This window comes from Pleuronectes platessa, chromosome 7 (assembly GCF_947347685.1).
Source record: "Pleuronectes platessa chromosome 7, fPlePla1.1, whole genome shotgun sequence".
NCBI classification, from domain to species: domain Eukaryota; kingdom Metazoa; phylum Chordata; class Actinopteri; order Pleuronectiformes; family Pleuronectidae; genus Pleuronectes; species Pleuronectes platessa.
The window spans coordinates 25629194-25773372 of NC_070632.1; the positions used below are offsets into that span (position 1 = coordinate 25629194).

Here is a 144179-nt window from a genome sequence, read left to right on the forward strand (position 1 = left end):
AAACTGGGTATAGTGTTCCTATACCCAGTAAAAGTGTCTCTTGTAAGTGAGAGACCATTTAAAGTGTGGCCTTATAAAACTCTGGAGTTGCCAAACAACTGTGAAAGGGCGGCCTAGCCTGAAAGCCAGAGTCATGGCCCAGTTAGACAGGAGGGCAGGGGAGAGTCTAGACCACAGGGTCGGGATAAGAAGAGGGGAAGTGAAGGCGAAGGGTCAGCGGGTCACCACCAAACAATGGGAACAAAAGATGGGGTGAACAAAAGCAGACACAAAAGGCTGTGACTTTGTGCTCTACACGTCGTCCAAGTATGAAGTGTGTTGACCCAGAGCGAGTTCAAATAATCATCCATCTTGTCTCAATGACTGCTCTTTTTAAGGAGTGCAGGGCCCAGCTAGCATCTCCACAACATACACTCGTCGATGTGTCACTGCATCCTAATTTTCAATGAGAAAAGTCCAACGACACATTATTACACAATACCAACCTTATGGAACCTTTATACAGGAACAAAAGTGTATGAGCAGCTAGTAATTCAAACTGCACTTCCTTACTGTAATTACAGTGCCGTACAGAATTGCTTTGTGCTCGCCTCCAGACACGTGTATTCAATAAAACACATTAGCGCAGCTGTTACAGCTGTTTGTGTTGTTAACAAAGGATGTGTAGACGCTGCATAACTCTGATAGTATAGCTTTATTACACTGACAGCCCATTTGACATTACATAGGAACATGTACCTTCAGAATTTTTTTATTGGACGACAAATCATAAACACACACGTAGAAGAGACAGTGTTAAGCACAGGCCGTGAGTCGTGTAGAATCACGTGATCAAAGTGACAGCAGTCTTCTGAGTGGTGCGTTGCTCACGTTTGTTCAGCTCCTGGCTGCTCCCACAGTGATCTGGCAGTGATGATCAGAGGCTACATGGGCACGCTGCACACAGACCCACACAGATCCCTCCTCTTTATTTACAAAATGGCAGAGATTGGTCACGGAGACAAAAGGATTGTATGATTGGCTACATGTGTTCATTGTTCACGGCACTGTTCACTTTCGTGGAGCAGATTTAAAGAAGAGGTTCATCACCAATACAAAAATATATAGTACAGCAATTTTTTGTCATAGCAAACATTCATACCTGTCCGTGGCTGGCCCACTCACATCAGCAGCCCCTCAGATAAAAAAACAACATTTATTACACAATGGAAAGAAAAGGGGACATGACCACCCTAGAGGTTTGTGTTTTTTAGCACATTTACAACAAATTTATTTGACTTTATTTTTTCCCTTTTTTTCTCTGGTCCAAGGAAGCCTTGATTTCACACTTTTTTCTTTAGAATTTGAAAATCCTTAACAGATTCTTGAAAGTGTATTGAACTGTGTAATCCATCAGAATCTATCACACGAACAAAGAATGAGCTGGAGAAGGCGGACTTTGGTATGTTACGTAGTTTGTGTTTAAATTCATAACATTTATTTTTAGTAAATTGTTAGAGAAATAATGAGATGCTGACGTCATCACTTATAAATTAATTAACATTATTTTACAATCAGCTCTAATAAATTTGGTTTTGCCAATACAGAGGCTTTTATGACAGTCACAAATTACTTATATGACTGTCACACCTGTTCCTTTTCTTTCGATCAGCTGGAATCTCAAATGTTCAATAATTGATATCATCATGAATCTGCCCAACCCTTAGAACTGCATTTAAACAAAATGCAGACAACACAAACAATGAAATGTGATGGATTACACGAGTATCAAGAATCTGTTAAACAATGTCTATATTGTACTAATATCCGAACATTTCAGATTCGATGACTTAATTGATGGCTTTTGAAAATACTCATTATTTGTAGTTAGGAAGCAACAATATGCAAACACTCTGGTTTGGTCTTTAACAATAAAATATTTCTTCATAAGGACATAACGCACAGTCGTCATAGAGATAGAGTGACACATAGCTTGCTCACAGGAGTTTGAAGCCATGGGACCACAGGAAACCTCTGAGGTATAAGTTTGACTCGAAGCTCTTTAGTGAAATGTTGACCAAAAGTTACGTAATTTAAAAAGTGTTGAAGGCAGAGGAGCTTTTAAGGTCTATGGTTAAATGAACCAAACATGAGATTAACCGACTTCTGGCTCTGAGCCATTTGTCAAAGGGAAACAGTGAGAGCAACTAAGACCAAAAAAAAAGAATCATGATGCTCATTTGGTTTCTTTCTTTAAAAGAAGACCTCGAAGCTTTGACGTGTTATGCTGCTGTCAGAGTTGTAGTGTTTGGACATGATGGACTCTTCAGCTTTAAAAGCAAAAAGCTAATAAAGCTGCTTCTAACCTTTTTCTCTCAGAAACATCCAGGGATTCCAAACATGTGAGTCATGGCGAGACAGTGATTTTCTTTTTTTTAATTATCCAAAGATAATTATTACAAACAAAGCATCCAGTGACCTGCACACAGGCAGAAGTTTCTTTTTGTTTTTTACACATCCCACCTCACACCTAAACGTCCATTCCCGTGTTACCGGCTGTTATGGATCTGCTGCCTGCCTCAGTTTACTCACCCCAGGCAGCTACATCTATCACAGCAGGCGCCATTGTCTCTGAGGTGTATTAGGGTGGCATACAGTCTACTTTATAATGTGTGGAGGTGTTAAATCCTTTATATGACACTCTGCATGGCCATTTGTCGAACATTCACATTACAGACAGCGAAAAAGGTCCAAGCCACATCCGCATATCGAAGAACACTCCAACCGCACAAGAGCAGAAAAACGAAATCTATCCCTCTGGCAGTGAGGGTGGGAACAGCAGTCAGTGGGGCTTTTTGGGGACGAATGGCCTTGTGCTCCTGTGACAGTGGCTTTGTCCGCTGTAGAGTTTCAACGGAGGCGTTCCTGTGCCTTGTAATTGTCTTGTAGAAGACGCAGGAAGGCTGACCTCCCGTTCCCTGGGGTCGATTAAAGGTCAGACAGGTTTATCGTTAAAGTCAGTCCACGGAGGCTCCTGACGTTTGGCGATGCTTGAGAAGGATCAAAGGTTGAGGATCTATGTACAATGAGCAACCAGTCACAGCTCGGAAAACTGTTGCCCCTCAGTATACAGTGTCCAGTGTTTTGCAAGTACATACAGTAGTTCTTCATCTCCTCACCTCGCTTTCTTCCCTGCTCTCTTTCGGAGTCTTCCTCCAACTGCCTTCCTTCCCTCTGGTTCCCTCGTTCAGGTGCAGCAGTCCCGCTCCACGTGGCAAAGGAAGGGGGATTGGGAGGGCAGGGAACTGGAGATGGTCGGGTCGGATGAGGACGAGAAGGACCGGGTGGAAGTATTTGCAGTGGAGGCAAGGAGGGAGGGGTATGGGCTCATCTTGTCGATGTTGACGTAGGTGGTGTTGAGCAACACGTAGTGCTCGCCGCTAAAGCTGGAGAAGATGGCGGAGATGCGCGACACCAGGTCAGAGACAGAGGGGCGGCGCTCCGGCTTCGGATGCCAGCATTCGATCATCACTGTGTAGCTGGAGGAGAGAAGAGGGAGGAGTCAAAACAAAAATCCGGCCGGACTTCAGTGCTTGACTACACCTAATGTGTTTTTCTTATTTCAGTATTACACTAAGAGTAATTAGTAAATACAAATTTGGGGTGCATTCTTGTCACTTGTCAAGTACTACGCAAAAAGAAGGGGTTATTGAATGAGTGGGTGATATCAGACACAGGCACCAAATACACAAGGGAGGCAGCAGGGAGGAGTGAACACAGGTGAAACACAGAGCAGGTGGCTACGGTCACCAGGGTGGGAAACAGCTCAGACACAGGAGGTAAAGCAAAATCAAGTTCGAGTTTCCAAAATAAAAGAGGATATGAGGAACTCCAAGAGCAACAAATAACCAAACACAGAACAGAAATCCAGTAATACAAACACAAGGAAAACATACAACAGAAAATCTTTCAGGAAGAGCTGTAACATATACTCACGACAATCCTGAAGCAAATCCTCACACACACACACACACACACACACACACAACTAAAAGTGTGTTCAAATAGTACAGATACCTTTTGAGGTGCTAGCATTAAGTGTCCATATGAGTACTGAGGATATTATCCATCTTGTCAATGTTCTAAAATAATTGGGAAATAATAATTTTATAAAATTAAATACTAAATAAAATGAAATGCAAAACTATTCTTTTCTTTCACATTCTCAAATATATAGTTAACTGAAGAGGTTCACATTTTTCTTATATTTCGTAAACTAAAAAAGTTTACTGTTTAGTTTTTTTTTTCTTCCATGTCGACTTTCACTGTGGTGTACTTTCTCTGACTCTTTAATTCTTAGAGCTGCTGTCAAATCTTTATTTGCTTTTTCAGTTGTTGTATTTCATTACTTTGTTTATGCACAAAATCTGTTTCTCCTGTTTCTCCTCTACTCTTCTAGATCTTTTTCAGCTTTTCATAGAGGGAGTTCGTTCCAAATGCTACAAAGGCCATTTAACGTCATCACTCAGCAGTCTAAAAATCGATTATAATTATTATTATTTCTCCCTCTAACAGGTGTTGTTTGTGATAAATAAAAGGTCTGTTAATTGTTTAAACAGGTCTTGAAGATAAGTTTAACTTCTACCAGAGCTGGCCTCATTTTAGTTTTTATCATTTTACAACAAAGCTTCTGACATTTCTGATATTGCCTTTTTCCCTTAACTTGGCAGGACGACTCTATCATTGTTGAAAATTATGAAAAATAGCCCCATTACCAGACATATAAAGTATCTGCCAGGAACTGCTTTCATTACAACACCCTGTGAACTATCAGGACTCAGGAATTGTGGGAATGTTTGCAGACGTGCATCACCTCCTGATGTCTGTTTAATATATAGCTTGGGAACTTTTGGGCCTCAGCCTCCCCTCACCTGAGCTCTCCCACTCCACGCCAATTTCCACACGCACACACACGCACACATAACACTTAACATGCTACACAGACATGCAGTGTACGTCAGGATGTTATCTGTACAGCCTGAGGTCACACTTGGCTTTCGTTTCACAGCACCAGTGAGCCAGAGTTTAATGGACAAGGATAATTCACACACTGCCATGTTGAGTGAGTGGAAGTGTGCGCTTCATTGACACTGAAACACTCGGCTGCTGTGATTTGATGGGACATTTCAATAAAAAATTTATGATCTGCTTGTTTCCATCACTCATCGCTGTCACGAAAAGAGAAACTGTCTTTTATTGCAACTGCGTCATCAACAGAAAAGAGACTTTTTTTTCTAAAGCTTGTGTCTGGAGTTCAGCTCAGAGGAACCAGTGGGTTCAGCTGAAACAGTCGGAGCACAAATCACTCTGTATCTGAGGTGCTTTATCACTCCATGTCAGTAGGGTTCTCCTGGCAGACTCTGATGTGAGCAGCTCCAAAGAAAACAAACTCACACTCAGACCGAAAATTCAGGCGGAAAAAAACAAGGTCAGCTCAGCGGTGCCAACACTTGATGGGTGAACTTTAGTTGCAGCTGCCAAATAAACAGGTGCTTAGCAACAAAAAGAGATAAATAGAGCAGACTATAGGAATTCAATTTTACATTGAAAACTTTTACGGTTGAGCAAGAAAAAAATGAGTTTTATTTGACCCAAAGCTCTGAAGAGACCTAACGCTTGACTGAGAAGGCTGAGCAGCCGTAAGTGGGTCTCTGACTGTCGCTGACGATGATGGATGGTCTAAACTTGAGTGATTATTACTTATGATGTCCATTATTTATACAGCTCTTTCACCTTCACTGTTTTTCCCCAGCTGCTCTCTCCTGATCTCGGACTCCATCTCCCTCCTCCCCACCTCCACAGTGTATCACTCACACCTATTGAGGAGCAGCGCTTTGCTCAAGGAGGTGAAAAACATATATATGCATGGGTGTGTGTGTGTGTGTGTTTGTGTGTATGTGTGCGCGCGCACACTCACAGTGCGTCAGGACAGAACTCGGGCTGCAGCAGCCTCCGCCCCTGCAGGAGGAACACGGTGATGTCGAAGGAGTTCACATCAGAGTATGGGGGTGCTCCACGGGTCATCAGTTCCCATAGCAACACGCCAAACGACCACTGAGAGAAAGAACAATTAAATTAACTCCCCATCTCACGATTGTCTTTTTAATAACAATACACTTTTATGAGGTTACGTCCATTATATTTTTGTAATCTGAATTTCCCAGAGTGCAAATGGGGCTGAGTTCTCACCACGTCGGACTTGGTGGTGAACTTGTGCGTCTGCAGACTCTCCAGTGCCATCCATTTGACAGGAAGCTTGACTCCGCTCTTGTTGTGGACACTGTAATATTCTTTATCATAGACATCTCTGGCTAAGCCAAAGTCTGCCACCTTCACTGTGTAGCTTTCATCCAACCTGTCAGGAAGAAGAACAATCACTTTCTAGAACTGAATTCTACTCTGTGTTTTATATGTGCGACAACAAACTCTTATTCTCTCTACGCAGTAACCTATTTCACTCTGTTCAATTCTGACTTGTTCCCTTCACCTCTCTGCTCCAATGCATGTTAGTGTATCTCAGCCTGACAAATTAAAGTTTGTTCTATTTGTAAGAGACATATGATGGAGTGTCTTATGAATGAATGTGAACTCACATGCAGTTCCTGGCGGCGAGGTCTCTGTGGACAAACTTCTTGCTGGCCAGATACTCCATCCCCCGGGCCACCTGCAGCCCGAAGCCCATCAAGTCTTTCACTGTCGGGTTCTGGAGAAAACACAAGCGATCAGCTCACTGTGCTTTACCTCGGGGTGCTGTGACTGACAGCTGGGGCAGAAGTGAGTTCAACACGCCCAGAGTCTGTTTTCATTATCCTGCCTCACTTAACCTAAAATCAGCCAACCTAGATAATATCTACTAAGATGCTGGTTATAACTCAGTCAGTAAACTGTGTGGTGGAGTCATTACTTATCATGGACAACATCAGAACCATATATATATGAGAAGAATCCCAAATGTGTGCAGGTCGAGCTGGTTACACTAAAATCAAAACGTGACATTCAACAAAGTAAAATGTAAATGAAGATCAAATTAGTATCATAATTTTAAATCTAAATATAGATAAAATTACTATAACTAGAAAAGAAAAGAAATATTAGATATGAATTTGAATCTATTAAGTTTAAGCCCAAGGATAAACCGTAAATGAGCACAGGAATGTTAATGAGGTTAATACTGTTTTAGATTTTTTTTCTTATGATGAACACAGATGAACATGAACATGTGTTGCAGATTTAAAAAGTTAAAGTGATGCTCATTTATAATCATGAGAAATGTTTAACTGTGGGGATAATACTACTAGCAAAAGACCTCAGAGGCTTTATCTGTTTATTTCTCCTCATGTTATTCTGATCTGCAGGGATCACTATAAACGAATACTCTTATGTTGGGAATCACAGGATCTTTGATTAAATTGAGGTTATAATAAACATGATAGATTTATATACTGTGAAAAAGTCTTGATCTATTTGAAGACCAGAGTGGACACGTGAAAGAGCAGAAAAATTATTCCACACAGCTTTAAATATATCTGCTGGCCATAATTATTTCTCACTACACTGTAGCCTAAACTCTTTTGTCCAGGTCAGGATCCTGCAGATCCATGACCCTGGTTTTCCAGTGATCTGATTGAACAGCAGTTCGGTCGCTGACAGGTTCTTTTCTGTTATCTCCATCTGGAGCTCCGGAGGAGGTTAGTGGTTTATGATTAACCTCAGTAAAAAGTGAACCAGCTTCGTAGGACTGAAAAGTTTAATCCAAAGTTATCTTGATAATCACAGATCATGCTTCGTTGTACAGCCCCTGGATTCTTTGTGTACAAAGGCAGAGATTCACAACATGCATCTATCCAGTAAGTCCTTACGTGTGCCTCTTCGCGGATGAAGTTGCGCAGGTCGCCGTGCTTCATGTAGGGCAGGACCACCAGTGGGGAACCCTCGAGGGGGAGGCAGATACCCAGCAGGGAGAGAACGTTGGGGTGGCTGAAGTCCTTCATGATTATCCCTTCCTTCAGGAACTGGGACACCTCTTCAAGATCTGTGATACCTTAGGAAAAAAAAAAAAAAAACATCTAAGAATACAATCAACAAATCATCATGATACCTTTTTCTAGAACGCTTTTATAGACTCTTAATAACTTATTACATCACAAATATTTGACGTTTTGCAGGTGGAAAGTTTCCAACCAAGAGTCAGAATTGCAGAGTGAGTAGAGGGCAGGAAGGAGGACAGCTCAGACTACTGTCCTGGCATCACTGACAAGGTCATTCCTCATATAAGCTATCTTTTGGGAATCAGAATGATGATGGAAACCAAAAACCCTTCCCTGAATACTCTTACACAGACCTCACCCACACCAAATCCCCATTTGCCAATTGCATCCCAGCCTCTGGTGCCCTGCACTTTAGCCCGGCTGACTCTGCTGTAATCTGGTTACAGATAGAAGCTCTTTAGGCCTGGAGGAACCCGCCATTGGCCTCCAACTTAAAGAGGACAGAACTCAATGACAGAGAGAGGTGACATTTGGTTTTCAGAGCCTTGATTTGAAAGTTAAGGAGGAAAAAGAGGTTATTGCAGTGAGGAAGATGGATATTCCTCCCCCTTCTTTTATTTTGGAGGGACAGAATGTGTCGTTGTTCATTTTCCTTTCAGCTACTTACTATAGTAAAAGCTAAATTAGGATAATTTAAGCCAAGGAAAACCATAAACATTGACATGGTGCCTGAGGAAAACACTAAACCTAATCAAAGGTTCAAATCCCAGGGGACCCAGCAGACAGTCCCATTCCCCCGTGGTTGGTGGCTCTTTGTGACCGCGTGGGTCTACCCTCCATATTGTCCCAGCATCAATCTCCCTGCTCCATCTGACAGTTTACATGATTAGACGGGACCCTACCGCCGTCCTCAGCATCAGACACTCATTCATCACCATTGTGTGAAGCTGAAAAGGATTTGGCACACTGATGAGATGAGATCCCTAAAGCTATTGGAGCATCATGATATCATGTAATAAGTATGTGATCGAGTGGATTAGGATGCAATAATTATACCTGGATGTGAATAAGTATGGACAAGGAGAGGATGCGTTTAGTGTGCTCCTATCATGCTAGATCATACAAGTCTATTCCTATAGGAAAAAATTACTACAGTTAATAGTTAATTTTAGTAAAAGGGGGGAACACTGGTGCAGTGGTTAGCACTGCAAAAAGGTTCATGGTTTGAACCTGAAAGCTGGTATGGGTCTTTCTGTGCTGAGATTGCATGTTCTCCCTGTGTCTGTGTGGGATCTCTCTGGGTTCTTGCCATTCTCCCACTGTCCAAAGACAGGGAGCTTAGGTAACTACAGACTAAATTGTAAAAAACACATGAATGTGAGCATTTGTATCTATATGTCAGTCCTGTGATATGCTGTAACCCGCCTCTCGCCCAATGACAACTGGGATTGACGCCAGCTCCCCAATAACCCTCAAAGGATAAGTGGTAGAGATGTTGGAAAGGTGGTTGGACTTAAAGCCAGAGTGCAGGACGTGTTTAGCCTTAGCTTAGGATGAGGCATTAACTGAATATGGGTTTCTATCAACATTACATGCATCATCTCTACAAGACTGTATGCATGTGAAAAGAGCCACTCGCCCAAAAAAAACAAACTTTTGGGGTTGTAATGCTAAGTTGCGTGATACAACATTTTCTTTTGAACTTCTCTGTGTCAGGCATCTGCCTGAGTGTTTAGTGTGTGTGTGTGAGTTTGTGAGTGTGTATATGTATGGTAGCATGCTTCAATGCCAAATGTTGTGTACAGGTGTGAGGATGTGGTTGGTGGACTGTTTCCCTGATTGATGGTGATTGGCTGTTTGACAGATACTCCAGTCAACCAAGTTGGCTACGCTGGCAGGCAGATGAAAGCAGGCTCGGATTTATATCTCTTCAACCACCAATCAGCTACACACCAAAGCCATTATTAAACCCAGAGTTTTAAACCTTGTTAAATAGAGGGGATGGACTGCCATTTCTGTTCTCTCCTGTTTGATTTAGTCAGGTAAGCTGTGTTATTTCCCAGCTAGTTTTGTTTGTATGTTAAGATTGAGTTTGTCCTCCTGGAGTCTGAGTAATATCATTTTTAAGCTTAATGTGTCTGTTTCATTTTAAAAAAGTGGCATTATTTGCAAAAATGTAGCAAACAGTGTTCCTGTGGTTGCTCGAGGGAAAACAAAGCCTGTATAGATGACTGTGTTGATAACTGTAGACGTATGAGACAGGGTGCAGATGAAGAGGAATGCAGTCACTCCCCTTGTTTATAAAGACTTTGGCTGCCCTGTATTCATCGAATGGGATTTGTACTTACGGTTCAGGGACTTGATGGCACAGTGCTGCTTCTGCCCGTCAGGCTCGAGCAGAGTTCCATGGAAAACACAACCGAAGTGACCTACAGGTTACAACATGATTCACAGTATTAAAGTCAGAATTTATCAGCATTAAAAAAAGCTTGTGTTCAACCCTGTAAAGAGCTCCAGAAAATCATTTTGCTATAAGACAGGTCAATTTTACACAGTGTTATGTGAGATGCACCACTTTCAGTCCAAAAGACAATGAGGTGCAGCTGCAAAGCAAAGGTGAACAATGGCTGCCAGGCCTATGTAAGTTGGCAGGAATCAGTTGGAACTTCAGGAAGTTAACTTTTTCTTACATGCATTGTGGAGGTGACACGTCTGAGTGCTGTTAAGCCGTCAGTTATGCGTTTCAACCTGGAGGGAAGTTCTGGCTCCCACCTCCATCCATACAGTTGTCATCCACCAATCATGGTCTTAGGAATTCTTTGGAAACCACGGCCAAGATGGAGGTGCCATTACTGGGAATTTAATCCTTTTCCTCTGTTGTGTCAAGTGGAAACTTTACCTCTGCACTACTTGTGTCCCCTAAACTATTAGTCCCCCCCCATCTTTATTCAGGAGCATGGTCTTTCAGTTTGAGAGCAGGACTTATTGATTTCACATTCAGATTCCGTAATGCTTTCACTCAAAGCCTTGCACTCGCACGCAGATAGCCCCGGCTTGTTCTTGGCATCGCCCTGCTTGTGCTCGAACTGTGAGCTTGCACTCAGATATTTTGATGCTGGGACAGATTTCCTTCGCTCCAGCCTCAGCTCTTTCCCTCATGGTCATGCTGCTACTGTGTGGGCGAGAAATGTATGCTCTCACATTTTTCTTCTATGTCAGGTGTAGTGTTGACAAATGAAATTGTCCTGCTATCATTGTAGGTATGTTAGCTTTACCCCTTAAAGAGTCCCCAGTATGGGCGGTTACTTTTCCCCGGGTTCATGCACTCCTATATGGGACTCTTAAAGAAATCTCAATCCAAGCAACAAAATATCTGAGTGCAAGCACACAGTATGAGCACAGACAGGGGCTACTTGAGGAAAAGCATTACAAAATCTGAACGTGAAATCAGTATGTCCTGCTCTCAAACTGAAAGACCGTACAATTTACAGAAAGTAAAATGTTCACACTGTTCATTAAATAAAGTGAAATAGCCTAGTGGAGCCCGGACATAAATGATGATGCTTGATTGGGGAGACTGTGACAAACACCACCGGCTGGCAGAGAAACATCAATAGAGAAGCACATTCATGTTGATGCTGCCAGTACACTGAGAGTCACCTACAGTACATATTCAAACTATTTCCATACACTGTTTAGACATAATGTAATGCAGAGTTTAGAGCAGAAACATCAGGATGATCTCCTGTCGTGTATACAGGCAAAAACCTTTATTGCAGGTTCAGACAAAAACAAGCACATCTGACCCCTCTGTCAGTGGGGTCAGTGTGTTTCGCAGATTTTTACACACATAATGGTTAATTCTGATTCTCTAAAGTTACCATCACCCTCACACTAAATCAGCCCCCTCAAGTAACACAGTACGCCTCTTTATTCATTAATACCCCAGCCCAGCTAATAACCTATGCCGAACCCCATTGAGTTATTGAGCATTTTATTGAATTACATCTCTTCTTTAAGACACGAGGTATGGCCCCAGACGGGGAGGGGTGGAATAAAATGAGTGCGGCCTTCTCCTATCACGTCCGTGCAGATGGCTGAGGGTGTTGGATTACGCCTCCCTACAAAGGACCCTGGGAATACTAGCTGTGAACAAATCATCCTACGCCACTTTAAAAATCCTGCTTCAAATCCAGGCACTTTTCTTCGGGGGATAATTCAGCAGAGGGGGCGGAGGGCTGTTTTCTGGGGTCTCTCTCCTCTTGATGTTGAATTTGATCGGTGGGTCTGAGCCACCTACTTAAATGTCACAATGTGAGGCGATTTTGTGTCTGCGAGTCCAACTTGCGGTTTGATAAAGCAGGCAATTAAGCTTATTGTGGGCGACTTTAGTTTTTATGTAGCTTTACGTAAATCCCAAATTGAATGCCAAATTATATGGGAGAGCACTGGACAAACGTATAACTCCACATCAGTTTCTAGTATCCCAGCAGAAGTGTTTGAGTCTGTGTTATCTAAGATAAGTAAAGTCATCTTTCATTTTGAATAGAATTTTTATCCCTTTGGTTGTTAATATTATATTCTCATTATGCACATCCATTTGTAGCTGTGGTAAAAAAAAAATGCTTTATGATGCTCGTGATTGCGAGTATCCCAGTCACTGGATCATCTTCATGCATCATGAACGTCTTGTTCCTGCACTCGCACTGGGATTAATGATTGCACAGTTCTGTATGCACGCTTTCACAGCACCTTATACATCTTTATACATAGATGTCTCCAACTCGATAAATGTCCACTTTGTAAGCAGTGATTCGCTCCTTCCAGACCAAAATACTGCATAGGAAATGACACATGTTATATTTCCTCTTATTTAGCTTAAGTGGAAAAAGAAGTGGGCAAAAACACCAAACAGAAAAATGCCGAAGAACTAGAGTAATGAAAATATAGCTGAATAGGTTTTCTTCAACATGGCCCTAACATGGAGAGTAAAGTAATACAACTATATTCTTGTAATATTACAACTTTTAGAGAAGTATAAAATGTCATCCTTATGCTCTAATATTATGACTTTTTCTCTTAATTTAAGAGTAGTTTTTTTTGTTGCAACATGGCCCTAATACTCCATCACAATAAAGACCCAGGGACATGCCAAATTTAAATAAAATGAGCTCAACTACCAGTAGACATAATTTGTGGGACTGACCTCTGCCGATGACTTGGTTGAGGTGAAGCAGCAGCTGGTCTCTGGCGATCACCACGTGCTGCACTTCCTTCAGGAGGTCTGGGTGGAGACAGGTTGGATCTATGTGGACTGGGGCCATCAGCAGGGGAGACACCAGCTCGCCCTCCATCCCAATACCCATCCCCATTCGTCCACCCAGTGTCCCCAGCCTGGGAGACAGCAGCTCCCCATTGCCTCCATAGATGGGAGGGGCCCCTCGGCAAGTCTCTGGCCTGTCTGTGCCCTGATCTGGAGAAGCAAAGGATACGTGCTTTAAGGTTAGTGACTGTACCAGTGAGGCCTCCAGAGGTCAAGGTCTGCTAAACCATCACAGGAGGCTTGCTACAAAGGCAAAGAGCAACTTGACACTACGATGGAGGCGGGCAGAGCTGGAAAAACAAAGTCTCTGATTTCTCCTATGATGTTGTTAAGGGGAAAACAATAAAAAAATGAAAAGCAACTATATGCAAAATGATCCAAATTCAATCTTAAGAGCCAGAACAGAAGACAGACAGGAAAATAAATGGCAAACTGAGATATGGACGTTCAGCTCCTGATGGTAACAAGCAACAGCTCATTAGAAACCTTCTCAGATTTGAGCTCTTTCAAGTCGCTGTCAAGCAGCATGAAAATTGCATTGCCCATCAATCTCAGGATCTTAACACAAGGACCCCCCCCCCCCCTCTCCCTCAGGATCCGAGCTAAGAGAGCACCAGAACCACAGGTGACTCAGATTACACCGGGCGGTCGTTAGGAAATTGGACTGAAGATTAGTCAGCTCACTTGTGATGAAAACAAAAAAGGAGTTAGAGAATGGTGAGAGGTGGATACACGTAGGAAGTTGTTGTTTTTTTCTAATAATTTTTGCGTGTGTTGAAGCATCATCAACCCCCCCCCCTCCAGTGCACGGTGATGATGAAGTTCAGTGCACGTCTGAAAGCAGCTTAGTTGATCCAAAATATATAAAATAAAGAAAACAAAACAATTTAAAAACATATAAGATATGCACTGCTAGCAAGTGGTCAGCCCCACAGGGAGCGAGCAGGTAGGTGTGAGGGAGGGAGGGAGGAAGGTGAGATGGGAGATGGGCTTATCTGGTTGACGTACCCTCCAGCAGGGTTGTTCTATAGTCGACTGACTCGTGGGAGACCATTTCATTAGTGGGGCTGACGCTCCTTGCGTTAGCCAGCCTGTCCAGATGCTGGATGTGCCCCCGGCCATCATACCACACCTCAGACAGATCTAGAGACAGAGAGGGAGGGAAAGAGGAAGAGCGGTGAAGAAGGAGCGACAGAGACATGAGATGGATAAGAGGAGTTTGGAAAGGAGGGTGAGCAAGAGAGAGAGAGAGAGAGAGAGAGAGAGAGAGAGAGAGAGAGAGAGAGAGAGAGAGAGAGAGTGAGTGAGAGAGAGAGAGAGAGGAAGAAGTGAGGGGGAAAGGATGAGATAAAAGATAGAGAGTAGGGGGAGAGAGAGGAGAGAGTTACTAAGAAAGGCAAAGCGTTCCGCCAGTGCACCCCCACTCACAAACATACTGTAAACCCACCAGGCAAAAAAATCCCAGCAGATACACATGCACAGGAGACACACTGACATCAAAATAGAATGCCTCTCTCCTTTTCTAAATTTTTTTGCTGTTACTTTACTAAGACAGAGATTTTTAGAATAATGTGGTAATATTACAAAAAATCGAAATTGGGAGGACAGTGGCAGGATTATGAGAATACAGTTGTAATGGTATGAGAATAAAGTCTTAATTTAATGAGAAAAAAGTTGCAGTCGTAATTTCACTCTAATCTAAAATCTTGAATCAATCTAAATTTATCATGAGAAACTATGATATCCATTTGGATATCAAGCAGATAGACAGTCGCCCAATTCCCTTTTCCACAAAAGGGGCAACTTCCTCCAAGTCTGTGAGGTTCTTCCTTCAGAATAGAAAAAACTTTCTCGAATAATATTATAATTCATTAAAGTATTCATTTTTGTTAAACTGTTTTGTAATTTGTAAAACCTTAAGTATAACTTAACAAGATGATCAACAATCCTCATTTTCAAAAATTCAACAGACTGATCTTGATATTCTCCATCTAACATAACATTTATCCTATAATTACCAATTGAAAATCATGAACTTGTTTCTCATAATACTACGATTACTCTCAAAATCTCAGATTATGTTTCCCCTTTAAGTGGCCCTTATACTCAGACTTTACAAACATAGCTGCTAAAAACATTAACTGGAGCCTCTGATATCCATTTAACATTATAACTGAGGCAGTAGCAGACATGAAGTGACCTTTGACCCTCTGACCCCACCACTGCTTTTACCGTCAATGTGTTTGTTTCTTCTCCACATCAGCAGCGTTCCCAGCAGCAGCAGCAGCAAGCTGACACAGACACAGCCCACGATCAGGCCCGTGTAGTCCGGCTCCTGTGCCAGCGTCACCTTGCCTAGGTGCCTGATAGAATCCGCCTGACGCCACTGCAAATGGTAAGGGGTGGGGGGTGGAGGGGCACAGGGTGAACAATGTAGATGACAGGAATTAAACACAATTGCACCATCCTACTTCCTGTTGTGAAGTCAGAGGTCAGGCCTGGCAAGATCAGCCCGGGCTGGGTACATTTCACCTGCGTACTCCATGTCTATACACTATGAACTTAAATATCAAGCATTACATATTACTGATGTTAATCTCAAAAACACAACTTTATATGGACATGTGTAGATGAGTGGCATCCCCAGGTCATCATTTGCCAGCCTGTAGTGAGCAGTCAGGTTACCAGTCGGTAATGAGATCGCCTTACTTCAAAGTAAGGGTTGGACATAGTTGGTCTATGTGACGATAACGTCACGCTTGAGAAAATTGCACAATTCAAGCTAGCTCTATGAAGTGGAATTCCAAACTCCTGCACAGTGGAATTTAAATGAAATGAAGATAACGGGCTCACTCTCAGTTTAATTGTGTTTGGCTGAATGAACAGAGTAGAAGACAGCAAACAAAATAAATGTCAGAACCTTGTAGAGCTATTGTTTTCTTTGTAGTACTGTAGGAAAGAGTGCAGTCCTGATACACTACATACTATATGGTGTAAGCACAAGCATTTAAAAGCCTTGAGTAGGAGATTCAGACAAATGGTATGCAATAAGCAAACACCCACACAGACACACACACACACACACACACACACACACACACACACACACACACACACACACACACACACACACATCAGTCTGTTGCCTCAGTCTCAGGGGGAGATTGCATCATTGATATTGCTTCTACCATTATTAGGTTTAGTGGGAATTAGGTTTTTTACTGCTGCTGCAGATGGGATAGTTTGTGTGTGTGTGTGTGTGTGTGTGTTTGTAGGTTAGTGTTGCTAAAGGATATTGGCTGAGCCTCGCCAGAGATATTCTTCTAAAGAGCAGTTCACAAGTCAACAGTGATGAGGCTGATAACGTCTGGTCTGGAGCACAAGCGTGTTTTGCCAGAAGGCGACCACTGGATATTATCTTGAAGGACGACATGAGGATGTCTGGAGCTCAGCATCTGATATCAACTTGAATTATAAAGGTTATATATGTATATATATGCAAGCTTATAAGCTATTAGGGTGTTTGGACAGTTGTTTGTTGCAAATGCAGATTCTAAATTTAATGAGAAACTAAATATATAACTTACTGAGTGGAACAAAAATCTGCCACGTATAGGATATTACAGTAACAAGTGCATATAAGAAATGAGTGATGTTTAATGTAATTCCAGACTCACTTCATCTACATAAATTGATTTCCCTGTGCCTTAAGTACAAATACTTCAGTTTGACTTCATACATTTCAAAGTAATGTCTCCTGACATCCCTTTGACACTGAGCCAGGACTTGAGGAAATGATGGGTCGCTGAGGATTGTATCTTGTCAAAAGTCAGTGTAGAACGACAGGTCTGCTCATGAACAGTCTTGTCATCAAATATTAAAGTATAAACAAGATGCTGTACCTCTCCAATGATGTTTTTATCTCTGTAAAACTATCTGTCCAAAATTGTTTATCCTAAAACCCTCGCTCCTCTCGCTGATATTCACTGTTGATGTTCACTGACATATTTCCAGCTGTCAGACCTCATTTAGCTGCTGGGGATGTGTTGAAATGGGGTTTAGCTTTGTACGTGTTGGACGTCATCTCGAGGAAAGAATTAAAACTAATCAAACAGACCAAGAAACAAGTGGTCAAACCTTTTTTGCTCTAAAGTTTATAACAATAGGATAGTAGAAAGCGTTTTACTGATCATAACGTGAAACCAGTGTGCATTGTTGCTGCATGTTATGAGAAATTAGTAAGAGTATAAAGTTAGAATTTAATAAGAAAAAGTCATAATATAATATTTAGGAGGTAAGCAGCAAGGAGAACTCCTGCTCCCTGCAGTTCCAGCCCTTCTGGAGCCGACACCTTGAGCCAATCTCATTGTTTCATGAGAGACAACCAATTTCCTTCCTCTTCCACAAAGAGGCAATTTCCTCAAATCTGCGTGTTACTCTTTTCAGAAGTGACAGTTTCTTTCACAATAGTTTCAGAGACCTGATTCTAATGGTGATGTGGTAAGAATGACTTAGTGGGAAGCTCCAAGCCCTATTTTAAAGCAAGAAAATTAACGCATGGTCAGCTTTTCCTATATTCCGCCTCTAAAATGACACATGGACTAAAATTACGACTTCATTCTCTTAATATTACAACTTTATTTATGACTTATTCTCACAATGTTATGACTTTATTAAAAAAATTACAGATTTATTCCCTTTTAGTTGCCCTCACACTCATCACACATTGGATATCTAACAGATCCGTCTCGATTAAAATGTCTTTAACGTTAACTTGCAGACATGTTGAATGCTGGGTTTCTGACCCTTTGCTCTTCTCACGACTCACGATGCTTGTCTTCTATTCAAGTGACGAGACAGCTGGTTGCTGAGCCCCTTCACTCGACACACTGCGCAATAAATTCGCCCTGAGCTGTATTTACTGTTTTTTATAAGAGGAATGCATTAGAGCAGGAGAGTTATTGGAGTTTCCTACCAATGATCTGGAACGCTGGAGGAATGTGGTGCTTTCCATGAACTACATTTAGAGTTTGTGATGAGTGGTTCAGTGTGACAGAATGATCCCGTCACTGAGGGGTCTCACAACAAACACTTTGTTTTATTCATTATCAATTATCAACCTGTGCATCATTGAAGGGAAAATAAATAAAGTAACATTTGAAGATATTAAGTCAAGTTGGAACATCCTTTGCCCGTCTATCATCACTGTGTGTTATGTTATTTCTGAGAGGCAGTCAGGCCTCTATGCCTCGGGAGCAGGTGCTGTGATGTGATATGAAACCTTTTATTGCTGAAATCCTTTCTACAAGCCCCATAATATAAACAAAGGGGAATTTTCATATAAATGCATTAGCTGCGGCTTAATGGATCTCTGCTGTGTCTTCATGTGTGAGTACATGTGTGATACAGAACATCCAAATCTCTCGTCTTTCTTGTCTCATATTTGTGATCACAGAACTGAGGTTATGGGTGTTAAATCTGCTGCCATCGCCACAAAAATCATCAAATTAAACACATCATCTGATCTTTTATTGAGCTTACAAGTATTTTTTATGAAATAGTGAGTATGAGCCAGGGTGACACAGATGTGCGCACAGCCTTAAAGAGATTTAAACGTATCTAATTTGGTCAGAATAATGCCGACATGTTGGCAGATCCTTTTTCCACACTTGTTTCAAGAACATGAAAAAGGAAAATTGAGTTCCCAGATTTATTTTGCAGCAAGTTGTTTGGGAGAAAGTTTTAAAGCCACACAAGGTAGTTTTTATATTTAAAAATAACACCTTAAAAATCATCATGCTTGAGTAGAGCCCGACATGGATCTTCTGTTTAGGAGGTTCCCATTGTGTACAGCATCTCGTATTTACACACACACACACACACACACACACACACCTTGCACTGTCATCCAAACACCGCTTGAAACACGGGACGCTTCTCTCCTGTCAACATGCAGGATATCCTGAACAAGATATCTATTGAGAGGAGTAAGGAGTGTATGTGTGTGTGTGTGTGTGTGTGTGTGTGTGTGTGTGTGTGTGTGTGTGTTTGTGTGTGTGTGTGTGTGTGTGTGTGTGTGTGTGTGTGTGTGTGTGTGTGTTTGTGTGTGTGAGAGAGAGAGTGGGTGTGTAAATTGTGGTGAACTGGGTGTCACTTTAGACTACAGGGAAGTCATAATTAAAGAAACTGACTATATTGACCAACTGTCGGAGAGGTGGTGCACAGGATCTGAGGGTGTGCACACTGACAGGTGTAGGTGCTGAGCTGTACACCTGTCTCTGAACATCTCTGTATGGCTGTGTCTACATCTGCATCTTTAATTACTAGAAACTAAACAATAAAAGACCTAAAAGGTTTGATCTGTGGGCCTCACCTCCACCTGCAGCTCTTTTGCAGTGGCGCTCTGCAGCTCGTTGGGAACGGTGCACTCCAGAGTGTTTCCAACCAGAGTCAGAGTCTCACAGCTGTGATTGGAAACAGTCAGGACCTGACACTTCATTGCCTCCCTGTCCATCCGATCACCCTGCATTGGAGGAAAGGCGAGAGAGAGAGAGAGAGAGAGAGAGAGAGAGAGAGAGAGAGAGAGAGAAAGTTTGGAGGAAATACAGAAAAGGGAAGAAGAAGCGGTTTGAGAGAAGAGAGAGAGAAAAACAAGAAAGATGATGTGAGATCAACACAGTAGCAACAAAATACCAGCATTGCAGAGAGCGATTACTGTTGAAGATCAAAGAACCTTGCTCTCACATGGTAAAAGGTTTAGAAACTATTAAGAATGCTTAATAACACATCTCACTGTTGTCACTTGTTTTGGTGCACAGCTGTGACTGTGATAGTGACCTAAACAGGGGCTTCAAAGTGTCAAAACTCTGGCCTTTACCATGATAATCGACATTTATTCCAGAAATGTGAATGGTTTATTTTATACATTATCATCATTCAAGTTTCAACGAAACCTGGTGGAGGGGTGAACACGACACATTGAATTTTGGTATGAATCTGGATGAGGGCGTTTTGAAATATTTCCAAAGAAAAAATGAATGGATATTGATGAAAAAAACAATCTGCCACATTTAGGGAACTGTTTTTTAATAAGTGTGTCTCCTGAGTGCCGTTCTAGTTCCTGATATGAAGTTTTATATATGCGACGTCCAAAGAGCTGCGTGCCTGATTAAAAGAGTATTTGCAAATCAACAGATAACAGTTGAACTATCATGCCACTGCTAAAATGTCATAATTCTCTTTTTGCAGGCTAACAAAGTGTAACACTTAGGTCTGGCTTTTAATTTTTGCTTCAAATCTGAACTCTAAAAAGTGCAGAGGAAGTATCCTCAGTGAAGAGAATCAGCTCGAAGGTGAAGCACAGAACAGCGAGTGTGAAGTGAACTCGTCGGCGCTCAGTTCTTGTGACTCTCAGTGGGACAAACAACAAAGAGGTCTGACAGGAAACACACACAGCTATTGTCCACATCACTGAGTGTGTGTGTAACTGTGTTAGTGAGTGTGTGTAGTTTGACAGGAATCTGTGAAAGACCAACACAGTCTGCTCCATTAACTCTCGGACTTGCTTGATACCCCTCTTTCTCTCCACACTTATTTTTGTTTCTTCAGTCCCTCTCTCTCACACTCACACACACTCACACTCACTAATACATAAACACACTTGCAGCAGGAGGTAATGCAGAGAATGATCACATTCCTTGCGTGACAGCTTGGGATTTTCCAAATTTGACACAGAGTGGAGGCTCGCACCTGTTCCTTCACACTCTCTCTCCCTCAGTGACACACAGAGACACACAGACACACACACACTGTACGTTGGCAGTCTACAAACACAGCACGACAAACGCACTAAATCACCCTCTTGCTCGCAATTAAACCTCACACAAACACACTAACGGGTTCCTCCAACACAGTCCTCACACTGCATTTCCGGACTGTGGGTGTGACAACGCAGTACAAAACACACAGAAGAGTTATTAAAGTTATACAAAGTCTTGACAGCGAAAACAGTCTAGATAAATGGTTACAATGATAATTAGAAGTGAGATCTTTCTCACACTAGACATTAATTGATCAGCTGCGATAAGTAGCTGGCCACAAGCCAGAGTCAACAGCTTGGTTCGGTTATGTGTTAATGCGCCAGAGATAATATTCCTTTGTTTGTCTGATACTGAAAGGCCATTATGGGCCTGCAGTTATCAGGTTGGACTAAATGAACCCAGCACTCTGCCCTCCAGTCGAGGCCAGAGAAGAGCAGGGTTATCAGAGGGCATTAAATGTGGCCTGTTTTGGAACGATGCCTGGTACCGTCCACCGCCCTAGGCAAAAACTGGGGGTTTGTCTGGGCTGGAGGGAAGGATGAAGGGGGTATAAAGGATAGCTTGGTGGATTTAGCATCAGGGCCAAGGTCATGTCTGGGAAAGGAGAGAAAGAAGAAGAAAGAGGGAACAAATAGATCCCCAGTGAGAGGTTCAGCACAGCTGCCACAAACCATCAAGCTGCAGTTGACAAAGAAGAGAAAGAAAGAAAAGAGGAGAAATATGTATTTCATTGTGTTCTTAAAACAGACTCTGGGGACTTTGGTGGCCTGTTTGAAAAGCAGCATTAATATGTCAAGAGCTTTGACCCTGGCAGCCAGAACAATGCAAGTCAAGAGAGAGAATACACAGAGAGGCAGAGCAGTGGAGGAGGGACGGGGAGGTCGGAGTGGGGGTGTAAACGATGGGAAACAGACTCCACTTCCTGTTTTTCTTCCAGTATTGTTTCCTTCCCAACTTGAGCTCAACTGCGGATGGCTGCACATGTGAATGTGTGGATTGGGAAGCAAACCACATCGACCTGGTTCCATATGAGGAATTAAAGTTCTGCAACCACATCACTGACTTCAAATAAAGTGACATGGTGTTTACAGAAGCAAAGAAAGGAGTCTATGGAGTCGTCTGTTAAAGGTTTAGCACGCCGGCATTTTAGTGGCATCTAAAGGTGAAGTCGCTCTCGCCTCATCCTCCCTTTCCAAGCATGTATGAGAATCTACTGTGGAAAAATACCCTCTCTAGAGTCAGTGTTTAGTTTGTCCATTCTAGGCTACTGTACAAACATGGCAGTGCACTGCTCCTGATGTAATTTTGTACGACTCATCTGAAGGAAACAAAAATTAAATTCATTCCTTACTCAAAATTATGAAAATTAAACCCATTTTCTGCTGATAGATCCTGTGAATGCTACACAGTGGACCTTTAAATACACACTGCAAGCATCACATTACAGCATATTCGTTTGGGTCTGCAGGGCGCTGCAGGGTCCTTTGGTTTCAGATATTACACGGTTCAGCTCTTATATCGCCCGTGGTGATCCATGAAGCAAATTTTAACTGTTTGAAATTTACTACAGCACATAAAGAGATATCTTATTTCTTCTCTTTACAGCCTTAAACTGCATGATTGGAGGTTCTGCAGGTGTCCTGTGTTTGCCCACGCAGGCTAGTACTGCTGTAGCTGACCCACACCTCAGATCTTTGCTATTTATGCAGCATTAAACATTGATGTGAGTGAAAAGATACAATGTGACAACAACTACCTGTCATGAGGGTTTCAACTGTACAAGCTCTCTCACCTTGAGCTCCACTATGCTCTTGTTGTCTTTGGAGGTGAGCTTGGGGTCCTGGAAAAGGGGGTCTTCCACGTAGATCAGGTCCCACTGGTCTGTCGAGTAGCCATCCAGCACGAATGCTACCTTGGTAAACACCGGCGGCTGCAGGGCGAGCTTCGCTAGAGAGGGCGTGGTGCACTGGATGGATGTCCTGTTCTCACCGTACACACAGCTCTGGAGGAGACAGGTGGTTGGGAACCAGACAAAATCAACAGAAAAATATGCAGGTTAGGAAAACTGAACACAAAATGCTGACATTGGGTGAGCAGTGTGGTACACCCTGGACAGGTTGTCACCATATTATAGGACGTCATACAGAGACAAGCAACCCTTCACACTCATATTTACACTTGGGCTCAATTTTTGAGTCTCCAATTAACCAAACCCAAGGAAGACTCCAGAAACTCCAGAAAAACCATTTGTTGCTGTTTTAACCAACACACCACTGTGCCCCCAGACACGTATGGTCTAAAAGCGTATTATCAAACAGAGTTTTACTTTGAAAGCTCCCTGATTCATCACATAACCTTTCCTACTTGCTTTTGCTTAGAATCTTTTATTGTAACTTCCACATGCACAAACATTGTCACTGCTCTATTACTACTGATGTACCATCACTGCTACATGTTGAATATCTACTTCTATCCTCACCTAGAGCTGACTCAGAGACAGATCTTCAACAAACCCATCACCACATTAGTATATTAGTCACGTAGCTATTCCAAGGGGCTGTGGACTTATAAGGACATGCTGGACTCAGTCCATGGAGCCCTAAAGCTGTGGCCACCTCTGCTGCATTAAGAGCTGTTCCTCTATGTATTCAAAGCTTGGTGGCGTTCGACTCAGTATGCAAAACCCTGAACTGAAAAATGAATCCTCTTGATCAATGTCTTCATTTACATTGATGAGTCCAAGCCCATGCTGCTCTAGAGCTGTTGGTCGGTTTATTCCAAATGCATTCATGTTCTGAGCATCTCACATGTCTAAGTTTCACTTCACTGGGCCTGCAGAAACACACCTGCATAGTTTGACGTAGCCGGGATGTACAGCTTTGGAGACAAATAAAAATATATATACATACAGAAAAATCAAATACTCATTACTATTCCTTATAATAAGATTAAGTGTGAAAAATGAGCACGCATACATACATATATGGAATAAACAAATACACCCCCCTCTCAACTTTCCTATGACGTACAGAAATGACTGCACCCCCCAGGTTTTCAGTCAGTAACTCTGGAGAGGAGCCCAGCGTTAATTATCGGATTGGTGGCTTCTTTTGTAGTCAACACGTTGCACGAGGCACCGCCTGTTCTCAGCCACTCACTGTCTTTACACGCGTGGCCTGAGGGCAGAACAGCGCTTTATCCCATGTTGGATTCAGCCCAGGTAGGCCTCCTATCTTTTGTGTTCATTAAGACCCTAAGCTCGAGACAGAAAGCTCAGAGAAAAGCCCCTTATTATTGAGGTGTGCGCGAAAATTCCATGTTGTTCACTGGCCAAATTGAGGGTTGATATGCTGAGGTTGAGTTCTACTCTGATAACATGGCAAAGGTATGAACCCTACGTTAAATTTAAGGGGCCACAGAGCCAGAGTTTTGCAAATTGGAAAACCACTGAGCTAAAATGAAACGTGTGGCAGATGTCACAGATGAACATGTAGAAATCAGCTGGATACCAGTTAGATGCTCAGTTTTAATTATGGCAAATATATGGAGGACTTTGGGGCAACTAAAATACTCTAGGGTATACATTATTTAGCACGTATTGATGAATACATTTTTGTCTTTGACAGCTTTTGAAGGTTCAGTGTGTAAATTATAGGTATTGGCAGACATTTTATATAAAATATTCCCAGAGATGTTTTCACTCGTACGGTTCCTCTTAATTGTACCAACTGTTGTTTTCTTTACCTTTGAACGGGCCATTTATATTTGAATAATTTATATTTACACAGGGAGCAGGTTCTCTCTACAGAGCCTGCCATGTTCTTTACAGTAGCCCAGACTGGACAAACTAAACACCTTTGAGTTTTTTTGACAACTGAAGGTAACCACAAGTTCTCTTTCATGTTTAGAAGGGGAGGGTTAAGTGATGGAGGTTCAGCTGAAACATGCAACTTCACCACTAGATGTTGTAATGTTAGTAATCATGCTTTTATGAAGGTGCCAGAGGGTTTTCCATTACCTAAGTAGAACATGTTTCCTTATAGGGTTTACTCTGATTGAACTACCTGCAGTATAACTGAACCTGGAGGGTGGCACATGTTGACAGTTGGGCAGAAACAGATAAAGATTAGACATGTTTATCTTACAATCATTTCTGTTTCAAATCTGCCAAAATATAAAATGTGACTCATCTTGCCCTGTTCTCCCGTACACTGTCATTAAGACATGTATTACTATGTACGTGCCACACAGACTTAAAATACAACAACAGAAGAGAGTAAAACTGCCACTCTTACATAATGTAGCAGACAGTTACCGTTTTACAAAAAGAGTGGGAGGATATTTGTTAATTGTGTTTGACTTTTAAAGGAAAAACATCCAAATTGGATCTCATCCAGGGCAACTTTCCCAGAAACAAGAAATCAATAGATACACTTGTGGGAAGATGACAAACAATGTAGTTGACATGACTTTGCAGAAAAATAAAGAGTTAAGTTTATAAAACAATATATTTTCCTTCCTGGTCTGCCATCAACACATTGTTTAAACACTCTACACATTTAGTAGTTTATGTCCAGACTCCATAATTCATACTTTCAGTAATCCTGTGGTTAAACTGAGGCCAAAATAAAAGTTTGCTTTATATATTGGGGATTTTTCTCTTTGCAAGGCTAATTATTCCAGACAAGAGATACAAAAGCTGTTAAACGTTTGACAACATCATATTCGTCTACACAGGTGCACTCAGAACAAACCAGACCCGTTTGGCTGCACACTGAGAGACCAGTGTCGATGTTTGTGCTGTGGTTACAGCCACCCTCGTCTGTGTTTATCTTCTGGGTTACAAAGGCTGATTTGTCTCTTCAGTTGATATCGCTTGAGGAGAAGAGTTTCAAGAAGTGAGCTCACGTCAATGTGCCTATTGTGACTTTTGAATGCATTAAATACCATTTTCAAACTGTTGCTTAGTAGAGACAGGAGACTTATACTGATGCCGGTCATTGAATGGATTAATTTACAATGTGTGACTAGGCAGGTTGGGCAGGTATAAGAAGGTTTGTGGTTTTGAATCTGGACAGACTGGCTTTATTCAAGATCAAAACACATAAATCATGGACTTCATGACTCTCACTTTATCTTCTACCATTGAATTGTCTGGCTGCGGTACCTGAGATATAGGCCTGCTGAATACTAGAGTATTTAAAACAGTTGAGCGAATTTAAAAACTTGGGAGACCACAATCATAATGACAGATTTAACAGATTTTTTATCTTATAATCTCATAATAATAAGGAGGAGTTGGCAAGAACATCAGACCACACACATACTACTCTTTCTTACTATGGTGGTCTGAGCCGATCTTCGTAATTATCAAACATGTATATGTACATACATGTACAAACATTCTAGATCGGGAGGCTCCAACTCAATCGGTAGCATTAGGATTATTTGTAAACCCCCAACACTTCAGGATTATTTGGGCAGATAATCGGCACAGAGTGACCTCCAGTTTTTGGAGCACCCCCGCGATTGAGGGGGGGGGGGGGGGCAAATTGGATCTAAAATCGTCCCGATTATCCTCTAGTGTGCAGCAGCCTTTAAAGTTTAACTTTTCATGATATCTTGTCAACAATATTACAGCTGTTCCACAATGCAAATGCCAGTTTGATACAGGGTGTTAGGGTTCTTCTTCCTCTATGACCTAAATGTGCAGTATGTTGTAGTGACCTGGCTTGAGCACGGCTTTCTCTCTCTGTTGCGATTATTAGTTGTGTCATTAACCTCTTGGGATGCTAAATAGATACTATTTTAGATGACTGAATAATCCTGAAAACTATTTTTTATTTAAGTCTAAACATTTTGGGTGATTCCGAATTAGTTCCTTCGCTTAAACACCCACACATATTCCCCCCAATTTAACTGTAATTGTTAAGTCAGCAATGTAATAAAATAAACTACATTTTTGACCATAAATTAGAATCAGTTCATTTGTGAATCCAAATAAAATAATTTACCAAATTTGAAGGCATTTTTTGCAAATGTTCCTGAGACATCACGGTCAAAACAAGTGTTTTGTGAGACCACAACTGCCTTGATCTTTAACCACCTAAAAGTATAAATTCATCCTTGAGTCAAACTAAACCTTTTAAACATATTTAAAGAAATTCCCTGAAGACAGCTTCTGTTTGTTTTTTTCTTTTACATTTAAAGACCTGGTCACCAGTTACTTCAATGTATTGGATTTGGTTGCTACGCTGTTAACTCCTGAAACTCCAAAAGGGGTTTGTGGATTCAAACACTTCCTCCATCTCCATGGTAGTGAGTAGAGAATAACGGAATACATTTTTTTGGGGTGAACTATTCCTGTAAGTTGTGTCAGCAATTAAAAGGACCATATTTTACACCATTCTGGGATTTAATTGGAGGTATTGGTCCCCTAAGATCTTATATTCTGTGGTTTAAAGTCAAAAAACTGCTGTGACTGTTTTCATACTTTGAGGGTCCCTACTGACCCCATTCAAGTAATTACAGACAGTAAAAGCCCAGAAAATGTATTTGACACAATATGGACCCTTTAAAGTCAGTTGGAAGAGGCTCCAGCTCCTTGTGACCTGACACAGAGCAAGCAGGGTAATGGACACATTGGTAAGATACTGCGATATGATTTCATTCATTCTGTTTTAATTTTCAATAGCGCATATTCAGGCTACTTGGACATCGATGCGAGAAGAAAGAAGAAATATGGACCCTGAGTCAAAAAAACTAGACAAGTTCTACAAAATGGTTGAAATGTGACTTCCGACATTTCTGACTATATCTGACTCCCTGCCATTCAGTAGCAGAAGCACTGTGTAAGTGTTGCTGAAACTTCCTGATAAACTTCCTCATCTAACTCCCTGGTGAGCTGTAGGAGCCCAGATGGACGCACACACATGAAAACACTCATAGTACCATGCGTCTGTAAATGCCTAAACACATGCATTAAGACACATTAAGAGACACATACACACAAATGAACAAGGTGCGTGCGCGGCTGTGTGTGAGGCCAGCACGAGGTTGCCTTAAAACAACAATCCAATTAACCTCCTCTCATCTGAGCACCAAAAATAACTGGGTAGAAAGTGACTGTAGGGCCACCCCCCCTCTTCCCCATCTCCCAGGGGTTCAGCGAAAAGAATAATATCCTGTGAATTAGTGGAAACCTCAGTCAATTTCATTGTTCAGCTGATGTCTCCTCTCATTTAGGCGAGAGGAGGTGAAGGGCAGTGGGTTGGGAGCAGCTGTAAATACAATCGCTCAGAAAGCTGGCAGAGAGCAGGCCGAAAAGGTCTCACTGAGGGGCGATGAGAGAACCAGCGATCCCGAAAAACCTCCTTCGTCCCTGAAGGATCATTAGCATAACAGGCTGCGAAAAAGAGAAGTCATAACGGAGCTCCCACATACACAAACGCTTGTCAAATCTAGAGTGATTTATGCTAGTAGAGTTTTCCACTGTTTCCTACCACGCTGCGCTGTGGTGTTATTTACTTTGGACGTAAGGTCTCAAAACAATCTGTGCGTGTCGCTTATCATCTTGTTGTCTTTGGCATTAGATGTGTCTGTAACTGCACAGAACATATTTTGCATCTCGCTCCCTCCTTCAATGCAATCCGCAGAATACAGAGCTGTTATGTATGTACATGCTACATACTCGTTTTCATCAGTGCCACCATGTATATCCTATCCAACAACCATTCTTTAACAGTGGCCAGGACATCTCACACAAGCGCATTAACAGAAATCTTAAATGTTACAACACATAGCATAAGACACCAACGCAAACACAACCACAACAGTACAATGGAAGTGTGCAACAACGGATGTTGACAATGATACGCGCAGACTACCTACTGCGGTCATGGAGTATGACTTGTATGTGTCAAGTGAGCTGTCGTCTGTTAAAACCTGGACAAGCCCAGAAAGTAAGTCGATGTTTCAACTGTTTACACAACAACACTTGCTGACTTCTTTTATGGCAACTGCCCTGTTTCACATTGATACCTTTAAAACACATTGACACAACCTAGACTTGACTTGTTGGCCGATGATCAGCTCTACTGGAAGCAGTTAGAGCTCTGATGCACCTCGCCCGCTGACATGGAGGAAAACGTTCACTTTCACTCACTCCCCCCTTCTAAGATACACCCCCCCGGCTGTGTGTGTGGGGCATGGGAAAGAAAAGAGGGTTCATGAGGGATTCAGGTGTCAGCTGGAGGGATTTGGCCTACTGGGATGAGTTAGGAAGAGGACTCTGACACCGAACAAGCCAGTTTGTGAAAGCAGGCGACAGGTGCCTGGCTAAAGTGAAGAAGGCGCTAGTTAATCCAAACCGCATGAGATAGTGCAGCAACCCGAAAGCAGCTCTAGTATGAAGAAGTCCACTTTCTGCGAGGTTTTGTGAGTTTCTTCTGATGACTTTTTTGCTGTTTTTGTATAAGTGCTGCCCTGGCTTGTGTGACCATACCAGCTTTTCACGACGGATCGTAAAAAAAAATCTCTTTCATGTTTGTGGGAAAGTTGAGATTGGCTGAGACCGGGCTTTACTGGAGATCTGAGAGGCAGATATCAAGTCAACACTGGGTGTTTTCTCTTTTTTTTTCATGCCCTGTCTCCAGCTGAGACCCCTGAACCTTGGCTGTTGACTTTCAGCAGGTCTCTCTCAGGTCTCAGAGATTCTTTGTCCGACTGCATGGGGGAACAGATTTCGCAAACTGAACTGAACTGAACTGATCATTAGGCTGTGACGGTTTCTTGTCAGTGAAACTGATTGTAAGGCTAAAGTTTAGGTTCATGAATCCTGCTGTGTGGGCATGATGGAATCAAATTACCCAGAATGCTTTTGCGCTGGCAATGGACACCCCTGGGATGTCTATCTGTGAAAGCTCCTTGCCTCTTTTTTTGAAGGATTAAGACAATAAGACACTTATATTGTCCCTTTACAGGCGGAGTCAAGCTCATCCCGTTTACTGGAAAGAATTTAACAGGCGACAGCTGTGTGCCCTATGGGGCATGATCCCATCCTAAATCATTAGTAATGATAACCTTATTTTGTACAGGCTGCTCTCTCTCTCTCTCTCTCTCTCTCTCTCTCTCTCTCTCTCTCTCTCTCTCTCTCTCTCTCTCTCTCTCTTCCTCTCTCTCTTTTCCCAATTGTCCCTTTCTGACCAGTCATAGTTTTTATAATATAGTATCAAGGCAAAGTTTGGCTTAAACACAGTGACTTTCATATATCCTAAAGCCATTAATTCCATTAACACATCACATCTCTTAACATGGTTGATATAAAGAAGGGTTTAAATGTAAAATGTTGATTTGTATTTTAAAGCCTAAGAATTAAGACGTGTTTGTACAATATAAGTATTTGTTCAAAGAAAGGCTTCTGATACTTTCTGATTGGCTGACAGGTGTCACCTGAAGCACAGTTCCAGTCCGTTAACCAGTCAGCAAGCCATGTGAATCCATGGCAGTGCTTTTGCTTTGTCCTGTGACACAACCATGAGTTAAAAATGAGACCTATGATATGTCTTTTACAATAAACTGAATGTGATGCCAACAAAACTTTATAGCCCAAACATTTACAGTTTGCTCACCTTTTTCAGTTTTTGACCTAATTGTTTTTTTAACCTTTGATTCATCCAGAGGGAACAGACCAAACAAACCGCTTCACCTCATACTGATGTACGCAACAAGTGCCTCCTGTTGTCCCTAGAACTGCTCCACTGGAGCACTTGAGAGTAAAGTCGTCAAAGATTTCTTTGATAGCGACTTCTGAGGGAGGGGACAGAGGCACGTACACATCCAGATGCTCTTCAGGTGAAACAAGGATTCAAAACAGAATCATAGGTCTGATTTCCGAGCTGCGTCTATTCACGATGTTTCTGTGTAAAGGCCTGAGCTCCCCAGAGACCCATCAACCCTGACCTGAACACAGGTCAATGACCAGGGAAAGGGAAACTGAAAGATGAGACACCACGGGGAGTGTGTGTTTGTGTGTTCATGAGTGTGTCCATGTGTGTTTGAGAGAGACCATCAAGGGAAGACAAATTGGAGATGAGGAATATTTTGTCAGTAACATTTGAGATGGGAGTCTTGTGTCATGAGTGTGTGTTCTGTATGACTCTGTGCATGTGAACCCACAGCAGGATAACAAAGCACTGCTTGTCCTCAAGGCGCCTCCCTAGGGCAAATACACAAACTCTCACACATGCACACACACAGTCAACAGGGATGTTTGTTTATGACTCACTAAAAACATTTCACCTTTGCCGTGACAGAGTATGTACTCTTAAGAATACAAGTCTTTCTGATCAGGTGCAAGTTTAAAAAATCATCAAATCACGTCCACATTTGGAAAAAATCTGTGACCTAAACAATTTCAACACATTGATATAAACAATTGGTGACTTGCTTAACAAAATTTGGGCATATGTTTTCGGTTTTAGAGATTAAATCACTTCTTAACATGGAATATTTTGTCTAGTTTGACAGATAAATAGAGGTGCCCCAACTCCCTCTCTTTTTTCAAAGGTATCATTTGAGCAACTGTGATGAAATCCAAGCTGTGATCCAAGTCCAGTATCGGAGTGGATCAGAGGGTCACTGCGTTCCGGGAACGAAAGGGACGCCATGCTGGGTCATTTCTGGGTCGTCAGTATTATTGCTTCAGACAGCGGTGACTCTTTCCTGGCTGCAACACGAACTTTGGTCAGGCTGCACTGCACTAGCCGAATTTTATGTCTGTGTTATGAATTACAGATTTTCCCATGAAGAATGTTCGAAAAAACAGAGACATGGTGAAGTGTAGCAAAACTCCCCATCTTCTAAGGTAATCTCTGACTATCACTATAAATCTTAAAAAGTTAGTATTTTCACACTCAAACACAATTCTGCACTACCAGATCGTTTCCCCGGTATGGTAGAAATAAGAACTTTAAAATCTATTTATTTAAATTTAAACTCTGGATAATGCATCAACAATAAGGTCTAGACATTTTCTGGATTTTGGTTTCCACATATGAACAATGCAATCCGAGATTCTCCGGTCAGAATCGTTTACAACAACTGGAAAACCTCTGCATCGTTCAGATGAGGGGTGGAGTGTAGGAGGCGGGACATATTGTATTCATTCTGCTGTGGAGATCAGATGTCCTGTTCAGAGCACATTGACTCCAACTTAGGCCAGACCAAAAGATCTTAAATTTCTTCATTTTTCCATAGTCCTCTACGTGTATTTCACCTCCATTGTCTGTTAGAAATGTCATCAATGCAACCATTCGCTTGCAGTGAGTTTACAGAAGTAGTCCTCCTGTATTGTCAAATGGGCTCATTCAGACTTTATCAAAAAATTATTGGTAGTGGGCGGGGGAGTGTAAAGTGAAAAGACAGGTGGGGAGAGATGAACAGTTTGTCCATCTATGACCATCCTGTTCAGAAAATACCAGTTAGTTAATGGTATCACTGTAATGTCAAGCGCTTTGAGTGGTCATCAAGACTAGAAAAGCGCTTTATAAATACAAAACCAACCATTACCATATCATCCGTCAAGGTCCCAATGGCAATAGTATCAGAAAGTAGCATCAATTAAACCATGAAAAACTCTCTTTTTTATGACGTGCAAATTATTTTAAATGTATTTAACACATTCTCAGGTTCGTATAATTGATCTACATCGGTTGCAGACATTATGAAAATCCTGCAGACAGCGTGATGAAAGCCTGCTGTGTGTCAGGGTTGAATAACACCTCTGGGCTGTCATCACCAAGGCAAGTCAGTCTAAGCGAGCGATACAATGTGTTTTACACATCCATGTGTGTACCAATCATTTTCCTGCAATAAGTAGAATAAAGTCTGACGATGTTGAAGAGAGCCAGAGCATCCGAAAGGCTTCGCTCTGCTGCTCAGCGTGTGAGTCAGACGTGACAGCTGGATCCTACAGCTCAGACTGAAGATTTTCCATTTCCTCGCTATATAGTTTTTTGCTTCTAAATGGGTACTGGAGTCGTATCTCTGTATAATGACAATACCATGCATGTGACAGTCTGCATATGATATAACTAATTGGTATAGGGAGTCATAGGATTTAAACCCAGGAACTAAAGCAGGAACTGTTTTTTTGCTTTGGCACCTTCAGGTTTACATTTCCAAAGCATCTCAAGAGCCACAACAGTTAAAACAAAGGTTTCATTGTGAAGTTGATCCAGTGTTTGAACAGGTGATGCACAGAGATGCAAAACGCCAGACTGACTCACAAGAGAGGAGACAACCATCGCCGCGATGTCTACATACATGTATGTCAAAGTGAACAGTAAAAGTCAGCCTGACAGTATTATATCAGGAGTGAAGACTTGAGCTAAAGGAAACGTCCCTATATACACGAAAGGGAAATATTTCTCAGACAGGATCTAAACTGTATATTTGCTCAACCATGAATATAAACCTTCAGATTGAGCAAAGGTCCCAGTTCTTTAATTCATTTACACATATTTAATGCCTGTTTATACCTTTAAACCAATTGCAACATGTGCGTGTACTTACCTTTATAACTGGATGATATTTCTGTCAGCTCTTTAGAAAACCAAAGGGTTTTAGGAGGTCTTTTTTGAAAATACGATTTAGAGAGCATTTTATGAGATGCGTAATGATATGATATAAGATGTTTCATGTACGTACCACATGGAAGACCTCAGCATCCTGCGCAGTGGTGAGGACCATCTGAGGCTGGAGGCCGGACTGGAGGAAGAAGCCATGAGCCGACACCGTGCAGCCTCCGCTACAGTGAGGGGGATGAGAATGTGTGTTAGGGTTACCATGAGACAAGAGTCATGTTAGATTCCCACTGGGAGTGACCTGCTGTTAGCGTTAGCCGATTAGCCTCTCCTCCCCTCCCATTTGTTCTCTCCTTCTTTAAAAGTGAAGCATTAATCTGTCCGGACCATTCACTGATATTCAGTGACTCTAATTCACCCACGCTTTCCTGCTCTTATACTGTACCTCCTCTAGGTGTGGAAAGATGCAACACCTCTGATTTGGATGAAGTAAGTCAAGCTGATATTGAGTGATTGCCAAAACATTCCTGTAAACCACCTCAAAATTTAGACTGAAAAACAGGGAAGAGGTCTAACCTGACGAAGGAGCGAGACGGCTGGATGCTGTTAATGATGGGGTCTTGGTTGTAGGTGAACATCACAGGGGCCTGGACCTCCACTGAGTCCACTGTCAACTTCACGGGTTGCTCGGATGGGACAGCATGGGGGGGAGTTTTGCAGGTCAGCATGGTAGACGACAGGCTGGTGGCGAGAGGTTAGAGTGAGGGTCAGGGGTTAAGGGAAGTGAGTAAACACAGAGGACATATTGTTGTGTCAGATTGTACAGCGGGGTCCATTGTCCAAGCCGCCATTCATGCATTTCTCTCACATAAGTCCTAATAAGTCAAGCTTGAGCAGGAAAAGGGACGGAAGAAGGAAGAGAGAGAAAAATAGTGAGTGAAAGATAAATATTTGACCTTTTAACCAGTTTTCTGGCTCACAGGCAAAAACAGTCTCTATAAAATCACAGTAACGTCTTAGCAAATTTATCATTGTGTAATAAAAAAAACTAGGACAGCACAAGCTCGCCAATTCCACAGAAGCCAAAAAGAAAGATAAAGAAAATAAGCCACTTGATCTGTCAACGTTATTTGAAGAGCTTACCCGAAAAAAGGTTGAAGAAAATTAAAAGAGCCAAGATGAAAGAGAAGAGACATTACAAGTAGAACCAGGAACAGACGGAAGAACAAAAATTGCTGTTGCATGTTGTTCCCAGGATATAAATGATGTTGCACCATAAGAGTTACAACAACAGCATTTAGACTGCCTAAATGAAAAAGAAGAGATTCGACTTTTCACCCTGGTGCCATGTTTCAATTACTGCTGGGCAGGAGCAGATACAACCTGTGTTTACTGCAGAGTCATTAGAAACGGGAGTGAATACATTCATATTGCAGACAAATACCAGATTTGGTGTGGGTGTCAGTGGTTTTTTTGATCAGTGAAAATGCACTAAAGATGAAGAGAGGTAAATGAAGACTGATCTGAACTGACCTCTGGATTTTACACACTGTTTTCCCAACAGTCACCTCTTGTTTGGTTCCAGTGTCGAGGAAAGCTCCTCTGATTGTCAGCATGGTGTTTCCGGACTTTGGCCCAAACGTTGGGAAGATTTCGTGGATCACCGGGTCCTGGATACACAGACCACCACACAGTTTGACTAACTCAGTCTGATGTTAAGATCCTAGTGTTTCGCTTACATTGTTTTGTTTGTTCAAAGGAACATTCTCTGTTAAAATTGTCCGCAAGTTTGAAAAAGTGAAAGTTTGAAACATAAACATAAACTCATCAAACAATCATGCTCAGGTGAGGTAAAAGATTAATGTTAATGTCAATACGGCTCTATATATATATGTCTATTATTTTTTATCAGACATGTCATGATAGAAATTCAAGAAATTCCCCTTCTATTAAAAAATGATAGTGCAGAGCCTGTTACACAACCTGTCTGTTCTGTTGTCTTATGTTGATGCTCCTGAGCTACTTCAGAATTAGTCCTTGTCATTAGTGAGCCCTCCTCAAACTGCTCTAAAATATACCCTAAATTTTTTTTGTTTTTCAGTGCTGGATGTTGTGTGAGTTTTTTTAAAACAGTATATGGTGCAGAGTGAAGTGGGAAACCGTTACCTTCATCCTAACTGGTATATCTGCCATCAGGATTTACAGTCAGTTTTTTTTAATAAAATAAAACTGATTTTGCTAAGTTTTTTGACCCAGTAACCGATTACTGCTGCAGTTCAATGACTGCTACAAAGCCCTGGTTGAACTAGTATTGAAATATGTCCAAATCGCACAGAACTCTGCACAGTATTTTCTCGGGCACCTTTCAATGGACATGTAAGTGTGAAGATGTTTGTGGAAACAGTAGCTCGGTGACAATATTCCACAGAGTGCAACCAAAATTAAGGAAAAACCCATTTCTTACCACAAAGGTGAAGCCTTCCATCTTGGCTACCATGTTGCCAGTGCTGACCTTCACTGTGTGTCCTGACAGGGTGAAGTTCCCACTTAACACCGGGTGACACTGCATCTCAGTCCACCTAAACAAGAAGCACAACCCCCCAATATGACATACAAACCAGGCATTATACCCTGCAACAACCACCATGCATTTACACTAATTCAATGATCATCCACTGCCCTGCAGGAATGCACAAAGAGGTGATCTATCTTCATGTGGGAGTGTTTTTTTCATTTTTTCTCTCAAAAATGTATGACAAGGTTGTTTGTAGCAAAAGGGCCATTTTGAATGGGACGTGGCCTCAGTGGTTTTGGGGAAAGTGGAAAGTCTGGTTGCAGCGATTTTTTCCCAGCAATCTTTCAGTTAGGAGAGTCATGTGCTGAGTGTGGCACGCTGCTGGAGCAGTTAGGGGAGGGAGAGGGTTCTTAACATTCTTCCTTCAACACAATAACCCCTATTAAACATGCTGTGGACGCCAGCATACTGGTCCCTTCATCTCATAAACATCCACCACTTAATGCACACTCTGTCTCTCTCCCTGACTCTCAAAGGTGGCTTTTCAGATACTGTGCAGGAACAGTGTTGTTTTGTAAATGTATATGCAACACACACACACACACACAAACACACCTGTTGATGTGGTCTTGTCTGGGCAGTCTGCAGGGAGCTCCCGCCACCTCCACCGTCACCAACGAGGCCTTGAAGCTCTCCGTCTTGTCGAAGCCAAAGTGGTTCCCGCAAATAGTGACCACTGTAGATCCTCGTCTTGGCCCAGATGTTGGAAAAAACTAATGTAGACATGAGGAGCATTTTATTAGGTCGACTCATTAAATAATAATATAATGAAGCTCAGTATCCAACCTTGTTGGACATAGATTTATATACAGGCTCTATAACTCCGACTGCCAAAAAACTGTTGAATGATGATGTTGATTGGTTGCTACACAGCCTCCCACTGCCTGCTGTCAATGAGTGTATTTCTTTTTTTCTTTCAGGACAGGGTTAACATTTCAGGTCAGTTTTTTCCCACAGTGTTTCACTTCTTCTTCCGTCTGCTATTGCAAAGATCTTTGAACTTGTATGATCTGATCATGTTTTTCTGATGGATGCCATTGAGTTGAAGACTTGTTTTTGTATAAAAATGAATATGTAATCCACCTTTATTTATTTACGCAATGAAATTATGTTCTGCTAAATTCCAAAATCAACAACACTGATATTAATGTAGACAAAAAGTTGGACATCCGTTCTTTTCTTCCAACCTTCAACCCTAAAACCCCCTCACTGAAAAATCCACACTCTCCTACAAGTCCAAGGGTTGTGTAAATTATTGAATTAGATTTAAGTTGGTGAGTGACAGCTCTTTTTAAAGGTCCCAGAGGAAGGTGTAGTTTGGTTTAATTTTGTTCTCCCTTTTTGATGCAGTCAAAGGAGCAGCAGCAGTTCTGGGGTTATCTCAGCGGCGACAGTGGACCAGCTACATTAAACATCATGTCCACGCTGAGCTAAGTGCAGTCTCACAGCGTCAGCTTGGTGTTCAAAAGGACAGTGGGTCTGCTGTTTTCAGGAGGTGCTTCACAAATATCAAACTCAGAGCAAACATACAGATACCAGGTTCAACAGGATCGTTCTGCTTTTGGAGGGAGAGGTGTTGGATCACATGATAGGTGTCCAAGCAAACTGAGTCAGCAGGAAGTAGCAAAGGTTACACAGCTTGTTTTCAGCACCCGGTTTTTGACACAGTGTTGAAACAGCAGCGGCCTGAACAATATAGAATTGATATGTTGAAGTGTTGCCATCATGTTGTGTTTTCTGTTCTCATGTCAGTGGAATGTGGTGAATTCAATAAATGTGACCGTAAATGGCCCTGATCGTCACCATGACCGACGAGTCATGTTGGTTACCTTAGTGATGACTGGTGTACAGTATTGTTGTGTCCAGATGGATCGGGGACACTGGTCGGCTCTGCTGCAGCGTCCGTTACACCAGCCACAATCAGTCACCCTGGACGACAGCAAGCAGGAAGTACAGGTGGTCAACTGACCACAGCCGGGGCCAATCAGAGGGACCTTGGTGATCTAAGAGGAGGGAAAAAATCTGAATGTGGTCCTTTAAATGTAAGAAAGACATGGAGTCTTTGAACAATGGACCTCATTATCCAACCGTTCTTAAGAATACATTTCTTCTTTCGAGATTCCCCAATGTTTTTTTAACTGAGATTTGTTCTTATGTTTGAAAATAATCTACACACACTGAAGAGCACTCTTACACAGTGAAATGCTTGTGTAAGTTAATCAGTTATTGTGTTATTCACTTTTAATTCTACTGTTGTTTAATAATATTTAACTTACCGTAACAGTTTATCATTGGTCTCTTAAAAAAACAAGTTTCAGTGTATATTATAAATGCATTGAATTGTTTAAAAATGTGTGACGCAGAGTTTTTCTTAGAAAAACTTCTTAAGAAGATATTGGTGTATGAGGCCCAATATTCTCTTAAATCACTCAGCCCTGCCCCAAGTGTTTTGCTCTTGTTATGTTAACGAGGAATTTAGTGTTGACCACAGGGCAAAATGTACACAGAATGATTACTTTTGTGTCTTAAAACCGTAAGAACCATTGGTGTATTTGAGTTGTTAATGTTTGTGGGTACAATCCTACCTTGTTTCCCGTGGCTATTAGCATGGCTCCCTCTGAGTGGTTGGCGTCCAGCAGTACCACACTGGAGGAGACAGGTCTGGAGTCCAGGCGGATGTTGACATGGGGGGAGGCAAATCGTGAGAACAGCACCTGAGGGGGGAGGACACGCCATTGGAATCGTCTTGGAATCATTCATGAAACAATAGTGTCATATCATAACTCAAGAAGAAGATAAGAGATTGATCCTATTACAAGATATAACAACACTCTCATTAGAACCACTTGAGCAAACTTGTCAATCAACAAACGTATAAATGGTTTGAGCCAAAATCAGAGTATGGTTCAAAACATAAGCTTTAAAACAGACAACTCAAACATCGAATTTTTGGCAAACAACCCTTAATTTCTAATGTAAACTTTTGGCAAAAAATTGATGAGTCACTATAAAAAACATCTTCAAAGACAACACACATACGTAGAAATTCTAGTAACCCATATAACTGCTTTCAAACATAATCTATTCTGAATAAGATGCCAAAGAAAAAACGAATAATACCAGAGTGACGAGAGTTGTGTTTTCAGACCTTTGTTTTTATCAACATATACAACCTGAAGCTCGACAGTAAAATACTATCAATCACTATCGCAATAAAATGTTAAAACAAATAAAACGAACCCTCACTCAAGAACCAAAATCTATCATTAAACTTAACAAATATAACAATTATCCTGATAATTATCAATATTTCCAATTAACCTTTAATTAACCATGATGGTCCAGTTGAAATTAAGAATCTCCTTCTCAAGGGCGACCTGGCAGAGGTAGCAGCTGTGTTAAAAAAAACGGCTACATCTTATAGAATATGCCTCCAGTTCTTTCCTTCTGGTTTTAAAGGCCTTCAGTGAGATATATTCGCTGAGATTTTAGTTCTTCTGCAACATATTCAATGTCACAGGTGCAGAGTAAGAAAGCGCCCTTTCCTATCATTGTGTGGACATTTGAAACAGCGAGTAAAAAGAAGTTCTGGGACTGCAAAGGGGAACGCCCTGTACATATCTGCAACATGCAGGCACACAAATAACATGGGAGCAGGCCCAGACTCCCCTTTTATGTAAAGGTATACCAATTACAGAGCTAGCTACTGGTGGCCGGAGCAGGCCATCATTCCCAAGAGTATAACTCACTGTGATGAGTCAGAGCTTTACAATTTGTTATGAATCTCAGGGAAGCAACATAGGCTGTGTTAAGCATGTGAAGATGCAGGGCAGAGGAATGCATGTAGGAGACTAAAGAATAGTCAAGGACAGATAAAGTAAGTGTCAGCAACGAGTCAATATTGACTGATATGAACATTATCGTCTCTTTATTTAAAATATGATTATTATAAAATTGTGTGCATATTACCCTACACTGGGAACTGAATCTATATTTGTCCATAAACAAGCCAGTATGTCTTGTGCATACAACCAACATTTTCATAAAATGGAAATGGAAACATCAAATAAATCTGTTGCTCAAGGTACCATATAATTAAATTAAAGAATACAATGCCCAACCCCAAAGCTTTCTCCATTAAAGCTTCTAGCACACAGGTCAGAGGAGGACTCCTGTTAAAATGTTTTGCAGTGTTGCCATGTTTATTTGGAACGCTTCACAGTGTTGTTCATCGATACACACAGTGAATGAAAGGGAAACACAAAGCAAACCTCCAGGACGGAGGAGGTGGAAGACGTCTACAAGCTCTTTTGGCACCGCACCACCTAAAAACACTGACTGGGAGTTGGTGAGGAAATATGATCCAGAGTCTTTGTGTGAGCCTGCAGATACAATTTCAGTACACCAAATCTGAGTACATATTGGGTTGCATGCAATTTTAAAGCTATAAAATGAGTCTGGAATCCATCACAAATCTGTCTTGTCTCAAAGAACATTATATCATTATATGTCAAATGAACATCAATCTATTTGTACTAATAAGCAGTAAATAGCCTTTTTGATCCAGTAACTTTGAGAAACGTTCAATCTGTCAACATCCAACACAAATGATGGGGTTTGAGAGAGATGACAGACTGGTTTAGGAGCAAAGAACAAAAAGATGCATCCGTCAGCAGAAACACTGTGTACTGTGACAGGAACACACACACACAAACACACACACAAACACACACAAAAACACACACACACACACACACACACACATACACACACACACACACACACGCTCACACATTTATCATTTGTGTTTATGCTGCAATTACAGGCATGAGAGCAAACGGAAGAGTACAGCGTCTACTAATGGGGTGTGTGTCTGCTTCAGTTATATGAAGTGGCTTAAATTATACTGTTGCCACTGTCACACACACACGCACACACCCGGACACAAACGGATACAGTATGGACACACACAGATAGTCCACTCATAATCTCTCTGCCGTGTCAGGGTGGAGCAAATTGCCGGGACATGTAGTAACTGTGTGTTTATGTTCAAACATCTCCCCCCGGCAGTATTGGGTGATTTATTGCACTTTTTTTTCTTCCCCTTATGCGTGTCAGAGCATCCAATAAATGACTAAAACACTCCGCATTGTAACTTTAAATCTGATTTGCTAGCTCGGCCGGTCCACCGCTTGCCCTCGACCTTCACCCTCAGCCATGCCTTGTCTTCCAGAGTCATGCCTCCCACTGTTTGAGCCTCATGATCAACGTTAGCTTTGTAACGTCGAGTATAATGGGTGGCTTTCCTCCGGGACGAGGCCATACAACAGGCATCTCTCTGGAGGTAATAGCAGTGTATATTACAGCTTATTGTATTAAGCAGGCGGGGGGAAGTTTGGCCCATAAACACGGCCACTGTGTGATTCCCACAGTGGGCCAACTGAAGCCGAGGGAAACACTTCCTGAGCCAGAATTGAGTCCATCGGGTTGAACAGCGCTCTGTTTCTTTCACTGCCTCTAGTCCCTGTTCCCTCTTGCCTCGTCCGCTGGGAGAGACCAGGAAACTGGAATACATGAAAAGTTGACAAGCTCTTTTTTTCCCACTAACAATGAAGGGACCTGCCACAGCAAAGACTGCCACCCCTCACCTATTCTGCTTGTTGCTTGGCTTTGGACAGAGAGAGCAGGTGGCCGGAGGGTCGTCAGTTCAAATGCACGACCAGTAAAATAAGGGCAGGGAAAGGGAACAACACATTGCAGACACAAGCAGTTCTCTTTAATTTTCAACTTCTTTTCTTTTTCTTATTTTGAACAAAACAAAGCTCTTACTGCTTTCTATTGTTAATAAGGCCTCGACAATAAGACTTAAAGGGGACATATTATGAAAATTCCACTTTTGTAGTGCTTCTACACGTTAATTTGGGTATCTGGCATGTCTACCGTCCCAAAAACTCTGGAAAAAAACAACTCCTGAGATTTGTTGTGGTTCCTCTATGTCAGAAACGGTACGCTAGAGTGCGTCGAATGGGATTACGACCAAAAAATATGTCATGTTCCAACCATGCCCATGTAGGGAGTCTCGCTACATGGCCTTGGGCCACCCCCCACCATCATCACCTCAAAACAGGTCAATCTGAGGAGGGCTGTTTTAGACAGGGTAAAAAGGTGCTGTTTTAAATAATCCTTGTGGTATTTTGACCAAAATATGCTACAGACATTTCATTAAGACCCCAAGGAACCATATCAACTGTGGTAAAATGGGCATACGATGGGTCCTTTAAGAGACACAATCCAACATTGTTGTGCTGAGCCATTCATAAATGCTTTGTGGAGAGGAGGACGTTGCTTTTAAAATCAGTGACTAAACACAATTACTGATTGTTCCACTAGTATTTTTTCTCAAATGCAAATCAACGCGTACAAATCATTTTTTAGATCAATTCTAGGACAGACACCTGCCAGAATCTTCCCGGTTTCAAGATTCAAGCACTATTTCCATTTTTTAGAATCAACATAGGTCAACATTTATTAAGTCACACTCTTTGTGAAAATAAGACTATCAGGACATAATTACTTGAGGACACGCAGGGTTTTGCAGCATAGGACAGCTGGTCCCCTCTGTAGACCCTCTAAAACCCTTCAGCTAAAAACAATGAACTTCAGCCAGTTCAGCCAACTCACAAAAAAACAAAACGAACACAAGGACGGCAGGGGTGGGGGTTCGGTGGCAAGGAGGGGGGGGGTTATGGTAGATAAACGCACAGCAACAGCTGCACTGGACACTCGGCGAGTAGAAAATACCGTGCGAGGGAACGTGTCAGCGAAGCCCGCCGTTCACCATTAACGTGCCGTTCAGCTTGTAAGCCCCCTCGCACCACCAGCACCACCTTCCTGCACCCAACCCCCCCTCTTCCATGCAGCTGTCGGCCCCTCTTTCCACGTCTCTCTTGCAGTTTGTTTTCCACGCACGTCTTTTCATTCTTTTGTTTCAATAACACGTGAGGTAATTCAGCTTTTACTTTTGTGTCTCATTCCATTCCCCATAGTTTCTTCTTCGACAATGCACGGTTGCAATGCACTTTACTGAAACCAATGCATACAGTAATGTAAAACACCACATGATAAAGGAGGGAAAGGCACCACTGTATAGTAATAAAAAGAAAAAAGCTTGGCTAATTATGTGATGGTTGACACTGCATACTGTGCTTCAATTTTAAATAAATAATCAATTCTCAATTGTGATCGATTGCTTTCCCTTGAATTGTAACTGAACCTTGACAGAGAACAGATGACTATTGTCTTGTGTTACCTAGAGCAGTGTCTGTTCTAAACATGTCGGTTTGGAATGGGCTGTTTTCGTGGTCTGTGCTGATGCTGGTTGCAGCTATTTTCTTTCTGAAACTGTAAAAGTCACTTTCAGTAACTCAGCCGCAGTGAGTAAAGACCCACTGCAGGATGTTGTTGTGATCGCAATCAACAATACACTCTCTTGGGTCTATATAAAATTGAACTGCAAACAATCAAATACATGATTATTTGGAAGCAAAACAATGCTAGAAGGAAGAGAGACCCCTCATCAAGCTAATGGGTTAGTAAATGGTTTGGTTTTGTATTTATATAGCGCTTTTCTAGTCTTGATGACCACTCAAAGCGCTTTACAGTACAGTTTTACATTCACCCATTCACACACACATTCATACAGTGCATCTATTCGCAGCACTTTGTTATTCTATGGGGGGTCCATTCGGGGTTCAGCATCTTGCCCAAGGACACTTCGGCATGCAGATGGGTCAGACTGGGGATCAAACCGCCGACCTTCAGGTCGGAGGACGACCACTCTACCCCTCAGCCACAGCCGCCCAATTAGTAGGTAAACTTAAAGTCCAGCTTCAGACAGTGATCTGATATATACTGTAATCAAGGAAGAATATGATGATGTAAAAAGCGTATGGAAAAGCATAGGAAGAGGAAAAATGGAAGAAGGCAGAGGATTTACATTTCTTCTATCTGTCTACTCTCGTGTGTAGAGACAAATACCTGTGCAATTGTTATGGCTGAGTTGCTTCGCATTTTATGTGAATGTGTTCATGTTAATTTAAATGCATGTGGATCCTTCAGTTAATGCCTCCTGTGAGTAATTTAGGTTTGAAATGTCTGCATGATTCTTGAGGCTTCATGTCAGCCTTGTATTCTCTCAAACGGTCCATTCGCCAAGATGGACAGTACACAAACATAGCCTCTAGCTAGCCCCTGTCCAATATTAATTCAAATTATTCTAAAGCCCCTAATAGCGAAGCAGTTGTGACGGGTCGAGTATTAGATTTTCAAAGCTGCAAACAAACAACCTGGACGCTGGAATCCACTTAGGGTCAGTGCATCGATCGGCAAAGCGGACTGTGTTTGCTCAGATGGCTGACAGGAACGTGGGCTGTTAGGCGGATCACTGAGCATAGGTCAAAGGAAAGCAAATTGTGCAAACACAAAACAGTCCTGGTGTTTGGTCATAATTTCCCCCTAGGTTGCTCCTAGCAGGGGCACCTGCAGCTGACTCTTTTGTTGTGTCTCCTGCAGACGCTTTCACTCGTCACGTACCGACATCCTGCCACATTTACATGAACAATGACGGAGGGGAACTGCACTGGTCACTGCAGCCTCAGGGGTCTCTGTTTATGCCTTACTGCAAGTGATTTAAATGCAAATTGAGTTCCTTCTAGACGTTTAATGGTGTAAACTGTAAAGAAGAGTAAGAGATGGCTTGTTTACCTGTATGTGGCGTCCATCGGCGGTGCCCAGGTACGCCACTGCCCGGCCCTGCACTGGCACCACATTTATAGAGGTAACCAAGGTGTTGGTGAGCTCTTTGTGCCAGTACTCCAACCTTTGGAAGAACTGGGTCACCTGCAGACGGTACTTGCCCTCCTTCCCTTCGTGAATTCCCTCATGTGGGTCGCAGTCGTCAGAGGAACTCTGCAAAGACACCACAAGCACCAGGGAGAGAAGATAAAGAAAGTAAGAAAATGCAAAGTGAGAACAACGCATGATGGTAAAATCATCGGGGGCATTTTTAACACCCTGTGAAGTGGACTTCAAATTCAAACTTGCATGAGGCCAAAAATCTGGAGTAAACAGATAAAACAACTGATAACCACAGAAATTAGATTAAACATGGTACTTTCTGGGATGATTTTCAAGTATGATTGGGTAATTTTGTCAACACAGATTGCTCCCATAACGAGTCGTCATTACATAATATCATGTTGTAGTTCTTTCATATCTGGTCTGATGGGGGAGGGTTAAGAGCCAAACCTCCTAAGCCCCCTCTGAGCTTCTCTTTCATCAGGCCATGCTCGTAATGGAGGTCTCGGCGTGATAGCACCTCTAGGGCAAGTACATGCTTTGTTGAGTTGGAGTCTGTGGATGGCCGGGTTTCATGGGAAACAGCAATGAGATCTTCATGCTGTTTTTCATTCCATTAACTCATTTTTCTCTCTCCCACTGGGCCGCCCCACTTGTTCCTCCTTTCACCCACCCTCCTCTCTCTCTACTCCCATCTCCTCTCTCGGAGTTTAAAATCAAACCCTGCCACACCAGCTCCCTCCTTCTTTGGTTTTCAAACGTCGCTGAGCTGTGCAGATTGTTGTGTCTGGAGCCTTTGGAGCATACAGTGAAAGCACAGGCTGCAGCCAGGGCTTTTCTCTATCAATATCCCAGCTTTCTCTCTCTCCACTCACTACCCGGCCCTGCCCTCTCACTCTTTTTGTGTTTAGTCATGGTCGCCTGTCCCGGCCTCAGGTTTCATTAATTATTAATGGCCCAGACGGTGGTGGGGCCTCTTGTGGCTCTTAAGGTCCTTGACCTGGTCGCTTGACCGGACCTGAGCTTTTTGTTGTTTTCTCAGCTTCAGTGGATGATGACCTCTTCAGTGGAGTCACAAGAGGCAGGGTGATCGCAGGTAGAACGATTATGACGACTGGTGGACGATTTCGGTGCCCCACCGAGGAGTTTGGTCATCAACAGGTTTTGACATTAGCTTTAACCTTCTGTTGTGACTTACAGAGTAAAAAGTCATCTTAATGCATCCAACTAAATTGGTTTTAATCATTTATAGATTCATGATCCTCTCACTGCACTCTAAAGGAACTGGCTGGGTCACCAGGCCATTATAAGCGCTCTGGAAGAAACATGCCACATCGTTTGTTTACGGTGATCTCAAAGGCAAGCTTTGAAGATAAAGAGAACACTGGTGGGGCAAATAAATTAGTGAAGTCTCTCTGTGACGTCACATAGCTGAGACAAACAAGCCCACGCGAAGGGGGAAGCGGAGGAAGGCAGAATAACCTGGGGAAGTGTCAAGCAGCACACAGAAACAAACCTTAATTAAATTAAAAATCCTCAAGAACGATGGCCACAGTAATGTGGGGGAAATTGACAGCTTGCAGAAAGGTTGGATGTTTTATGCCAGACGCAGAAAAGGGTGGTGCAACCAGTTAATCTGCACCTAACTACTGAGTGTTAAAGACAGGAAGAACAGTTCAGAGCATATGAGGAATGACAGTTTGATACTGAAGGTGATTTAGAGTTGGATGAAGATAGGGTTCAATTCTGAGAGCTAAGGAAGAAGGATCATCTCCTTTTCCTCAAACATGATGAACAGTTTGCCTCTGACGTGGACAACTTTGTATGTTTATGCATGATTTGTGTTTATCATATGCTTGTTCCTAACTTAGCGGAATCAGGACGGGATGCCTAGCACTGAGCAGATGTGAAAAACACGTGAATCTGCCAAAACTCTGCTCACTTCTTAAAACTGGAGCAGATAGAGGCATCATCACTGCAGAGATTATGCCACGCGGCTCAGAAAACAGTCCTTGGCCTGATTATTTTCAGAGCAAACAAACATTACTTTGGGGTGTTTGTTGAATCGGAGCAGGACGATGGGAGGGAGAACTGGAAAGGTCTTGGGGGGGCATTCATATGCTGCCTTTGCCGAGGTATTTGTTAGGATCAAGGCATTGAAATTGGACAGTGGAAGGGCTATTTTGACGGGCTTTGTTTGAAGCTCTGTTTCTGTTATCCTTGGCTGCTTCTTGGCATGGAGACAGAGAGTTTAAGAAGACGTCACACTGACACTCACACACAAGATTTTCATAGAAAGATTTCATGCAAGTAGAAAAGAACGACATTTGTCTGGCAAGGATGAAAATAAGCTTGTAGGGTGGGGGGCAGTGTTCATCTGAGTTGTAGGACGAAGCAAACAAGTCGTTTAAAATAATTTTAGTCTCTTTTAAACAACAGGAGATCCTGTTGAGCCTATTACATACTCATCAAAGAGCTAATCTGTATGTAATCCTGACAGATGTCACAACATATACGTGTGCAGTTTTATATTTTACAATTCTGTGATTTAAGGTTAAGGTTGAACCTGAAACCGATGTTTCGTGTTTTCCAAACTTTAAGCTCTCGGAAGATTTATGATGTTGGCAAGTGCGCCTGATGTTCTACATCTTTCAAGTCGTTTTGTGAGCGTGTCTCTCGGCCGTAGAACAGGCACCGTGGGGCAGATATGCGAGATATCACACACCTATGGCCCCATACTTAACTAGCAGCTATTGTCCCCTAAAAACAACGGCATGGCGATAGAGTTTCTGTGTCGCGCAGCTCCTAAACCCCCCAGCACTGCTCAGGAGACTCAAGAAGGGGATGAAAGATGATCTGCGTGGCTTAATGTTGTTTCCATACTCTCACTGTGGCCCCTGGGTCTTGTGTGAATAGACAACCTAAGGCCTGACTTATAAACTGTGGACTGGGTTACTGGCAGAAGAGGATTTGGACACAAACAGCGCTGTGCAAAGAATAGAGTAAAGGCGCTCTTGCTGTTGTACAAAAATACACATTCTGCTGCAGAAGCTTAGCCTGAGTTGGAAGACATGCACACATGCACAAGCGTGTGGGGTCAGTCTTGTCGTTGGCCGCTCAGCTGGCACTCTCACTGGAATAACACACCTTTGACCTCGGTATAGCTTGTGCAATTGTGGGCTCCAGACAGCGGAGAGGTTCGGTTGTCGTTGGGGTGTGTGCAAATGCATTTCTTAGAGAAAGTGACATGCGAAGGAATGTGGAGCGCAGAACACGTAGAACCCATACGTGAGCACATGCCTGCGCGTGTGAATGTGCTGAGGGGGGAGTGCATTGTTACCGTAATGTTACACATTACAGTACTCCACCTGGGCTCAGGGTGCACGTTACTCTGCAACCTGACTCTGAGTAGTTAATAGCCATGATGTGTGTGTGTGTGTGTATGTAAGCACACAGTTGGCTGCAGAGCCACATGCAGTCATGTGTTAATGTTTGCATGTGTTTGTGTGTGCGTGTGTGTTTGTGTATGTGTGTGTGTGCGTGGCTGCATGGGACTGTCAGGGTTTTGGGGACAGTTAAAGGGGAGTGAGACAAGCTGACAATAAGGCAAAGACAGACCCCGGCCCCTCACAGTGCAGCTGGCCTCGCCCTCGAGTGGCCCGCCAGACGCCAGCTTTGTTTATAATGGGGCCCTGAGGTGGACACGGCCACGGGTGGAAAGTGGCTTCACACATAAACAGGCCCAACTGAAGACAAGGAGATTTCAGTCAAAATTAGAGATCCTGCTGGTGGTAATATGTAGATAACAAATTACTGTGGGGATACATGAAATCATTGATTAGTTTGCAGATGCTTGCCATCGAGGAAGCTGTGCTCTTTCAGATACACCGATGATTTCAGAACAACATTTAGTCAACTCCCCATTTCCTGTGTTGCCTTGCGACTACATTGTATCTACAAATAATGGCCACTCGAAAAACAGGACACTGGCTTCATTTATTTATTTGTCATGTATGAACGTTTTCCAAGCTGACACTGTTCTGGATATAACAGTCATCATGCAGAAGAAAGTGGAGGTTTTGAAACAAATGTCTGGTTTCCGAAGGATCCTCCTTCATACAGCCATCATCAAACTCCACCACAATTGTCAGCAACTGAGACTGCAAGGCAACTGCTGAATGAATGCAGAGTTAAATACATGTACAGTTGAAAGTAGACTTTTAAAAGCTCTGCAAAACTATAGTAAGTATTCAACTTTTCAACCACAAATGTCATTTTCAGGTTTCTGCAAATAGCCGTTTTCAGACATGAACTCTGAAGAACGTTTCTCCAGGGTTTACCTTTCGCACATGAACAATGCAACAGGAGATTCTCCGCTCAGATGCGTTCAAAAAAATGCCTTTTTCATCATCAAATAGTTTTTATCTATTTTGTGTTTTTCATTTCTGTGTCTGTCGCATGTTGGTAACATCATCGACACACCCAATCACTGGCGGTGAGTATTTCGCGGTGAATCCTCAAGGGGATCAGTGTTGTCTGCTACACTGATTTGGTTTTCCTCACTTTTCCTCACTTTCTAGACACAAATGAAGTGCACCAAGCAGCGTGGAGTCTTCTCTTAACCAAAGATATTTAAGTTGCCCATCCTTAACCATCGTTGACCCATGTTCTTTACTCAAAAGATCAGAGGCCGCATTAAGAACATTTTTACCAGGGAGGACTTGGGAAGAGAACATCCCTCCACTGCTTCCTTTTATTTGTATTCGTCTCCCACAATGATGCCCTGCCCATAATCCTCAACTGTCTAAAATTACTAAACGATAAAAGTTCCTTTTTTATTCCTCAAACACTTTCATCTGCTAAATGTATTTCCAGCTCCTCCCCTCATGCATCACCAGTAGGAGATGTTCTCTTGTTCAGGCCAGATACTGAAAATAAAACCATATTGTTCCATGAAAATGTTAAATAAAGTATCATACGCCCCTAAGTCTCTCCCCCTTTCCTCCAAACAGAGCTCGGCTAAGTGTTGCCCTTTTGCCCACCTATTCTCCTCATCGCCTTCAATTCTTCTCTTGGCCAAATACCTTCCTCTCTGTTTTTTGCTATTTCCTTACAAACACTGACACACACACGCATGCACACTGTATCATTATGTGTGTGAGCTCCCTATGCTCCCCCCACAAAGGAACTACAGGAACAATGCAGCCTCTGAGCACCACTAAATCACCTTAACTCTATGAATGTGAGTGAATGACGTCCACGTCCTCTTTCTCCTCTGCCTCCACTTGGAGAAATATTATCATTGAGAAGACTGTGCGGGCCGATTGCATCATTACATGACGATAACGTCTTTTTCTTCACGTATCAACACTTTTTGCTCAGAGTTTACATGTATGTGATTCAAACAGGGGTACGAGCTGAAGCGTGAGTTTGGCCGATCAGGGGCCTGAGAACCTCTTTGATCCCACTTCTCCTTAACAGCAGCGGCACATTCTTAAGACAAGCTTTCCAGCATTGAGCCAGCAATCCACATTTTGGTCAGACTGACACAGTAGCTGAAGTTGTGCTCTGTAGATCAGAGGGATTAGACAGGTCAACTCCTTAATACATTCTTACTGTTACACATAGAGATGAAAGAAATTTAAATGAGAAGGGGGGAAATCTTTTAAGGCCACCAGGCCAATTACCTGGTATGTAGAAAACAGATTAATCACTTCTCCATTGAGTGAACTTGGTTTACAACCATGCAGCTATTTTCCTTCGTGTTTCATCAAAGCTCCTAACATATGAGATATTACATCATATAAACTCAGGACTGTTGAGCTTGGCTTGCGCTTTATATGAAACATACAGTAAAACACTCGTACTGGATACTTTTTCTTGCTGACTTTTATTTGTTTAAACACTGAGGTCACGTTGATTTGTGTGAAATCTGCTGTGGGGATTCTCTGGCAGTGACCCCCATCACGGCAGCACACACGCACACACGCACACACACACACACACACACACAAAAAACCCACACACATACACGCACACACACTTGTCATACTTCTATCTTAGTGAGGACAATCATTGGCATAATGAATTTACCAGCTTTAAAACGGTCACAACTAAATGCCAATCCCCCTAACTCTTACCCTAAACCTAAACCTCACTCTAACCTAACCATAAAGCTAAGTCTTAACCCTCAAGCAACCCTTTGAATCCTCACTTTTCCAAAATGTTATCACCCCGTAAAGGTCTAAGTTCAAAATGGTCCTAACTAAATAAAACACACACACGTGTCATGCCTCTATAACTATATAGTAGTCAACCTAAACATAAACATAACCAAACAAGTATGCCCACATAAAATTAGGAATACCTCATGCACACACACGCACGCAAGCACAAACAAACGGCCAAACGTTTCCTTCTTTACGTTCATGAGGAAACTTTTTTATAAGACACGATGAACTTTTCTTGCCCCCAGAAAATGTCCTTTTACAGTAACATGAGTGAAATGTCAGAGCCAGATATTTCCCAACCTGAACAAATATAACCACAACCATCTGCATGGCAAGACACCACTGTATAGATGAGAAATTATGTTTAGTGAGTTTACATTCACACATGAGAGGTGTAGGCACTGAAGCGCTCTTTATATATATATGGTCCCCTCGGGTAAAAAGGGGCTACAAGGATAATTTGGATGAATACGGATGTGAACAAGTCGGAACACTTTGTCTTTATACTTAGTGACAGTCCTTCTACTCGGTAAGTAATGACACGGGTTAACCTTCGGGGCGCAAATGAGCGCCACATCCCACTTTGCTTTTTCAGCCGGCATATTACTCACTCAGGGCGATATTTTAGAGCATTAATGTCTTTCTGAGGTCCGATCGATCACCAAACTGACAGCTGAGTGGAGAGATCGGCCATATTTACTGAAGCGGCTTCCATTCCGGCATGTGCTCTTAATAACAGAAACACATGAAGGGGGGCTGTCCTAGTCTCCGGGCTGCTTCACAGAGTTAACAAAAGTCATCTATAGTCGAGATTTTATTTGCATTAGCATTACTTTCATCCCCTAATTACTACAGCCACAGGGGAATGTAAAAATATGTCTGTTATCCAATGCACATCTAAAACAGCCTCGCTGGGTAAGTCAAAATAATTGTCCCCTCAAGCTGAGAACAACTACCTTCGATTTGAAGCATGGATATAAACAATGTTTGAAAAAAACATAAACTGACATTTTTCATTGTTATTCAGCCAAATCCTTTTTCCTGCTTTGTAACAGTCTGCAATAATCAAATCCATCCACTGGTGCAAACACTTGGCAGAATCTCCATGGTGAAGATTTCACTATGAGCAGGATTTTTTGCCATAAACAGCTACAATTTAAAGCATCAAATATTCATGACTATAAGTGGCTCTGCTGCTTCTCTCTATCTTGGAGCCAGTCTGAAGTGTGGGGGCCTTGCTCACACATGAGGTACACCAGTGAAAAGCAGCTGGACAGCTGCAGCCAAACAGCAGCCGTTGCGGAGCAGCCAGATAACCTCAGGTTATAAACAGCGCTGGACGGTTCTTCAGAGGAAAAGGCAGCTTATCAACTGAGGGTCAACATGAGGGTTGAACACGTGGGCCTCGTCGTCTCTGCTCTGTCCTGGATGAGAAGAGGTCCCTGGCAGGTGTTGTACTGGCAGAAACACTGTGCTCGTACTCACAGCAGCTCACTTCAAAGAAGAAGTAGAAAACCAGGAATCTGAAATGTGGCAGAGGGGAAGACGGTTTTCCTCACAGTCCATGTACTTTTTTATTGCTTGGAAGCCTGTCTTCGTGTCCTTTTTCACCAAGTGATGCAGAAAAGCATATTTAATATTCCAAAGTCTCTCCATGGTAACTGATGGAGCTAAAAATAATGAAAAAAACAATGGAAACAAACCTCTTCAAAAGCAGACATGGCTTTTATAGAGGGCGATCTTTATGAAGTCACTATTAAATATGTCATTGCACGTCCCAAAACTTGCATGCTGCAGACATTTGTTCACTACGCCATGATGAAGCAACATTAAAGACAAATCTTCTCACACTCACACACATATGATAGGTTCATATAAAACGTATATGCAGTGTTGTAACTTTTATAAACTTGTGCTCACTTACTGAGTCATCGGGCCTGAGGCCCGAATATTGAAGGCTCTTGACTGGAGGATGTCAGCACACTGACTTAATGTCCGGGGCTCGGTAGGGGTGAACGTCGGTAATGCAACAATAATGGTTTCTTGATGTGAAAACAAACTGGTCATCAGATTTCCCCTCAAACCATAGAAGCAGCAATTTAGTCACTTGTGCATCATGAATAAAAGCTCATTCTGTATTCCCATAAAACTAAAAGTTGTGGGAAATGACCTTTTCAGATTTTTTTAAGACTCTCTCCTCACTTCTTCAACTTAAAACAATCTTGGCAGAGTCCGACTCCTTTTAATCGTAAAAACCACAATTCAGTTTCCGATCAAAGCTCCTGAGCTGTGTCAGGTGTGAGCTTGCCTTCCTCCTGCAGTATGATTCAAAGAAGGATCACTGATGAGGTGGATAAGATCAAAGCTGAAAGAAAAATATCTGAGCCGTCCGAGGGCCTGGCACGAAACCTTCTCTGTTTGTGGTGCATTGTCTGGAAGCACGGCGGGGGGGATAAAAGCCAAACAAGTGTGCGGACAGAGGGACAGAGGGGAGGCTTCTACTGTTCGCCTCAATTACTTGAGTACACAGTCAGGCACAATCCTTTGCTTGCATTGTGAGGAGATTACTGGCTGAATGGAATCGGAGGGATTAGTCCTCATCTGGGATGAGACCATCCGCTGGAATGACATGGTGTCCACTTTCATTTGGTTAGAAATGTAGGATTCTTCATTGGTTATCTGTGTAATCAGGAAGCTTGTTGAAATAGTGGACAGAGGTCTGCGACACAGGAAATTCATCGGATCATCCACATCAACAGAGACTTAAGGGGGCAATTTGAGCAAATGTCAAAATACGTTCTACGTTCTCACTTGTTGCCTCTACTAGTGAGCACATTATTTGTTTGGTTTTTGTGCCTCTGGGGTTTGCAGCACTGAAAATGGGCATTTATTGTGGCAACACAAACATGAAATCAAAGAAAATATTAAAATGTTGTCTTGGAAATCTTGAATAAAAATGAGAAATATTGAGAAAAACAAGGTACTTCTTCCAGTCACCAATATTCTATTAGTGTTCTTCGGGAAGACATTGAACCCCAGATTACTCCTGAATAATATGTAATAGAAAAATGAAAGTGACTTGTAGTGCAAAGTGCTTTCAGTGGTCAATAAGACTGGAAACATGCTTTATAAATACAGTCCATTGACCATTTACAGTTAAAAAACCTGATAAAATATAATCCAAACCATCTGCATTGCTTATAATGCAGATGACCACTCTACCCCTCAGCCACATTGCGGCTATTGCTGAGGGGTAGAGTGGTCGTCCTCCAACCTGAAGGGCGGTGGTTCGATCCCCAGTCTGACCCATCTGCATGCCGCAGTGTCCTTGTGCAAGATGCTGAACCCTGAATGGCCCCCCATAGAATAACAAAGAGCTGCGAATAGATGCACTGAATGTGTGTGTGAATGTAAAACTGTAAGGTAAACAGCTTTGAGTGGTCATCAAGACTAGAAAAGAGCTATATAAATACAAAACCATTTACCATTATTATAACTCAATGCAAATGACCGAAACATATGTCATTTATTTGAACTGACCCTGTAAGGATGCTGGCTCTGACTGCATTTGGCTGATGATGGAGGTGATGGTGGTTTCCTTTACATTAATTACAGGCCTGGTGGTTCGTCCTGCCCACATGTCAAGGTCCTGAGAGAGAAATCGCCATTGATTCTTTTTTCTCCTGTTTAATTTTCTCCTTAAAAACACTTTGGGTTAACTGTTAATTACAGCTGAGTCAACAGACGCATGTTAACTCAACAGAATGGACTGGTCAGATGTTTCTGTCCATGTGTTTTTATGTGTGGACTTTTTTATGTACTCACTACTACAGTTACTGAAGCTTGTGAAATATGGGGCTGAGGTAAGCTTTCATTTCTGCCTTCCTAGCGTCTGAGGCCACAGGCCTGCTGGGATCATTTAATGCTCTACTGAACTTTGTGATTATGAGCGTTTCAAAGGACCAGACTCAGACACTAGGACAGAGCACTGAGGATCTAATGCCAAGGAAATGAGCGGGATCTGGGGTCGAGGTGAGGCTGCTCCTCAGGATGGCAGTGGGCAGTTAGGGAGATTGCTTTTGGTACGGGCTGACAGATGAGCATCCACATTCCTTATTTCAGTAGAAAGCCGGATATCACCATGTGGTGAAATAGAAGCGTAGGAGGCATGTCGCTGATTAGGAAATAGCTTGGGGTGCCTTGACTCATAAACTCACCAGAGCCAAGCTCCACATTATTTGACACTAAACAAGTGTATAATGATTGGCTTCTGGCTATGCTGCACAGGAAAGCATTTAGAAAACCAATCAGAGATGAGTCTGTCATCAGGACGGTGTGTCAGGAAAGTATCTTGTTTTCAAGATGGGGTCAAAACACAATGACAGATTAGCCAACGAGGCTCTTTGGTGAAGTGGTGGCTGGAGGAATGGCTAAATTCTGAATCTATGTTTTTTTAAAGCCGTCAAGCTAAGGATAAAGGTTGTTTGATATAAACAGGGACATGAAGTTGTTGTAGAAAAGGCAGCATCTCTGTCTCCACCAGCATCCTCTCCTACAGGGGTGCTGAACTACCATTGCTTCCTGAGCTGCTGGCTAGGCAGCACAGATGTAGTGGCACAAGGTCTAACATGTTTCTTTTAGTTCGCCTGTTTGAATTTCATCACAGGCCGTATTTAGGTGGGGTTCAAACGTGTTTAGTTATCAAAGAGGTCAGGTAAAGGGTAGGCAAGGTTTTACCTGTACCTCTACACCTCTTGTAGAGCAACCACTGGTTTGTTTTGATAAAGGATTATTCTTTTAGTCCATAAAGCATCAAAAATAGTGAAAACAATTAAAATCAATCCTGAGAGGCCTTTTTGACAATAATGTTGTCCCTCCGACACCATTAACCAAATAGACATTCAAGAATATTCAATGATGTAAAAAGAAAAAGCTGAACAAATAACAAATGAGCAAGGAAGAGAAATGCAAAACAACAAGTCGATGATAAATTTCAGCCATGGTCTAAATTTAACTGTATTTGGCTGATGTTGGTAATTTCCCAACCTGCTTATTGGAAGACAGCTTGCAGGCACTGACGGTTTGCGTATTTACTGCTCGACTCTTTATCTAGGGAACAAAGATAAGATGTGCATACAAAAGCCTGCATGCAAAAGGATTTACCCACACACTTCCATCTCTCCAGCAAAACAAGAAACCTGACTCCTGGACTAATGATTAACTCTGCAGATTCAAAACTAAACACACTTTGAGTGGATGTAGAATAATGTTGGAAAAGGCCATGGGAATGCCTTTAGACATTGACAGGATACAACTGACGAGATGTTGAAATAATCTTGCTGCTTCTTTGCATGACAGTTTTTAAAGAACTATTTCATGACTTAATCCGAAAGGTGATCCTGATAACCCATGGAAGCACACTTCAACCTGTGTTGACGTGCTTGGCATCGACTTCATGGTATGGCTAATTCAAAGGAAGGGTTTATGATAGAAAGCAGAAGATACAGTCCATGCTATTGTGCTTTTAATTTCTTGATGTGCTTTGCAGCTGGTTGTGGGTGCTGACCAACTCTCTCCTCACGCAAAGAGACCTGCCTGGACACGGCTGCCGGGTGACGCAACAGCCCACCTGAGAGAGGAGGGGTGGAGGGTACACAGCTGCCAGCTCTCACCGCAAAACACAACGCTGTGATGGCACTCAGTTTATAATTTCCTTGATTAATCCACAAATTGCTGGATCTCAATTTGCCAACATCAAAATTGACATATTAAGCAGCAATATATTAATTATTGCAAATAACAGTTATCACTCATACAGCAACAAGATGATACATTACAACATAGCTATGCATCCTGCAAAGAGCCGTGTGTCTTTTTTGCACTCCCTTGATTGGCCAGACCAGGAGATGCTGGAGACGCCAAAATCAATGAAAACAACCAACATATTTAATTTTGTTTACAATCCATCACTTTTCATTCTGGTCACCCTGTAGACTTGAGAACAAGACTCCTCTGTATTACAAACAGACAGCAGAATTACCAGCTTGTTGTTGTACAGCTCCACTAACCAGTCAAGATTCAGGAAATAAGGTCATATCTTCACTCCGCTCCTGATATAATGTGTTTTTGCAGAACAATATGAAGATACAGTGAAGTCATTAACTCGTAATTTTTCCAATAAAAAATTATGAGGCGGACGTTTGTGACAAATTTGAAGAAAATCCCCTGAGCTGCACAACTTTAGATTTCACATTATGAACATCAGAACATTTCACAGACAAGTTAGACACACACACACACAAACACACACACACACACACACACACACACACACACACATACACACACACACACACACACACACACACAAGCACACACACACACACACGTATCAAGAGGGACAGGACAGGACAGGAACATAGTATTTTCCTTCTTCTGTTTATTCACGTTCTTCGCTGCTGTAGACCCGCCTGTCTAGCAAGGGCTTAGCAAGGCATGAACACGCTTGGGCATGTGTTACACAATGTATTACATCTGGGGTGAAACAAAACAAAACAACCCCGTAAAGTGCAGGGGGTGCCACTAATAACATGAAAAATGTCCTCTTATCATATATAGACAGATATAACGATGTAAACAAAGCATTTACCAAAAAGTGTACTTGATGTCACATAAATAAATAACGGACTTTTACTATACGCAAAAAAATACACTTCTTTATATCCAGATTCATCAATTTGTATGTGTTTGAAACGATTCTGAAAAAACGTGTGTGACAAAGTTTTGTGCAACACATGTTTTTTTGCGATCATCTCCAATTATTTGTACTTGTTGTTGTGTTATTTACTGTTTTATGTACTTTTTTCTCCATACTGCAATCCTACGTCTGCCTGCCTGTATGCCCTGGAAGTAATATGGAAAAAGGTTTGAGAAGTAAATCCACCATAGTCAGTGGACAAAGCCGTATTTTTCCACTGAGAGGTAATGGGTTTTTTGGCTGCCAATAGAGCTAAGTGATTATATCCTGTAGTTTATCATGCAAGTTCCAACTGGGTCATGAAGCCGTTTAAGATAATATAGAGATATATGATTCAGGTTTTCAAAAGGAGATGAGAAGGTCAGAGGACCAAAACAAAAACATAAAAGTCCATCTCACACTTCTCAGTTACAAAGTCTGTGCAGCATCTTTATAAATTGGGTGATTGAAGAAAACGACTTCAGGTCGGTGGTAGAGTTTTACATGTACCAGCGCCACGAGAGCACAGGGAGAGTTCAAGCGAACAAATACCAGCTCACTGATGGCAAGAGCAGGCTCGGGCATGTGACGCTCAAACACCATGACATCTACAGCAGAACCCACTGAATCAGCAGCACCACTAAGAGACAGGGAACGTTCAGCACATCCAATGTCTGACTGCTGCGGGTCGAATCATTTGAAACTCTCCCAGTGTGGAAAACTGACTGGGAGAATATCAGGGGCTGATCGATCAGTTATTAATTCATGCAGGACCGCCACTGGTTGCATATTTGAACTCCTCAGTTTTACGGTAGCTGTTACAAACAGCTGCACATGCACTACTGTTTAACCATCTAACCTTTCATAGGAGAGTTTCATGTTCAAACTGAACAGAGAAATGTAGATTATAAGCAGATGTACTGCAGATTGAAGAAAAGACGGCTTGTTCCTCAGGTGGGATTTTGTCCAAATGATAACTGGAAGTCTTAAGATTTTATCATGCTGACTATCTCTTCTCTTTTTACTATCTTTTTTTTCATCCTCTCCTGTTAAGCCCTTTACACGATTGTTTTGAATAGCCAGTCATGACAACTGCGTCAACACATTTTTAACCATTTCATTTTTTCACACAATTTGAGGCTATATTCCCTTTAGACCTTTAGCAAATGTTAAGTCGATGAAAATTTGAACTCAAGATAAGGTTAGCCACTGTAAAACAGCACGGGTCTATGTTGATAATGTTTTTTTCAATTCATATCAACCCTCACCGACATTAAAGTCCTAACTTGTTTTGTGACAGAAGGCTGGCGTGAGCATGAAGTCTTCAGTCAACAACCTGGCACCTCTCTATTGGCTTGTCAAACATTTCCATGTATGTGTCCCAGAATTGAACTCAGAGCTTTACAGTCTGCACCCTCTATCATTGGACACTTACTTTGAAAACGGGAAAACAAAAATCATCCCAACGAGAAAGAAGGGAGAAATCTCAAGGATGTATAGATTCACAGAAAGATGGAAGATTACGTGGACACTGAACAAGGAGTAGCTGTTAAAGGTTTCCTGCTGCAACAACACATACTATTTTCAGATTATATATTGTTTAAGAGATTACGATTAGGGTTCAGATTGATCTGCTGATAAAAGTCAGGTCAAATCAGTGAAACATAAAAAAAAAAATTCTCTGCTGTGTGCAAAACGTCCAACACACAATGAAATGTTACTGCATATTTTCCATTTGCCAAAAAACTGACCGGCGCAGGGTGATTCACAGTACGTTGGAAGTCACGTTACTGGATCTCCTCCATTTCATAATCACTCATTAGGAATTCCTTGACAAAGACACGTTGAATCAATGGGCCTCCCCGGCTGCTTGTTTGGCTTCTTTTTTTTTAAAGCCAGCGTTTAAAGCGTGTTCATTAAAACGGGCCGGCTAATTAAAATGACTGTCGGTCAAAAGCGGCTCTTGGCTGGAATTATATTACGCTCACGATAATCAATAAGGCCGAAGATTCAATTTAAAAGCAATCAGCATTTGGTGGGTTCTCGCGAATCAATGCTAATCCGATGATAATTTTGACCTCGAATGTGGCCGTTCTTTATTTTTAGTCTCAAATGTCGCTGCACCCACTATAGACTTGGGAATAGATGCCGGGCATGCTGGTGATGCAACAAATTCCCGCCGTGGCTTCTGCGGATACAACATTACCCGGGGAAAAATCACCTAACATTTCTTTTTTTAAAGCAACGCTCTATAGCAACAGAAACACTCTGGGCGTTGGATCAATAGTTTTTGACAGATGTGTATTTGTAGGAGTGGTGGAGAGCTACTGAAATGCACAAAAAAGGCTGTGAATCACGTTAAATCTTTTCTCTAATCAACTATTGGCATTCATGCTTAAAACAGTCACAGTATGAAGAAAAAAAAGTATAATAATTGTTTTATTATGTATCAGTAGCCCAATACCATTGTATATCATACACAGTTTACAGCTTTTGGCTACGTGAATTTTTATGTCAAACCCGCCGCTGCAAAATGATGGCCGCTGCTGCTTCAGGATCAGGGCAGACAGACGATTAGGCCTGTTGTTTTTTACCGTGCTAGAATATCCTGTCGGACCCGGCCTCACTTTGCACTGACAATAAACTTTGCCCCGACACTCAACCAGAAATCATTTGGACACACGTACAGTACTCAAATTGATTCTTTTGTGTGTGTTTCATTCATCCTAGAATTTATGAATAACACAAAAATTGAAAAAAGACCAACAGACGAGAGGCGTACAGCCAGGACGTTTCTCCTGATTTTGACAAATTGATCTTCTGGTGGCTTTCAGGATGTGAAGAGGATTTCAACACATAAGAAAAACAGTGTTTAAGAAACAACTTAACAACCTTCTCTTAAATCACTCAAAGACTTTTACTGTGTTTTCTATGTGCAACCTGGTTAGTCGATTATTATATTCCTTTTGTCGATTGAAATCTACTCACATTAAATACTTAGTCCACTCATTTTCTGAGACCCACAGTTGGGATCGACCACATTACTTAATGCTTCTATATTTAATGCTTACACAATTGTTAACCTCTTAGAAAAATGTTTTAAACTGATACCAGAAAAGTAGCTTGGTTTAAAGGGTTAGGGTTAGGGTTAGGGTTAGAGCAGCCTGAGGACAGAATCAGCCCCACAGAGACAAACAGAACAACAGATTTGCACCATCACTCTGATGGCTAAGAAGAGAAGCCCTCTTCATTACAACGTTTATCAAATCCTACTGCCTGAACTGGAGCGAGGGCATGTCTGCGCTGACAGTCAGTCTTAAAAACTTCAAACATACTCTCACACGGAGCTTTCAAGCTCATCCATTGGCAGAGCAAATGACAACATATAACCTCCTGCGTGCTCACGTCTGCCTCATCTGAAAATGTACAACTGTTATGAATATATGGCCGTCCGTATCTCTCCCAGTCCTCCTGATAACCGAGACTCTATCTGCCATATGCTACTGATACAAGTCATAAAACTATTAAGCAGCTCTAGGATTAGTGCATTCAACTCTCAGAGCTTCTAATGGGTGGTTTTTCAATGGTCTGCTTGTTTTTCTAACCTGCCAGCGGACGACAAGAGGTTACAACTAAGACTGTTTGCAATAAAAATAGAAATTGGGAAACGGCTCCCAAGCTGCAGTTGAGCTGAAGGACCATTTGGCTGCAGCGATTCGGCATTTGAACTGCTGCTTCTGCATGTTTGCAGATGGAAGGATCAAAATGGTAATATTGAAATATTTGAAAGAGCAGATTTTCGTTTTGAATAAGTCAGCGTTGTGGTTTTGGGACCATCCAAGTGTGGACAATCCACTTTGAGAGAACGAAGTCGGCATATCTGTAAATCATGCTGTTTGAAGATATATCAAAGTATAATGCTAGAGATAAAAAACAAAGTTCTGAATCTTAACTATAGAGGACAGAGATGCTCCTTCACCTCCAGCAGAACGGATGTCGTAACCCTAACCCTAATCAAGTGAGTTCATAGGATAGAATGTCTAATAAAGTAACAGTACATTCTCACTACTACTGATCAAAACACAGTCACTGTCATGAGATGGAAGTGAAGCTGAGTTTTGCACAGTGCACATCGCATGGTACGGATTGTTGGAAACAGGAAGAGCAGGACTTATCTGTGCTCTTGAGCAGCAGGATGATTTCTGCTTTGACTCTGTGCACAGGAGCTCAACAGGCTCTGTGTGCAAGTTATCGGTTTCCTGAGGACGATTGCTTCTGACATTCACACATTCCAAAGCACCACAAAATTTGTTCACTGTTAAGTGTTATATCAGAGCAAATGCTTCACATCTGTTCATCAAAGACGCCAGAAGCTAGAGGCTGTGGTTTGTTTTGTGGTCATCAAATGCTCAACGGTTTTCCCTCTTTCTTTTCAACTCATATTTCGTGCCAAAATATGTGTCACATTTGTGCATTGAATGTGTGGAGGTGAGAAGGTTTTTTCGTATGTAATGCATCACTGTGTGAACAGGCACTGGGTTAGACCTCAGACTTCTGTAAACTGACCTCATGATAGGATCAGATCAAGATCTGACACCTCAGAAAGTCAATAGCTCGACATCGACGCAGCAAAAAGCTTCTCTGGCGTTACTGATGTGACTTCCACTTTCCCACAGGTGCTGGTAACAGGTGGGAGTCGAGGGGAGTGGGGACAAGGCCTCGCCAGCGTGGCAGGCTGCCACAGTGGTTCGAGGCGGATCATCTTCCGCCCAGCTGCTGATGCCCTGTTATCCCCGAGCTATTCATCACGGCTCGCTGATAGTCAGATATGTGCAGCCCTCAAACGCTGCAGCTCCAAGCATTCCTCCCTTTCCCCAGTGGATCTCCACTGCTGATGGCACTAAGGGCCATGCTGATGTAGCCAAACATCCACTTATCATCATGCGTTTGCATGTATTCACAAAGCTGGTTTGAATCTGTTTTGAGATCTTAGCCACAGGTCACTCTTCATGTCTGTCTGTACACGTTCTCCACTGCAACTTGTGCCTTCAAACTCACCACCCACTAAACTCAAAGGACCGGACCGTTTGTTTGCAAGTTCAAGTTCCTCAACCACACAACATTTACGATTTTGCCAACCGATTTGGACTGCATGCTGTACAGTTTTAGATTGTTATAATCATTGCAAAGTCAGTGGTGACAGATTTTTATTTCTTCCAGAGTAACGAATTATTTCTTAGAAAATTTGGAAAATGTTGACACTTTTTTTAAAGAAAGACATACAAAATTCCTGGATCCACCCACTTATCCAGATCTGCACCAAAATTGAATCGGCTCTTCCTTGACCAATACCTCATCTGACACCAAATTAAATGGAAATCCATTCAGTTATTTTTGTGTAAAGAAGTTTAGAAAAGTCTTATAACTTTTATAAGAATTTAAGGAAAAGGAGTAAGGACAAAGAGTTTTCCTTACTCCTTCTAAGGAAAAATAGATTTTCCTTACTCTTTTCCTTACTCTTGCTGAGGGTTAAGGACAGAAGATGTCACACCATGTTAAAGCCCTATGAGACTAATTGTGATTTGTGTATATGGACTATACAAATAAAATTTGATTGATTGATGATTGATAAGTTGCATACACCACTGTGAAAATCACATCTGCATTAATTTGGTTGGTTCTCATTACATTATGAATGCCTTCCAGATCCTTGTTTATTTTGTATCTGATGCTCTAGTAGTATGTATTCCACCAGGAAAGAAAGCTTATGAAGGTCAATATGGATATGCACAATAGAGTGTGGATACCCATCCCAAGCATGATGATGATGATATTTGGGTTGGGTCAGGTTTTTGACACTGCACCTGCCTGCAATCCATGAAAACTTCAGACTCAGGTTGGCCTTGGAAACAAAATACAACCTGTCCGTTGGGTTCTAATCAGGCTCGGTTAATTTTCTCTTGGGCCTGGTTAGGTTTTAACAGAAAATAGATAGCAGCCGGAGCTACTGTGATGCACAACGCAAGTTTCAAAATATTGGCTCTGCAAGTGTTTTATAATATGAAAGTCAGTGTATTAAACATGTTTGTTTGGCCTCAGGGATACAAACAATGGATATTAAAAACTGAACATAAAAATAACTGTTGTAGTTGTCTTTAAAGCAGACCTGATGTTCCCTATGATTATTTTCATACCATACAAAGCTGAATGGAAAACTATGGACATCTGTAATAAAAAAATAAAAAAATAACAGAACTATCTAAAAGCACCCTAGTTTGTACAATGATAAGTTGTGAGGTGATGTGCAAAACCACTGGTACAACCAATATGACAGGCCTTTTACCCACAGTGTTATGGAGAACGGTTGTGGTTTGCTAATGTAAGCAATAAATGTGTCCACTCTGAGAGCACATGGAGCGATATATATTTGAAGTATGTGCATATTTACAGAAATAAAACCCTGCATAGTGACATACACACACGGTTTTGACACTCAGGAGTGCGCTGGGTGTTTGCACACGACTCTAGTGTTACTCCTGTGTGTGCTTTCCCTTTGACAAGCAATTCAGTGTGTAGTATGTCCAGGAGACGATGGTAATCCACTGGCTGACTGATGATATACTGTAGTGACTGATGCTGAGCTTATGTAAAGATGAAGTCACAGACAGGGAAGCACTAGTGCACATATTGACTGACCCTTAAGTAGGGTGGTCTGCAGTTAAATTCATGTCACTATTGATCAGGTGTTTCAGGGGATTGATTGGGTCAATGGTGATGGATTGGAGGGGAGTGGGCGAGTCACCAGGTAACTACTGGCTCACAGCAGCAGGAAGAAGGAGACTCTCAGTACAATGCAGATGAATTAGCGCAATCAGTACACGGATAAACAACAGGTTTTTAGCTGTGTGTTTACATCTGCATCGGATGGCAGTGACGGGGTTGCAGCACCATTATATAGTAAGCCCCTTTTTTTAGAGGGGATACAAGGTATTCAACTAGAACTTAGAAGAACGCATACAAGGCCACATTTCCCTTGAAATTGAACTGAGCTGCACTAAATTTCGCACACTTGTAGAAAGTCCTCCCCTAAATGTGCCTGATCTCTTTCATCAAGATCCATGAAATAATTACTGGGAAATCAGTAAAATGTCAAAAAGAAAACTATTACAATCTTAAATTCCTTGAGTCACCCTAAAATTCTAAGCTTTCTATCTTGGCCCATACCACATGTTGTTCCCATGTTTGGTGGTAATCTTTCCAGTAGATTTTTTGTAACAAAGCTAAAAAACAAACATACAGACCTCCCAACAAACGGGTTCCTGTTCAGCCCGAGCTTCATTAAATCTTACTTCATGCCTGTTTCCAGGTATCTTGGCCGCGCTGTTCACTTCAGTAAGTTAAACACATGATCACTTGGACTGAAGTCAGATCTCTGAAATGGCTCGTGAAGAACATTCAACTGTCATAACAAACGTCTTGGTTTCCTGACATTTGTGTTTGGATGTGAACTTTAAATAAAAGCTGAGAGTCAGCACTTTAACCTCACTGTCATCATTTCATATAACTCCAGTGTGATGGAGTACAGAGCCATATCAATGGAAATGTGTTGTTCTGATAGCTTCTCTGTGTAGATCCAGAAATCAATGCATATCCATAAAAGAGATTTACAAAAGCGACAGTTGTTGGAACAAGTACATCAAAATGGTAAAATATCATGTTCCTGAGAGGCAGTCGTGCTTGTACTATGCTAACTAGAAGGGTCAGAGGTCAGAGGGACAAGTTAGGAGGAGGTCATGCTTCAGTGTCTTGCTCAAGGACACTTTGACAAGGACACAGTAGACACAGTGACTGGATGAACCCAAGACCACTCAGGCAGATGCAGCTAAACAAACCAACCTGAGCCGAGTTCTGTGACTGTACAGGATCCAAACTAAGCATTGACAACAGATGAGTGAGGCTTGTTTAAAGTTTCAATCTTGATGATGCTCGGAGGGGGTTGCTGATCTGGCACTTTTCATTTCATGTTAGATGCATTGTAAGTAAGTCATAAGTTAGTACATAACTTGAATAACATTATATACACTACAGGAGAAGCCATTGTACAGTTTGCTATTAAACATAACAGCAGCCACTACTTCAAACCAATTGAGCCCCATTTTCTAAAGAATTTGGTTATTTTTGCTAAAATATTGATGAAAATCCAAAACATTGGAGCAGAAAATAGAGAATTTTAGGACAAATGTCCTCTTTCTATCTTTCAGGGTTACGAAGTTCATTGCCTGTTTTTGACAGTTGAGCAAAAATCTAGATTTGCATTTCCCTCGAAAACACAAATGCAAAGTGGGAGTTCTACAATGGCTTCCCCTGCACATTCACCCCCAGCCCCCACCCAGCTCTTACCACATTGTAGCAGGACTTCTTGTCAGATCCAGTGAAGTGATAAGGGTCTACGGTGTTGCACTTCTGCATGTACAACTTGAACATGTAATTGATGTGTTTCAGGGACATGACGCAAACGGCTGAGTTTGCAGTCGGCTCTGGAGAGTTTGGCTTTCCTTGTGCGAAGGCAGCAAAAAGCACGTCATCGCCCTCTTCCACCTTCACCTGCTTCTGTAGTTCAATGTCATTGCCCACCGTTGTGACGTGAGCTGCCTGCAGGATGTTGAATTTCTTCACATCTTCCGTCGAGCGTCGCCGCCTCTTATCAGTGCCGATGCATTCGAGGGGCATCTCCACATAGCGGCGGATTGAGAGATCTGAGGAGCACATGCGAACAATGCGGGTGTGGTAGGCCTGAGAGTCGCTGCTGACCCGCTGCACAGTGAGGAAATAGGTAAAAGGTCCACTGTGGAACGAGTAAATGTAGCGCAAGTAGTAGTTACCACGAAGAGATGGAATCAGGTCCATGTGTGAGTCGTTAGAGAAGAAGGTGAAGCCATTTTGGCTTGTCTTCATCTTCCGCACAGAAATGGTGTGGGGATGTGTCACACTGCCAGGTACTTTTTCCATGCCAGGGATCTCAGAGTTCCCAGCAAAAAACTTGATGACGTTGCTCTCCACATTGAGCACCTGAGAACCCGAAGGGCCGACCACAACGTCCGAGTCGCTGGGTTGACCCCTGCCTTGCCTCACCTTGTCAGCAAAGCAGTAGACCTGTTCGTCTACCGTTTTAGGGCTAGTGTCATCATCCAGGACATGACGGCGGCAAACTCCGTTGTCTGCCGAGCCACAGCTATACAACCCTTTGTCGTAAATGTTCTCCACCACCAAGGCGATGTTGTGGTTGTCCATCCTGCCGTTGATCTCTGTGCCGGTCAGTTTGTGGCCGCAAGTCTCATTGGCAAACAGTGGCCCTGTGTGGTACTCCGAGAGTTTGGTGAGGTTTGGGGCGAGGGCATAGATTCTGTTCACAGCCCCAACGTAGATGATCCCATCAAGCATCACCATGTTCTCGATGGGGAAGTCTGCAGTGAAAGTTGGGAGCTCATAGCTGACGGAGAGGTTGAGTTTGTTGGTTTCTGATGATTGATCACACTGGCCCTGGGTGCTGGGGCACAGGGCCCACAGCAGCATGACGGCATGAAGCAAACTGCGATTCATCCTGTTCCAGAAATAAGAGACAAGAGAAATGAGTTGGTAAAGCATCCCTGCTAGAGCACAAAGACCTCAAAACATTCATCATAGATATCTCTCAGTAGATGGCCTCAATTGTTCTAGAGCGGGACTGTGAGAAAAAAGACACAATCTGTGCTGAATTGGGACGACTGAAAAGAAACCAGAGGGGAATCAATATCCCCTTTTAGGCTCCTAACGAGAACTGTGTCAGTGTGTAAAACCAGGGTTTACTCACTTTACCACAAGCATTGAAGGAAGTCATACTGAATTAACTGCAGTCTGTGTGGTGACACATGGCTTTAATATCATGCTCCTAATCATGAGTGCTTCTGCTTCTGAATCCACTGACCCGAGAAAAACCAGCAGTCAGACTCGACCGAGTACTTCTGTGGTGCTCAGCTCTGACTGAGTGACCACAGCGCAAGGCAGAGCAGTGAATCACCCGGAGAGAAGCCCGCTCTTTGCAGGGCGACACAACCCTGGGCCCTAAGTTTAGACAACAAAAGCCCAAGGGAGCGGAGATAAACTCAATTAAAACAAAAGAGGTGGGAGGGAGAAGGCAAAGGGGGACCGTCCCGCAAAATGATAAATAACCCCAGCCACTAAATGGCAATCCACTGGGAGATGCTTTTAGTGGAGAGGGTGAGAGGGAGAGGGGGAAAGGGAGGGAGCAAAACCAAAGCATTTGCAAAATGTGCATTTGCATGCTCCCTATTTGGATGTGGTTATAACACAAGCCTCAAACTAAATATGAAACCAAATAATATAAACCAAAATAAGGAAACCACGCAGAACAGCCGGCTTGGTTTTTACACTCATACCCACAGCAATTCGCTGTGATGCCCTGGGTTCATATTTTGACTGATTTATGAGTGATGTCTCACTGTTGGCAGCTCATTTGTTTCAGGGAGACAGCTGAGTTTGTCAGACCACCACATCATATCCAAAGGAGGATGTTAAGACAGACAGAACAGGTGCCTGTAGACACACGGTTAAAGTCTGGAGCAAAACATATCACTGTAACACAAGAGGTTAAAAGTGATGCATGTAGAAAGTAAAGATAAATGGGCTTAAATTAAAAACGAAACTTTCATACTCTAGAATAGAGTAGAGTATAATAATCGAAGTTTAGTTTTATTAAGGGGATTTTGAGATGACTAACAGGTTGGGGGGGGGGGCATATTATTGCGCACCTGCACCAAACACAACGGCTGCTCTTTAAAAGGGGACAAAAGACTTAGAATAATTTCAGAGGAAAGTGACTCATTACGAAAAGTCTCAGAAAAACACACAGCTTCAGAAGCTGGTGAGATGGTGTGAGGATACAGTAACAACATTTCAAACCAGGCTGCCTGTGATAGAGTAAACCAGAGGAGAACTTTTAGAATCAGTGAACAACTCTGGAAATAAATGAAAACGGAGCAGTCAAGTCAGGAACTATAAGAGGAAAGACTCACCTGTTAGCGAGCAGCAGAGGCGAGGGTCCCCCTGGTTCAAATCATATTCCACTTGGACTTTTTTGACTTTCACATCAAGTCCAAACTAATCGCTGGTGGTTGTTTTCCCTCTTCACCTCCCAATTCTGGAATTACTGGCAAAAAAACAATCTTGTCGGCAATATTTTAAACTCAGTCTGGCTTGTTTTTCAACTCTGCTCCGTTGCGCTCCAGCTGAACTCAGTGAGGATCCCCTCAGACTGAATGAGCGTATCCAGCAGCAACATGCCGCGCGCAGTCTCTCGGCTCCTCTGGCTGTGCGTAAAAAGCTCCGCCTCCTCCTCCTCCTCCTCTTCTCCAAACTGCGTGACGCGTCCAGGTGCTGCCACGCCGGGGCTCCTCAGCCCGTGGAGCTCAGGTGGGAAAGGAAAAACCGAGAGAACAATAAATTAAGAGCTCTCCTTAGTGTTATGATGTTGCACAAAACCACCAATTACAACTGAGTCCGTTCCATTATCAGACAGACACTTACTGAAGGGGGCTTCTCGTCATTTTTACGCATTCTGATTATAACATCAGAAGACTTAAATTAGTATGTATATTTTCTAGTGTCATATCTAACTCTTTATAGGGATTTATCAATTTTTTTTTTCTATAAAGCGATTATTTTGAACAAATTAAATGCATTTACAGAAAACCGTATTTGGCATTTCAAAGATTCAAGGAAATGCCCCAAAATCTATCTATCTATCTATCTATCTATCTATCTATCTATCTATCTATCTATCTATCTATCTATCTATCTATCTCTCTATCTATCTATCTATCTATAAATCTATCTATCTATCTATCTATCTATCTATCTATCTATCTATCTATCTATCTATCTATCTATCTATCTGTCTATCTATCTATAAATCTATCTATCTATCTATCTATCTATCTATCTATCTATCTATCTATCTATCTATCTATCTATAAATCTATCTATCTATCTATCTATCTATCTATCTATCTATCTATCTATCTATCTATCTTAACTTCTTAACTTCTTTCTTTCTCCAAATTCCACTGACTCTCCTCTACCACCTCGGTGAGTCAGGTTGTCCTGTTAAATGTCTCACTCAGAAATAGTGATCTAAAACATAATAGCTAAACTAATTGTGTGTGTGTGTGTGTGTGTGTGTGTGTGTGTGTGTGTGTGTGTGTGTGTGTGTGTGTGTGTGTGTGTGTGTGTGTTTGTGTGTGTGTGTGTGTATGTGTGTGTGTGTGTGTGTTTGTGCCCCAGCCATGAATCATAGCGGGCAGCACAAAAATTCCTTTGTCACACTTCCTGAAAGTAGGGCATGGAATGGAGACTGGAAAGCCTGATAACAGAGATGTGTGGATGTTGAATGAGTGTGAGGCACGGGGGCTGTTTGCGTTTCACTTTCAGACACGTCTTCAACTCAAAACTCCATGTATCACCATGTTGGAGGATGCCATGTCAGTGAGGTCGTTGCAGATCAACACTTACCTCTCTGCTCCTCTTTTTCAAAAACAACTCATCTTCATTCAAGTGTCTTCATTCCCACTGCTGTCTCTGACCATCAATGGTGCCGTCTCTACTTCAGCAGCCTTTCACCTGCTAACTCCTTGGTGTCCCGAAGGAAAACACCGTCCCCTCTGACAGCACACCTGAGAGTCCTTAAACTGTCACTGTGCACACTTCTTCACCTTGATGGATTATTGCAGAGGAATTTGAGTAACACAAAAAATCTATTCTAAATCAGCTAAACTGTATAATGATAAGTACAGAATCCAGGTGTTGACTTCACAGTTGGCAGGTGTGCTACCAAGAACCCTGACACACCCTCCATCCCAATTGTCTTCACGCTGCACCTTCTGTTCAGATCAGCGACATCAAAGAACAGTGTGACTTTCTAGGTAAAACTCATCCCCCCCCACAAGGGGTATTTTGTAGGGGGGGGGGGGGTGCCGGACGAGAGGAATAATCACATTTCCCCCGATACAACCTCAAACTATCATGTTCACAAACTTGAAGCATATTCACAGTCAAATGTTTCACAAGCAGCCACTTTGTTCACAGATCTCATGAATCCTCTGCCGTATCTCCCTCATCTACGAGGAGCCGGAGGTGTCCCAATTCCTTCTCCTTGTTTGTGAGGGGAGTTGTTTTTTCCTTACCTCGGGCCATTTTCTGTCTCAGTTGCCAAGGGGTGTGTCTGACAGAGGGTGTGTGTCTGCATCTGTCTGACTCTATACCCGAGGGGTGTGTCTCTGTGGCTCCTGTGGTGGTGAGCTCTGCTTTGGCTCAGGCCCTACTGTTGGCAGGGAGCGGCAGGAGAAGAGGTGGAGGAAAACAGAAGACGGAAAAGAAGAAGAAGGAGAAGAAGAAAAAGAGGAAGAAGGATAAGAAGAAGAAGAAGAAGGGAAATGTTGGAGTGATGGTGAAATTCTCACCGCTGGCATGACAGATGTGGAAACCTCAGTGTGTGACACAAACTGTTGGAATGATCTGCAACACCTGCAACACAACCCCAAGGCACTATTTGTTTATTTGTCCATTCTTTCTCTCCATGTGCTCCAGGGTGCACAGTGGCTGAGATAAAGAGGAAGATCTCTGTGCACATATTCTGTAATTTGGTTGATTTGACACAATAACCCCACTGCAACAGCATTCGGAGGCCTTATTATGGTGCCATCTGCTGGTGCTCCTGGTGAAAAGGCGCTCTTGGTCCCTGGAGTCATGAAAGAGGGCCTCAGGTCGGCTTAATTTCCAAGCTATTGAAGAGAGCATGAAGTGAGTAATGTCACAGACAAAGACTGGGGATTATCAGGGAGGAGCAGGGATACACTCTGTCTTGATTTGACTCTCACCAGTCATCTGCCCCTCAACCAGGTCCACAGGAGGTTGTTTATCACCTGCAGGGTCAATACAAACCCTGGTAACTGCTGAGCACGACTGTATACTCTGATTGATGCTCATGCTTTCATTCCACAGATGGAGCCCTTCCCTCGGACGGCTCACAGAGCAGTGATCAAGCGATTGCCGCCTCCATCACCGTGAGCCGTGTATCTTCATAGGCAGGTGTCTTCAGCAGGATCACTGCACATCATGACATAGTGGCTCGTAAAGGTTACAAGGGGTCAAGGGAGAACGAGTCGATATTTTCCTCTATTTTGTGCTAACTCTTAATGAGGGAGCACTTCACTGTCTGCTGGCAAAGACTGCTCACAAATATTAAGTGTAGATTGGTATTATGGTAAAAGCACTACACTGTTTTTAAAGTTTAAAGATTTTTTTATAGGTGAGAAAAGCTCTATTTTGTCATCTAAATGCAATGTTGTACTAGTTGTTGATTGCTTGACACACAACCACACAAACCTGATAAAATAAATTCCAATGTGGAATGCACTGTTCTTTGTTTTTCAGGGGGAAATGTTAAAACCTGATTTTTATGTAATTGAAGTTGTTAAAGCTTTGTGCCTTCACCAGGCCAGTGTGTATATAACATTGGGCAAAAATCATCACCTCCACCAAAGGGGTTATATTACCATACATTTTTCTATGTTTGATATTTAGCAGGATTACATACAACCCACTGGATTGATTACCATGTACCTTAGTGGAAGGATGTGGTATGGGTCAAAGAACAACTCATTCAATTTAGTTGCAGATCTGGATCAGCGGGCAGAACCCATTTTTGTCTCCCTATCTTTGAGTTAGTGTCTTTAATTGCCACGCAGGGCATCTTTAACATTTCCCTTGATTTCTTAGAAAATAATACATTGATCTTGATAAAAAAAAAAAAAATTGTCTCACCATATAATGATAGTTGTAGTAGTTTCATCCATATTGTTCCTTCTAATCGGCCTGCAGAAATTTCTTTTGACATTTTCTCTTATTTCCACAGAGTAATTCATGATGAAGATTTTGATTCTTGAACTGTGATATGAGTGTGTGCAGTTTGGTGCAGCTTGATTGAATGTAAGGAGGCGGCTGGAGCTGGGCGGAGGATTGCTCTCTATTGAGTGCTTTCTTGTTTTCAGTGTGTTTTCACTGAACTCTGCTGTATATATTCATATTCAAGAATTTGTGCAAATAATTCAACTATTGTTAACTAATAATTAATTCTCATCTCACATTAAAAATGTATTTTTTTTATGTCATATTAACAAAAATCTGGAATGGGAAAAAATTCCGCTTGTTCCAATGCAGTTTCTATTATCTTAGGTATTTTTTGAAATTGATTAAAAAGAAAACTGACAATACTGAATTGTTTCTATGGGGAATAGGTGAAATGTGGGGATTAAACGTTTTTTATGCAAACAGACTTTTGCCCCCTGAATTTTATTGATAAATATTTTGCTTTCTGATAGACATACTTATTCTTACCTGTACCAAACCTTTTCTCACCTCTTGGTCTCAGCCTCACCAGAACACCGGGTCAGAGTTCCTGCTAGAGGGCTACAGACTGCATAATTCATGTCTGGAGAGATCGGCACTCCCATCTTCCATTACCTGTGTCTTAGATAAAGACACAGACTAATAAAAAAGGAAACTAAGAGATAAAAATCTCATACATCACAGGAAATGCTCCCTGCAGCAGGCGGACAAGAAAACTGCCAATAAGTCTCTGCTGGGTCTATATCTGACAATCTGTTCAACAACAACACAGCTCATATGAAGTCCCATATGACGAGCATCACTGGACATTATGAATATAATTAAGAGGGAATCTTATCAGCTCAGGAAACGACACATGTGGAATACCACCACAAAGTTCAGCCATATCTCTATGCTGTCTCAAAATAATGGAGAATGACACAAACGTGTTGCTTGACAGAAACAGGTTGATCTTTAGTATACATATGTAACAATTTAGTAAAAAACATCTTCAACATATTTAAAATCTTTGTAAAGAGAAGATTACTATCAGACATCAGTGTTTTACATAAATTGCATTTAGCCATTTCTGCCAATTAAGTGTAATAAATGATAATCAAAATGCTTTATTTCTTTTCACAAAATAAAAAAATCTTGACAGCGAGATTTCTACATTTTCACTTCCTTGTTTTGAGTCAGTCTCATCCTGTTTAACAGATTATGTAAAGCTTTCAAGAGCTCTTCAACTCTCCAGCCTTGGTTGTTTATCTGTGGAAGCTTCGACTTAAATAAACCAGTCAAGTGCAAGTGAAATGGCTGCACGACATCTGGGCCTTTTGCTGCATGTGCATTTGCCTCCCCACCCATACGCTGTATACTCAGTCAATATTACTGTTTGTTCTTTTCACGTTTGGTTTGAGATCCAACTGAAAATTCACAGTTTCAGTGATGTGTAGATCTACAGAGGATAGAGGGGCTGTTGCTTTTATTCATTGTACTTCCTGCTCATCTTTGTTCTTGAGTCTGTGAATGAACAAAAGAGACACGAGTCACCTGTAAACACATCTGTAGAGGAGGGCAGGACATGTTTAGCCTGCTTTCAGAACAAGAGAGATATGTTAAACAGTCTGTATTTATATATAGCTTTTCTTCTATTGATGAACACTCAAAGCTCTTTACAGCCAGGTTGTATCATTCAGCCATTCACACACATTTTCACATGGTGCATCTATCATCTATCTATCACAAACTCACTTACACACTTTTGGCACAAGGGGAAGTAGGGGTCTTTTCCAAGGACACTCCAGAAAACGGAATGAAGGACACAGGGATCAAACCGCAGATACTCTTCGATTAGAGTGCTGGTGAGTGGACGGCCCGTTGTGTCTCCCGAGCAACAGTCGCCCCAGACGTGATCTTTAAAGGTTCCATCTTTTTCAGTTTTTATCCAGCTGAAAGCAACAAATATGAACTTATAAGATAAATCACAAATAAGAAACAGGTGACATCAATTATCTTGAATATAATCCACAGCTATATTAACCCACATTTCAACTAAATATATTGACAAAAAAGTTGATTTTGGTATTTCACAGAGTAAATATATACATGTTTTTCTCTCAAACACTAGATAAAGCTCTTCTGTATTCTGTATTCTAAACACAAAATGTTCTCAAATGTGTAATGTTTCCAGATTAAAAATGCAGCAAAGGAAAACACGAGCAGTGATGACCAAACAGCGCCACCTACAGTCAACCCATCAGGACAATAACTGTGAACAAGACGTCACGGTGAGACAGGGTCAACAAATAAAGATGACACCGATTCCCCATTAAACATCTACTTTATGAAACTGTGGTTTGTTAAACTCTGAACAAAAATGTGGTAAAAGTGACGTGACATGTCAAACTGACGGAGAACCAGGTGTGCCGGGGGGGTTGAACATCTGTAAAGGGCTGAGGTGGTGGTCACTGAGCCGGAGGCCATGGATCTGTTTAAACCTTCCTCTCAGTTGAAGTCATAGCCGATTCATCATTGTTAGTATGCACGGCAGCAACAGCTGAGAGAGTATGAGGCCAAAAATTACACAGATTGTCGTTCTGGATGTGTGTGTGTGTGTGTGTGTGTGTGTGTGTGTGTGTGTGTGTGTGTGTGTGTGTGTGTGTGTGTGTGTGTGTCTGTGTGAGTGTGTGGTTGAATGCTGTTTTTTAAAGAAAACACAGCAAATAATTACAAATTTGATAAAAGGAATGAGGGAAATCTGTTCCTTCTACTCAACAGGAAACCTGAGAGATCATGAGAGGTGCCACAGAGAAATTTAGTCGTCATCCTGATATTTAGTGAGAGAAAGTGTTGAATGATAACAGACAGCTGGTTGTTGTGTGCAGGGTCTACAGGGCAAACCCGGACCACAGCTTCCCTGAGGTTTAGTCCGTTGAAACCCAATGAAGAAAGAATGCTGGAGAACAAAAACAACTCTGTGTGTGATTTTACTCAGAAAAGAGTTTTACTGCAGATGTCAGTGAACAGTTCAGTGAAGCTCAGAGCTGCTCCGGACAGCCGACCAATGAGCACACAGGCAGTGACAACTGATGGTTGTGAGCCTTCAACAACAGGCTGTAGGCTACTGTGCAAAAGTCCTGCACCACGAACCAGCTAGAATATTGTGTTAACTATGAAGATAAGGTATGTGAATGTGAAACAGATGTGATTTACCTTACATATTATTAATTCCACAGAAACTACCCGAGAGATTTCAAAGGAAACTTGATGGTAGAATGCCGTGTGGATCAAGGTTAAAATCACGAGCTTTCATTCACTTCCTTTTACAATGTTAGTTGTTGTTTTTTCAACATTATCATCGAAGAAAAATATCTTTTGCGATTCGTTGCAGATCCAAATTAGAATCTTGATCAAGTAACTTCAAATGTATTTTCATAAGGGGACTGTTGGGCCTTGGCGGAGCTATGCATCAGGATAAATACTGTGATATAAAAAGACACAAAGTAGTTATTTGTATATTGCCCCCTCTTATCTGCCTGCTCGAGGTCAGTCAGGCCTCAGAGCTGCTGCACTGGCTCCCACGGTCATGTCACTTATCTAGACGGTGCTATTATTCTAACCGATTCAAGAAACCAACAGATCAAGAAAAGGGTTTGAACGTTTTGAACAAACCCCAGCTCTCTTACTTGCAGGAATTTGTTTGTGAAGTCACGATGCTATACTTTCAATCTCATTCATGCCAGGGAAAAAAATATTATTGTTATAAGGCTTATATTTACTTGCAGTTCAGATGAAACCCTGCAGGTAGATGCACAGAGTCAACCAGTTGTGTTTGCTCTCTGGGGTACATTGGTGATTCACTGTGTTTTTGCTCCATGCATGACATTGTTGTGCATGCCGGAGAAACGTGATTGGTTGGAAAACAACAGCCACGCCTACTTACCAAGGCCTCTCTTGGTCAGAAATAAAGTTGCAAATAAATCTGGAGTGTTTTACATAATGAAAAAGCAAGGCTTGAGAACACTTCCGTAAGTTATCCCCATTTGAAAAATATAATTGATATATAATTCTGACTAATAAGAACCAGTTACATTGAAATTAGTATAATAGTATCTGATTCTTGGATAGGCACAGAGAACTTTAATGAAATTTCCAATAAACCTAAATTAGAAACATGTATCCAGTGACTAACCTGTCTGAGAAAGTGGTATGAATGGAAAACCTGCTCAGACACAGTTACAATGGAAGTGTTCAGACTTTTTATGGTCAGGGATCAGGGCTTAAAAGGTTTCACCTAAACAACGTCTACAGATGTTCATGTTAGAGTAGCCTCTTAATCACCATTTTCAGGTGAGTGTTTGGACTTTTGACAGCAGTAAGTCACACAGGATCACAGAGACCTCCCTGTCTGATCGGTGAGTGTGTGTGTGTGTGTGTGTGTGTGTGTGTGTGTGTGTGTGTATGTGTGTGTGTGCGTGCGTGTGTGTGTGTGTGTGAGTGTGAGTGTGTGCGAGAGAGAAAACAGCTGCTGATGCTGCCGCTGCCCTCCAGGTAGTTAAAAGTCTCAATGTTTATGTCACCTGGTCTCTCATCTTTCCACTGATGAACACAACTGAGTCATCCCGACAGGAGCAGGAGAGAAGAGACCGATCGTCATGTTAACTCACGGCTGTTAAATCTGTCTCATTGCTATCTCACTTCTTATGCCACAGGGCACTTGTGCAGCTAACAATAAATAATTTAGTTTTAGTGGACACATAATACCATGAAAAACATCATGGTATATACTGTAATATGGATCTCTTGGATCATCGGCTTAATTTCAGGTGCAACTAGAACTTTAGTAATCAAGGTTGAGTTTCACACATCTGATCACCAATCACACAGTAAGTTTACAGTTTTTTTCCATTGCTTTGGCTCATTTCACGAAACAGAAATGACATTCTCAGAGCTCTAAGTGCAATTGGCAAAATAGCCCATATGGTTCAGCACAACTACATAGATCACCTTCAAAAGGTCATATCTCACTATGCCAAATTTTAGTTTCGATGTACTTATTGTTTGACGGTATATTGTGCTGTACACATTTACTGTTACTGTAAGCACGATGTATGGCAATTACTGAAACAATTTCCATGGCAGTATGAGTTCAATAAAGTATTTTATGTGAAACCTTGAATTAATCTTTTTTCTGTTTGATACACATAATATTCTGGAAAGAAAAAATCTACTGTAACCATTCAGTGTCAAAGGACTGAGCCAAGATTGAAATGTGCACATGAGGGATATTTCTATGGTCCACTGCCATACTGACAAAACATCTAAACATTTTGACCTGTAGTGTTTAAACAATGCCAGAGGGACTTTTCATTTTGGGGGCACTGACTATTTGTATGAGAAAAGGATTTAGTTTTGACTGATGAGTTGGCTGTTTTTGGAGAGATATGACCTTTTGCAGGTGTGCTATGGAGTTTTGCTGAACCATCTATGTTATTTTGGCAAATGTATTTAAAGCTTTGAGAATGTCCTTTTTTTTCTGAGAGATGAGCCACAGCAATCAAGAAGGAACTTTTCATTTTGGGGGCACTGACTATTTATATGAGAAAATTATTTGGTTTTGAAACTTGAGTTAACTGTTTTGGTTTAGATATGACCTTTTGAAGGTGATCTATGTAGTTGTGCTGAACCATATGGGCTATTTTGCCAATTGCACTTAGAGCTCTGAGAATGTCGTTTCTGTTTCGTGAAATGAGCCAAAGCAATGGAGAAAAACTGTAAGATCTGTTCTACGACATTGTTAACACACCAAAAAGCAGAGCTGGAGCCAAGAGCTATAAGAAACAACTAGATCAAGATTCTCATTGTGGACATCATGGCAAAGCCTCAGAAGAAACAGAATAGGATGTTATTGAAGAGGAAAAAATAAATTCACAGAGTAAGAAATGAGAGTGAATATGAGAGCATTTTTCACTTATTGGCGAGAACTAAAAGAGGCCAAAGGATGCAGGACAGACGACAACCTGGTTGTTTTTAGTCCTCACTTTAGCTTGTTTGCTTTGTCTTGCGCTGTTGTAATTGATTGACGTTGGTCTGTGTAAGTATTGTCCACTTGCTACTTTATCATCAGAAGCAGGAAAATCTATGAGTGTTGGTAGTCGGGTCAATCAAACAAGTACGTCATATTTGTATGAAATCTTTACCTTGTCTTTCAACATGGTTCTTTTGCTTCTGTGGTTCTTTGGCTGGTTTCCTCAACTCATATACGAGTATATTTACGACAATGAAGTAGGCAACCCACCTGTAGGGGGAGTATAGCGCTGAGCGGATTGTGTCACTTTAAATAACTGCTTTGTAGTTTTATTGGTGTGGTTGACACAACAAAGTCCAGACTTCCTGTCCCTTCGATGGAAAGGTTCCGTTATCATCTGTTGTAACACAAGCATAAACAATTAATGGATGATTGTTGATGAGCTCACTGTATGAGAAAGGGATGTGAACACTTCTGTTCTTTATCGTTTGTGATGTTTTGGACTGGGCCTTGCATGGGTTGGGCTATCAACCTTAGTTTAAGTTCAGGGGAAACTGTATATGCAGCAGCACACAATGATGTTTTGAACAATCGTGTGCTTAAAACATTCTGGCAACAGTTATGTAAAAGCCCTTTCCTGTTTCAACATGACAATGCCCCACCATTCACAAAGGAACTTTGCCTGCGCAGAGCCGTGACTGACCCCAACCCCTTCGTTACCTGAACTGAAAAGCTGACTGTGAGCGAGGCCTTGTCACCTGACACCAGTGTGCCAGGTGGATCTGAGGGAACTCCTAAAACCAGAGGAGAGGAGGCTGTTCAGATGTTCACTGATCTCGTAGAGACGTAGTTTATAGCTGTCCACATACTATTGGCCATCCGGTATACATAAGCATGTGTTACTTTATACCACTAGGGGGAACTGTTGTATCGTCAAAGTTGAGTTAAGCACCCTATCTAAAATATCATAACTGAAAGTGAAAAAGATTTACTCTGATCCACAATGGACATTAGTTCACTCATGTCAACTTTTCATTTATGTTGACATGTTTCTTGAACCATTTACCAAGCAGGAGCTAGAAAAAACACCTCTGACGTTTTTACACTGGAATGTCCTCTATGTAGGTTTAAGGGAAAGCATGTGGAATTATGACTTGTTCTATTGTAACTGCATCAACATCATCTAGTTAAAGTTGCAGTGTGTAGAGTTTAGTGACATAAAGTGGTAAAGTGCAATGTTACAGCTGAACACCCCTCACCTCATCCTCCCCTTCCAAACATGAGAGAGAACCTGTGGTAACCTTCAGCTTTTATAAAAACTCAAAGGGTGTTGTTGAGTCAGGGTTACTATATATTTATTTGCATTGCAAATAAGTTATTTTTATTTTGTATAGTTCCTTGTGTATATTGTGTTCTTTACCTATTTTGAACCTTTTATAGGGTGTGTATTTCTCTATCCCCTCTTTTCTGCTGTAATGTGGTACATTTCCTCATAGTGGGACCAATAAAAGAATATATCTGATCTCTATCATTCAAAGAACCAAAATAACAGGAAATTATGAAAACATGCATCAATTCCAAAGGCAGCGAACCCCCCTCCCCAGTTGTAAAGATTTAGCAGATATTTGACAGAACAGGTAGACTCACCACCAGCACACAGAGGGTGCATTGAGCAGAGTTAGCAGCTGCTGCTAACTTCTCACCCAGGTTGTATCAGGTCACTGCCATTAGCTCACAAGTGCCACTGTCCAGTCCTGTCGAGCGTGTGGAGGTAACAGAGATGTCTCTGTGTTCTCTCATCCTCCTGTTAGGTCTGCTCCTCCAGTCCTGCTCCTCAAGACCCTGGAACGTTCCCCTCCGGTTCCTCAGAGCCAATCACAGGTTGTCTGTTGGCGTCTAGTTTAGCTGTAGGGTAGTCTGAATGGTCAGACTGTTGAGGTAGTTTTATACTGCATGTGCAAAATCCTCTTCAGGTTATAATTGTAATTCTTTTACCTTTTTCCCCTGTTTTTGACCAGATGTTCATACCACCTGCTTTCCTTATTTTGCGATTTTACTATTTATTTGTAATTTAAATTTCCCTTGCTAAAATGTATTTACATTGTTTGGTTTACATAATGGTGAATATGCTACTATTGGGCCTATACTATACAGAAACTTCACTAAATCAAAATCTTTCCTGTTTTTTTTTTTTCATTGGGCAGTCACAACAAAAAGCTATTCTTTAATGTGCAGCACATGGAATATTTTGATATGCATCAGAGCAGCTGAATAGTCTTTGAAGATTCTGGAAACGGCCAAAAGCATAAAGCTGCAGAAATTCTATTTGCAGCGGTTTAATGGATGAATGTGTACCCCTCAGGCCCCTTGGAAATCTCCTCTAAAGCATGCATTCAATTATATTTAGGACTATAGTGTTCTCTCTAGTTTGTGAGAACATTTGGGGATTTTCTGCTTCAACATAGCAATCGAATCAAATGGCCTGCACAGACCCCCTCAAACTCCATTCAACACGTTGGGGAATGATGTAGAACTCAGACTGTGAGTGTGATACTGATTGTACACGACTTTTCCCAATGCTTAGGTTTTGGAATGATGTGTTCAATACATTTTACACATACATTTAGCCATGCGGTTTAGGACTTGGCTACTATTAGCTTATGATCATAAATTGACAAAATCCTGAAGAAAGCCTGAAACAACTTTCCCTGTGCCACTTTTCTGTTGTGTCCTTGAGCGTAACCTTCAAATGATTAATACAACAAAACAACAAAAGACCATTGTCGATCTGTTACTGCTGAAAAGTTTATAGTGAGAGGCCTGTTTTAAGAATACAGTGAAGAGCCTTGACTCTTAGTCTCATGAGCGTTGCCCAACACTTTTATTTGTTTCTCACGTAACCAGGGAAACGTTGTGCCAGGCTTGGATGAGAGCGCCTATGAGCAGCACCACAGGCATTAGGCCTGGCCGGCTCAGGAACACACACTTCAGAGGCCTTGGAGAGTGCTGCTGCTGCTGCTGCTGCTGGAACTTCTATTTCAGCTGCTCTCGCTTCAGCTTCATTCTTATGGACTTTTTTCCACAAGTAGATTCAACTGGCTGGTTCCTTCAGCACAGATGAATGAAGGCAGTCACCAAGTTACTACTGTGAATCATTGTACAATTAGATTTTCTATGACTCAATATCACATGTAAAAATAAAGAACAAAATGCCACTGTTAATATCTGGCTTTCATGGAGAGGCACATGCTAGTGATTAATACCATCCACATTATGAGACAGTATTTGAAATAAGCATAAACAAATGCACATTGGATTATATAAAATTTTAATGTGCACAGCGTTACATTATACAGTTAAAGCAAAGAAGGAAAACATTTTTTTTATATAAAAAATATCACCTTTTTGAGCTTAAAAGACTCATTTCAAGAAACAGGTGCTATGATATTACCATCCCTGTGTGAAGACAGCAGGTAGACCGAAGGTGACGGAGTCAAAGCGAGATTAATGTCTCTATAAAACTTAACCCACCGGCCCAATCATATCCCTCCCTGGGGTGGGAGGCGCCAGCTTGATGCTTTTCAGCACCGTGTCCACAGTCAAGAAGTAGGGTTAGTGGAACAAACTTGTCAGGTTGATAGAAAACAAAACAAGAATTGAGAGGACAAAACAAAAACAATTGGGGCGGGTCGAAAAATCATGACCAGATAACAAACAACAAATTCATCCAGAGTCATCAGTCCACCTCACATCGTCTTTATTCCAATGCATTAACCTGCGCAAGTACCACAGTGCGTAAGAAAAACCTCCATGCACACTCCTGACTGCACGTCGTAAGTGTCAAGGGTGCAAAGGTTACAACTCCACTAGCTTTGCAAATGTGTAAAGAGAGGAGATTTTCATTAGTGCTATTCACTTACAATACTTTCCCATGGATTAGTGCACTGGAATGAGGCTCGTAAAGTCTTATTTTCTGCATAAACACCCATACAGTACATGTAGGATATCAAAACAATGGCAGTGAAACCAAGTTCTTCATTTTTAAAGTGTAGGAAAAAAATTGCATTCACTGTGGAGCTATAATGATGTGCATTTAAAAAGTATTGAGCTTCACTAAAATATGAAAAGGTTGAACTCAGAGTAAAAAAAAAAAATTTAAATTCGAACATTCTCTCAGTCACACACTCATGAGGATGACGGTGATGATGAAAACGGCACTGTTAAAGTTTTGTCTGGAGCTGGCGGCGAAGGCGAGAAGCGGGTGCTGAGCGTGGAGTGAGCTGAGATGCAAAAGCATTTCCTGCATCATCAGGTGGCGTGGCAGGTGTGGACGGCGCGTTTTGCGGGCAAAGGTGACGCAGGTGCATGCAGGAACGAGGGCAGGTTCAGTGTGTCAGACTGCTGGAGAGCTGGGCGAGGGCAGGGGCAGGTGGGGGGATGGGAAGTTGTTTTTAGCTGGGGTGGAGGTCATGTGGGGCCAAAGGGAGGGGCACTGCTGTGCTGTTCAGCCTGTGGAGGTTTGTTTAGTTTTTGCTGAGTCGGATAGAATTTGGCAGCAACCTTCTTTTCTCTCTGCTCTGACCCCACTGTGATCCTGCCCTGTCCAGAGGCTTCGAAGCATATACACACAAGCGCAGGAGGAGACAGTGATACACTGCGGCATCCCCTCTTCACATGAATCAATCAGAGTGATCAGCTCCTCACAGAACCAGTTAGAATGGAAGGAATTAACATCATGTGGTAAAACTGAACAGAAAACACACAAGGAGCCTGGTTGCCTGCTTGACAAAGTTAACAGTGAGGAATTAAAAAAAACTATGGAACAAAAACAAAACCCCCTTAGGACGACCCTTTAATTTCTTGTGCCCCCCCATTTGGTTACGCCAACACTGGTGAGAAAAACACATTTGGCGGGAAAGGGCGGTGCCAGGTGCCATGTGGCCGCGCCTCTTCCCCTCAAAACATCCCCCCTGCCCGGCTCTGGAAAAGTCTCACCTCTTGTTTTTCCAGAGGTCTTACTATTTTTTTCTTCTCTTTTCCCTCCATCTGTGTTTCTCCAGCCCTCCCATCCTCCCTCCCCTCTTTCCGTTAATCCTCCTCCTCTTTTTTTTCCGAACGTTACACGTCCTTGGACACGCGGACTCGGACGCTGCTGAGGCACTTGCCCATGGCCTCGAACAGTGGGTCGCAGAAGGTGTGCACGCAGATGGAGTAGACCCGGCTGACACAGTGGATCACCATCATGTAGCTCTTGACGCACGGCACCACGGCCCAGATGTGCAGGAAGGACAGGATGGCGAAGAAGATACCCCAGATCAGCGCCAGGGGGATGCCGACCAGCGCCGTCAGCAGTCGGTAGCACCAGTACTTGGTGACAGTGAAGGTGGTGAAGCTGGCTTTCCACACACCGTCGAAGCTATAGGTCCCTGCGGGTTCAGCGATCACATCCTCAAAGTCCACCTGAAGAGACCAACAAAGAGAAAGAGTGAAAAAATGTATCATAATAATATTATCTTGTCTCCTACACATGTCAACAGTTGTATCTTTGTAAAATACAGAATTTAACTGCATAGCAGCTGTAAGCAAAGACAACAGAGTCAGCAGCGCTTGTAATTGATTATACATGTTAAAGAGGTAAGAACTTCACCATCAGGACTAAATGGTAAATGGTTTTGTATTTATATAGCGCTTTTCTAGTCTTGATGACCACTCAAAGCTCTTTACAGTACAGTTCTACATTTACCCATTCACACACACATTCATACATTGCATCTATTCGCAGCACTTAGTTATTCTATGGGGGGGGGGCATTCGGGTTTCAGCATCTTGCCCAAGGACACTTCGGCATGCAGATGGGTCAGACTGGGGATCGAACTGCCGACCTTCAGGTTGTAATACGACCACTCTACCTCTCAGCCACAGCCGCCCTAAAGACCTTAAAGCCTTAATCAATAGTCAACAAAAACAAGTTGTTGGGTTAAGACGCAACTGTTGGAATGGCTTCCATGTATTTGTTTCAAAAAAGCATGAGAAAAATTAAAGAGGCCAGAGGTTTCCCTGGTGACTGTCACGGGGGACAAATCAGCCTTTCATGCTACCAGACGGCAGAAAGAAGAAAAATCCACTGAGAGCTTTACTATAGAGAGAATATTTAGACGATAGTGACATCAGAGGTTGGAATGTGAGGCTTCTGCTCTGTGGTCGGAAATTGGATTTTCCTCCTCATCAGTTGAGCCACTCTCTACAAAAGAAGTCATCTGAACACCACACAACTGCCAAAAACATAACCGTCACTAACGGCTCTCTTCATACTGATCAGTGTGAAGAGAAGACCCCATGCTACCTCAAACCCATCAGACCAATCATTATCTCCTCAAACGCATTCATCCACTGGCAATCATCTGTCACAACAGTCCTTAAATGGTGCAGTTGAAACCGTCAGACTGACTTTACAGTCCCTCCAATCTGAACTCAATATTTCCACATACACCAGCCGCTTCCCTCACGGTTCCAGCAGTGATATGTCAGTTTGCTGAGATGCAGGATGGGATTCCAGGCATAATTTCCATCTCCCCTGGCAGTGACTGGTACACGGTCTAACCACCAACACCTGCCCCGCCCTGAAATCTGCTTTGCTTTCCGATAAATAAGTTAAGGATTTCAGTCTTGAAATCATCCACCTCCTGAAAAAGTTAGATGTGCCAAAAAGCTAAACAGATAAACAGACGTTGCTACGTTTGAACGAAAATAGACAAAGTACATGTATTCGCAGGCTGACCAGATGTTGCCCATAAAAAGTAGTCAGGACATCGGCTGCTTGGTGGTTTGAGAACACCATGTTAGTGTTTGATATATCAAAATAATTATCTTCCAAGTAGCTTTGACCTTTGCTGCTCTAAACACACAGTGTGTGGTACGTCTTTATTAGGAAAAACCCTGCTGTGCACAGGAAGTGATGTGTTTCTGGTTTGTGTGGAATAAACAGGAGGAGATCTGCTCGCTGGGTCTGATCAGTGAGGCTCACCAAGATGGGCATGGCAACCATCTCACATACATCCGTGTACTGCCCACAGTGTTTGATTGACAAGTGAAGTGAGGGTCTCCTGCATGCGCCACCTTCCACTGAGGTAAACCAGGACATTGTAAACACACCTCCCAGGCCCTCAATGAGACGAACCTACAAGTGTGCAGGACCTGACTGCTTCTCTTAGAGAAATGGATGGAGAAATGCCAACTCAAACACTTCACACACAATGCACGATACCTCTGCCACTTTTCCCTACAAGCTACTCAGCATACAGTCAATGTCACTTGGAGACTGTGTCTCGTCCAACAGACCAGTTGGACAACTGACAGCCGATGGCTGCAACACCAATAATTCACACAGATATTATCCGGTGCCACACTATTATTGAAATGGTGAAGTGGTTCATTCCTGAAGTGGGCACACGTCTTCCACTGTTTGGCCGACATGTTGCCCATTTAAACAAACTGGCTACTGACATCAAGGCAAAGCACTTTATAGTTTTTACCATTTTAACTCTTTGTAAATGGACTTGATCAGTTAATTGGAAATTTTTCAGACAGAACAAAGTCAATTTGTAATTATTATTTCTAGGGCTGCTCGATTATGGAAAAAAATCATAATCACGATTATTTTTGACAATATCAAAATCACGATTATTTAAACGATTATTAACATGTGCCCTTATTCTGAAGTCTATGCTTTATTTTTCTAATCACTTCCGGTAAACACCGATGACGGCTGCGTGTCTTATTCATCCGTGAAACCAGGATATCGGTGCCCGGTTATTCAAACTCTTAATGATGGCAACCCTAACCCTGTCTGCTGCCCTCCCTGCTTTTCCACTCGCGCTGTTTTTTTCACCACCAATCACCACACACACAACTCCCCTCCTTCACTTTACAGCTGCTTGAGAGTGAGAGCCAGTCGGCTGGGCCGCTGAATGCTTTGGGGGAAGGACTGAATTGCACATGCGCGTCTCTTTCGAAAAAAATGCCAAATAATCGTTTCAACTCGATTATAGTAGTTTTGAGTTTGATCCCATAATCGTAATCACGATTAAATTTCAATTAATCGAGCAGCCCTAATTATTTCCATATATTTAAATATAAATAGAGATTGTTCTCATTACTTACCGCCATAAGTCTTCCGTCCGACTTCTTTCTGTCTGTTACTTAGCTAGTTGGCTGGATTATGCAAAAACTACTGACAGATTACGACAAAATTTGGTTGAATGATGGATTATGGGTCATGAAGTCAATTTTGGTGCAGCTCCAGAGCAGGAGGCAGATCCTGAATTTTTTCTTTTCACTTAAAATGTTCACCTTCTTACATGTGTCTGTTAATTATTAACTAGGAACCAAGCAGCTGGTTAGCTTAGTTTAGGATACAGTAGCATAACAATTGGACACTATGATGCTAACTTTGTCCAAATGTTTTCTGAAATCTGCCTCACAATCCTGTAAGGATCCTATTGTATTACTACAAATATACAATATATGTAACAACAGATACATTTACTGAGTGCTCAGTATAAAACATGCTCTCTTAATTGTGTAATGGTGAATGTCATATTTCTCTGAGCCTTGATGTTTTACGTAGGAACAGATCTTCAAATTCCCAGTAGAGGTTGTTTTTTTTAGTAGCTCATAAATCGAATTATTTTCCTCTAAGCATGCAGCAGCATAAAGCTGTTCTCCCAGAACCCACTCTTGGAGCTCGCCTAAGCCTTATAATATAATTCTCTGACTGCAGCCACAAAACCAGTGTGGTATCCATTTAATTTTTCCACAGCTACAAATTTGAAAGTGGACCCACTCTGCGCCAGTTTCCAGAACTTTGATTCAGACTAAATGAGAGCCTTCTCCAGACGCGGCACAAACACAACCACAGCAGGATGGTGGAGCGTTTTTAACTTTATGAAGTCAAGTTGTTTGTTGGTATTTTTCTTCAAGCTTTCTAGTTTTCTAAATACAGTTGTGTGGGCAACATTCTGAGCAAACACAATGTCAGAGTTGGTTAAAATTCTTTGAGGAATAAGACCAGAAATGTCAATCTCTGCAACATATGAGTAAATTTTTTAGGATTCACAAAACGAGGCAGATACAGTGTGGGCCACAGCAGGGCACTCAAGAGCCCTTACTGAATGATGAACAGTAGTGATGATATAGATTCATATAAGCATGTCCTGTAAACAAGCACTCAAAGTCTTTGCTGTAGCCCATTTCAGAGTCAAAGAATGGACCTCTGCAGTCGTGTCAGAGGTTTGATATGAAACAATGGCGTCTCAGGGTCGGCATGTGACCAGTCGGCAAGGCAACAGTGCTATTGAGTAAATAAGGCCATGTTCTATTTCCAGAGCTCCATCTTCAGGCTGTCAGCTCTGCTTGAACAGACACAGTGGGTCTGCAGAAGAGCATGTCAGAGTGTGCTGCGTTAATGGCCTCTTCTGTTGGTTTGAGGGATCTGGTCGTCAGGCGATATGTTTGGTTCGTGTGGGGAGAGAGATTAGGATGATCAGCAGTAGCATAACCGTATGTGACCATAAGATGCACAGACCCAGGAACATCTCACTTATTTAAACAGCAGTGGTTTTCCATCAACCATAGTTTAATTCAGACACATTTATGTCAAATATCATAGGAAATTGTCAAATGAATTTAAAATATTACTCCTGGTAATATAAATATATTTTCATTTATAATTTTTGAGACATATCAGTAGTTTATGTCCCATCTGTACGACCTCTGTACAGAAACAAATTTCTTCACTGGGTTTGAAAGCACCAGACGTCTCAGCCCGTAGAGGAATGTGTGATAAAATCACAGAAATCACCAAAACTGGAGAAAACTCCATGGAACATCAATTGATCTATAATCACTTCAACATCAGGATGTGAAAAATTTGCCACAGGGAGTGTTTCATTCCTTCAATTTGACCGTCGGGACTCTAGATCTGCTGCCGGAGCTCAAACATCTCACAACTCCCCTTGAAAAATGTTCCTCCAGTGGAGGAGTTATCACTCCACTGACCCCTGACTACTCAAGCCCCTCCTCTCTGCTATATAAAGACCCCAAACTCCTCCAGAGGAAAAAAAAAAACTTATCCTCACAGACCGAACTCCACATGCAAGTCAGTAATGGAACTTGTTTGATGTGGCCAGGTGATTCAGGCCAGCTGCAGCAGCTACACGAGAACACTGTGTATCCTTCAAGAATGCAGTGTGTGCATGAACATGTGTGTGTGTGTTTGTGCACTTCCAATCAACATGCATATGTCTGAATACACACAACACATGTTTACATGCGAGCAGTGCATGTGTGTGTGTGTGTGTGTGTGTGTGTGGTCTCAGTGTATCGCAGAATGAAGGGTTGCTGGAAGGAATTCCCTGCTTGTGCCTTTCATCGGGGCACACACAGCAAACACACACTTCCACTTGGCAAAGCTGCCTCACTGACCTCAAAGCACCTCAGAGCCACTGTATACGGCGGGCTGTAAAACTATGAGCTCATTTGTTCTGAAATCCAGGGGGAGGCAGCGAGCACCTTTGGGCTATTCATGACCAAAATTAAGTTATCTACTTATTTCAAAAGTAGCTCAAAATACTGCTGCTGGGGATCACTAGGTCTGTATGAAGAGAAGAATAGTCTGTTTTTTATCTACAGTGTAGAGTGTAACGTACCGATATTACAAACTGTGGTAGATGAACCATTCTATTTTTCTATACTTCACACATTGTTGGTCAAACGAATTTTTATTGAAGTATGTAACACTTGCCAGTGTTATATTATTATGTAAAATGCATACAAATTATCCTAACATTGGATTATGACTTTTCATATTTTAACGATTATTATTTGGAATCATCTTCTATGAAGAATAACTACAGCCATTAACTAAATCTTTGGTTGTTTTCAGTAATTTTCCACTTCTGGCTTCTTTTTAAAAGTCTCAAAGTTTCCTTGCAGCAGTCTTAATGTCCACAGTGTCCTCGGCTCGCATGTGATTTCAGATCATTTCACCAGCGCTCTGTTGGGTTGATTACAGAGGAGTGGGCCAATCATAAAGCTGAATTCTATTCTGAGACTGGAAGGAGAGTCTGACTCACAGTCACACTGGAGGAAAACTGGGAGGGGGAGAGAGAGAAAGTGGTGGGAGAAGCGGAGGAGAGGAGGAGCAGACGATGGGAAAAGAGAGTGGAGTTCATTTTCTTCAAATATGCTCAGAAGAGTTTAAAAAAATAGATTATAGCCACAAATGTATACCCCCAATTGTCTGTGTTTGCTTCTCTTTGAAGATAATGGCTTATTCAAACTCTCATCTGTGGCAGAACTTGATGCAAAGTGTTGAACTGGTGGTCACTGGTGAATACTCCAGTATACCCTCCATTTTTTCATTTAATTTTGTTTAATTTACGACACATGAAAGAAATGTTCACATGTTTATCTCATGTGAATCCCTGTGTCTCATGGGAAATATTTACTTATTGGCCAGACATTGCACAAGTGGCAAATCCCAGTTTGAAGATGTGGAAGATAACAATGACCAATAAAGCTTCACCAAACTGAAATCTCCATGACAGTCTGCACACATGATTCCTGGTCCAGCCAACAAACCAATACTACCAGACTTATCTATTGGAAGCTGACAGTGGCCAATAAAAAGCACCATATGGATATTTGCTACCCTGACGCAACTACAGGAATGTAGGGAGGAAGGCAGGGAAGGAGGAAGGGAGGAAGGGAGGAGGGAGGAGAGGAGCAGAATGGGAGGAAAGAAGGGAGGAGTGATGGGGCGTGGGGAGGGATATCCCCTTCAGCCTACCAGCTACTTGGGTGTTTCACTGTTTTAATAAGGCAGAGTTCGGGCATTTCGTAGAACGAGCCCCTCCTGTCACACGCAGGGAACAGTTTGACCCCGCTCTGATGAGTAAACCCCGCCGCAGCTGGAGCAGAGGGCGGCCGGGCTCAGACAGCGGCTGCCTCCATGCTGACGCGTCAGGTGGCTTCTTGCAGCGCACCGCTCCTCTGCTGCAGTGAACTCTCCCCTCGAGCTCCTTTAAACTAAATACACGCTTGGTATTTGTGCGGTCAGCCTGCTCTCTCATGGAAAGAACTCGACTTGTCCCAACAGCAAGGCATGCGCAACACGCACTGTGGGAAACGTGCGTTCCAACAACAGGAAATTCGTTAATGTTTCCTCTGTTGGAGAGAGGATGTTCAAGTTTTCAAGACCGCAACTCAGAATGACGCACAGTTTACGCACGTGGACTGTTTGTCCATTGTTGGTGACTTTTAATACCTCTGCCAAACGTCTTCCCAATAGGGTCAAATGGAACCAAAGTGCGCAGCTGTGCATAAAAGAACTGAGTGCGCCTCTGATGCGCAGGTTGCGCTCACAAGCAGTTTGACAGCTCACAGACTTCAGTGCAGTTTTCCTGAGATAATTTGACCATGATTGTCAGGCGCATTCACTCATCAAATATAAAGTACAAACTCTGCAACAAGTCTTCTGAATAAGTTAGGGTTTCAGGCGACGATAGAAAACAGAGGAAGACGTTATAGCAGCACGCTGCATCCACACTTAAAACTCAAAAGCCAAAAGCCAGGTTTGACTCACCTTGACAACGTCGTCGTTAATGTGCTTGGGGTCCCGGTTGACCAGGTCAATCTCTTTGGTGTGGACATCCTCCATCGTCTTCTCGTTCAGACTGTCGTTGTCCATGTCTTTATTGTTGGGTTTGTATATGTTCCCTTGTTTGCGAATGAACGGCGAATGCAGAAACTCCTGTCAGGGTCCGGAGGAGGCAGAAGAAAGAATAGAGTGAACAGGAGGGAGGGATAGTGTGCAGTGCGCTGCGCTGAGAGGGAGAGAGACTGGAGCTGCGTGTCACCAGCCTGCCCCACAAACAGGGATGGGTTTAAATTAACAGAACGTGAATCACCACACCCCTCGAACCAGCCGCAAGGGGTCCTCACCACCCATACACAGAACTATTTCCCCGACATGTACCTGCGAGCAGGGTAAATTGATTAAGACGTGCGTAAAAGCGCATATTCCAATAGTCACACATTTTTCCATAAGACACAATCAGAAAAGAAATGTTGACATTTTTAAACTTATACGAGTTACAAACTATACCTATAAACTGACTTGTTCACATTTTATACAAACATATTTTTGGGTTTCCGTGTTGCCTTCGGATGTGTGTGCGTAAAGATTATTCTCAGTTGTACTCTCAGTCCTTTGTGAGTATTTCAAGCACCGTCTCGCTTACGCTCACCAACACATGGCTTCACTACACAGAGCGTCGTTTGTGGCTGGAAAGTATAGACAGTTAAAAGAAAAGTTTGCGAGTTTAATCTGCTATGCGCTTTTACGCACGGAAAAGTTCCCCGATGTGATGCGTAAAACTGGAATCGGGTACTCTGTTAATTTAAGCCGGCTGAACCTCGCACCCTTACGTTAATGTGCACTGAATGACTCTTCACATTCCCTCAGCTGGTGGGGGAGAAGCGTTCATGACCAGGTGCCAAAAAAGACAACGACTGGTAATTAGCTATTTGGAAAAACAGTGAAATTCCCTCCTTGGATGTACATTAGAGGTCCCTGGATGAAGGACTCCCCAGAATCAGCTTCTAAACTAAAAACTAGTGCCAGCTGCAAATGAGAGCCATACTGTACCTCCTCCGTGTTTCCGTCCTTCAGTCCTCCTGTCATGCTGCCCTCAGGTTTGAGCAGATCAGCGCGTTGAAACAGACAAGATCGACAATTTAGGAAGCGGAGAGGGAGGCGTGGAGGCAACACACTGAGAGGACCGGGGCTCCTCTCAAGGACATCCACTGGTTTAATTCCTGCCCTTTTTTCTTTGAACGCGACTAGAATTTAATGCCAGTGGCTGTGCGGGGGAACCTCCAGTGTTTCCTCTCTGGTCCTCTAAGCGCAGAGCCTCTCTTTAACGCAGCCCAGGGAGTTCACCTGTGATGTGGGCAGAGAGAGGAGAGCAACTGTGGAACCTGCCCGGCTGGAGGACAGACTGACTCGTTCTCCGGCTACAGGGATGTTTCTACTTGCGTGGAATCTCTATATTTGGGGATGAGGGCAGAATAAATGAGCCTTTTGTTCGGCGAAATGTGGGCGTTAATGGGGATGGCAAGGTGTGTATACTTGCCATACCTTAGTCTGAGGCAGGCAGATTCACGTGGCTGTAAGAGGAAGTAAGGGAAATAGAAAAAGTTATTTTTATAAACAGTTTGAATTATCTTTTAGCAAATATAGATGCAGTGGCTGAGTTCATGACATTTTAACATGTATACTCCAGCTGTCGTTTGTAGCTTCTCAGGGTTAATTGTGAAGCCATGCTGGTCACTCTGGTCTGTTTACATTCTTCTATCTACTCACCTTTGAGAGTCACCATCGGGCACACTCAGCTGTTTTCAGCCACTGGATGATAGGAGCAGGTTTGAGGTGAGTCTGGTGGGTGCGTCTCTGAAACAACCCAGTAATAATGCAAAAAAAAACAAAGACTTACCCCTTTCCTGCTCACCCAGAGTGTGAAAATATTAGTTTCTCTTTTTTTAAATGAGAAATGTATTTTATGCATTATTACATCTTAGGAACACGTTTTAGATATCCTGTAAAAGATTCTGGTCCAATTTTCTAACATGCAAACGTCTTCATATGCATGATGGGTTTTAAATAATAAGTGTAAGGGTTAGGGTAACAAAAACTTTTCTTTTTCCTGTTTTTGTCTCTCACACCTCTTATAGATAATTCTGCAGTTGTACGCTGATGTGATTGCTCTTTTAAAACAACTGATAAGCCAAGAGCGGAATAAACATACATTTAAACAAAAATAACGCAAACAAAAAAGTGAAACGTACACAGGACATTTGCTGATGTTTGACTCAGCGGACACAGGACTGATGGAAATCCCTGACTATGATGCATGGGGAGTGTCATTGATATCACAGTTATATAGCAGAAGCAGATGAAGCAGTGAGTGATGTGTAACCAGGAGATGAATCTACTAATTGTAGATTCATAGTGAGAGGTATATATGATAGCCATTTCAGCCAGAGTAACAGATGTCATCAGTTGTAAGAGTATAGTGGTATTTTTGACCCATCACTTTATTATTGTTCAATCAACTTATTAGATAATATTAATGATAATTTAACTCTGTTGGGAGTTCTGTTTGACTGCCAGTCGGCCTCAAGGTCAGGGGTCAAAGGTCAGGGTCAGCTGCTGGACTCTTTGGGGACTACTGCTCCCAGTGTGTCTGGTGGAGGTGCTGAACATCATGTGCGTCCTATAGGTAATGGTGAGAGCTTACAGTTGCATGTCTGAGAGTTTTAATAGAGTGTAAATAGAAGTAGCGACTCGAGCCATGTTTTCTCAGTGTTTGTTTATTAGCAAGATAAAAAAATAATTCTCAGCCGATTTTCATAAAGTTGGGTGGAGGGTTGATGCATGAACCGGGGAAGAACCCAATAGATTTTAATGCAGATCTAGATCAGGACTTGTGTCCAGACATTTTCTTTCCTTTTTTAAACATTGTTAGATTACGGTGTTTGGTATTTTTCAACATGTTCATTGATTCCTCAGAGAATAATTTCTGGGGAGACTGTTTGACCTTGGTGGAGGTATGTTCTCAACTGAGTGCCATTCTAGTTATATAAGTAAGTTGTTGAACTACTGTAACTAGAAAACGCTATATTTATCCTATTTGGTTTGAGTCAGTTTTTCATAAAATGAAATTTTGCTTTATTCCTGTTCAGATATGTGGTTTATATATAACTGGTAATGATTCACTGAACTGCTGCAATATTACATACACTGCATGTTTCATATTTAGCAGCTCTGTTAAGAACCATTATGAAATTCAGAACCAATTTCAAAACTTTTACATTACATTACATGTCATTTGGCTGACGCTTTTGTCCAAAGCGACTAACAATTATTACACTCAACATTTATGAGGGGCCATTTAGGGGTTCAGTAACTTGCCAAGGACACTTTTCAAAACAAAAGCTCTGAACTAAAGCGTAGTATAAAGCATAACACCAATGATTTGAATGTTGTGGTTCCACAGACAGACAGAAAGACAGACACACAGTTAAATTAGTAGGTAGAAGTTAGTTTGATAAGTATGTGTATACAGCTAAAGGGCAAAGGTCAGGCGTTCTGTAAGGACTCTTTTCTTTAAAGGCAGAAACCTGTTGCTGAAACAAAAGTAAACAACATAATTGCATTCACACATCCCTTAAATTTACATATTTTAAAACACACCACATTGTTTCGTTGTGCGCTGAGTGAGCGGCTTCACATTCAGTCTTAAAAAGCATTATAAGTCAGAGCAACTACACTTCGCAGGATAAACCTGCACATCAAAATGTTTGTATTTTATGGCCATGGAGAGACATTCGAGTTTTGTCAGAGGTTGGGGGAATGTGTGCCCTCTGTTGTCCCTCACAGGCAACATGTCCTCCCAACTTGTGTCCTGTGCACACCTGTTGATGTGAGACAGCAGGCTGGTCAGCATACAGGTCCTACAGCTGTCTGGGTGCTGGATCCTTAAGCAAAGGAGCTGCAGGAAGCACCTGAAGTTTAGCAGCAACGAGCAAGGAAGGGGTAAAACAGCAGGATCGCAGCAATTAGGGAGAGTCACCCCAAATAATGAAGCTGACAACAGGATTGTGTGTCTGTTCATTTGAAAAAAAGATAAACGTCTGTCTGATTAAAATATTTCTGTGCATCAGAACTGATCAGAGCCAGTGAACTGTGCATGCTTGTTCATAACTTTATCAAATCCACAACAAAAAGAGGTTAAAATAAGATTATGTGTCTGCTTAAAGGTAGGGTTGGATGTTATAGTACATGTTTAGTCCTGAATGACATTAAAGTGCAGTAACATCTGTAGGTAATAGTTGTGTCATTATCACAGCACTGTTAATACATTGTGCATAAACTAAATTTTGTTACGATACACGACGGGTGGACCCCAGAGCGGAGGCAAAACACAGAGCACTGAGGTGGTGCGTTCAATGATGTTTATTTAACGTGGGACAAGGTGGATAGATGGGGTGCTGATGGCTCCGGGAGTTCTTCAGCGCGGGGGAGAGGCAGGAGGGCAGGACGAGGGAGTGCTGATGGCTCCGGGAGTTCTTCAGCAGGAATGGAGAAGCAGGTGAGCAGGATGACGGGGTAGCTGATGGCTCCGGGAGTTCGTCAGCGGGAAGGAGAATCAGGTGAGCAGGATGACGGGGTAACTGGAGGACAGGAGAACAGACACGAGGATTAACTGGGAGAATAATCACAGGAGGATAGGACTATGAGCCGAGAACGAGAAACTACCACTGTAGTGACAAGGACGAACTGGCGATGACTCCGTGCTCAGCCAGGGCAGATATAGGGAGCAGTTGATGAGTGCAGGTGCGCCTGGTGAGCCGGGTCATCTAGTGAGACGAGCAGCACCTGCGGGAAAAAGGAGAGGAGAGAGGACGAGGGGCACAGAGAACTGTGACAGTACCCCCCCCCCTCAACGGACACCTCCGGGGGTCCCGCCAGGACGGTCCGGATTGGCCCGATAGAAGTCTCGGAGGAGGGTACGGTCAAGGATGAGTCGCCGGGAGATCCAAGATCTCTCCTCTGGGCCGTATCCCTCCCAGTCTACCAAATACTGGTACCCCCTGCCCCGTCGTCTGACATCCAGGATTCTGGAGACAGTGTAGGCCGGATGATCGTCGATGAGCCGGGTGGGTGGCGGGGGCTCGGCCGGAGGGCTCAGAGGACAGGTGGAGACAGGTTTAACGAGGAAGGTGTGGAAGGTCGGATGCACCTTGAGAGCGGCGGGAAGCTTAAGGCGTACCGTCACCGGATTTATTACCTTCTCCACCACATACGGACCGATGTAACGGGGAGCCAACTTCTTAGACTCCACCTGGAGTGGAATGTCCCGGGCGGAAAGCCACACCTTCTGCCCAGGTGTGTAGGTAGGAGCGGCCGTACGACGGCGGTTGGCCGTCCTTTCATTCCTGGCCGCCGTACGGACCAACGCTGCCCGAGCCTCCCTCCAGATTCTCCGGCAGCGGCGCAGATGGAGCTGAACGGAGGGGACGGCCACGGCCTCCTCCTGCGACGGGAACAAGGGGGGTTGAAAGCCGTTCATTATTGTGAAAGGGGTCATACCTGTGGCTAAGCTAGTCAGGGAGTTGTGGGCGTACTCGACCCAGGCCAGGTGTGAACTCCAGGATGAGGGGTGTCGGGCAGAAACGCAGCGGAGGGCTGTCTCCAAGTCCTGGTTAGCTCGCTCGGTCTGTCCGTTGGTCTGGGGGTGATAACCCGAGGACAGGCTGACCGAGGCCCCCAGAGCCTGGCAGAATGCCCTCCACACCTGTGAGGTGAAATGTGGCCCGCGGTCGGAGACAATATCCAGGGGCAGACCGTGCAGCCGGAACATGTGCTGGGTGAGAAGGGCAGCTGTCTCTAGGGCCGAGGGGAGTTTGGGAAGAGGGACAAAATGCACGCCCTTAGAAAAGCGGTCCACAATGGTAAGTATGGTGGTGTTACCTGCCGAGGGAGGGAGCCCCGTGACGAAATCCACTGCGATGTGGGACCATGGGCGGCTTGGGATGGGAAGTGGTCGGAGTAACCCCGAGGAAGGCTGGCGAGAGGCCTTCCCACGGGCGCAGACCGGGCACGCGGCGATAAAGGCCTGGATATCTTGCGTCATGCCGGTCCACCAAAAACGCCGGCGGATGAACTCCAGCGTCCGCTGGATCCCAGGATGGCAGGCAAGCTTGGATGCGTGGCCCCAAACTAGCACTTGGGATCTAAGGGAAGCCGGAACATAAAGGCGGTTAGGAGGACCGTTACCTGGACCGGGATCCGTGAGCTGGGCCTCCTTGACCCGAGACTCCACCTCCCAGAAGGCCGCCGCCACGATGCAGGATGGAGGAAGGATGGTCTCAGGTGCCTGACTGAGGATCGCAGGAGCCATCTGCCGGGAGAGAGCGTCAGGCTTGAGGTTGCGGGAACCAGGTCGGTAAGTCAAGGAGAAGTTGAATCGGCCCAAGAATAGAGCCCATCTAGCCTGTCAAGGGTTAAGTCGTTTGGCTGACTGGAGGTACGACAAGTTCTTATGATCCGTCCAGACGAGGAATGGGTGCTCTGATCCTTCCAGCCAGTGGCGCCACTCTCCCAGTGCCAGGACCACGGCCAGCAACTCACGATTACCGACATCGTAGTTCTGCTCAGCGGGGGAAAAACGGTGTGAAAAAAAGGCACAAGGGTGCATCTTACCGTCCCCTGGGGAACGTTGGGAGAGGACCGCCCCGGCCCCGGTGTCGGAGGCATCCACCTCCACCACGAACTGCAGGGCCGGATCAGGGTACACCAGTACTGGGGCGGTGGAGAACAACCTCTTGAGCTCCACAAATGCTCTTTCTGCACTAGGAGACCAGGAAAACAAGATTTTAGGTGAGGTGAGTTTGGTGAGTGGTGTAGCGACCTTACTGAAGTTCCGTATGAACCGGCGGTAGAAGTTAGCGAAGCCAAGAAAGCACTGCAGCCGTTTCCTGGTCCCGGGGGTTGGCCACTCGCTCACTGCTCGAACCTTAGCTGGATCCGCCCGAAGCTGACCCTTCTCCACGATAAAACCCAGGAATGGAACAGATTGTGAATGGAACACGCACTTCTCAGCCTTAACAAACAGCTTGTTCTCCAACAGTCTCTGTGGCACTAGACTGTTGTTGATGTTCCTGCATGTTCCGGGAGAATATTAGTATATCGTCCAAATACACGAAAACCATGCGGTTGAGCATGTCCCGCAACACGTCGTTGACTAAATTCTGGAAGACTGCTGGAGCATTGGTGAGTCCGAATGGCATTACTCGATACTCAAAGTAACCAAGTGGGGTGTTGAAGGCCGTTTTCCATTCATCTCCCTCCTTGATCCGAACCAGGTGATAGGCATTGCGGAGATCCAGCTTGGAGAATATAGAGGCCTCGTGTAAGGGGCCGAAAGCAGCATCGATCAGGGGGAGTGGGTACTTGTTTTTTACTGTAATTTGGTTCAGCCCGCGGAAGTCAATGCAAGGCCGTAGTGAGCCATCCTTCTTCTTTACAAAAAAGAAACCGGCTCCCACCGGGGATGAAGAGGGCCTGATGAGTCCTCCTGCAAGGTTATCCTGGATGTACTTCTCCATCACCTCCTTCTCAGGCTTGGAAAGGTTGTATAGACGGCTGGAGGGAAACGTGTGTCCCGGAATTAGATTGATTGCACAATCGTAGGGTCGGTGAGGGGGGTAAGATAAGGGCCTTGTCCTTACTGAACACCTCCTGGAGGTCGTGGTATTCTGGGGGAACCTGAGATAGGTCTGGGGGGGGAGGAGGAGGTGACGGTGTCCCAGAACCAGGGGGGAGTGAGGTGAGGAGATGACCAGGAATTGGATAGTCTCTCTGTGATTCCCTGATGTCACTAGGGTGAGGGGTTGAGTCTGGTGGGTGATTTCAGCCAGATGTCGACCATCCAAGGCACTAACCTCTCCCGGTCTTGGGAGGGGAGTGAGAGGAATGTTGCCTTGAGAGATAAGATTTGTGTCTATGAAGTTCTCATCCGACCCGGAATCCACCAGGGCCTTGAGGGGGAGAGAAAATGTGTTGGTGACTAGTCTTGCCTCTAATAATGTTCTGGGGGGGGGAGAGGGACTTGGAGGACTGAGTGTGGCTCACCAGGACTCCCCCTTTACCTGATGAACCCCCTCTTTTGGCCGGTGGGAACAGATGGAGAGAGTGTGACCGGGCTGACCACAGTACAGGCACAGCCGTTCCCGAAAACGTCGCTCCCTCTCAATGGCCGTGAGCCGGGCCCTCCCGACCTGCATGGGCTCCTCAGTGGAATCCCGGGAAGAGGAGCTGAATAGAGGATATGTCGGAGGTGGATTGACTGAGGTACGGGGAAGTGAAGCGCGGGCCTGCTGACTTCCTGCTCGCTCACGCCTTCTCTCCCTAAGGCGGTTATCTAACCTAATGGCTAAAGAAATCAAATCGTCCAGGGATTCTGAGTCATTTTTAGCTGCCAACTCATCTTTGATATTATCCCCTAAGCCATGAGAAAATATGCTCTGTAGCGCAAGCGAATCCCATCCGCTCTCCGCAGCGAGAATGCGGAACTCAATGGCGTAATCCGCCACTGAGCGTGTCCCCTGTCGGAGCGAAAGCAAGCGATTGGCTGCCTCCTTGCCCCGAACTGGGTGGTCAAAGACCTTTTTCATTTCAGCTTGAAACTGGTCAAATGAGAAATTAAATCGTGAGTCTCGTTCCCACAGCGCCGTGGCCCACTGCGCAGCCCGGCCCGAGAGGAGACTCACAACAAAAGCTATTTTAACACGGTCACTATCATAACTACGGGGCTGATGATCAAAAACAAGTGAGCACTGGAGCAGGAAACGCCGACAAGACCCCAACTCACCAGAGTAGCGCTCAGGTGTGGGCATGTGGGGATCATGGGTGGGAGCCACAGGAGGGCCGGAAGGCGTTGGGGTGGAGGATTCTTGCGAGGAAGATGCGGAGGAGAAGTTGAGGCGCTCCTGAAGCTGTGTGAGCAAGGTCCCAACGGAGTTCACGGAGTTAACAAGTCCCTGGAGGGTCGTGTCGTGTTGTCCTATAAGGCTCCCTTGCCTCGCAATGGCGTGGCGGAGTTCGTTTGTCTCCGCGGGGTCCATGGTTTAATGGCCAGTTCGTTCTGTTACGATACGCGACGGGTGGACCCCAGAGCGGAGGCAAAACACAGAGCACTGAGGTGGTGCGTTCAATGATGTTTATTTAACGTGGGACAAGGTGGATAGACGGGGTGCTGATGGCTCCGGGAGTTCTTCAGCGCGGGGGAGAGGCAGGAGGGCAGGACGAGGGAGTGCTGATGGCTCCGGGAGTTCTTCAGCAGGAATGGAGAAGCAGGTGAGCAGGATGACGGGGTAGCTGATGGCTCCGGGAGTTCGTCAGCGGGAAGGAGAATCAGGTGAGCAGGATGACGGGGTAACTGGAGGACAGGAGAACAGACACGAGGATTAACTGGGAGAATAATCACAGGAGGATAGGACTATGAGCCGAGAACGAGAAACTACCACTGTAGTGACAAGGACGAACTGGCGATGACTCCGTGCTCAGCCAGGGCAGATATAGGGAGCAGTTGATGAGTGCAGGTGCGCCTGGTGAGCCGGGTCATCTAGTGCAGTGATTTTCAACCAGTGTGCCGCGGCACACTTGTGTGCCGTGAGAGATCGTCAGATGTGCCGTGGGAAATTATCTAATATCTAGTGTTGCACCGAAGATGTTTACCGACATCTGCACATCGGTAATAAACTTGACTTTCACTGATATCATTGGTATTTGTGGTTAAACCGCTGGGCACGTGCCACGGCTGGGGGAGCAGTCGCCCCGTTGCCCTCCTCTCCATGCCTCCGGAGACCCGGCGTGCAGCACGTCTCGACGTTTTTTTGGGGGGGAGGTCCTCTTCTGCGGTGCCTCACGGCTTCAGTGGTGCGGGGGCTTTCTTTCTCTTGGACCGCGGGGTGGTGTCCCCCGCCGGTGCGGAAGGCAGGCCGTTGGAGGGGACCGGGTACGGCGGTTGGCGGCGGCGACTCTGGATGCGTGTCGGGACCTTCTCGCAGATCACCTCAGCTACAGCGCCCGTTGGGGGAACCCTCCGTTCGCGCGGGGGGCCCCTTCCGGCGGTGCGCCTCGGCTGGCGCCTAGCAGCTGACTCTGGTGCGGACCAGGGGAATCCGACTGTTTAATTAAAACAAAGCATCGCGAAGGCCCACGGTGGGTGTTGACGCGATGTGGTTTCTGCCCAGTGCTCTGAATGTCAAAGTGAAGAAATTCAATGAAGCGCGGGTAAACGGCGGGAGTAACTATTGGCACTCAAAACAGGTCAATCTGTTTTAGACAGGGTTAAAATGTCCTGTTTTAAATGATCCTTGTGGTATTTTGACCAAAATATGTTACAGACATTTCATTAAGACCCCAAGGAACCATATCAACTGTGATAAAATGGGTATAACATGTCTCCGTTAAATAAAGTTTAGTTAAATCAAAGATTGTTTCATAAATCTGATTCAATACCTCATTAAAAGGTAAGAGTAATAAAGGGCTGAAATAATTTAAAATAGTGCTTTTTAATACATTTAGAAACTATATTACTAATTATATGTATTATATGTACTGTGTTAGGCCATAGAGTGTCATATTGTGTCATTTTGGTTGGTGGTGTGCCCCAGGATTTTGTAAATGTAAAAAATGTGCCGCGGCTCAAAAAAGGTTGAAAATCACTGATCTAGTGAGACGAGCAGCACCTGCGGGAAAAAGGAGAGGAGAGAGGACGAGGGGCACAGAGAACTGTGACAAATTTAGCTTATTGGTGCTATTTCATCATACCTTTCCTGTTTAGTTCATCAGTTACATTGTTAAAAGTGTGAATTCAAAATAGAAATCTTACATGCCTTTAGGTTAAATACCAAATATCAGAAACTAACACAATTTTACTTAGAGTTGCAGGTGGAACAAATATGAGGTGCAGAGAGGTAAGTGGAGTGCAGGAGGCAGAAATGCTGTGCTGGCCTCCAGGTTTAAAAGCAAAGCCTCAGGTCATGTTCCATCGACCTACAGCCCATCTTTGAATAAGAAGTGTCTTATGCAATCTCTGCAAGGTGATTTATGAGGCTTCCTTGGCACTCAGCTGCACGTTCCTTCTCCCAACCACACTCATCATCTTTGACAGACAGAAGCCACACACAGACGATTGAGCTTCAGGAAAAACAAATTCTTTATTTCATTTATGAAGAACGTTTGGTTTGTTGAAGTAAAATAGATTTGCCCCACTTTGAGTTTATCCACACTTTCAGTAAAGCTGCAGTTAAAATGATTTGGCACAGAGAATATAGTACAAACTAATAATTACACATAATTTCCCATCACACTGTAATCTATTTGTCTAAAATCGATCAATGACATTTGAAGGATGGCTGATCTGAGGTTTCTCAGTTCTACAAGTTATGTGGAAGAGGGATCCAGTTTTGCACTACCTCACCTTGAATCGAAATATTTTTTAACACAAGCATATTGGCTGGCAACTTGTCACTAGTCCAACACCAGTGAAAGGATTTCAAAGAACTGCTGTGCTTCTGCTGTCAGCTGGAAACAAAACACTGACACTGTTGTGTAACAGGTCTGTCTGGTGCAAAAGTTCAGCAGCTTATTTAACAGTGCAATGCTGAGTAACAAGCTGGAATTTAAAAAAACTGCGAAATGTTACTGTTAAATACAAATATAATCCCCTCTTCATCTGGATGAGCCATCCATCTCAAACTGTACACGGTATTCAGATGGGATAAATATCTGACGCTGAAAAAAGATGTTGACAGGTTGAAACTCATTGTGTTGAAAGCTTGAAACCCCCCAAAAAAAGAATCTCAGCAAACATTATTTTGCATTGATTTTTCCTTCTTCAAATCTGCAGCAGTCTTTTAAAGCGTTTCTTAAAAGACATTTTTAAGAATTTCAAATTTGTCCTTGTTCTTGCAGTGCATCATTTTGTTGTCCAGGTTATCAAACCTTGGACCTAATTTCTAGAAGTCTGTATTTTAGCACATTGATTATTTCACCTCTACTTATTATAATTAGAGGTTTGACCTCCTGGTGTTGAAACAGCAACGTACGATGGCACTTGAAGCTGCAACTTTTCTGCATCCTTGTTATACAGGTATATATTGGATTGAATAAAACAACAGAGAATTAGCAGGATTGCAGGTCTATGTGTTTTTAGCTCAATATTTTTGGTTTTGCAGCTTATTTATAATATAGGTCAGTCTCAACACTCTCATCAAACCTGTTCTCGTGCAGCAGAGAAGTTGGGGACGGCCAAAAAAAAAAACATCTAGTTGCTGATTTAGTGATTTTAGAGTGAATAAGGCAGAATGAAAGTTGGTGTTGCTCCGTGTCTGCTGGCTGTGGAAACAGGCAACTGTTTGCTAACATGTTAGCTATAACATGGGGATAATAAATCAGAGTTATGTGTATTTTCTCGTGTTGCTTTAAATGTTGATTGTAGGTTTTTATGGCTGCACAGATTTCAATCAATCGCATAAGTAGCATTCACTTGAATTATCAAAGACAGATACAGTATGTGGTCTTACAAAAAATTTCTGTTTATTAGAGGTGTGTTCACACACCAAAAGTTGAAATCTCTCTAGAAAGCACACTTCAGCATCAGCACACAACAGACACTGCTCTATCGATCATCTTCTACATTTCATCTTGTACAGCTCAGAGCCAGTTAACTGTGCATGCTTGTACACAACCTTATCAAATCCACATTAAAAAGAGGATAAAATGAGATTATGTAGCTGCTTAAAGGTAGGGTTTGCAATTTGTTTCAGAAAAACTTTTTATCGTATTTGTGGAAATCCTCTTCATATCCCGAGAGCCATCAGTGGCTCACAGGACTTTAATAAACACAGCCAATCATTTCATTCTCACTAAATGAAATGAGTGGCTTGTGTTCCTGTCTCTAACAAACCAACCTACCTGAGACGAGAGTCAGAAGTGAGCAAGCAAGTCACATAAAATCAGTTTTCTATCGTGCACGTTCATGACGGAGCATTGACCAGAGGGCCGATGGGAGTGGATGGGATATATCGGTTGTATTTTGTTAAAGTGTAATCTGGTCTTCCTAGCTTTTCCAGAATTTCCAACCCTAGCTTTAATGTCCTTCTGGCTGTAGAAGTAGGGTTCTCAGCCCAGCCTGAGTAGTCGCAGCTCTGTAGCAATCAGAAAGCACCTCTAAATATAACATGCATGTACCAGAGTCTGAGATCTTCAACTTCTTTGGTGTCACGCTCCACCAAATGTTTGCAGATCAAGAAATTGGTGATTGTATAAATAATAAATTAGAACACCACCCTTCTGAGAATTTTACATAGATCCATGTTAAAACAACTTTACTGCATATGGCTTATAGGCTAACATAGGTCCTTAAGAAAGCACTGTTAGATCAACACAGCAGATAAAATAAGCCTGTGAATGTGCATCAAGCTGCGTCTCAGCATTTAATATTCACATCATTACATTCAACTTCTAGCTGAACTTTTTGCAATATATACATGTAAAAAAGCAGAAATATGACATCTCGAAGCGAGGCAGCAGTATGTTAGCTTGAATAATAATACACTCCTCTCTCAGCCACAAAATAATGGAATGACAAGAATTTCTTTTGGTCACAATCAACAAAACAACTCAGCTTTGGGGGGTGAACATGAGATACTTATAAAGTCTTCGGTATTTGTTAAAGATATGGTTTCCCCCCCATGCACATGACCTGCAGGGAGACTATGGAATCAAGATTGTGTACTGAATAGATTTGACAGATTAAACCTTGACACTGTATCCATCTACAGTAGTTACACTTGTTTACAGGAATCTTCATTTTTGACTTTATAAGAACTCATACCACTTGGATTATTCACTCCTGCATTTCTTCCTCCTGTCTGCATCAGTTCTCGATTGTTTGGACTTGAATGGAAGACAGGCTCTTGCCCATGCTGTGGAAGAGCGGTGTGATGAACATGTTTGTCAGACTCCTCCACACGATCTGGAGGGACGGTAGGAGCATCAGGCAGCTCTGGATCACAGGCATCACCAACCTGGCAGGACAAGGTTAAAAAAAGGTTACTAAGGAGTAGATGCTAAAAGATTAGACAATCAGATATAGTTTTGTTTACTATCTTTATTCAAGAGTTTTTCAGTTTGACAGCAGGACTCAGTACGGTGTAACGGAGAATGAGCACAGCAACACGGCACGTCAGAAGAAATAAATCGCATCCCTCCACCTGCAGTGTTTCTTCAGTGCTGTATGTTGTGGTTAGCCTGTGGTGGCTAACAAGCTGCTAGCTCAGCAACATGTCTGCTTCGTGTCGTGTTCGGTGTCCGGACTGGTACAGTCTGGGTGGGGCTGAGAGACGAGTGCGAACCCATGTGACTCATACGGGGGAGGAAGTACGAAACAAGCCGTTTCAATAACATATTTTCTTAGAATCAACTAATTGATAAAAGTCCACGGAGTGACTGTTTTCATACTTTGAGGGTCCCTACTGACCCCCCTCAAGTAATTACGGATTGTAAAAGCCCAGAAAAAGTGTATTTAACACAATATGGGCCCTTTAATTTATGCAACATCTTTTTTTCAGTATAATTTCACCCCTTATTTGCAACTGATCCAGATAATCAAGTATTGAATATTTATTTTGTGCATCTACCAAGTACTTCCTGTCTGTGGAACACATATCTTCTGATGATTCATCTTATAATTTGATTTGTAACAGACCTCTGTAATTAAGATTAAGATACATTTATTTATCCCAAACACATGCACAGACATGCACAGGCACACTCATGCAATTGTAGGGAAATTTAACCTCTGCTTTTGACCCATCTGGTGCAGGACACACAGAGCAGTGAGCAGCCATGTACGGCGCATGGGGAGCACTAGTGCCCCTTGCTCAGGGGCACTAGACGGGGGAGGGAGATTTTGGGATTTTTGGACAGATCAATCCAGGTTCATCTTTTTGTTGTTTGTCTGTGGAGTCGAACCAGAGACGAACCAGAGACCTTTTCTGCCCATAGTCCAAGTTTCTGCCACTAGTCCACCGCCTCTCCATAGCCGACATGCAGTGTACACTTACAGTAACAGCAGTAAAGTAAACCGAAAACTTAAACACCCAAATAATCAGTAATAAAACAACTGCAGTTTCATTTTTTGAGAAATGTATTCATAAAGCAGGTGGCATGAACAAAAAGTTGTTCTAGCTTATAACTTTGCACCATAGATATAAAGCTCTGTGGACAACATCCAGCTAACAAAATATAAAAAAAAGTGAAAGTATATTGCTGAACTATTTGAGTAAAATGAGCACTACTCTAGTTTGCACTAATAACATATTTTTTCCAATCAGAGGGTTTGATTTGATTTTGTTTTGATGGATATTTGAAGTCATGTCTGATATTTGTTTTATCTTATCATGAGCTGTAACGATCTTGCCTGTAATGTTGTTTTAACTGTTTTTTTAAAAACCTCTTTAAACAATTGTGTCATAAGCCTCTGTGTGATCTCCCTTCCTGACATTCCACATGTATTGACTGGCTCAGTGTCACCACTCAGTCCTCTATTGATCAGTGAGGCGGCTTCCTCCTTCAAACACTGTGGTTGAAGGAGCCACGCAGCCCAAGCCTGTGACCTCACCTATGTGAAAGGTCATGCGAAAGTAACTCTGCAGTTCTCTATCTGTGTCTGAAGAATGTCCCACTCTGGTCTGAAAATAGGCTTCAGTTGTTACTATGCCAGTGATCTGGTAAAAGACGTTGGCCATTTTTTATTTCCATTACTTTTCCCCCACTACACAACTCAACATTCCTTCCAACTTTCCACAGTGCACTTTCTCCGGGGGAACAAAATGTTGTTTCATCAAGTGTTACTAACGGACTCTTTGGGTTGCGGTTGGGGACGTATAGTGCACGCATGTTGCTTGAGAGTCTGGAAGCACCTGGTTCTCTCTGCAAGCACATTTAGCCGACACAAGCCTGACGTAATTATCCAAATAAGATTATAAAAACAAAATATTTGAATGTCATACCGCATGTGACGTTGACGGTAAAAATAACTTGTGTCAACATTTGCCTAAAGTGCTAGAATAATGCTGGCGTGGACCGTGGGGACAGTCACACAATGTTCCTGTGTTTCCCTGCTCATCGAGGATTTGAACTAAATACTATCATTATACTTTCAAGGATAATGATAGGCTGCTATATGTTGGAAGTTATGTGTCAATAATTTCCCTGACGCTCTTTTATGAATTCTGCTTTTACTCTACTTAATATTTTGGTGTCACTAGAATATTTAGACTGAATAATTTCTTTATTAGCACTCATGACCTCTTGATTTTAATGTTAACCTTTTTTCCAAATTCTGAATAGGCCGACTCATTCTAAAGTTCCTATACAGGGGTGGATAGAGTGGTGGGACGAAGGGGGCACTGGACCCAGCTGAAATCAGATTGGCCCTTGAATTGGCCCTCTCCTGTTTTTAGTCTTAAACTATAATAAATAAACTAAGCTCTAACTAACAATATCAATTATTCGAATCAAAGCGATAGAGCCAACCCTAAACGACCTAAATAAGCACCTTACTAAATCAGGAAGTGTGCACGGTTGTTCGACATACATTTGGCCCCTCTGTGTTAAGTGTGCCAACTTAATAGCACCCTGGAAAAATCCCAGATCCACCACAGTTCCAAGCTAATGTGATGTTTGACTGGTATTTTCTGAAGAAAACCATTATCTCATTTGAGAGTAAGATTTGGCACAGTGTCAGACAGACCAGGCTGCATGAGCAGCAGCACACAGAGAGCTGAAGGCTGGGAGCTGCCTCTTCCTACCAGATGTGGATGCAGCTGTGCACCGCGAACACCAGCCCGAGGATGAACGCTATGGGCACGGCCAGCAGGGTGGTCAGCAGGCGGTAAATGATGAATTTGACCAGCTCGAACGCAGCGTGGCTTCCGATCCACACTTTGTCGAAGCTGTGCGTGGACACCGGCTCAGCGACCACATCTTCAAACCCGACCTGTCAGATCACACAGGTTGTAGACATGTTAGACTGACAAATAATGCATAATAGAAACTTTACAGGAAGGAAACTGTGCGTGATGGTGACGCGCAGCGAGCCACTTCCAGGTATTCATGCTGCAGTTTGCCAGTTTCAGAGTTCAATCCATGAAAACAACCAGCTTCTCTTGGTTGTAACAGTTGTTGATTCATATTAACAGCTGCTGATTGTGTGGTTTCACTTTGAAATTCTTTCCGAACAATTTCATTTACCTTGAAGTACGCGTTGACATCGTTTGGATCTCGGTCCGGCTCCGCTGCGTACACTTTCCCCTTCTTCGACAGAATGGGCTCAATCGATCTGTTGAACTCATCTTCGTCCATAATGATGCTAGTGTCCGATTTCTCCCTCTCCAGTCCCATGGTGTCCTGTCAGACGCGCAGCCGACGCGGTGAAAGCAGCTGGTGACGGTGCGCTCTGCGCTCTGCACCGGTTCGAGCGCCTCCCCTCCCAGTATAGAAAAGCAGCTCAGCGTGGGGCCGTGGAGACACAACACACTCAAAGTCACGTCCCCAGACCAATACAAGAGCTCAGTGATGACTGACTCCACTGTGCTGTGTATGTACTGGCCTGCAGTCATTTTGGAGACTGGAGAGTCCCCATGCCAGCTGAAGACCCCAGTCTTCTGCAGCCATGTTATAAAGCTGCAGGCGATTTCTCTGCTCACAGCTGGGAGCATGGTTATTTAAGTTAATTTATTGTCAAGGTGATGTTTGGGAAAATGTAACCACCTGTAATATAAATGATGATGATGATGAAAACATCAGTTAAGTATTTCTCCTCCAGGCCCCCTGTTTTGGAAAGAAACAGCCACATGTTTAGTTTTCTCACACTTAAAGCCTGCCTATTATTGTTGCTGTAGCTGAACACACTGTTCTCTTCTACCTCTTTTCGCTGGATTTATTGCTGTCTGGCTTCTTTGCGCTCTAAACACTTGCAACGTGCAGACATTGTTAGAATAACTGCAGATTCTTCAGATCTCTGAACAGGAACCTGAACAGGAAGACATCTTCCTGAGGCAGCTGCTTGGTGTTCTACACAATGATATGTCTGAGGACAGAGGTTTGACCTGACCCCATGAACCCACAGCACATATTCTGTGTGTATCTTGTTGATGTGGGGAATCCCGAATTATTCTAACTATGTATTTATGGTATATGCATGTGAGAATGTGTGCATAAATTGTTACATTACGTCACTTTCAAAAATTGACTATATGTCACTTTGTCTGGTTGTACACATTATGTCAAAATGTCATTGTGTCACCAAACTGTAAAAGATGTGTTTCTTAATGTACCAGTTCCTACATTTTGTTTACAGGAAGTACATTATTAAAGTGAATTACTTCTCAGGGCAGTTTGCGGGATTATTCAAGAAAAAAAAAAAGGAGTTGAAAATAACTTTATGACACTTACTGAATTCTCATTAAAATCAGTTAGGTTAATGGTTGAAAAGAAAAATAAAGTGTTGCAGTGGTGTCCAGAAGGTTTTGTCTTCATAGAAGATTATTCATGTAGTTTCTGGGATTCATCTTTTGTGAACCTCTTGCCAACCACATTAACGTTACAAATCAATATAATAATGATACCTTGCTGTAGGTTTGTGACGTACACACTGCTTGCTAACATTCAGGTTGTTTATATGGTTGTCAGAGTTGACATAGCCATAGTGACCGGCAAACAGAAGAAGAATGCAGCCCTTAAAAAAGGCCATGTTATTTAACTTCCAACTTCCACATAGACAAGAAATTCTCCCAAAGATACACTATAAGTGAAAAACACAGCCGAATCCAAAACAATATAAAGGGGAGATATTATAAAAACACCACTTTTGTATTGCTTCTACATGTTCATTTAGGTATCTGGCATGTCTACCGACCCAAAACTCTGGAACAAAAAAGTCCCGCGATTTGTTATCAATCAATCAAACAAATTTTATTTGTATAGCCCATATTCACAAATTACAATTCATCTCATAGGGCTTTAACAGGGTGTGACATCCTCTGTCCTTAACCCTCAGCAAGAGTAAGGAAAAACCTTTTAACAGGGTAAAAATACATAGAAACTTCAGAGAGAGCCACATGTGAGGGATCCCTCTCCCAGGACGGACAGAAGTGCAATAGATGCCACGTGTAGGAAAACATCATCAGTAATCAAAGTCTCTAGCAGCATTTGATGAGGGTAGACATCCTGAAGGACAACCCCAACATGACATGCCAAGCAGTCCCGCTGCAATCACAGTCCATGGTCATCAACCATCCAGACCACGATCCAGCATCCAGACCAGACGCCACTCCAGTCCTCAGTCACCGTCCACCGCCGCCCACAAGGACCCATCACGAGCCACCACCGCGGTCCTGGTCCACCGCCCGTGCCCAATGCCAACACGACACAGGGTCCGCCACCAGCACCACGATCAGCCCACATGACTCAGAATCCGCCACACTGGATCCAACACCGCGACCCCCGGTGCGCGATCCACAAACCGCAATCCATGGTGCGGCCACAGAGGCCCTGGATCTGCGGGTGATAAAGCAAAGGGATTCCGGGGAAGGGGGATAGGGATGGAGGAGAGGAAGGAGAAGCTGGAAAGAGAAGCTCCGTGTGTCATGTGTAATAAAATAGAACAAGTAACGTTCTGGCGCACTAATTAGCTCTAACTATAAGCTTTATCAAAAAGGAAGGTTTTGAGCCTACTCTTTAGATTAGATTAGATTAGATTTCTTTTATTTATCCACACAATGGGGAAATTCACTTGTTACAGCAATAATAGAAAAACAGAATTAAAGTAACAGTGCCGAAGCACAATAAAAAAAAAGAAAAAAAGATCACAATATGTACACTACTAAAACTACACATAATAAGAGTACAGAAACAAACAACCTGCAAAACAGACACTGTGCAAAAGCAGGTGCTGGGGACAAAGTGGAATGATGTTAAGTGTTATTGTAATGAAAACAAAAATATGCAACAGTAGTGACCATGATACAGAAAATAATTAAAAATAATTAAATAATTAAAAATAATTAAAAAGTAAGTGACCATAATATAAATAATACTACAAGATAGCATACTGTAAATATACATATTGCAATGTAACCATTTTAAGTGACCATGATATAAATATAGATGTTAAGTGTTGAATATTATTGTGCATGGTAGTGAACTGAGTAAAAAAAAAAAATACAAACATAAATAAGAAAAATAAAAAAATACAAATACAGCTATGGTGAGAGGTTTAGTGGAGATAGAGATAATAGACAGGGACTACAACATTATCAGGTGGTGCTGGTGTTGTAGAGCCTGACTGCAGCCGGGATGAAGGACCTGCGGAACCTCTCCTTCTTACACCGTGGGTGTAACAGTCTGCTGCTGAAGGAGCTGCTCAGGGACCCCACAATGTCATGTAGGGGGTGAGAGGTGTTGCCCATGACGGACGCCAGCTTGGCTAACATCCTTCTGTCCCCCACTTCCTCAATGGAGTCCAGAGGACAGTCCAGGACAGAGCTCCCTCTTCTTATCAGTCTGTTGAGCCTGCTCCTGTCTCTGTCCGTGCTACCCCCCCTCCAGCAGACCACAGCGTAGAAGATGGCTGAGGCCACCACAGAGTCATAAAAAGTCCTGAGGAGAGCCCTGCACACTCCGAAGGACCTCAGCCTCCTCAGCAGATGGAGGCGGCTCTGGCCCTTCTTATAGAGGGCATGTGTGTTGTCAGACCAGTCCAGTTTGTTGTTGAGGTGAACACCCAGGAATTTGTAGTTCTCCACCACCTCTATGTCCAATCCCTGGATGTTCACTGGTGTTAAGTTGGATGCTTTTTTCCGGAAGTTCACGATCATCTCCTTCGTCTTGCTGGTGTTCAGCTGAAGCTGGTTCAGCTCACTCCAGCTGACGAAGTCTGTGATGACCGCCCTGTACTCCAGGTCATTCCCCTCAGGAACACATCCAACGATGGCTGTGTCATCAGAGAACTTCTGGATGTGGCAGTGTGTGGTGTTGTGGGTGAAGTCGGAGGTGTAGAGGGTGAAGAGGAAAGGGGAGAGCACCGTACCCTGAGGGGCACCTGTGCTGCAGAGCACCACGTCAGACACACAGTGATGGAGCCTCACATACTGTGGTCTCTTGGTGAGGTAGTCCGTTGTCCATGCAGCCAGGTGTTGGTCCACTCCCACGTTCTCCATCTTCACTTTGAGCAGTGAAGGCTGGATGGAGTTGAATGCACTTGAGAAGTCAAAAAACATGACCCTCACAGTGTTCCTGCTGTCCTCCAGGTATAGCAGGGATCTGTGCAGCAGGTAGGTAACTGAGTCGTCCACCCCAATCCCAGGCTGGTAAGCAAATGGCAGGGGGTCCAGCTGTGTGCCCACCAGCAGTCGTAGGTGTCTCAGGATGGTGTTATGGTTCCTCTATGTCAGATACGACATGCCTGAGTGACTGCGGATGAGCTTCCATATCCTTCTCTCATCACAAGCGAAATGGGAGTCTTTCTTATATGGCCTCGATGAGTCTTACACTCAACGAACTAAAACACAACTGAACAGTGGATATTACCCATGATCCACGTGGCATCTATTGCACTTCTGTCCGTCCTGGGAGAGGGATCCCTCACATGTGGCTCTCTCTGAAGTTTCTATGTATTTTTACCCTGTTAAAAGGGTTTTGAGTAGTTTGTCCTTACTCTTGCTGAGGGTTAAGGACAGAGGATGTCACACCCTGTTAAAGCCCTATGAGATGAATCTTAATTTGTGAATATGGGCTATACAAATAAAATTTGATTGATTGATTGATCCCCTGCCTCCTGAACCAAAAGAGAAACTGCAATAACTAATGCATCAAACTTTGTTAAGTATTTCTCACCTTTTCAAAGTTTCCTGGCTGAATATTAAAGATAAACACCTGTTGACTCCCAAGTCTTTTTCACTGATCTACAGTTTTGCATTACAGCTGAATTTGCTGGGCTGGATTCTGACAGTCTATTATTCAGTTCCACACTTCTCACAGAAGATCATACCCACTTTTCATGTAATTCATGAATTCATGTAGAACAAGAGTTAGGTCAGTGTACCAACATTTTGAAGCTTCTATTTGTTGTAAAAGTATTCAGTGTTGCTTTAACAATACAATGTAAAATTCACCTTAATCCCTTCAACGTGTCTGTCTTACTAAAAGGACGACCTGACCGCAGTCCTGCACTTTGCATTATCATTAGACTAATGAACATGTAAACAACACCCTCTTAAGCTTGACACACCAGGACATGACACACAGAGACATCCAAAAGTAGGCCAGAGGAGTGAGTGTCAACTAATCAGACACACAGCATGCAGAGCAGAGAGACATGAGGCATTCAGAGCAGACCGAGGGATCCCTGGCCAGGAGCACGGTGACAATACAACACCACAATCCTCCTAGATTAACACACAGAGGGCCATTCTGACAGACAAGCATTACGCAGGGGGGGAGACCTGGCTGGCTGGCCTGAGGGTGGGCAGGGTGGGAGGAGAGTGTTGACATGAGAGTATGAGAGTGTGTGAAAGAGAGAGCAGAAGAGGAAGTCATTGGTTTGGGTTTGTGTTACACTTTGGATAGCGATCTTACTTAAAAGGGATAGCTCACAGAAATTTCTAATTTTCAACTGACTGACATCGGCATAGTCGATGGAGGGGTGGTAGGTGATTGATTCCACAGAACACTTTTGAAGTCTCAGGGGTCCACAGCGTCGAGCCAAATACAATACAATAGAAGTAAGTGATGAACCCTTCAAATGTTATAAAAATAAATAAAAAGATAAACAGAACATGCCTCCATACTGCTCATGTTTGGAAGCACATACTATAAACACAGGGCAAGTGCGCGATGCGTGTGATAATTGATATATCAGCTAGCATCGCAACTTCTGCTTGTGGACTTTAAGTATTAAAACTTGGTGTAAATGACACCGTTTCAAGTCAAATTTGAATGTCTGGGCTTACGGACACTTAGATGACACCACACGAGCAGTATGGAGGCATGTTGTGTTTTTTTCTGTTTTTTTATTACGTTTAAAAAAGGAGTCACTATTTACTTCGATTGTTTTGTATGTGGATATTTGGATGGATTTTTCATACAGTATTGACCATGAATTTAATTCAGTTAACACCTGAACTTTCATGTCCCATGTTCATGTTTGTCTCCACAGCAGAGACAAACATGAAGTTTGTTTGCATGAAGTACTATGATATTAGCAACAGCTTTGTGGATTTGTACAGTTTGTATTTTCTTTTATATGAACATATACTACTATATACTTATTTTTTTGACTGGGAACCTAGTTCAAAATTGTGAACTATGAATGAGAACTAGGTCATTTAATTTTAAACATGAGATAGCAAATTTTGAGTTTGTACTTGCACAACACCTCTCCTGGAACCGTCACCTTATCGTGGTGGAGAGGTTTGCGTGTCCCTATGAACCTGAGGGCTGTGTTGTCTGGAGCCTTGTGCTCCTGGTAGGGTCTCTCATGGCAGAGTGGTCTCAGGTGAGGGGCCAGACTAAGAATGGTTAAAAAAAAAAACCTCAATGAATAACGGAAAAAGAGGAGATGTGACCCGGCCCGGAGGAAGCCCGGGGCCCCCGTCTGGAGCTAGGCCCAGACGGAGGGCTCGATGGCGAGCGCCTGGTGGCCGGGTTTGCCACGGAGCCCGGTCGGGCATAGCCCGAACAAACTACGTGGCACCCCCCCTCTCTTCATCCCATGGGCCCACCACCTGTGGGAAGACCCATTGGGGTCGGGTGCGCAGCCACATGGGTGGCAGCGAAGGTCAGGGGTCTCGACGGACCAGACCCGGGCGGCAGAAGCTGGCTCTGGGGACGTGGAACGTCACCTCGCTGTGGGGAAAGGAACCGGAGCTTGTGAGGGAGGTGGAGCGCTAACAGTTAGATCTGGTGGGGCTTACCTCCACCCACAGTCTCAGCTCTGGTACCGTACTCCTGGATAAGGGTTGGACTCTATTCTTCTCCGGAGTTGCAGAGGGCGTGAGGCGCCGGGCGGGTGTGGGGATACTCATAAATCCCCGGCTGAGCGCCGCGGTGTTGGAGTTTACCCCGGTAGACGAGAGGGTTTCCTCCCTGCGCCTAAGGGTTGTAGGGGGGAAAACTCTGACTGTTGTTTGTGCGTATGCACCAAACAGCAGCTCAGAGTACTCGGCCTTCTTGGAGACCCTGAATGGAGTCCTGTATGGGGCTCCAGTAGGGGACTCCGTAGTTCTGCTGGGTGACTTCAACGCCCACGTGGGCAACGATGGAGACACCTGGAGAGGCGTGGTGGGGAGGAACGGCCTCCCTGATCTAAACCCGAGCGGTCGTTTGTTATTGGACTTCTGTGCTAGTCATGGATTATCCATAACAAACACCATGTTCGAACATAAGGGTGCTCATAAGTGTACCTGGTACCAGAGTACCCTAGGCCGAAGATCAATGATCGATTTTGTGATTGTGTCATCTGATCTGAGGCCACATGTTTTGGACACTCGGGTAAAGAGAGGGGCGGAACTGTCATCCGACCACCATCTGGTTGTGAGTTGGATCAGGGAATGGGGGAAATTTCCGGATAGACCTGGTAAGCCCAAACGAGTGAACTGGGAACGTCTGGAGGAGGCCCCCGTCCTAGGTATCTTCAACTCACACCTCCGGCGGAGTTTTTCTGGCATTCCTGTGGAGGTTGGGGGCATTGAGCCAGAGTGGGCGGTGTTCAAAGCCTGCATTGCTGAAGCTGCGGTGGCTAGCTGTGGCCTCAGGGTCTTAGGCTCCTCAAGGGGCGGTAACCCTCGGACACCGTGGTGGACACCGGTGGTCAGGGAAGCCGTCCGATTGAACAAGGAGGCCTTCCGGGATATGATATCCTGGAGGACTCCGGACTCGGTTGCAGGGTACCGACAGGCCCGAAGGGCTGCAGCTGCTGCCGTGTCGGAGGCTAAGCAGCGGGTGTGGGAGAAGTTCGGAGAGGCCATGGAGAAGGACTTTCGGTCGGCACCAAAGTGTTTCTGGAAGACTATCCGGCACCTCAGGAGGGGGAAACGGGGAACCATCCAAGCTGTGTACAGTAAGGATGGGACTCTGTTGACCTCAACTGAGGAGGTCGTCGGACGTTGGAAGGAACACTTTGAGGAACTCCTGAATCCGAATAACACGCCCTCTATGTTGGAGGCAGAGCTCGAGGTTGATGGTGTTTCGTCGTCAATTTCCCTGGTTGGAGGTCACTGAGGTAGTCAAACATCTCCGCAGTGGCAAAGCCCCAGGGATTGATGAGATCCAGCCAGAAATGCTAAAGGCTCTGGGTGTTGAGGGGCTGTCATGGTTGACACGCCTATTCAACATCGCGTGGGAGTCGGGTACAGTGCCAAAGGAGTGGCAAACCGGGGTGGTGGTTCCCCTGTTCAAAAAGGGGGACCAGAGAGTGTGTACCAATTATCGGGGTATCACACTTCTCAGCCTCCTTGGTAAAGTCTACTCCAAGGTGCTGGAAAGGAGGGTTTGGCCGATCGTCGAACCTCAGATTGAAGAGGAACAATGCGGTTTTTGCCCCGGACGTGGAACTACGGACCAGCTCTTTACTCTCGCAAGGATCCTGGAGGGGGCCTGGGAGTATGCCCATCCGGTCCACTTGTGTTTTGTGGATCTGGAGAAGGCGTATGACCGGGTCCCCCGGGAGAAACTGTGGGAGGTGCTGCGGGAGTATGGGGTAAGGGGGTCTCTCCTCAGGGCCATCCAATCTCTGTACTCCCAAAGCGAGAGCTGTGTTCGTGTCCTCGGCAGCCAGTCAGTTTCGTTCTCAGTGGGTGCTGGTCTCCGCCAGGGCTGCGCCTTGTCACCAATCCTGTTTGTGATATACATGGACAGTATATCGAGGCGTAGTCGTGGTGGGGAGGGGTTGCAGTTCGGTGGTCTGAGGATCTCGTCACTGCTTTTTGCGGATGATGTGGTCCTCATTGGATCATCAGCTTGTGACCTTCAACACTCACTGGATCGGCTGGCGGCCGAGTGTGAAGCGGCTGGGATGAGGATCAGCACCGCCTAATCTGAGGCCATGACTCTTAGCAGGAAACCGATGGATTGCTTACTCTGGGTAGGAAATGAGTCCTTAGCCCCAGTGAAGGAGTTCAAGTACCTCGGGGTCTTGTTCGCGAGTGAGGGTACTATGGAGCGTGAGATTGGCCGGAGAATCGGAGCAGCGGGGGCGGTATTGCGTTCGCTTTACCGCACCGTTGTAACGAAAAGAGAGCTGAGCCGCAAGGCAAAGATCTCGATCTACCGGTCGATCTTCGTTCCTATCCTCACCTATGGTCATGAGGGCTGGGTGATGACCGAAAGGACGAGATCGCGGGTACAAGCGGCCGAGATGAGTTTTCTCAGAAGGGTGGCTAGCGTCTCCCTTAGGGATAGGGTGAGAAGCTCAGTCATCCGTGAGGAACTCGGATTAGAGCCGCTGCTCCTTTACTTAGAAAGGAGTCAGCTGAGGTGGTTCGGGCATCTGGTAAGGATGCCCACTGGGCGCCTCCCTTGGGAGGTTTTTCAGGCACGTCCAGTGGGGAGGAGACCTCGGGGAAGACCCAGGACTAGGTGGAGAGATTATATCTCAACACTGGCCTGGGAACGCCTCGGGATCCCCCCGTCAGAGCTGGTCAATGTGGCCCGGGAAAGGGAAGTCTGGGGCCCCCTGCTTGAGCTGCTCCCCCCGCGACCCGACCCCGGATAAGCGGATGACGATGAGTGAGTGAGTGACTTGCACAACACTGTTAATAGATACTGCAATACCACACAACAGCCCCAGGTGTTGCCATATAAACTTTACACAGGCATTGGAAAGAGAGTTACAAACAACACTACAGGCATCACAGAGATGTTGTTTGTTGCAGGGCCATTGTACTTTTGCAGGCATTACATTTTTCTGGTAGAATGCTAATTTTAAAACTCCTTACACAGTTGAAGTAACATAGTTATAAACAGCAGATGCTTCCATGTGTCAATCACCAGCTACAGCAACCGTGTTGTGATGAATACTGGTATTATCTTGACGTCATATCCAGAACTCATGATTTATCATCTTTTACATCACTATTCAAGTTTTTTTTAAGACGTTAATATCCCATTTATAAACTGAATTATATTGTGGTGTCTGGTATTTATCATAAACTTAACTGTTTAACATGATGTCTACTGTATGAGTAATAAAGACAAAAGGCAGATGGAAAGCAGTCATATCACAGAGATATTTGTAATTAATCTGTTATGTTTGTGAAGCTTCATGAGTTCAAAGACCATAACAGTATTACTGCCTATTACTACATACTAATATACACTGACTCTTTGTTAACCTACTGCACTTTGTGTGGTTCACTTGATGAGTTTAATTGTCATGAGCCAACTGAGCATGGGATGTATTCTTCACTTGAAACAAATCTTTTGGACCTTTGTCTCTCCACATCTCATTGGTCAAGTGTACTTTGCTGTTGCACATTTGCTAAAACTGATATGTTGACATATGCACACCACTGGACCATACAGAATCATGTTATTCCTTAATCATGTGATCCATGTTCCAGATTCTGATGAAGAATTGATGTTTGTACATGGGAATTCTCTCTTGAAGGTTAAATTTGATTTATACAGTCATGGACATTATGGAGGCTGAACTCTCATGAAACTCAAACTTGAGTTTAACTTGAATTGAGTTTGCAAGCTTGTTATCCATTGATGGTTCAGTTGACAAACAATAGTTCAGTTCAGTTTATGAGCTTGTTTCTAGTCAACAGTCACGTTCCTGTTATATTTTCATGTATTTTGACCATTGATATAGAAAAGTCAAAGTTGCAGCTCTCGATCCTGCAGGTAAATGTTTAACAAATTCACCAAACAGCCACATTCCAAGACGTTCCCTCTGGGATCTGGGTCTTAATGTGGAACGGCATGGATCGCTTCCTCTGACTTCATAAGGAATAAATGCGCATTTGTCCAGGAGTTTCCAGGGGGAACAATGATATCATTAGACCCATAGTGTTCTGGGATTTCCTGTTACACCCAAAGGGCTTTCGATTCTACGGTCTGAGAAAAACATAATCTTAAGGACAGTATAGGGAGGTGTGTGTGTGTGTCTGTGTGAGTGTGCGCCTTGAGTTGGGTAAATACCTGTTTGCATGCATGGTTACATGTATTGACAGTATAAAGTATTAATGTGTCACTGTGTCTGACTTGATATGTTTAATGTATGGTTGTAAATTGAGCCTTTTTCCTAAACAAATATTTTCCTAAGTATTTATTCACCAGTTAAAGATATAAATCATTTCTCGACATTGATTTATTGTGGAAGATCATCTTAAATCATTAAAATATTTGCGTCATAATAATTTTCTCTGCCATAATTAATTGATTTGGCTCAGATTGGAGCCAAACCAGAAATTTTGCGTGTGTGAAAACGTGTGATAAATGAGACCCAGACCATCATGTATGTAAACCCAAAGTTTCCACCACAGTGAAAAAAATTATGCAGAGCTTGTCACCTCACATTTGTTTGGAATGGGTTTTAATTTGACTGAGCAGGTCTGACTTAAACAGCAGCAAAGGTTGATCAAAATAAAAGCAGAGATTGTGCCTGTATATAAATGCATACGAACGTGCCTGTCTGTTTGTAACAAAAACATTCTGTGGTATGTTGATCTTAACCATAAGTGTTTGTATGAGGTTGTCTGTCTGTGTGTATTGGTCTCTGTTAGTACAGAATGGTGCAGCCACTGCTGGAATTACACATGGACAGTATCTGTTTTGAAGAAGTCTGAGTTTGCTGACAGTCCTGCAACTTCAAGGGTCAAAGGTTTGATCCCAGCTGAAGTGATTACTTGCAGTCACTGTAATAAAATGCACCCGTACGGCCCCTGAAAACCCTGCTTTTGTTTTTTGGGTAAAGGAGGTAGGAGGAGCCAGCCTGGAGTTTGGCAAATCCAACGGCCATTTTCTCTCTTTGTGAGTGACTCATTCAAAATTCTTTCCAGTAATAATGGATATTGCTTTCTGGCACAGAGCAACTGGTAGTGAAATGAGCCTGTTAAAGACAGAAAATGATCATTAGTCTGCGACAGAGATGTATATTTAAACAGGAAGATAGAATCAAGAATTCTGGAAATTGAATTAAAGTGTGTGGGACATATACAGAGGAAAAAATGCAGCTGTGATAAATATAATGAAATGATAGCAAAAACACATATGCATAAATAAACTAGGAAAACAACAAAATGAGGCCTGTTATAACTCTTCTGACCTACAGATAATATGAGGTTGGTTTCTTTCTGATGAAGAAAAGAAAAAGTGATTCCTTTAGCATCAACTTCCATCCTCTTGCATCTCCAGCTTTTCCTGGCAAGTTAAGAGGAAATAAATAAAATCATAAACCTGTCTTCATTAAAATCCTAATTATTGTTACACAGTCATGCCATCATCACCCCCCGGCAACAGTAACCTGAGAAACAAGACGCTGAGCTTTCAAGAGAGAAATGTGCAAGAAAAACAACTCAGAGGTCGAGAAGAATATTGAAGGGGATGAAAAGAATACTTGTGAAATATTTTCTTTACAGAAATCTTATTTTCCTATTTTGCTACACAAAATCTCGACAATATCTAGATAATACAAGTTTTCAGTGCATTTTAAAAGATGTAAATCCTGGGCCAACGATGGTAATTGTATACAATAATCTCCATACTGTGCAGCCAGAATATTTAGCCAGGTCTTTACAGAACAAATTACTTAATTACTAGTTGTAAAATAACAAAGTCTGAACCCACATATTTCTAGAACATAGTGTTCCTAGAGTGATGCTCCAAGCTATGTACTAGCAAAAGAACAACAGATTAATAAAAGATGTTGTGAGCACAGCAGTTTTAGAGAGATACAAGTAAAAGGTATAAAACCTAATTAACATTTTTTGTCAGTACAAACAGCATAGAGTGTAGAAGTTATACTAGTGACTCCTCACCTTTCTTCCTGCTCAGCCCTCAGTTGCGGTGAATGGATGGAGAGATGAGAAGAGGGGGACGTTTTTTCAAGGGAGTGATGTCCTGACAGGCCCCGGCATACTGACGCATTGACTGTCACATTTGTTCCAAGCAATGGAAACATTTCACAACCAGCTCCAAAGCCAATCAAAACCATTTTCCAAAATAGCCCCGATCAGTCTCACAAACTGTCCCACAAAGACAACATCTGGCCAAGTGTCACCTGCCGCTCCACTTTCCCTCCACCTGCTGCACGTATTCAGTGTGTGAGGGAGGCTGCTCCTGAGTTTGGACTACAAACCTTTTAAATGGTATCAGGGCTCTTTTTTCACCCTGAGGTGAAAATATTTGGGATGAGGAGGAGGCAAAGAACAACACAACATGAAGCAATGTTTGCTATAAAGACCCTGATTTGTCCAGACATGAGAAAACAACACATCTGACAATGTAAATGCAACCCTGATGTCATGGGCTTCTTAAACCTTACCCCATCTGTTATTTGTGTGTAACTTTGTCTGATAGCAGCTTCATAATGCTACCAACAAATAATACTGCATCTCAGGGTATGGACATGGTCATCATTGACCCGGATTATAGGTTTGAGCTCCTTATGAGGTTGGAAATTAATCAATAAACCTTAAATATCAATTTGATCTCTTCCACGACACTCACTAAAGGGCCAAACCCACAGAGATGGGTCTCTAGAAACACTCTGCCAGCAAAACCATTGTTTCCTATGCTGTGGTGCACATGGCAGTCGCACACATGTTTTTCCAGCGGATTTTAAATGCACACAAAAGGTCAAATATCATCAAGTTTTCAGCGCAAAGTGTGACGTCACAGCACTCATCAAAGTCCCACTTGTCTGAGGCAGCCAATCAAATCAAGAGAGAGGGAGGCTTTAACACTTTGCCCCTCCCTGTTTGGTGCCCTGTAAACAGAACGGCGGTAAATACAGACAAACAATTTAAATTTGTGGTATTTTTTCTCAAAGAACTGTCAAATTCAGGGTAACCCCATAATTTGAATAACCACTGGGGAATTCAGGCCTGGAGTTGCATGAGCAGCCAAGTGAAACTCTTTGCTAATGATACATATGCCGATGCACACAAGGCCCACTACACTTTTCATAAGCGTTCTTGAAGCAACCAGGTATGTTGTGGCCCTTTAGGTGAGGATCAGATCTTCAAATACGTTTAAACTAAATTTTACAAACTGCCATTTAATCATGTTGCCAATATTGTCTAACTGTAGTTCAACATATAGGATGATTAGGGGTTAATATCTCTCCCGCCGCTCTGACACTGTATACGTCCAGACCAGTGGACTATTGTGAGGAGCTTTGAATACAACCATTTACCAAACTGTGCTACAGAAACATCAGCATTGTTGCTTCGATCACACAGGAAACTATTGTTGCCGGGAAAACACTTGAATAGTTTTTGATTACATTTCAGTTTCACACCCTTTTGCTGGGAGCATGACCCATAAAAGCTTTGTGTCATCAACCTAAGAGGGTTTGAATTTTTTGAACATTGGTTGTGTGGCTTGTTATGCTCTTACTTAGTGAAAGTAAAAAGTCTCTAATGCAGCACGTATCTCAACGAGAATATAGCAACAACATCATTTGCTCTGCATTCCCTTTAATCTTTTAGTAACACCCTGTCATCCCAGGCCTCATAGACATGTCACGCCTTGTGCCAAGAAGATATTATTTCCTCTCATGTATGGCCGACAAAGAATTACTCTCTTAAGTGGTAAGTGTTGGTTCCAACCAGGTGGAAGACTGATGTTTTCCTCTCTCCTTGAGAGTGATTTTGTGGCTTCGCATCACAGGAACATGACGGATGACAACATTGGAAGGTATGCACAGCAGCTGTTGGGTCTTGCCCTGTACCACACTGGTATATTGTTTTCAGTGTTGAATCAGTCAGAGTTGATGGACCCATATAACCATTGATAGACTTCATGTTTTTCAGCTGTTTGGCAGATATGTTCAAAACAGACTTTGGGAGCGGTTGAGCCTGTGTAAAAGAGAAATGATTTTAATCCTTTTTAAATATAAATACCAATGTGTAAAAAGGTTCTAATAAAAGTAATATTTCCATCAAACAAGCCTTCACAAAGGTGTGACAGTCCCTTTACAATGAATCAAGCTGCATTACATCTAATTTTATAAATCAGTCAAAATGTGCCTGATGTTTTCATATTCATAAATAGTTTCCTGGGAAATCATTGAAAGTGATAAAAAACAAACAATGTTACAGAAAGTGAATTTATTTTTCTTGGATCTGCCCCCTGACTGGATTCGTAACAATCTGAAGGGTTCTTTCCCATCTTTCATCCACGTTCCATTGTAATCTGTCCAGTAGTTTTTGCGTAATCCTGCTAACATAAATCTAATCCATGCTGCATGGTTGCTAATGTTAGCTAATGTTGGCCAACTCTAGAGTATTTCTGTAAAACTAGCACAGAGGCAGTTTTCTGACTTGTTCTACTTTTACAAGTTTCCATACATTAACTTTACCATTATCCCATAAATACACTTTGTGGCCAAACTGGTTGCTGTTTACCAAGAGTTATACTGGCTCCTAAATGTACTCACTATGCACAATGGGCCCTTTCTGAGTGTTTCAATTACATTATTTCCCTATTAAGCAACATTTTAATGCTATGGCTTATCCATATGGTGCTGAGTCAAGCTGTATCTGTATATTTCACTTTGTTTTATGTTTGGCAAAACATCACTGGAGTGGAGTTTACATGTTCTCACAGTGTCTGTGTGCGTTTTCTCTAGGTACTTCCTCCCACAGGCCCAAAACATGCAGATTGGGTTTAGGTTGATTGGAGGGAGTGTGAAAGGCAACCTTTTTAGGGTGTACTTGGTATCTTGCCCAATGTCATCTGGGACCTGCAACCCTTAACACAGTAACTTGGTATAGATAATGGATGGATGGACGGACTGGTCTTCTTTACCACACCACTTCAGGACTAGAAACAAATCTGTTTCTGGTGTAACAATAAGTAAAACTATATGTTCCTCTACACAATAAGTTATCTACAGCATGTAATACTTTAATTTAATTTAAAAACTTTCATTATTTATGTATAGTATGAATTTGAGCCCGGCAGGGTATTTATATATTAAATGATTATTAATTTGATCATCCTGTATTCATGTATTGAAATTACTTACTCTTACTTAACCATCTTAAGTTTACTTACTTTTTCTGAGCCAATGAGTTTGTATACTAAATTGGGGGTGATATACGAATAAGGCTTGATTGGCTCATTGATCATCACCCGTGCATCTACAATTGGTCTTTTTTATTTCTGTGTTCCGTTGCAAGTAGAGAATGAGTATAAGACAAAAACAAACATCACCTCAGAGCTTCAGAGGTAAAAAGCCTAGCATGTGTTATAATATGCAAAACTGTGTCTAAGAGTATATGAGATGTTTATTCACTGTGCCCTCCTACTTTTTAGCTAAAGTAATGGCATAAGGAAGGTCCTGTCCGGCTACTCTTGTCTGAGAATGCCCTCAGGATTAGGGGTGTGACTTTAAAGCCCCCTGGAGTGTGACTGTGGTAAAAAGGAAAGAAAAAACAGATACAAAGCTGTAGTGAAGTGCCCCTCTCACATAATAACAGGGTAGAAAAGATGCATGAACCTTGTTTATGCTCTATCTGGACACATACATATCCAGTTTGAGTGAAACTGAAAAAATCAAGTAATGTGAAATAAGATTTATAATACATAATAACCTAGTATATGTTGATGTGAAATGATGTTCCAGGAATAAGGATTGTATGAGCTCCATCACTCAAGAGGTTTCTGCCTCTTCTAACCATAACGCCTTACTCATGCTTTCAACCCTGACACCAATGCGGGCTGGGTCTGACACACCCATCTGCTCCATGAGAATCAGCATATCGTCCTCAAGATACACACACACACACACACGTCTGCACCAGCCCACATTTCTCAAACCACAGCAGCTCTGACTGGAAGGTCTGAATAACTGTTTAAAGATGTGTGCAGCTTTTTTCTGTCTTTTTTTAGCTCTGCATGCTCCATCAACCTCCATCAGGCACAGGAATGTTTGGGCTTGGCTTTTAGTTGGCAAAAATAAGATGAGTGAAATTGTGTTCTCAACAAATATCACAAACACATCACAACAATTTTCCAGATAGATGTGTTGTCTTTCTGCTCATTTTTTAATGTGGTTATTCACTTTAAATGCAGCAGCCATAATGTAACAGATCAGTATTATAAAATATCCTTAAAATATATATATAAATTACCGACTGAACAATTGTCGAATATGGATGAGATTCCGATGGATACTAGGCTGGCTTGTCAAATGTGAAATGAAGAGCCCGTTTTATGCACTGATTTAACAGCCTTGATAGAAAATAAATAATTTAATCTAAAAAACGTTGGAATTTAAAATGACACTCAGTGGACTCATAGCTCCGCCCAGAACCAACAGGACCATTAAATTCAATCAAACTGCAAAAAAAACAAAAACAATGCCCTCTCCGGCTATGTTAAAGATAATGGAAAAACATTCCTGGATCTGCCACCTGATCCGGATCTGCAAAAATAGTTTGTATTGTTTTCTGACCCATACTACATGCTCCCACCAATTTTTCATGTAAAAACTATTTGAAAAAAAGCATCCTGCATTGACTGAGTTTGTCTGACATGAAAAATGGAGGACACTAGATAGTTCCACTAGTATGTTGTCATTGTGACAATGGCAGTAGATGTATGTACTCAATGCTAAGGAGAGGGCAAATGGGATCTCTCCTTTAGAATCACCTCCCAGTTTCAGTCTCCGGAGTCCTTGTGCTTTATGGTTTGCAGTTCCAGGTCTGCAGCTGGGGCCACATCATGGATCATGGTCGTGGATTGTAAATTGGATATCATGAAGGCCGATCATGGATTGTGTTGGCTGATCATGTTGGCAGCTGATAGTGGATCACAATGGTGGATCCTGACAGCGGCACTGGATCATCACGATTGACTCTGGATCATGGACAATTCAATTCAACAAGACTGCTTGATATACAATATGTCTACTCACATACATCATATATACTGAGAATAATCTATCAATTCATTGACCTTCAATTATGCTACAAACTGTTCTAATCAGTGCTAATCAATGCTGTATATAGCCTTATCTTTCTGATGTTCTTCGTTACACTTCTACACATCTATTGTACTTCTGTCCGTCCTGGGAGAGGGATCCCTCACATGTGGCTCTCTCTGAGGTTTCTACGTTCTTTTTACCCTGTTTTAAGTTTTTTATTATAGTTTTCCTTACTCTTGTTGAGGGTCAAGGGCAGAGGGTGTCACACCTTGTTAAGCCCGATGAGACAAACTGTGATTTCTGAATAGGCTATTCAAATAAAATGGATGATTGATTGACTGATCTTACTGGATCAATAATGTCAACAAATGCTTATTGCTTGTCTTTGTCACTCGTAGGCAGCAGCGATATAAAGTTAGGACATGTACATCTTTTTGCGTAGCTGGCTTTTTCTGTTGCAGTTCTAACCTACACAGCTAATAAATGGAGTAAAGTGTCCTACTTGGTCAATAGTGCTGCTGATAAAGCTTCATTGACTGTTTAAAGTTCTCTGCTTTCAGCGAGCTGAGGTATTCTCATTCCTGAGGTACTTCCACACCTGACACACATATGGAGGGTGTGGCGAGCTGAGGAGCCAGGAGCCAATAGGCATGTTGGATCGCTGACACACGCACAGTGCCTCCCTGGTAGTTTTCCACAGAAATCTAACCCTGGGATGTGAATGATGCTTTCACACAAAATGGCCACCGCTGGACAACTTTCAAAACAGCACAAAGCTTTCTTTTAACACGGCAAGGGGGGGAATCTCTGGTTTTAAAGATGCTACTTTGTGATGGGGTCTACCCCTCAAGACAGAGCATGTGGCCCAGTCCACTATCACAAATACAGCGCTGCATTGTCTTTAGCTGTCTGCACATACTTAGTCTTTGTACCTCACTTGTAGGATGCTTGTGGTGACACATAACCAGTTAATACATGTGCAGCAATTTGTATTGGTGGCTTTGATCTAAAGACAAATTTAACAGAGCTTTCAATACATGCATTAGGATATTCTTATAGACCGTTAACCTCTTTGTTAAAAATTGTTTGTGAAAACTGTTTTGCTGGGTAGCTTTTAAACTACAAGTTTTTTTATTTAATTTAAACTTGGCCCCAGATTCATACCATACGCCTCATGAAACACAAGACATTAAAGTTATGTCTTTTCAGGACACCACTGTAATGTGAGAGGGCTGTGCAGGTCTCACTACTTATACTATCTGGTGTTCTATGTGTCTTTCAGTTTGTTGCTGTGGGGAAAACACAACATGAAGATGAATGAATGGCTTTGACACTTTTTTATGAAACCTTAGTGCCAAGATTTATTCAATACCTCTCTGTGCTCTTGTCTTGATCCTAATATCAACACTTACTTCCTAAGGAGGTGGAAGGAAACCTCTGGCATCTGGGGCATAAATGACCTGTGAGACAATTCATGAATACAAAAAAAAAGCAACTCAGTAATATATAAAATTGCTCTATTTTTTTAGTTCTTTTTGCAGTTAAATGGTAGACTAAAATGTCCTCCCTTTGGCTGTATATATGTTAGGTCCAGGTTAGGCTCACATGTCCTCAATGAAAAACTCACGTTGTGGTTTTTCAAGAGATATGGACAACCTATTTTTGTAGAAGTGAATACGCAAACATTTATTGACGGATTACCATGAAACCTGGTGGATGCATGTTGTATGGGTCAGGTAAAAAAAAACATAATATTTCGGTGTTGATCCGGATTGGGGGGCAGATCTAGGAAGTTGCTAGAATAGATATTTCCTTGATATCTTATGGATCTTGATGAGAAAATCAGATGTTTAGAGTACTGATATTTATGAGTGTGTACAATTTGGTGCAGATCCAAATAAAAATCCAAATATAGAATTTGAATGTGGTTTCATAAAGGGAATGTTGGGCCTTGGCAGAGGTTGGTACTCTACTGAAGGCCATTCCAGTTCCAAATAAATGTTGGTGAATGGCATCAAACATTAGCTGGCATTTACATGACATTACATTACATTACTTGGAATTTAATGTTCTGTAAGGACGTACTGTGCAGTAGGTTATACTTTGGATACAATCAAATGTATTATATCTTCTAGGTGAGCATTTGAAGCCTCGTGTCATTGCCTGGGGTAACGATGATGATAAGGATGTGTATCTGGTTTCCATTCAATCTAAATGATATGTTGTGTGGGGGAATCTCCCTGTGGCGGTGGAGTGGAAGGAGTGGTTGCTATGCTGCGAACAGGCGGTTGCCATGTTGGGAAGCAACCGCTGGGCCAGTCAAACAAACATCCCTTCACTGAGCCACAGCCCCCCCCCCCCCCCCCCCCCCCCGCCCCACCAGCCCATGGAGTTCCCTGCTAAAATGGTCCTGACTTGCAGTAAGCCTGTAATTATGCCTGATTTCTCACTCGCTCACGTTCAGTTCTCCTCTCACTCTCTCTCTCCAGCCACTCCACCCAGACCCAGACACTGTGCACTCTGTTACCGCCGCTCTCTCTTTTCCTGCTCCCTCCTCTCTCACACGATTTGGCCACTTTGACAAAACAGCTTCTGGACGATATTTTTAGGGGGTTGCCCCCTCCCATTTTCTTTCCACCTTGTTCCACAAACAAGCACTCCACTCCACTTCTGGAGGAGGAAAGCTCAATTCGCTCACTCATTACAGGCTCCTCTGGCATCCATAGTTGTGCCCGATGACAAAATGCAGCTGTTTGTCCTGTCTTGTTAGTCAATAGGATGTGAAGATGAGGAGCTGAACAGAGCAGTGCGCAGCCCTGTTCAGAGAGATCCTTCTAACATTCAGATTTAAGTTTTATCTTGCTTGTAGGATCCATGCAATGAACTCTGGATATCCTCCTGAAATATGTAAGGGCTGTATTTGAAGTTTCTCCTGCCTTGCCCCTGTTAAAAACTCTGTATAATGTCAGAGTGACCTCATGTGAGAACAAAGCAGGATTGCCAAGAGGATTCCCTGTGAATGAGATTTAAAATTTACAGGATGAAAAAGAGGATTCATACGTATAGAGAAGGCTGACTAACATGTCAACTTGGAAAGAAAAAGAGAGCCTTTGGTGATAAGGGCCGATGGCCGAGTTGATGTGCTGTAAACAGAATCAAATGATCCCCACAGAGGAATTCATAAGTTACCACCAGCCTCATGCATTCAGAGCCAATCCTCACCTGGAGGCTCCAGAGAACATGTCTGACCGGTGAATCTCCTGCTGTGTTGGTCATCAATCACCTCTTTTGCAGCATGCATCCACATGATCAGTCATGAATAAGATAGACTTTCTCAATTGAACACCATTTGATGTATTATGTAAATTAAATGAAAATACAGAAGTTAAAGTACTATATACTATCATTCTTAGCATTGTACTTGTGTTAATGTACTTCATCAAACATGCAGCAGTGTTAAATATCAGCTTCAGCTGTTTAGCTCGAGTAATGTTTTTATTTCCTAAACTACACAGATCCTCACTTTGACACTTACCTCTTTCCACCTGTGTTCATATAGGTTTTGGATGGCACAGACCTCCATGTCATGTGAAGTTTACAAAGTTGCTTCTAGGTTAAGAATGCTGTTTTAAATAAACATACAGCTCATTTTTTTTATGTATTAATCTATTTAACAACAGTCATGTTAACATGGGTTCATGTACCGGTTATATCCAGTGTTCCATTTCGCTGTCTTTGTGTTTGAGGGCAAGGCTCTTTGTCCCTTTGGGTCTCATTGTTACATGTATGTAGCCGAAGAACATTCCTGGAAAAAGAGGAGTGTAAGCGAGAGCTGCTGATATCAGACCACACATTTCCTCCATTAGGGAATGCGACCTGTGGAGCTGGTGGGAGGATGCACTCAGTTCAAAGACCGCACCCGGTGAGTCCACAAAGAAGGAAAATAAGGAGGAGAGCTAGAAGAAGCCTTTGCTGTAGAGGAGCAGTCTTGGGTGTGTAACGTAGCTGAAGACTGAGACAAATATTTTATTCCACTTTGATTACATCTATGGAGGTCCATTCTAGCCATAAACATACAGTTTTAAAGTATGACAAACATAACAACACTTAGAGTAATTCAAAATTATGAAATAATTTGACACAATTCTGACTTATATAATAATTATATTTAAAAGATAATATTTTGACTTGGTATTTAAAGATTGTTCCATTATTTAGGATTTATACAGCTTGGATTTGCCCCAGCTCATCCATGTTACTCAAAAGATTAGCTTTATAGATAATGGATGTTTAACTTTTCTTTATAAATTTTTTTTCTCGTGAAACACTTGTTTGTTATTTTATGTTATATTTTTCTTACATTTGTTTGTACATTAATGTCTTACAAACATGAACCGGTCAGATTCAACAAACACTTCTCACCGTCTAATGATCAGGTGTGGAGGAGCTCAAACATTTTACTTTAGTAAAAGTACAAATAAATGGACAAAAATTTACTCAAGTACAATCCCCTTTTTAACATTAGTAAACACAAGTAAGTGCTTTTATGATACATGAAAAATTGTCTTAAGTACAGTAACAAAGTAAATGTACTCAAAATTGGTAATTGTTGATAAATGCCACTGCACATTTGAGCAAACGTGCACGAGAATGGCAAATTCTCAGAATGCCGAAAGTTCTCCTAAATCACTTGTACACATCACTTGACAAAAAATCTTTTAAATGCTTCTCACATGGCTCCTATTGCTGTTTTTAAAGGATGAGAAAATCTGTTGAGACTTTCGTTCTCTTCAAATGACAGATGAATCCACATTGTTTTTGGAATTTGAAGTCATCACAAACTCATAAAATGTTGTGGTCTATTTTAAGGCCTGTGTAATAAGTTATCGACCTACTCAATAAAAAAAAGAATAAATCTCCAATCAAGAGCGGGTTGTCAGAGCCTGGAATATGCAGGTAGGAAAACAAGTGTTGAGTTGTAGTAGTAGTACTATAAAAGAAAATAAAAGTTACATCAGAACAAGTTTTGCAGTTTTCCTGACCCACAAAAGCCTCACTGTGAGTTGTGGCGCACCGCTTTGTTTTGTTGGCACGTTTCATAGGTTTTGAATGAAGGAATGACACAGTGGATGGAAAAAATCATTGCTTAAGGACATGAGTAATTTGTCAGGACTGTGCAGACAAGGTAGCAGAAAAGTGCTGACAAAATCTGAAGGAAGGCAGTGAGCGTAAAGTAAATTTGGGGTGTGGCAGAGAGACTTCACATTTACATCGAGGCCTTTCACAACCACTCTACAGGCTGATCATGCTGAACATGTATCTATAAAAATGTTTGTTTTTCATATATAATGTATTTTATTCTAGCAATTTTTGAGATGCTAAAACTAATGACATGTAAAGTTAACGATTTATTTCCAATGTCATTAATTTCTTGGTGTTTGCTTGGTCAACACAGGTTTGGACTAACTTCATGGTCCAGCATGGAAACTGTGGTCATACTCTACACACATGGCAGAAAACCACACATGCAGCTGCTGTGTGTCAAATCTTTATTAAATTAACAATAAGTACTAATTTCCGGTTGTCAAGGGGGAAAAGTGACTGAAGAAGCTTATAGCTGCTGTCAGATTCTTTGCCCTTTTTTGAGTTAAGGTTAGAGAATGGACAGTAAAGGCTTCTTATAGTGGAGCAAAGGTTCAGAGAGGTGTATGTGTTTGGGTGAGAGGTGAAGGCTTCTTAGACACTGAGTCCCTCAGAGGAGCATCGTCTGCCATACCTGAACACAAAGCAATCACAGCCAACACTGTTGTTGTTTGTGATTCCCTGATGGTAGAACAAGCTACCAAATACAATCAGAACAGGGGAGTCCCTCTTTGGACCTATCTGGTGAGGAGACTCATCTCTTTTGAGAGGCAAAGGAATGAAATGCAAATCTGAATAAGGCACAAAATAAAGGTCTTTCATACAAAAGTTTAAAAAAATTTGTCAAGGAAATTCCAAATCTCCTCTAACTCCTATTTTAGCCCTAGGTATTTTTCAAGTTTCTCGTGTTCCTTCTTCTTGATGGGATCACACAACAATATGTGTAGACTTTCTGTCCTGATGTCAATGGGGAGCTCGTTCCACCATTTGGGAGCCAGGATAGCAAACAGTTGCGCTTCAGTTGAGTGGGTAGGTGTGCCTCGCTGTGAGGGGGCAGCAAGCCGATTGGCCAATGCAGAGCGTCATTTATCACAGCTGCCTTCTTCTGCTGTTTGTCGAACACCAAGATGTCTGGTTGGTTCGTCATTACCATTTTATCCACAGGATCTTAGCTCTGCCATTCTCAACCACACTATCTTCCAATTTGACCTTGGGACTTCCATCCCTACTCTATGCCAGCCACTGTACTTGTCTGTATCTTGTACCCTGCTGGACTGTCTCAGGGGCATGCTATGACTATATAGTACATATATAGCCTTCACAAAAAAAAAATTAATAATTTATCTCTCAAATTAGTTTGTCCATCAATGATTTTTGTATTTATCTGAAGAAGGTTCCTTCCAGACGAATGTGGTGGTCTAATATAATTTTTATGGTCTGAAGGTTTGTGAGAGTGTTGGCCTGGGTTGGGGTCAAATTCCCTGGGATTTCGGTTCCCTCTCCATAGTTCATCGCTATGGACAAATGTCTCTGCCAAATCCTGTTGTCTTTGAGCTGCTGTGAAGAAACAAAGTTTTCTCTGATTCAAAAGGGACAACGTTTTGAAACTGCTCGTCACAGCAGCGAGCTCGAGTGCCCTTGACTGACAGCTTCCTTACAGACAGCTAGCCTGTGTGGTTTAGCAGTTTGACTGCTGCAGTGCAGCGCTGGCTCACTGTGCAACGTTGTTGACGGCTGGAAACTGTCAAACTGATTAGATGCAGCCATTTGTCCTGACACGAGTGGCACTGTACTACATTTGGCTGCTCTGAGAGTTTGTGCATGTTGAGAGTTTGTGTGTGTTGGGGCCAACTGTGTGAGAAGAATTTGTGTGAGAAACTATCCCTTTGCTTCTAATTCTCTCCACTTGTGTCATGTTGAACAGCCGGTGAGTCATTCATTATGCAAGAGGATGGTTTCATTCTAACAAGCAAGCTAAATCTCCTTTTATAGCAGCCATTCTTTGTGCCTGTGTCATTTGAAAATTAACTCCAGCTGACAAGTTGCACATGGACTCTGACATTCTTCCTTAAACTATGTATGAGAGACTGTTTATTTTGATTAACAGCTATTTTTAGACAAGATTTCTAGCTTGTCTCAATTTAAATTTCACTTGGAGCCCAAAAGGTCAAAGCACAGTTAGAAAGATCAAGGGCTCTTCCTGGGATCAGATGGAGCTGGGAGAAGAAACACAATCGCTCATTGTCTTGGCAGATGAGAACATTCTGGGTCACATCCAAAGACTTTTATAGGAGACCGTTGATCTTTCATGTAAACTGATGACATTTTAGACATTTCAGGTCAAAGGATAAGCACCTGTCTTGGTCTATATCCACAGACTACATGTAACATTGTTAAAGAGCATCTATTCTGAATTTAACATTAGTCCTCAGTAACATCACAAATCTTTTTGGTTCTCACACTGCAATTTCAAGCTCTTATGGAAAATAGTTGGGTCACCACCAAGTTATTTTTGTGCTTAATCGCTCCCAAAAGAAACAGATGATAATAACTCATGTCTCTCTCTCTCTCTCTCTCTCTCTCTCTCTCTCTCTCTCTCTCTCTCTCTCTCTCTCTCATTCTGAAGGTATCTCTGACTCCAGAGCTGCATGATCCAGATGGGACACAAATCATAATCACCATCATTACAACTAATATTAATTGCTATCATTATCATTACAGTTATTAGTAAGAATTATTTTCATTTTAACAACCTTCCTGTAAAGGTTTAAATAAGATGGTTACACAACTGTTCCTGTCCTGACACAGCACCTCCTCCAAATGTCCACCCTGAGTGGAAATCACTCCGTCTCTGTCTATATAAGCTGGCTGTGTCCAAAATCACCCATTAATCATTATATCGTTTCCTATATCGTTATACCTTTTGTAGTGCTGTCCAAATGTTTAGAGACAATGTATATCACCTATTTAGTGGACTCATTTTTCCCACAATGCATTGTGAAAAGTAGTGTGCAACTGATGGTTGCTTTACGAGCAATATATACCATAATGCATTGCTGTCGTGGCAGAGAGAAGAGAGGAGAGAGGGCAGTAGGAACAGACCAACATCAGAAAAATGTAAATACGATCATGGAAGAGCATCACACCACAACCTGCCGGAAAACATTTATTTCTGCATTTAAATATGGTCATTCAACATATCTCATCATAAGGGGCCTTGTTGCTATGTTTCCTGGTAGCTCTTTATGCCTTTCACACTGATTTAGAAGTGTGATGAAATTATGACCATATCTTTGTTTGTGGTCTCACACGACGTCTAACAGGAACCGGCCAGCCAATCAGAAACAAGCATTGATGAGATTGAATTAATATTTACTAAATGGATGGAAACAATTTTTGAAAATGAACTTGACTGTGTTACCTTCTCCAAGATCATTTGTTGAATAAAATAAAGGAGAATATCACTTCAGGTGATTTTGGCACATCTACACTGACACATAAGCGATTTAAAGTTGCCCACAATTGCACAACACCCTGACATTTTGATTTCTTTCTTGCAGCGCTCTTATAAGTCGCCTTGACTCTCACACTGTGGAACTGGCTCAGATCCAGCTGCAAATCAGTAAGTTTAAACAGTGAAGAGCACAAAGTTAATTTGCTCCAAATCATTTAGGTAGTTTAGTATGAAACACTCTGAGCCGCCGATGATCTCACTCCTCAGGAATCTCAACTCTCTGCTTTTATTTTATCACGCTCTCAAACAGAAGAACGCACACACACACACACACACACACAGGGATGTGCCAGGGATGTCAACATCGTGCAAGAGCGAGACAAGCCTTCCACAACATTCCACTCAGGAAGTGGTGTACGGCTGATAACAAGCAAATGGGAAGAGGGGGCAGTGTGTGCTTGAGTGTGCTTTTACTCCATGTGTGCGTACATCTGACATACAATCTTGGCCAACCAACACTTAAGCTATGGCTAATTAATAACAACCAGGAAGTGCGAGATTTGTTTTCTTTGTGTAGCTGAACATGAAATTAGAGGCGTTATCACAGCCCCTCAGGCCCCCGGTTTCTGTGTCTGAGGAGACGTGATGCAAGTTCTTAATCGATCCCTGAGGGAAAACTCAGGCCAGAGATCAGGCTGTGGGACAGCAGCTGTGGAGCTGTGACAGGTCTTCATGAAGGGCACTTTTGTTTTTCATATTGATTTGCATGTATTTGCATTAATGTGTTTGTTGTATTTTACTAATGCAAAGATTTATAGTTGAATTAATTTGGGTGGCTTAATCTACAGTAATGCATCATAATCTATAACATCTTCACATATCTGTGAGAACCCCTTATTTCTAAAAAGTCTACTTTTGGATGTTTTCAGCTTTGTGACAATGCATTTTAAAAGTGATGCAGGAGGCTTTTCAAAGGGTTGATTCAGAATTACCTAAACAGAAAGGAAGACGTCAACCTTCCAGTTTATTACAACCATCTTAGGATAAAAACAGTTACATATCTTAGGATTCAAGTTTTACACTGTCATCTCTAAAGTAACTAAATCTCTCAGACAAAGTGGTAAAAGCAAGTGCCCCCACCCCCTCCCCCCTTCCCCTCTGCTGAGGTCATAGGCGTCAGGTGGTCTCATTCACCCATGGGTGGCTGATGAACAGTAATGGCCCACGATGTGTTTCTTTGTGCAGCTTGTGCTTCATTACTTGTCAATCTTTCTCTGCAGTTGTTTTTTCCCTTGCTATATTTTAAGCCTCATTGCCCTGTCGTCTCTCCATTTTTATCTCAGCATCACCCTTTCACTTCATGTCTCACTCCTTCTATAGCAGAGTAACACTCACTCACTCTTTATTTCTTACCCTTTCTCATTTAATTTGTTTATAAAAGAAACTCTCTTACATGCCCCGTTAGCACTCATTCACTGACATAAGCACACTGAGGTGTAGCTGAAGTGTCTATATAAAGCCTCACTCACCCCCCCTCCCACTCTTCCCCTTCTTCCCACAATCCCGCTCTGCCTCTCAGCCCAGCCGGCCGACGCAGACTTTCCTGGCCATGGTTCAGGAAATTGCCGCTCCAAAGAAGGAGGAGGAGAAGGAGGAGGATGGAAAGTTAGAGACGGCTGCTTTGCCTTGGATACAATAATAAAACACACACACACAAACACATGCACCCACACACACACATTGCCTGCCTTTGTAATCAGGCAGGCAAACTATATGGATGTCTCTGTTATCAGAACAGAGACATGCTCAAATAACAAGTGAAGGGAATCAAACATCCTCAGTGTGCTGCCTAATTCTTGCTCCTCTTCCCTCACTTGGGAGAGCATGGTCGGCTGTTTATTCTATTTTTATTAATATTGAATGTATATCCAGTCCAAATCACTGGAACAACATGTAGAATTGCTATCACATTTAAATAACCCTTTTCACATCTCTGTCTGCCATGCCGGTCTTTCTCTGTCTGTTTATTACTACTCTAAAGTATTTGTGTCTCTTTCCCAAACCATTCTTTCTCCTGCCCTCCTCTGTGCTGAGAGAATAATTCTGCTTTCCTCTGTGGTCTTCCTCAGTTCTAGTGACTCAGTCTTGCCCTTGAATACCAGAGTTTGTGTGGGCACACGCTAACACCAGATCCTCTTGAACAAAGGGCAGTGTGAGGGGGAGAGATTTCTCAGTAAAAAGTGAAGTAGCTGATAGTTTTAGGTACGGTTTGTAAACTGTTTCTGAAACAAGAATTGTTCAAATCCATTTCATGTCAAGTTTTCTGGAAAAACTAAAGAAAATAAATCTGTATCTTTGGTTCTTAAAAGACTGTGATAAACATAATTTCATCCGGACCGAATGAAATGATGGGCTGGCATAGTTCCTGACCGACCTGCCTGCCTATGTGCAACTTGCCAATGCACTGAACATGACGGAACTGGGGAGACATACACCACTGAAGCAAACAATAGCAGAAGGTTGACATTCGAGTCACAGAAAAGTTGTACTACCTTTTCCAGCATTATAAACCACACAGCAACGCTACACCTCATACTTTTATGATTGTTGTCGCAGTTCTCTCAAATTTCAAAGTTCTTATAATCTCATTATGAGCTAGAATCTTCAATGTATCTTGTATCTGGGACAATGATTGTTTTCTTATCTTTTGTCTGTGATTTCATGCTACTCAAAGCTTTGGAAGGGCTCAAAATCAGCCCGCATCTCAGTCCTGGTTCTTAATTGAAAAAGGCATCATGAGATGGTTTCTTTATCTGGCTGAGGCAACCAGAATTCATTTGACTATTTTACTATGAGCTGTGAGGACCGTGGTGATAATGGTTAATGGGAGTGCCCCTTTAACCAGGCACGCCGCCACCGCTGGCTCATGCTTCTCCTCTCCTGCCTCTCTAATGCCAACAGATCTTCCTTGCTCCTCACGCCATGCAGGAAACCACAAGACAAGAAAACTTATACACATAGATGCAAAGTCTGTCAAGTCTACATGTGTATATATCTATGTGCACATTCTCTCAACCCACAAAACTGAAATATGTATGCTCACATGCAAATATAAAAAGTTAACGCTGATCACTTTAAAAACAAACGGACGGACTGAGTAGCTTGTGTGACCCCCCACACAGAGACGTACACACCCTGACAGGCTCACACAAACACACACACACTCACAAGCTCACATACACACATTCTGATACAATCACTACAGAACCACAATGCAGCGAGCCAGAATGCTCTGCAGATGACGCACATCCTGGTCTGCCACGACTGCCCCCTCCGTGTCTGTCAGCACTGGTGTCTCCCTTTTTCCCCTCCAGTTGTAACTTGTTGGCAGCAGGTTGCTATGACAACACTGGGTTGCCAAGACAACAGTGGTACAGAGGTTTCATAACTGAGGGAATGACTGCCCCCCCCCGCCTGCTGGTCCTGTGGGTTTGGAGGCAGGATGGGGTTTGGATACTGTAGTGGGCTCCGGGACAAGATGGCTGACTCACAGCAGACGAGTAGTTTCAGTCCGAAAACACATCAGAGGAAAAACAGGTTCCACAGAGTGAATGACGAGCCGCCCATTGTTTTATAGCTCACAGTCCTGAGTCAAGTGGTCAGTGCAGTATTTTTAACAGAATAAGAATATATGTATGTTGTAAAAAATTGTATAGATGATCGTAAACCAAAGTGAAACAAGCTGCACCACCCAAGTGTGAAGTGCGTTTCACTTTTTAAAATTTTAAATGAGTTCACTGCCTCAAAACTCTAAGCCTCTGGGGCCTACTTGTGGTACTTTAAAGCAGCGCCCCTGTAAATGGGCAAATTAAGTTACTGAGGGGTCTCAAAGGAAATCTGTGCTATTGATTTGAAACAGTAAAAGTTGCTTCATTGCAACAGAAGGACGGAATATGATAAAAAGAAAATCTGAGCGAAAAATCACCTAAATCTTTAAAGACATACATTTTTGTCTTGGGCAGTTTAAGGTTTAGATGTTGCTAAAGCTTAGGTATGAAAGAAGGTTGCCTGCCTGATCTTGATAGACTGTCCCCCTGATCACAAGCCATGAACAACCAGCAGAGCTCCATCCACCAATCTAAGGAAAGTCTTGACCATGGTCTGAACCAAGCTTCATGTCTTTATGACATTGTGATGTGGTTAGTTTTGGTTTCACATTGCAATTAAGGCGCACTTAGGACTTTTGTAATACATTCATCATCACCTTCATGGGCTGCGTCTACGTTTACTTGACAATGAAAATTTCGTATGGACTAAGTTGAAAAGTCCAAAGGTCTGGACCAAACAAGGTAGATTTGAAAGCAGCCCCAGTGAACCTCCAGGCACATAGGGGATAAATAAGTCCTGATGTAGTGGGTCAATTTAGGTTTAGAACTGTAACATAATTACAAATTTGTGTTTGGCAGGAGCATTTAGATATTAGTTTCCCATATATTTTCATAATCAATCCATCAGATCCCCTGAAAGACACTAGTGGAAAGAATTCACAGTGATTTGATGTAAGGTCCTAAAAGGGGTAAAAAAGCAGGAGGCGGGAGAGAAGAGCGACGTCGTCGGCCAAATACGAGGGAATTCCGTAGGATGTGAGGGGAGTTTGTCAAGAGCCTGACAGGGAAACCCTAGCATCCCACTAAATTCTTTCCAAAGCCTCTCACCACACACACACACACACACACACACACACACACACACTGAAATGCTTTCATGAAGCCTCATGCTCACCCTCTAACATACTCACACACACACTTACTGTACACCTAGACAACTGAAGTCATCTGGACCACATGTTCGACAGCAGATGTAAGCCATGAAAACTCAAAGAAAAAAAATTAACCCGATAGATGCGGGCGATTAGCAAATGGGAGCATCAGCATGTCTGAGGACACCACTATGGCTATGTGCTGCAGTGCGGTGGAATATATTTTGTGTTTGGACACATACTGGACATGTAGGGATTTCCTAAGCCTGTTAGTGGAACACTCCTCTGCTAATGGGGCTTAGGCTGATGTGTGTAAATCTCTCCTCAACCTCAGTCATGCAGGCTCACACCCTCATCCTCTGGCTCACATTGTCCCCTCTCTGAGTATTGTATCGCTCCTGGTAGCAGGAAGGATATGACGGAATGTGTTGGAGCTCTGCATGCGAAAGTGATACCTCGGGGAGCGCTCTCCTGTTTCCTGAAAAGGCCTCAGCTGGCTGCTTCCGTGTATTGTCGAGAGAGAGAGAGAGAGAGAGAGAGAGAGAGAGAGAGAGAGAGAGAGAGAGAGAGAGAGGATGGGGGTGTAGAGAAGAGGGGGCTTGCAAAGGACATCCCCCGATTGATTTTCCTCAACAGCTTAATCAAGAGGGGAAAATATGGGAAAATGGTTGGGGAAATTATCCCAGAGGGCGTGAACTACACTTTGTACTTTCTCCTTTGAGCTAAGTGCTGAAGCTGTTTTACTGCCTGCTAAGAAAAGATGTGGTGGAACAGGCTTTACTGAAACAGTCATCGCAGAACAATCTGTGTCCGTATGTCCATCAGTGCAAGTCTACAGGATTCCTCCAACAGGGATCACCATTTTAGATTGTTCATGTGATAAAAAATAATGATTGAAAGAAAATAGCCTGGGAGCAGGTGGTTGCCAGATTGAATTCTCAATGAAAATTGGTTTCAAGCTGCAGTATATACAGTGTATATATAGTGAATATGGCTTGTACTGCACTGAGCAGCTTGCAGCGGTCAATATTTATCTGTATTACCTGTACAGGGTGTAGCTGCTAATTTCCCTAACTAAACACGGATGTGGGCGTACACACATGTGGTCTGGGTCCGCTGTCTCTCTCTGCCTTGTTAGTGGGGTAGCTGGATCGAGGCCCAGATCAGTCTTGCTTTCTAATGAACTCCCTTACTGGGTTAATATTGTTATGTTTACGATCAAAGCGTGGCCCCCTGTCCCCAGATGACCTGCTCATTCACCAAATGTTCCCTGACAGATGATGATCAAACTTCTTGAGTTATTTTGAATGTTTCCACTGCTGGGTAACGTCTACTTGTCTCTTGTGTAAGTGTGGGTTTAGGAAAAAGCGTTCTCTGTTTTCAAAAGATGAAATGTGTCTTCTCTGTTCCAGACCAGGATGAAGGTCTTAAACGTATGATCTTAAATTATCTGATGTTGTACTGCAGGTCTGAGCAGTTAGAGACACATGTCTCACTGTGTTATAATGGAAACACTGTGCCAGTTCTTTTATTAGCTCCACCAAGGCTATTACGGAGAGCTGATATATAGAGCAACACATTCATACCTAGAAACAATTTAGAGTCAGCAATTAACTAATCTCTATAAACGGATTCTTTATGGGAATACGCAGAATCTGTAGACGATGGACAATACTTTGGGGCGGGAAGCTTCTGAGTTCTGTTTTTTGCTTGACCAATCACAGGCTTTGGTTGCTCACAGATGTGGAGAGCAAAAGAGGTGGAAGACATTGAATGAAATGCATCAGCTATCAGCTTTTCAATTGATCTGTATTCATATGCAGAAAGCTGTTTAAAGAGAAGAGCCAAAATGTTGCCTGTACCTAAACGCCAAAGTTAAACTGTTTGTATTTTGTGTGGAGACAGGTGGCTTGGAAGGCGTGGACCTTTCGGTTTGGCTATTGCGCAGAAAGGGGGTAAACTATGCGACAATATTGTAAATTGATCACTACCTGATTACTTTACTGTAATATTTTCTTTCTGTCTCCCATTTTCTTTCTTGCTGTGGTATTGCATCCAGACATGAATTACATTTCCTGATTTTGGGGGAACCGACTCATGACCATGCTTCAACTGTGCTAGATCCTGAGGACGGCCAACCCAAATCTCTGAAATGTTACAAATTTCTCCAACCGTCTAAAGTCGTGAGCATCAGATCGCTCCTCGCACCCCCCCGGTACACTGCAGAACAAACAACACTTGACAAGGCTGTGTTGCACTCACAAATTACGTGGGGACTGTGGGGAAGCTGCAGCACTCGAAGAAAATACAGAAAACTAAACTACAAAGAAAAAAGCTTAAGAGAAATTCCAAGACATAATAGAGGTAAAAAAAAAAGTCAACAATATCAAATGAACTATATCATTCACCTACCACACATGCGAGGAGGCAGCTTGGTTTAGTTGCCGTCAGGCAGTGTAAACCTTCCATGTCAGATGAGTAAATCTCCCTGACACAAAACTCATGTGGTGGAATGCAGGGAATGCACGAAAGTAAACAGCTGAAACAATAGAGTGGAGATAATATCATGGAAGACAAGACACAAATTCAGTCTGCTGGGGTCAACTGGAAAGGCTGGTGTGCTGTGCATGGCATGAATACACATACACTCAAACACACACCGACACATACAGAGCCTACACACATTCATGCACGCATTCAGGATACAAAAACTGGGGGACACAAACACCACATGAAGACACATGCGTGGCCTACACGACAGGAAGAGCTATGTCAACGTTAATTCCTTACACGGCTCCATGGTGCTGCACATTGTGAGCAGATACGATTTATTACAGCCTGATGGGCCAAGGGTATTCTCCAAGCCCCTCACAGAAACACTGAGGCTCCTGTTCATGTGTCCTGCTGCAAGAGAAAAATGGTAGAAACTTTACAGTTGAGCTAACAACGATCCCATCTCTCTCTTTATTGTACACACACACACACACACACACACACACACACACACACACACACACACACACACACACACACACACACACACACACACACACACACACACACACACACACACACACACACACACACACACACACACACACACAAATACATCGTGGGAAAAACACAGGGTGAGGGACCTTCAAACAAAGAGTGCCAACTGGTTATATGCTACATTTTTGTGTTTAAGTTTCTCAGACCAGACTGTATGCAGGGATTTAAAAATACTGAGACAAAGTTACAAGCCTGCATGGAAACGTGACCCAGGAATCTATGCACCAACACATGAGTCATTATTATCCCTGGTTAGACTTGCGTAGATTGTACTTGATTAGCACAGGCTTCAGTCTCCTGTTGTTGTTGCTTTATTGCAACTAAACTTCAGCGGATGAAGCTGACTGGCTTCTATGATCCTTAGCAGAGCTTTGACCATCTTCAACCTGAGCACAGACATCTGTGAGCATATTAACTTTTATTGTTCTAGCTTTAAATTATGAGCTAGACTATTCAGTTTAGTCAAAAAATCTAATAAGAGGTGTGAGAGGTGCCTCGGACATAAGTCTGGAGGACGTTGAGGGAGCATAGAACAATAGAAGAAGAAAGTGTCATGCATGTCATACAAAAGTATGTGGTCCACTCCCTGAATTAAAATGTAAAACCAAAACTAACAAGATCAAATGTCAATAATGTAACAAATATATGAACCTTCATTCGGACCAAGGTCCAGACCTTCAGGTGTGAAAACACTCCAACTGTATGTTTAGATTATCATTGACAACTAACTCCTCCTAACCACTTTAGTGATCAGCTATGTTAATACAACTTGTCGTAAGGACACAGGTATGGT

At 42.7% G+C, this 144179-nt stretch overlaps 3 protein-coding genes and 2 long non-coding RNA genes across 6 annotated transcripts; all 5 read right to left on the bottom strand.

Moving 5' to 3' along the window:
• Nucleotides 1–675: 675 nt before the first annotated feature.
• Nucleotides 676–69526, bottom strand: met (MET proto-oncogene, receptor tyrosine kinase). 2 transcript variants are annotated; one of them, XM_053426326.1, is made up of 21 exons: nucleotides 69224–69526; nucleotides 66552–67752; nucleotides 45093–45296; nucleotides 38915–39043; nucleotides 38159–38332; nucleotides 36885–37042; nucleotides 36219–36333; nucleotides 35288–35424; nucleotides 34331–34495; nucleotides 33879–33978; nucleotides 22963–23172; nucleotides 19724–19873; nucleotides 15583–15736; nucleotides 14359–14493; nucleotides 13234–13500; nucleotides 10376–10456; nucleotides 7899–8080; nucleotides 6633–6742; nucleotides 6229–6394; nucleotides 5957–6093; nucleotides 676–3518 (listed from the first exon to the last, which is right to left on the bottom strand). In XM_053426326.1, exons 2-21 carry the CDS (start codon nucleotides 67749–67751, stop codon nucleotides 3227–3229), a joined length of 4266 nt encoding a protein of 1421 aa, XP_053282301.1. In that variant the 5' UTR covers nucleotide 67752; nucleotides 69224–69526; the 3' UTR covers nucleotides 676–3226. The 2 variants fall into 2 exon arrangements, with proteins under 2 accessions (XP_053282301.1, XP_053282302.1); XM_053426327.1 differs by lacking the exon at nucleotides 14359–14493.
• Nucleotides 69527–82433: 12907 nt separating this feature from the next.
• On the bottom strand, nucleotides 82434–93225 carry cav1 (caveolin 1). The gene is made up of 3 exons (XM_053427095.1): nucleotides 92831–93225; nucleotides 91766–91933; nucleotides 82434–84582 (listed from the first exon to the last, which is right to left on the bottom strand). The coding sequence occupies exons 1-3, from the start codon at nucleotides 92864–92866 to the stop codon at nucleotides 84241–84243; spliced, it is 546 nt and encodes a 181-aa protein (XP_053283070.1). The 5' UTR covers nucleotides 92867–93225; the 3' UTR covers nucleotides 82434–84240.
• Nucleotides 93226–102947: 9722 nt separating this feature from the next.
• cav2 (caveolin 2) lies at nucleotides 102948–109317 on the bottom strand. Its single transcript, XM_053427601.1, has 3 exons — nucleotides 109076–109317; nucleotides 108634–108821; nucleotides 102948–105846 (listed from the first exon to the last, which is right to left on the bottom strand). Exons 1-3 carry the CDS (start codon nucleotides 109223–109225, stop codon nucleotides 105696–105698), a joined length of 489 nt encoding a protein of 162 aa, XP_053283576.1. The 5' UTR covers nucleotides 109226–109317; the 3' UTR covers nucleotides 102948–105695.
• An 11227-nt stretch (nucleotides 109318–120544) lies between these two features.
• Nucleotides 120545–121892, bottom strand: LOC128445092 (uncharacterized). The gene is made up of 3 exons (XR_008339247.1): nucleotides 121864–121892; nucleotides 121156–121246; nucleotides 120545–120935 (listed from the first exon to the last, which is right to left on the bottom strand). It is a non-coding gene; the product is annotated as an uncharacterized LOC128445092 (long non-coding RNA).
• Nucleotides 121893–126344: 4452 nt separating this feature from the next.
• On the bottom strand, nucleotides 126345–142824 carry LOC128444945 (uncharacterized). The gene is made up of 3 exons (XR_008339214.1): nucleotides 142748–142824; nucleotides 128393–128440; nucleotides 126345–126913 (listed from the first exon to the last, which is right to left on the bottom strand). It is a non-coding gene; the product is annotated as an uncharacterized LOC128444945 (long non-coding RNA).
• Between the last annotated feature and the right edge of the window lie 1355 nt (nucleotides 142825–144179).

Bases quoted from the DNA above. Each gene is read 5' to 3' on its own strand.
- met (XM_053426326.1), bottom strand. From the start codon at position 67,751: ATGAATCGCAGTTTGCTTCATGCCGTCATGCTGCTGTGGGCCCTGTGC. The intron at 36,334-36,884 runs GTGTGTTTGTGT...CTTCTTGTTTAG, and splicing joins AGACAAGACCACATCAACAG to GTGGACTGAGATGCAGTGTC. The intron at 33,979-34,330 runs GTTAGACCTCTT...CCCTCACTGTAG, and splicing joins CCGTCTCGCTCCTTCGTCAG to CGGAGGCTGCACGGTGTCGG.
- cav1 (XM_053427095.1), bottom strand. From the start codon at position 92,866: ATGACAGGAGGACTGAAGGACGGAAACACGGAGGAG. The intron at 91,934-92,830 runs GTACAGTATGGC...GGACCCTGACAG, and splicing joins AGGACGGAAACACGGAGGAG to GAGTTTCTGCATTCGCCGTT. The intron at 84,583-91,765 runs GTGAGTCAAACC...TGGTCTCTTCAG, and splicing joins TTAACGACGACGTTGTCAAG to GTGGACTTTGAGGATGTGAT.
- cav2 (XM_053427601.1), bottom strand. From the start codon at position 109,225: ATGGGACTGGAGAGGGAGAAATCGGACACTAGCATCATTATGGACGAA. The intron at 108,822-109,075 runs GTAAATGAAATT...GTGATCTGACAG, and splicing joins ATGTCAACGCGTACTTCAAG to GTCGGGTTTGAAGATGTGGT. The intron at 105,847-108,633 runs GTAGGAAGAGGC...TTGTCCTGCCAG, and splicing joins CACAGCTGCATCCACATCTG to GTTGGTGATGCCTGTGATCC.